This window comes from Crinia signifera, chromosome 7, assembly GCF_055691185.1.
Source record: "Crinia signifera chromosome 7, ASM5569118v1, whole genome shotgun sequence".
Lineage (NCBI taxonomy): Eukaryota > Metazoa > Chordata > Amphibia > Anura > Myobatrachidae > Crinia > Crinia signifera.
This window is the reverse complement of record NC_139223.1, coordinates 179,061,689-179,205,867: the sequence shown is the minus strand read 5'-3', so window position 1 is coordinate 179,205,867 and position 144,179 is coordinate 179,061,689. Positions and strand designations below refer to the sequence as shown.

The following is a 144,179-nucleotide window of genomic DNA, read 5'->3' as shown; positions in this document are numbered from 1 at the left end:
TATAGGTAGCTGGGTCTTGATGTGACCAAAGGTCCAGAGACACCCGCGGTAGGAATAGGTATGGAGTGGTATTCTCCTATTTAGAATAAATGTCCTCCGTTCGGGTTCAGTCCTGGGTGGGCCCTTTTCTTAGGGTCCCCAGTTGGTATCCGTGATGTTTTTGGGATAATAAATAAGGAGACTGGTCCGGATCAAAGCAATAGTAGGTGGCAAGGTCCAAAACTGGATAGGGAGCACCCTCTTAGTTCACCTCTTAGTTGGTGAACTAAGAGGGTGCTCCCTATCCAGTTTTGGACCTTGCCACCTACTATTGCTTTGATCCGGACCAGTCTCCTTATTTATTATCCCAAAAACATCACGGATACCAACTGGGGACCCTAAGAAAAGGGCCCACCCAGGACTGAACCCGAACGGAGGACATTTATTCTAAATAGGAGAATACCACTCCATACCTATTCCTACCGCGGGTGTCTCTGGACCTTTGGTCACATCAAGACCCAGCTACCTATAAGGAGACAATCTAGGAACGGACCTACTCATCAGTGGCTATATTAATACGGTACCGTATTCACTGGACAATTTTTAACACCCCCTTATTGATTTTACTTGGTGAATTCACCCACATTTATATGTCACACCATATGTTCTCTTATATGTTTTTTTAATTAAAATTTATTACCTTTTATATCCTTGGCACACATTTGTTTATTACCGTTTATTCTTAGCGCAGTGTACCCCCTTGTGTTTTCTGTATCCAAAAGGAGGCTGACTACCCCCTACCCACACTGCAGCTTGGCAAAGCATCCCATATCTATTGCGCCCCCTACACGAGGCGGTAACCAGTTACCCCCTCTCCCCCCAGCTTTCCATTTTGGGAACTAAGTCTGGCCTGGGGACCCTATTTCATTTGCCCCATTATTTTATTAAACCAGGACCGGCTCTTTGAGCCTGGGGCTGGTTATACTCAGATTGGGGGACCCCATGCCTTTAAAAAAAAAATGTTTTACTTTACACATGTTTTTGGACAGAACCACGTAAAGATCACATTGGTCTGAGCATGGTTCTGTCAAAATCATCTGCCGTCTCCGCTTCAGGGAGATGCTGCCCAGTTCGGGGGGGGAGGGGGTCGGGCGGCAAGGGGGACCGGTGGCGACGGCGGGGAGGCAGCGAGAACCCCATCAAGCTCCGTTGCCACAGGACGAGTGAGCGTCTCGTGCGCGCGCGCCCCTGACGGTAGCCAGCCGCTGGCGGTGGATGACAGTAGAATCGCCATCCACTGCAATGATGGAGCCGGCTCCATCTGTATGCAGTCAGCAAAGCCAAGAAACCTACTTAAAAACAATCAGGGACAGATCGAAGGGTTCTATTCCAGGCTTAAGGAGTCTCTTGCCTTTAAGTGTAAATTCCAATACATAATAAAGGATATATAAGGGAGGGCCCTAGACTCAGAGGTGTAGCTACTGTAGTTGCCATGGTGCCCGGAGCAAGGGTATGTTTAGGCATCCCCTCCCCTGTACTGAACCAGGGCTGCTGATTGACTGCTACCATCTCCTTCCATCTTGGGCTCCTGCTGCTCCAGAACCATCTACTGGACACCAGCCCCCTACTGCTATATTTTCACGTGAAAGGTTTGTTGCTGATTGGAACAGCAAGGCACAAGCTTCTATCTGCCGGAGGAAATGATGCATACTTCCTGATTTTCATGGGACAGTCAGGTTTTTTGTGACTGTCCTACATCCCACGGATTCAGTATTGAATCCCGGCGGTCGGGATCCCGGCGTTCAGAATCCCGACGCCGGAATCCCGACAGCCGAAATGCCGACAAGGGGGGGACGTGGATCGCCCCCCCTTGCGGGCTCGCTGCGCTCGCCACGCAGCGGGCCCGGTGCCTTGCTACGCTCGGCACACTAATTTATTCTCCCTCCAGGGGTGTCGTGGACACCCACGGAGGGAGAATGTGTCGGCATTTCGGCGGTCGGGATTCCGGCGTCGGGATTCTAAACGCCGGGATCCCGACCGCCGGGATTGTAACTGCATCCCCATCCCACTCAGGGCCAACAGCGTCCCGCGGTGGGGTGGGGGTGGGGGCAGTTTGGTGCCCCCCCCCCTGCTACCCACTGCTCTGCGGCAGATAGACAATTGATGGAGACAGAGGGCCTGGTGGCATGGCCAGCAGCTCACAGAGTGCTAGCCATATACCTGCAGTGGCAAAAACGGTGTCACAAACCTGACTAGTTTCACATTTGTTTTCTCTATTTCCAAGTTTTTCCAGGCGTGCCTGTGTCCATGTTGCTGCTGCAGCAGCAGCATCACACTCCTGGCTGATTACTCACCTGTGAGGATTCCTGTCTGCTGAAGTAATCACAGGCTACTTCAGGTTGTCTGCATTCTAGGCTCCTCCATGTTGAAGACCATCAGGTGGACAATTCTTGCTCCAATAGGTTACCTGCAAACTCTGACCTTAGTACTTGAGCACATGAAAAAAGAGGGGTTTGCAGGTGCACTATGCTTACTGCTAACATATATTCCTTTTATATTTCATTTATGAGGTTGTTAGCATACATTTGGCCAAAGATATGTACCTGCCCACCACATTAAGGTCACCTCTTTTGAGCAGATCCTTAGCAATATGGGGTTCACACCTGCCCAAACCAGTTCAGAAAAACCACCCCAGGGCATCAAATAAATAAAATATAGCTGTGTAGTGTAATAAAGTGTAGTGTCATAGAATGTTGGGTATGTGATAGCAACTAATAGTGATAAAGGGCCCGCTACTAATCATTGTTTCCTGTCAGTGACAATACCATCAGTGTCTTGACTAGCACTATCACCTCCGGCTCCCAGGCCATCGACTACCCTTCACAGGCTCCCATGTTGGCATCTACCCTACGGCTCTCAGGCCGTTGACTACTCATCTCCAGCTCCCAGGCCATCAACAATCATCTCCTGCTCTCAGGCTGTCAACAATCATCTCCGGCTCCCAGGCCATTGACTATAATCTCTGCCTCTCAGGCCATCAACTATCATCCCCAGTTCTTATGCCATCTACTGTTGTCACCAGCTTCCAGGCCATCTGTCATCACCGACTACCAGGCCAATGACTACCGTCACCCTCAGTTCTCAGACTGATACCCACTGAAATTTGCATACACAATAGTCTTGTCATTTCTCAAGGTCTCCAGCATACATTACCCAGTTTATGCCCTCACCAGCCAACTAAGTCCAGAGGACCAGGGCAGGGGGCCGCTACCTGCTCATCGGTAAGTCCTCCTTGCAGTTCTCCCTGGTGAAAACCGCAGGCGAGTTAGACTCCGCGGCCCTGTTCCTGATCTCTGCCAACCCTGTGGTCCAGCTGTTCCTTGGTGTACCAGTGTATGTATTTCTACTTCATCAAATCATCAAGTCTCTAGTTTCCAGAGCCCTCCACTGGCTCACCCAGGTGACAGCTGGGAACACAGAAATCCCTGTTGCTGACAAACGGGATGTGTCCTTGTGGGAGGATCATGAAAATATGCCACACCCCCTGACCGCAAGGCCACATCCCCTTCATGGCCCAATCACAGGTTACCCAAGGTTGAGAGGTATGCTATACCAAATCTACAAAACATAGTGGCACAGCAGTGGCAGACAAGATCGCAGTTTAATAAGCTTTACAACCCGATAGAATATTTGGAATACTCAAGAGCTAGATCAGAGGACTGAGGCCACCCATAAAATGTTTATCTTGAATACGAGACGAGAGCCCAGAGGCCAGTACAAGGAGCAGTGACAGAAAATTGATGCAGTGGATTCCAGGTAAAGCAGGATGATTGATTTATTGCTTAAATGATTGATAATCAAAGGAAAGTAAACAAAGCAAGAATGGAACAAACTGTTCAAAACCAATCATCCAAATGTGAGTTTTTTTAACAGTGATTGCAAAGTACAAACTTCTCAAAGTAGCATTTCACAGACCCGGGTCCAGTACAGAGATGCAAAGACAGAGGGCCTAATTCAGATCTGATCACAGGAGGTTGGGCATTATTCCTCCAGCTTATTTATGTGGGGTTGTTCCCCTTTAAGTTGTGCTAGGAACAACTTGTCTGTGTGCGACAAAGTCGCCTGGTGTTTGGTTGCGACAGGGTCGCTTGTCTGTTGTTTTGGTTGCGACGGAGTCGCAGTATTTTCATTATTATTTTCCATACTTGTGTCACTTAAGGGACTTGTACTTCTGCATTATCCTCTTTAGTCTGGGTTATTAGTTTAGTCAGATTGTCCTCTTGGACCTATCCCTGGTGGTCATCGTGGGCTTGTCACCACCTAACACCTGGCTGCACTGGAGCTTGGGCGGGCCTAACTCGCCCTTTCAGCCGTGGTGGTTACAGGCGAAGCCTAGCATCCCGCAGTCCATGACCACCTGTCAGGGAGGGCCAATAGAGTGTGGTTAGAGGCAGCACCACCATACAGTCTGGGAGACATTCAGTTACTTCAGTTACTCCCCGGATCGTAACAGTGTGTGGTTTAGGGGTACACTAGTCTCCTGTGCCGCATATTTTATAACTCCAGAAAGATAATGGAGAACAAAAATATGGAGGCTATAAAAGTGAAAGAACAAGAACCACTTCCTCCTAGTGCTGAAGCTGCTGCCACTAGTCAAGACATAGAACATGAAATGCCTTCAACGTTGTCTGCCAAGGCCAATGACCAAAATCCAAAATGGCAAAGTTCAGTACGTTGAAGAAAAAATAAATGTAAATCCTTGGAGGAGAAACGTAAGCTTACCAATATGCCATTTAGGAACGGCTAAGGCCCTGGCCTATGTTCTTGACTAGTGGTTCAGCTTCACACAACGATCACAGCCCTCCTCTTCATCCTCCCACCCCCCCAGAAATATAAAGAGAGTTGTCTGGCCAGTAGGTTCCTCTCCTCTGCTGCTCTGCAGTGCAGCTATTCCATTCATTGGCTTCTCTTTTCCACCTGGGTAAGAAACCCTTGGCCATTGACAATGTATTCATGTATTGCTTTCTCTTGCCTAACTTGCTGTAAAACAGAAAGTTTCTGAAGTTCTTTTGAAAGCTCAAAACAGATCTCAGTGCTGCCCAAATCATCCGCTGCTCCTTGGCTATAGGTATTTAAATACCCATCAACCAATAATATAAAATCAGCTAACATGGCATCCAACATTGCTAGGCCAAGAGGTGTTAGACTTCCAGAGCCAATACTTCCAGCAAATGTGGAGACATTGGACGATCAAGCCATATATTGGGGTTATCCTTTATTAAAGTTTGCTTGTAAGTCAGGAATGAAACTCGTGAAGATGGCATGTTGAGATGTCGAGTCAAACATTCCTTAAGTGAACACGTACAATTAGGAAGGAAGCCCCTGGTTTCCATGAATAACAGGTATACATCTCATACCTTTGTATCAAAGACATTGCTAAGAAACACCCCATATTGGTGGGACAAGACATCCCCCAGTCAGCGACAGTCATGGACCACCTTTAGAATACATTTGTCTTCAAGCGCCATTTGTAGCCCTTTTCTGAAAACTCCAGGCCCCAAGAGAAGGACATCAAAAAAGATAAACACACCTTTTCGTAGCCACCTGCAGCCAGCAAAACTTTCCATGGCGACACAAGTTCAGTCCCACTGCACCTAAGCTCAGGAGCAACTGCAAACAACCGCACCCTCCTAAAGACATTTATCACAAATCCCCAAGGATAGTCAAAGGGTGTTTACGATGCCGGACCTTCCTATCATGCCGGACCTTCACATCACTGTGGTGATGCAGGCAGTGTGTACCCTGCACATAAACTAACTCACCAAAATCTAAAGGCCCATACACACTGGGCGATTTTGAGCTGAAAGCAGCTCACATTGGACCTTATTCTGGTTGACTTGCAAACCCCCGATCCCCTGTGCGTACACAGGAATTAGAATAAGGGCCTTTAACCATTTGAGCTGCTTTCAGCTCAAAAGCCGCCCAGTGTGTATGACCTGGCGATGAGCGGTGATCGCTGATGCGCGCTCCTGCAACAACGTCCACCTCTGTCGCTCATCTGCTGGTGTTACGCTTGGCAAAATATCTGACTTTTGCAGGAAAAATTGGACATTTTGCAAAATCAAACCAATATCGGCCATGTAGCAGCAGTTCATGATGATAACTTTTCTTTGTTTTGCATTCATGCATGGCATTAATAATGTCCTGCTACTGGTACCATGCATACACAATATGGGTAAAACTGAACACAGGAATGTTTAATTTTTGCTTTTGTAAAATGTATATTTGTATGACTTTTTTATTGATCAATAGAAAGCAATTGATGACATCATTAATGTGTCTTGTTCAGTCACCATGTCAATTCTTACAAGCCAGGATACAATAGTGTTTAAAATGGGCGTTCATCACAGCAGAATCTGCCTTTTCCCCCAGTATGCCTCGGAACCTGCAAGAATAGTTTATAAAATACTGCAATAAAAACCAACATCTATTAAGCAAAAATCAATGTATACAACTCATATTTGTAGCGTTTTTATGTTATGCTTTATAATAAAGAGAAAATGCAGTATATTTTAAAATTTACTAAAACATCTAAAAATGAATAGATGTGATGTTGCCCACAGATCCTGTCTATCACCTCCAGCCACCTCCAGCCACCACCTTCTCCAGGCTCCTCAGCCACCCGCCCGCCCACATGTGGAAGGTGACGGCCCGTCCAAAAATGGCCACCGCCTTCGAGGAGACAGACACTAGAGGTACTGCCAAACCTCTAGTGTCTGTGAAAGGATAACAGTGCAGCCAGAGCTACCCAGAAGTATGGATTCGGGTATCACTGGCATGCTGTTTGAAAGATACCCACTGTGCAATGAGCATGTAACCTTCCTCCCTGGCAAAAATATATGAACCCTTTGGCAACAAGCATGTAACATCTCACAACCCCCCTTCCTCCAGCAATTACAATGTAGCACTCCATAGCAATGAGCATGTATTTTCCCCTAGTAATGAGCATGTAACATTCCACCCTGGCAACGAGCATGTAATCCCTGGCAACGATCATGTATCCCCTGGCATTGAGCAATATACCTCTGACAACTAGCATTTAGGTAAGCAGCACTTATGTGGTATAATATGTAATTGGCATTATGGTTTGTGGTATAATGTGTAATGGGTATTACAGTGTGTGGCTTTATGATTAATGTGCATTACAGAGTGTGGTATTATGTTTAATGGGCATTACGGTGTGTGGCATGTTTAATGGGCATAATGGTGTGTGTATTATGTGTAATGGGCATTACAGTGTACGGCATTATGTTTAATGGACATTATGGGGTGTGGCATGTTTCATTGGCATAATGGTGTGTGGCATTATGTGTAATGGGCATAATGGTGTGTAGCATTACGTGTAATGGGCATAATGGAGTGTGGCATTATGTGTAATGGGCATTACGGTTTATGGCATTATGTTTAATTGGCATTAAGGTGTATGGCATTATGTTTTCATAGGCCTTACGGTGTGTGTGATATTATGTTTAAAGGGCATTACGGTGTTTGGCATTATGGTGTGTGACATGTTTAATGGGCATTACGGTGTGACATTATGTGTAATGGGCATTACAGTGTGTGGCATTATGTGTAAGGGGCATTACAATGTAAATTGTTTCAGCGCACTGTCCCCATTGAGTGTGTGTGTGTGTGTGTGTGTGTGTGTGTGTGTGTGTGTGTGTGTGTAATTTATTGTGAAGCCCATATACATAAATAAGTCACCTTCTATTTCGTTTGCATTGGTGCCCAGTAGGCGATGATAGACACGCCCCTCCAGTGGTGAACCCCTTAATGAAATGGTCTGCGCACGCCTATACTAATGCATGTGTCAACTTTCCAATACTGTCGACCCTGGCCATGTTGACCTATTTTATGTGTCGACCTAATTCATGTTGACCTTTTGAGGTCAACCCAATGATCCATACCCCCGCATGCTTTGTAAAATGAAGCTGCATTAGCACACCGGTCCCACCACGTACTTCTGTTCAGTCGTTACCAAAAATTCTGTGGCTCCCGCTGGATCTTTATCCGCAAATGCCTGGTACATGTAAATTGCCTGTATGTAGCCCATAATGTCTGAGATGGACATCTGAACAGTGACTGGTATGTCAGTGATCCTGGAAGATAAATAGAGAGGTACAGTATGCAGGGGACCACTGAGGAGAAGGGGGACAAACACTGTTTTTTGAATAATAATGTAATTTTAAGAGCGAGATTTCTACCAAATATCTGACTTCACATACAGTGGTGCAGCTACTTTTTTACCCCGTGTTACAGTAGGTGCAGTTGAGGTATTTATTTCCACTGTGTTTGCATCTGAGTCACACTGCTCATGAGACCTGAGAGCCGGGGGAGGGAGGGGGAGGCGTGGCCAAGCAGCCGGAGCCAGGCAGTGCTGAAGCTGAGCTCAGTGATCAGCTCAGCGGTGCTGCCCAGCTCTAAGCAGCGGCAATTCCGAGAATTTCCCAGGTTTGCCAGTCTGGGCACTGAAGCATAGCCCTGAAAATTCTCAGGATTACCACTGAAGGGGTTAAATGATGTGACAAGAAATGCAACAACAAAAAAATGCATGACTAGGGTTCCACCTGCAATTTGGTGTGTCACATGACTAGGGTTCCACCTGCACTATGGTGTGTCACATGACTAGGGTTCCACCTGCAATATGGTGTGTCACATGACTAGGGTTCCACCTGCAATATGGTGTGTCACATGACTAGGGGTCCACCTGCGCTATGGTGTGTCACATGACTAGGGGTCCACCTGCGCTATGGTGTGTCACATGACTAGGGGTCCACCTGCGCTATGGTGTGTCACATGACTAGCGGTCCACCTGCGCTATGGTGTGTCACATGAATGCAGCATAAAAACACCTGTCTCTGCAGTAAGTGAATTTACAAGGAAAAACTTTGAAGTTAAGACAAAAAAAACATACCAAGGGGAAATAAAATGGAGAAAATGTTGACTTGGTGTCCTCCAAACCTGAGTGTCCAGATTAGAACAGCAGTGGCGGGGGTTTAAAAAGTGTGCATGGGAGAACAATAGACTCTATAGGACTACAAGTATGGGAGGGTGCTAAACAGTGTTGCAAGTAAGGGGGTACGGCGTGGTACGGAGTACCTGTAAGAAATATGTTGCAGGTACGCAGTACCACTTACCCCATGACCCACTGTCAATTCTATTTTTATTTTAAGTCTAAATATAATGCATCCACAGCCCGGCCACCCAGCGTTATGATTGGTGCTGTATGCAGCTACTGCTGATTTAGCCTGTCACACTGACAGGCATCAGCGGCGCCGACAGCATGAAGAGCAGGCTCCACAATTGTAAGCACAAGCTGCCCGGCTCTCCCCCAAGCAACAGCCAACCCACCCCCAGTCATTCCCTGTTTCTCACTCCCTGTCTCCTGATGCCACGCCACTATTGTCATTTAGTCACTCCTCTAGCTTTTTGTGACCACGCCCCCTCATGACACATTGTTACGCCCATTTTTGGTGGAGGCCATCAGTACCACCAAGAAAAAAATTCTACTTGCACCACTGGTGCTAAAATGAAAGCACATGATGACTCAACTGCATATCAAAGCTGGTTACAGTTTGCCCAACAACTTGCGGGAGACCATGGAGAGGAGGTCATTTTTTATCAATTTTAAAGAATTCCAAAATCGAACCAAAATCCAAATCGCTCGAGTTGATTTTCCCAAAACCAAAACACGATGATTAACACCAGGCATTGCTTTCTATGATCTGATCACAAACATGTGTACCGACATTTCCAACAGTCGGAAATATCAGCACATATCTATTCAATGCAGTCATTTTCGGACACATTTTAGTTCATGCAGTTCGGACTTTGTTAACAGTCTAATCTGCACTGACTTAAAGAGTCCCTACATTGTCGAATCTGCCAACAGCAGAGGTAAGAGGCTGCGGGTGAAAGTCGGAATCTTTGATGAGTTCACCAGTTGTCCTTCCTTTGACCATTTTTGGTTAGTACTGTACTAAACAGTGTAGACTGGGCCCTACAAGACCTGCTGTGCTGGAGATGCACAGACCTAGCCAGCTATACATCACAATTTGTCCAGGCCAAAGTCGCTTAGACCTTTACAGTTGTCCATTTTTGCTCTTCCAATACATTAACTTCAAAACACAACTGTTCACTTGGTGTTTACTGTATCCCACCTCTGCACAGCTTCACGTCTTTTAAAAACTGGTTAGAATGGTATGGCTGATATTGTATTAGATACAGTGGCGTATCTATTGCTCCACAGCCCTTGCGGTGGCGGGGGGGCGCAGAGAAATTGGGGGCGCCACCGGGGGGTTGCGGGGCTATAGTTACCCGTGGTCTGCGTCTCGCCCGGCTCTCTGCCGGGACCTGCCTGACCATCACGGTCCCGGCCGGCTCCTGCTGCAATGAAAACTGACAATTAGAAAATGGCTGCCCCCATACTGCAGACAGTTTTCTGTCTGCAGTATGGGGGCAGCCATTTTCTAAGAGTCAGTTTTTCATTGTAGCAGCAGGACCCGGCCGGGACCGTGACGGTCAGGCAGGTCCCGGCAGAGAGCCGGGCGAGACGCAGACCGCAGGTTCAGGTACAGGTAAGAAGGGGGGCAGGTTAGGTGTGTGCGGGGGTGGGGGGGCGCCGAAAAAACGTGCGGCGGGGGGGCGCAAAATAGTTAGTTACGCCCCTGATTAGATACTTTAATATCTTGTGTAAGTACTAGAAAATTCCTATGTGAGTACACCCCTATTATGTTAGTCTTTAGAAGTACAACCTGAAATTAGTGTTGCATATTTATAGATACATTTTCTGCCTTCAGGATATTCGTATCTTATTTATAAATGTTGTTGCATACAGCATCCTTGTATATATGACATTTTGATTTGTTAGCATTTGTGCAATTCTTAAGTGATGAATCATACAGTCACAGCAGAAAGGATGCTATAGTATTTGCATTTATGTTTAGACTAGTTAAAAGCCCGTCAAAATGATATATTAGTCCCTATCTACCCCTACCTCCAATCTCTGTCTTTACAGCTCCCTCTGTCCATATCCAGGAAGGTTGAAACATATCATTTTGGTTTCACTCTCTGTTAAGACAGGCATGTCCAATCTATGGCCCTCCAGATGTTGTGAAGCTACAAGTCCCAATGTTAGGACTCTGGGGAGTCCCCATATGCAAATACGGAAGGAGACTGACCACGCACCACACCCGACTTTGTTGTTTATCCCAGTGGTCGATTGATGCATGCAGTGCTATACTTCACCTATAGCAGCCACGTCTGAAGTAGCAAGATAGGCCCGCTCCGACCCCGATACCCCCAGGTTTTATGTAGGACAATGCATCAACCGAAACTGAGAGATGGACAAAAGGATTACTGACTAAATCCCATGAAAACAAACAGACTGTGATACATTTTATAATAGTGGTCAGAAACACCAGGGAGTTGAGGGGATGAATATGGGAGCAATCCTGCAATGAACTCCCGGGAATGCAACAATGCAAGAAGATGTTGTGCAAATAAGTAATTCCACACACCCACACTTTTAACTACAGAGACACAGCAGGATGTGAACACAGTATGTCCTGGCTAATGGCATAAATGCAACAATGCATGAAGATGTTAATAATAAACAATATATAACCTGTGTGGATGGCTAAACCCCTAATAAGAGAGGACATATATTCCACACAGATAAACTCTAACAGGGATCAGCTGAAATACTGAAGGTGGAAAAACCAGCACATATCTCTGTCAGACAGGGTCTGTGTTCATAGACTGCAGCAATGGTTCCCTGACACAGGCAGGAATTCACAGGACACCCGGCAGGAGTGCCTGCTGGAATACACAGGACTATAACAGGACTCTACAAGACTTTAACTAGACACAGACAAGACTTAAAAAAACTATAACCGGCAGGTTCGCAAAGCTGGGAGGATACCTATATACCCAGAGGCCTAGCAGGCACCCACAACCAAGACCGAGGTGTTATAAACTATCTGATGGATAGCCATCAAAAGTATTTGACATTGGTCATAAGCCATCCGCCCAACAGCCCACTGTCAAACTGAATCATAGCCAGCCCTAGGCTTGGAATTAATGCCACTAGGCATACCAATATACTTTAGGCATTCCAATAGGAATTTGCCTGGTTTGTCTATTCCCAGGACCAGCTTTGTCCGACAGCGGCGGTGTGGACGCCAGTGGCTCATCTCATTGGATCCGAGCATGCTATTATTATCTTGTGCTCATTGTTTTCTTTAGACCTGGAGCATACAAGCCTTTGAGTTAACTATCTCATCAATTTTAGACCAGGGCCACTAAGGAGAGCACAGGGCCCGGGCCAGCAGGAACCATACCGGCCTCCCTGTAAAAGCAGGGGGCTTTTACATAAAAAAAATCTTTCTTTTGCTAAATCACTCACCGCATCTTGTCTTTTAGTGGAACAGCTTCATATATATTTTGGTATTGACATAGCATGTGCTGTGTATACTTGGAAGAATGCGTGAATAAATTATCCCATACCTGCAAAAATGTGAATGTGTTTAAATAAATAATGAAAAAGAAAATTATGCGATATGAAGATAAAGTGGTTGTGTTGCCCCCCATAGCAATCAACCAGATCATTTTCTAGGATGCAATAGGGCAAATTGGCAAAGGTGGAAGTTTTATTTCACATGGATTTTTGCTATCAAAATCGACGTCTTATTTATTTAGCGCCTTCTAGAATATATAGTATCTGATCGGTTGCCCATAGCAACATCCCATTTAAAATAGAACTCCCATTTAGTAAATTTCCCACAGTAAATAGATTTTTATTCATTGCCCCTTTTCATGTTTAGAAGCATTATGTGTTCCTTGTACCAATGTAATGCTGCTTTCAGACTGCATAACTGGCTTTGACCCTGTATTTGAAAACGTTTCCAAAAACGGGTCTGCCAGGTAAAACCCCTTTCACATCGCAACTCTTAAGCGGTATATTACCGTTTAAGTGCCGTTTTTTTGACACTGGCAGACCCGTTTTTGGAAACTTTCCAAATACAGGGTCAAAGCCAGTACAGTCTTCAGCGCCCCCCCCCCAGGGGTTAACATCACCACCACCACCCCCACCCCCCACCCCCAGGGCTAACATCGCCCCCCCCCCTAAAGTTAACATCACCTCCCCTCCCCCCCGCGTGTTAACACCCCCCCCCCGCGTGTTAACATCCCCCCCCCTAGGGTTAACATCACCCACCCCCCCTCCCCCAATGTGTTTAAGAACCCCCCCCTCCCCCACTCCGTGCAGCCGGTACCTTCTGTTGCAGATCCCGGCATTACTGTATGGACGGAGGCACTTATGAAAAAAAGTGTCTTTCTTAAAATGGCTGCCGCATAGGAAAACCAGTTTTAAAAAACTGTCTTTCGTATGGGGGCAGCCATTTTCCGAAAGTCACTTTTCCTATAAGAAAAGTGACTTTCGGAAAATGGCTGCCCCCATACGAAAGACAGTTTTTTAAAACTGGTTTTCCTATGTGGCAGCCATTTTAAGAAAGATACTTTTTTTCATAAGTGCCTCCGTCCATACAGTAATGCCGGGATCTGCAACGGAAGGTACCGGCTGCACGGAGGGGGGTGGGGGGGAGTGTGGGTTTCTTAAACACATTGCGGGGGGTCGGGGAAGTTAACCTGCGCGCGCGGGGGCGGCGGGGGGTGTCCAGTGCTATGAATATTTAATGAGCGCTCATTAAATATTCACTGCGCTGATCTTAGGACCCAGCTCATTGGCTGGGTCCTAAATACCGTTTCAGACCCGATTTTGATGCCAAAATACCGGGTCTGAAACGGGTAGGACCCTGCATTTTAACCGTTTTACAAAATCGGCTTTTGTAAAACGGTTAAGTGGTCCTGCACCTTTCAGACCGCACAGATTACCGTTTTAAAACGGTTAAAAATCGGCAAAATACCGTTTTTTAAGTGCGATCTGAAAGGGGCATAAGTCACTGGTGCATTTAATAAGGATCGGTTTTATATACTGGCAGGCTTTCCTGTAAAGCTTTACAAACAATAAATAATTCCTTTTTAAACAAAATAGAGAGATGTACAGTAAGAGAGAGGAATGTAAGAGAGCCCTACTCATAATTGTACAATCTATAATACATAAAAAAAAATTATATATATATATATATATATATATATATATATATATTATATATATATACAATTCAGTTGTTTTCTCTATTTGAAGTACTGTAGCTCAATAGTCTTGGCCGCTTCATGTGACAGAACAGACTTACTTTTAGTTCTTTTTAACAACTACCTTCTTTCAACAATAACAAGAATGTGTTTTATTTGTGATAACGTAGCTGGTAATCATGTTTGAGATGCATAACACATTAATATTTCCTCACTAACATATGCATAAGACATGCATATCTCAAAAAACAATGGAAAAATAAGTATGGCATATTCATGACCAGGAGGACAAAATTAATCGAATCGACTCTTCAACCCTTTGGAACAGATTGACTGTTCCCCTGTGTTATATGTCATTTTAAATCAATTTATTTTTGAGGTGATGCCTTACCTCTCCCATAAGTGCTGTAAGTTCTTCTGTCAGATCACCATATACTATTTTAGTGGATGGATAGTAAGCATGAAGGGCAAGGCAGCCGTTGTCCTTGACCACTCTAGTTGCTTCATGGAGAAATTTGTCAACCTCAAACCAATGAGCTGCTAGACCGCATTGACTAGGTCCACTGAGGCATTTTTCAGTGGTAACTTCTCAGCTTAGCCAACCCTAGAAAGAATTTGTGATGTCATTGTGGTCTTGTTTTGTTATAGTTCCTGATATCTGGATGGCTAAATGACTGTAGAATACTCACATGTAGGACACATTCTCAGCTAAAGTGTATCTTCTGGCCAAATTTATTTGAGATTCACTGGTGTCAATTCCCAGAACCTTCTTGAAGTGAGGAGCTAGAGGCAAGGTGTACCGTCCTGTTCCACAGCCAACATCCAGCGCCATATCAGGAGACTGCCCTTTCTGCTATGGAGAGGGACAGAATATATTTTGTACAGATATAATGCTCTCAATGGCCCTTATTCTGATTGACGCGTACTTTACCGCATACTTTCAGATGGCGTCTTTACGGCGTCTGCGCATGCGTGGAGAACGCAACGCGCATGTGCCAGGCCTTGACTCCGTACCAGTTCGGCCAAATCCCGTCCCAAACTGTTCCCCGCAATCAGTCGGGAAATATGGGCGTATTATGGGCGTCATGCGGAATGACACATGGGCGTAGTTTCAAAGTGGGCAAAACGGGGCGGAAACATGGGCGGACACGGGGGAGTACACTTATGTTGGGGGGCGTACATTCGGATACCACTCCGAATGCACGCGATCAAAAAGGGAAGAAATGTGCGGTGTCCACAAGTGTACTATTGCTTTGCGGACACCACTCGTTCATGCGGTAGGCGAACGTACGCCTAATGACTACAAGCATTAACACCTGAACCCAATAGAATCGACTCCTTTACTCATTACTCACTAATAGGACGCTTGTCAGTGCTTTAATAGAAACCATTGCACTTCAATTGCTGTAAGGGTTAATGTGTGCAATGCATGTGTTAGGCATGCTTGTAAGGATATATTGGCATCTAATTGATTCCAATTCCAAATAAGAAGTTTTTTATGAGGATAGGTAATTGAATAAGTGGGTCATGTGATGTATTGCAGAAGATACATAATAGTGGGTTGTTTGGCGTAAATACTCCGCTTACGGGCGGTAGCACCGCTTGGCTCCCGTTCGGATGCGGTATTCCCGAGCATAATCTGTAATACTCTGTAATACCGTGCAGAATCTGAGTGTTTCTCCCGCACACGCATGGTTTGTATGTCGTCCGTAAACACGCCCTGTTCTTAAAGAGTGAGTCCGTCCGAATGCGGAGGACCCGTGGGCGTTTCTACGGACGATGGCCGCACGCGGCAGAACACCGTGGCGTGCGGACCGCTCCGTAAGAATGCGGGAATATCCGCACCGATCAGAATAAGGGCCAATATGTTGTTGATGTTATTATAAAAATGTATTACCCTTCAATTACAATATGGAGCCACAAGGGGTTCGCAGTGACTTACAGAGTGCATAAGCAGTATGAACAAAAGGTTTATGCTGACATAAGTGTTATTATAATATTAGTGTTATACCGGCACATATGCTCCAACTGTACATACCTTTTTTTTCCAACACAGTACCGTTTCTTATGGCCTGTACCAGCCAAAAATGGTATAGAAAAAGTATAGAAAAAAGGGTGCAGTTAGGCCCCTTTACCTGCGTTGACGCCCCATTTCTGAATTTGTACTGCTTTCCGCCCTTCAGATGTTGGAGGGTATGCCGCCATCTATTTATATCATAAGATGTTATCGATTGTGAATTAGCTTCTCAACACTCCTTCTCATCAGTGTACTCTCACCCCTGCTCTTCTCCCTTTACACCAACGACTGCACCTCAGAGGCACGATCAGTAAAGATAATTAAATTTGCCAATGACCCTACCATCATTGGCCTCATGAAGGACAGGGACGCATTGGCCTACAGACAAGAAGTGGCCGGTGGTGCAGCAGCAACCATCTAGAGCTCAACCCACTCAAAACCGTTGAGATGGTAGTGGACTTTAGGAAGAAGTCTGTTGTTCCTCCGCTAGCAATTTATGACAGTGTGGTGTCGCTAGTGGATTCCTTCAAGTTCCTAGGAACCACAATCTCCCTGGACCTTATATGGGGGCCCAGAGACTGTTGATGGAAAAGATCAGCAGAGGCTGTTCTTCCTTAGTCAACTGAGGAAATCCAACATCCCACAGAAGCTTTTGCTCCTCTTCTACTCCGCAATTGTGGAGTCTGTACTGTGCTCCTTGATACCGTACTGGGGTGGTACAGCTCCACCAGTAAGAGAGACAAATGCAGGCTCCAAAAGGTAGTCAAAACCGCTGAGAAGATCATCGGGGCGGACCTTTCCTCTGTCCAGGACCTGTACCTGTCCAGAGCAAAAAAGTGGGCAATGAAGATATCAAGGACCAACTACATCCTGGCCATGGCTTGTTTAACCTGCTGCCATCAGGCAGACGCTACAGGGCTATTAAAACCAGGTCCACCAGAAGCCTAAAACGTTTCTTCCCTCAAGCGGTTCACCTGCCGAACGTGAACTCCTCAACATCTCACTGTCTAGTCGCGTCATAACTCTCTGCACATAATTTAACACTGTGTCCCCCTCGGAATAACTTTCTGTATGACTGTACATGTTCCCCCACCTGTTTATATTGTTTATTGTTTATACTGTATGCTGTTTACTTGTTACCCACCTGGCTGCTGCTGCACAGCAAACAGAAAACAAATTCCTAGTATATGCAAGTATACCGGGCCAATAAAGCTGATTCTGATTAGAAAAAAGGTGGTACACATCCCCCTCCCGTATTCCTAATTACTGAAGATATACAGTAAGTGCAGCAACAAGGCACAGCATGTTCTATACACTCCTGAGGAAGCCCAGAAACCTCCACCTTATACCATATATGTATATTACTGTTTTATTTGATGTACAGTACATGCATTTTTTTATATATATATTTTTTTGTGTGAATTCATTTTAAAAATGTTTCCCATTATTGTGCATGCCTTTTCTTCTCTTATTTTGGTACTTGTGTATTATCACGGTGCCCACTAAGCTATTTGCTTAGTGGGCTATTCTGCATGGGGAAATCGCAATGCATCGCATGGGCCATTGTACGCGCGGTGCGATGCGATTTTCCTATGTAATGTATTCAGTGCTCGGTACTTGTTTCCTAGCACGGCCACACCGATTTTCATCGGGGTGGTCGTGTCGGAAAAATCGCGTCGGTCGCATCGCATGCGACCAAATCGCATGCGACGCGACAGACCCGATTTTTTAATTGAATCAAATGTGAACAGGGTCCCTGGGACCCGATTTTACATTAGATTCAATGTAAAATATTCCCTACACCCCCAATTTGACACCCTGAACGCCACCCCACGATTGACGCGAACCCGAAGCGTGGCGAGCGCAACGAGCCCGCGAGGGGCGGCGGTGCACGTCCTCTGACCTTTTCATTTCCCTACTATCCACGTTGGCGTGGAGTTGAGAATATAAAGTGTGGCGAGCACAGCGAGCCACCGAGCCCGAAGCGTGGCGAGCGCAGCGAGCCCCGTGAGGGGACGCGTATTACTTCACAGGTATACGCGTCCCCTCGCGGGGCTTGCTGCGCTCGCCACGCTTCGGGCTCGATGGCTCGCTGCGCTGGCCACACTTTATATTCTCAACTCCACGCCGACGTAGATAGTAGGGGAATGAAAAGGTCGGAGGACGCGCACCGCCGCCCCACACGGGCTCGCTGCGCTCGCCACGCTTCGGGTTTGCATCAATCGTGGGGTAACGACGGGGCCATATACAATGTGAAATGGGTCATATTGGCCCATTTCACATTGTTTCCTATGTGAGATGGACTTAATCAAGTCCATCTCATCTTGTGCCATTATAATGGCACAAGACCGACGCGATGCTCCCGATTTCAATGTTAAAAATTATTTTAACATTGAAGACTATGGCAAAATCGCGGCCATCGCGTCAGTCGCGTCGGGGGCAATGTTAATGGCCGCGACCGACGCGATGCCCGCGATTTTTCCTTTGCCGGCAAAATGGACCTGATTTCAAAGGAAATCGGGTCCATCGCGGGCATCGTGTACCTTAACTTTAAGGTACACGATGCCCGCGATTGTGGCCGTGCTAGGAAACAAGTACCCAGTGCTCTTTTATTTATATTGTATAGGGTGTACAATGCCATTAGGTATACAATAATGACATACAATGAGGTTTTAGGCACCCCCCCATCCACGCCACCCCGAAGTGTGGCGAGCGGCGGCGGAACGCATCCTCTGACCTTTTCATACCCCTACTATCCACGTCGGCGTGGAGTTGAGCGCAGTGAGCCACCGAGCCCGAAGCATGGCGACCACACGTGGAATACATGTAAAGTAATATGCGTCTCCTTGCGGGGTTTGCCATGCTTCGGCCACTATATAATATCTACTCCACGCCGATGTGGATAGTAGGGGTATGAAAAGGTCGGAGGACATGTTCCACCGCCGCTTGCCACACTCCGAGTTGGCATGGATAGGGGGGGGGGGTGCCTAAAACCTCATTGTATGTCATACAATGATATAATTGTATAGCTAATGTAATGGCATCGTACACCCTATATGTGCGATGCGATGCGATCCCCCGGGGCTAAGAGAGCAGTGAATAAATTACATAGGCAAATCGGATCGCATTGCACGGCCATTACAATGCAAGAAACTTAGGCTCCGTGATAATACACAAGTACCCTTTTTTTACATCTAACGCGAGTGTAAAATTGGGAGACCGTCATAGGAGAATCCAGGAGTCTACCTTATTGTTCCATACCACCTGAATGGTATACATCCATTTAATGTATGGAAGTGGGCTGATTTATTATGCAAGTACTTTCACTAATGGTACAGCTAGGGCAGCTAGGGCAGTACGGATGGTGTAATGGTTAGCATTACTTCCTCACAGCACTGAGGTCATGGGTTCTATCCCCACCATGGGCCTAACTGTGTAGAGTTTTTATTGTCTCCCTGTGCTTGCATGGGTTTCCTCCTGGTACTCGGTTTACTCCTAAAATCCAAAAATATACTGGTAGGTTAATTGGTTCCCAACAAATGTAACCCTAGAATGTCTGTGTGTAGATCTACTGTATGTATATATATATATATATATATATATATATATATATATATACGGAGACATAGACAAAGTCCTGGGACATAACAAGGGTATAATCGGGGGTAACTCTCAGGGTGCATCAGGAATGTCATGTAATAAAATGTTATGTTGTAACAGTCACGTTACCCCATTACAGTTCTTAGGTACAGATGATCTTAGTATACGGGAAGGAGGGAAGGACAGAGGAAGAATTCCCAGAACTATAAAGAGGGCAGGCAGTGTGCATGGTGGGGAGGCCTGTAGAGAGTCTATTGAAGGGGAGAGGGGAAAAAGGAAGCTAGTAAAGAATTCAAATGGGTCCTGGGGTGAAACTAATCACAATATTAGAGCCATATCTAAAAATAAACATAAATTAAAATGCTTACTGGCTAATGCAAGAAGCTTAGTGAGTAAAATCGGGGAGCTAAAAATGGTGATCAGTAGGGACGACTACGACATCATTGGTATTACAGAAACATGGTGTAATGAGTCGCATGACTGGGCATTAAACATGGAGGGATATACACTCTACAGGAAAGACAGGGAAAAAAGAAGAGGCGGGGGTGTGTGCCTATATGTAAATAATAACTTAACATCATGTGAGAAAAATATGAGCACAGACCTGGAAGACGACAACTCAGAGACAGTGTGGGCAGAGATAACCGACAATAATAAAAAAACAAAAAACAAATTTATAATAGGGGTATGCTATAGACCACCAAATATAAACGAAAGAGAAGAGTCTCTTCTTTTAAACCAAATCAAACAAGCATCAAATCAGGGTCAGGTATTAATTATGGGGGATTTTAATTCACACGACATTGATTGGGAAAACAAAACAGGTAATCAGCAAGAAGCAATGGGTTCTTAAGCTTACTTAAAGACCAGTTTATTACACAAACGGTAGAAACTCCAACTCGCGATGAGGCACTCTTGGACTTAGTATTAACAAATAACACAGACTTAGTTTCAAACACAAAAGTAATTGAACAATTAGGGAACAGTGATCACAATATGGTTTCACTGGAAATCAACTTCAGTAAATTACATCAAAAAGGATCTGCAAAAATACTAAACTTCAGAAAAGCAAACTTTGAATTATTCAGGGAAGCCCTAACAGGAATTGGGTGGGAAACGGTTATTGAGGGAAAAAATGCAGAGGAAATATGGGATACTCTAAAAAAGGTGCTTGATTCACTAACTATTGAATACATTCCTAAAGTAACTAAAGGTAAATTCAACAAAAAAAAGCCACCATGGTTGGACAAAGAAGTAAGGTCAGCTATCAACAATAAAACCAGAGCCTTTCAATTCTATAAAAATAACTTGAATGAGGAGGCGTTCGCAAAATACAAAGAATCAAACAAAACTTGTAAAGGGGTAATCAAAGCAGCTAAAATATTATATGAAGAGTGCATAGCCACTGAAAGCAAAACCAACCCAAAGAAGTTTTTTAAATACATAAATAGTAAACGTTTAATTAAGGAAAACATAGGCCCACTAACTGATACTAGTGGGAAAAGTGTTACTGAGGACAAGGGAAAAGCAAAACTGTTAAATGAGTTCTTCTCATCAGTATTTACTAAGGGAGAGCAGACTGTGGAACGAACATTTATCACAAACGGGACAAATAAGCCAGATCTCATTGTGGATTTCACGCTGAAGGAAATAATACTGAGGCTAAGCAAACTCAAAACTAATAAATCACCAGGGCCAGATGGGATTCATCCAAGGGTATTAATGGAATTAAGGGATGAACTAGGTACCCCCCTACAATATATCTTTAGCAAGTCACTATCGTCAGGTATAGTACCAAAAGATTGGAGAATAGCAGAGGTAGTGCCAATATTCAAAAAAGGAAGATCCCGCTAATTACAGACCCGTTAGTTTAACATCAATTGTGGGTAAACTATTTGAAGGATTTTTAAGGGATGGTATCCAGGAATATTTAGACCATCACCGTCTACTCAGTACTAACCAACATGGGTTCGTGAAAAATCGTTCATGCCAAACTAATCTACTAGGGTTCTATGAAGAGGTTAGCAAAAACCTCGATAATGGAAATGCTGTAGATGTGATTTTCCTAGATTTCGCTAAAGCATTTGATACTGTCCCACACAAAAGATTGATTAATAAAATGGAGAACCTAGGATTGGGTGAAAATATCTGCAGATGGGTAGGGAATTGGCTATGTAATAGAGAACAAAGAGTGGTTGTGAATGGTGCCGTATCAGATATGATACCGGTACTAAGTGGAGTGCCCCAGGGTTCGGTTTTGGGGCCCATTTTGTTTAACATTTTTATTAACGATATTGGGATAGGGTTACTCAGCAATGTATCCATCTTTTTGGACGATACAAAACTTAGCAAAGTCATCAAATCATCAGAAGATGTCACCATGCTTCAAAATGATCTTGCAATTCTAGATGAGTGGGCAAAAAAAATGGAAGATGAGGTTCAATGTAGATAAATGTAAGGTTATGCACCTTGGGAGACACAACCAGTGTGCAAGTTACAACCTTAGCGGAGAGGAACTGGGTAATTCCATACTTGAAAAGGATCTAGGAGTCCAAATAGACAGCAAACTGGGATGTAGTGCCAATTGTAATGTAGCTACAAAAAAGGCCAACAAAATTCTGGCATGTATTAAGAGGGGAATGGAAACTAGGGACTCAAGGGTAATTATGCCACTGTATAAAGCATTGGTGAGACCTCACCTCGAGTACGGAGTGCAGTTCTGGGCCCCACACTATAAAAACAACATCATAGAATTAGAAAAAGTCCAAAGGCGGGCAACAAAGCTTATTAGGGGAATGGAGAATTTAAGCTACGGGGAGAGATTAAGCAATTTGGGACTATTTACATTAGAAAAGAGACGTTTAAGGGGGGACATGCTCGACATGTACAAGTATATCAAGGGCCAATATAAGGAACTGTCACACACCCTCTTTTCTACTAGAAAGGAATCTAGGACACGAGGGCATGAGTATAGATTAGAAGAAAAAAGATTTCATTCAGCTAGTAGAAAGAATTTCTTTACGGTCAGAACAGTCAAACTCTGGAACTCTCTTCCCAGAGAGGTGGTAACGGCTGGCTCATTAAATGCGTTCAAGGCAAAGTTGGACAAACATTTACTGGAGAAAAACATCCATGGGTACAAATAAGAAATATAATTTGTCTGTAAAATATCAGTACCTACCAAATCAGCAATGGATATCTATACCAGGTTGAACTAGATGGACGCAAGTCTATTTTCAGCCTTACCTACTATGTAACTTTATATATATATATATATCTCTGTAAGTAATTTCTCCGCCCAAATTGGAATGCAGGTGCCGCTCAACTCCAAGAGAGGCTTGCTCGAGCCTCAAAAGGTACAGGTAAGCAAAAGAGAAAGAAGGAGCGCACCATATAAGTAAAAGTATCAAATTTACTAAGAACAAAATAAGTAGCTCACATACATGTTAGTAAATGGCTTTCGGCATATCACCATAAGGCTCATGTCCACATCGGCAGTTCTAAGGGGAAACACAGCGCAGATGACCGGTGTCAATGGGCTTCTCAGCGGGACACTTCGGCGGTACACAGACCGCAGCTGCTGGATCCACAAGTGCGGATGGACGGAGACGTGTACGGCCATCAGCAAGAGACGTGTACGGCCATCAGCAAGAGACGTGTACAGGGATGGGTACGGCCATCAGCAAGTCGGGAAGCCACACCCCAACCACTGTAGGGATATAACAGACACACCTACTGCAAGCTGAGAGCTCTCACAGTAACAATGGTTACTGTGAGATTGGAATTTTGAGGCTTCCAAATTATCATCCACTAGTGTGGCTCATCATATCCTATAAATACGAGAGTACCTACTCAATTTCTTCTAAAGGGTATTGATCTACCCCGGGGGACCAGCCCCTACTACTTTTTATTGATTTTTATAACATTGCCCGATATAAGGAATACCTTCCATGTTAAATAACCCCTTATATTGCAATGCCCCTGATGAAGTCGTGTTGACGAAACACGTTGGGCTTCTTAAATAAAGAATTACGCTTTGAACAAAGTCTACGTTGCATTGTTGAATATTCGAATTCCGCTTTGATTGATTGTTACATCATGTTTATTTGTACACTCATTTGCTAGGTGGTACCATTAGAGCGCACTTCTAACTACCCCCCACTTGCAGAGAGAGTTAGATTTGGGAGAGGTGTGTTCCAACTGAAATCTAAGTTGCAGTGTAAAAATAAAGCACCAAGTATATACCCTGCACAGAAACAAAATAACTCCTCCAAATGTAACTCTCTCTGCACATGTTACATCTGCCCCACCTGCAGTGCAGCATGGTTTTGTTCATTAAAGAAGGAGTTTGCTTTTGCAACCCAACCAGAATCAGGTTGTATGTGTGCGCTATACAATGTTTCATGTAAGTGTACATACACGCAGTGTAGAACGCATTCAATAAATATTGTATATTTTAGTTTATTATACTTACTTTTTCTTTCACATAAGATACAATCATATTGATTATTTTACTGGAGACTGGGATCATGTACTTCTGATAAACTGATGAGAATTCCTTCCTTGTGAATAACTGAACTGCCATATTTGATTGGGTCGGCTTGGGAATTATGGTGAAAATCTGTCCAATGAATAGATATAAAAATGAACAATATAATATCCTATACATCATACCTCCCACCATCTGTCTCGCACTAATCAAGACACTCGCGTAGTGGAGCCTTGCGTGGGGCCAAAAAGGGTGTGTGGTCTATGAAAAGGGGTGTGGCCTCAGTGGATGTTGTGTCATCAGGCCACGCCCCCAATTTTGCCCCTCTACATCGCTGAATAGACGCATGCGCACAGCGTAAATTCCTTTCAGGCTGGGCGGGACACTCAACTGTGTCCCCCCCCCTCACAGTGGGACACTGGCGGCCCTGGGCAGGACACAGGAACATCCCCAAAAAACAGACATTCCCGTGGAAAGTGGTACAGTTGGGAGGTATGTATATACATGCGTCCATCTGTAAAATATATGGACATTAGGGCGGAGTGAAAAAGTTAAAATTGAGATTGTGACTTGACCTGAATAGGAAACTTGCAAAAGTGTTTTGCTCTAAGTCCATATCTTCTGTTCCGACAAGACACCTAACGAAATGTATGAAGATGCTCCGATCTAGTTAAAATTATTTCAGGATATCTTAGAGTGGTTCACTAATATACTTTAGCATAGTAAAAAAGAGTACGAGCTTGTCCCAGTACAAAGTTACTGACTTTAGCGGGAGAAAAAATCCCTGATAACTGACCCGTTTTCATGGTCACAATTGTGAATATTGTGTGTTATCACCTGAAAGTGTGTTGTTGTTTTTTGAGAGGATGCTCTGTAATTGAAGTGACCAAGAAAAAAATCTTGGGTCAAAAAATCAGGGTAAATCTCTTTTGTTTGCCCTTAATAGAATAGTGCACCTCTGCGTCTTCTAATGTCCAACTCTGTACTGAATGCTCCAGTAAGTTCAGCAAACAATGCATTACGCTCTGTTATTTAGGTGCAGTATTTTATACACTTCTGTATTGTCTTTAATTGTGGCATTTTATTTTAAACATGAATTGGTCTGAAAAACTATTTTGCATCCCCTATGCTGGGAACATGATTGGGCTGCAATGGAGCATATAAGTACGCAAAAGATTAGCCAATATATTAACAGTTAAATACATTAAAGTGCATTATTCTGTAATAAACACATAAATGTAATGTACAGAAAAATAAAAGCAAGAACATGGATTATACAATAACAGTTTTCAAAGATGTTGCACATACAGTATTGTCTTATTGTTTTTTTATGTTGTGTTTTGAGTTCAGTTTTATACAAACCACTTGTGATTGATGTCCACTATTATTAGACTGGTAAATTGGGTCAGTAAGCACATAAACAGGAAATAAAGTATTGCTGATCAATCCTGCCTAGTAATTAACAGAGTGATTATCATATACTGTATGTATTGCTGGACACCACTGATAGAATGAATAACTCTCAATAGCATATCCAGTAGACTTATACAATATATCTGATTATAGAATTCTGGCTTGACAGTTGCTCTGTCAAATTTTTGCATAGCATATGGGTGTGGTATGACTTGCCGACAGTGACCCTGTTGACATTCAGTATGTCTTCATGTTGACATGATGAACTGTCAACAAAGCATTCCTGGTTGAATAGTGGTCTCTTTCCATTTCTCATTAGCAGCTCCATCTTCTGAGGAGATGTTTTTGCGGCCACACCCCCTTTGCGCCGATCGGACATTGAATCCCGCCTGTCGTTCTGCAGTCGATCAGACCGCAAACGGGCCAAGATCACGGCTGTCGGGAGGGATTGACAGCCATTATCCTGGATTGCATACCCCCCATTTGTTATCTTGTAGAAAGTGCTAAATAAATAAGTAGAACCTGATGGTTGCTATGGGTAATATCCCATCTTCAACAGAACGCCCATCTTAGTAAATTTACCTAATTGTCTCCCGAAACTTACTCTGTGCAGATATACGTAATAATAATCTCCTATATATTTGGCTACATCTGTCACTCAAAGTGGGTGTCTGTGTCTATAACGCTCTGTTCCTGGACTTTCCTCTTAATGTGTGATTGCCTTCATCTGTGCTGAACACCTTTCTGAGAAATTAACCTGTTTAAAACAGGTGATGGCAATCATACATTAAGGGGAAGTCTAGAAACAGAGCATTGTGTCCCTCCTGGAGAGGGTCATGTTGGGAGGTATGTGACAGAGAACCAGCCCAGTGAGCCCACAGACAGTGCCAGACACCCACTGCCTTCCGATGTTGCCCAGCACTGCTACTCCACAGCCACCAGGTGAGCGCCCCCCTCCCGCGATTTGCGGCAAAACCTCCCCCCCCCGCGCGCCCCCCCCCTCCCGCGATTCGCGGCAAAAACACCCGCGACCCCCCCTACCGCGATTCGCAGCAAAAACACCCCCGCGACCCCCCCTCCCGCGATTCGCTGCAAAAAGAACCCCCCCACGACCCCTCCCGCAATTCGCGGCATAACCACCACCCCGCGACCCCCCCCTCCCGCGAATCGCGGCAAACCCTCCCCCGTGACCCCCCCCCGATTCGCGGAAAAAAATCCCCCCGCGACCTCCCTCCCGCGATTCGCGGCAAAAAGAACCCCCCCGCGACCCCCCCTTGCACGATTGGCGGCACCCCCCCTGCGACCCCCCTCCCGCGATTCGCGGCACCCCCCCCCCGCAATTCGCAGCAGCCCCAGGATTAAATTGCACATGCAAAACACTGACATGGCTATGGTCGACAATGAAAAAGGTTGACATGAGTTTTTGAAGATTTATTTTTAATTTTTTTAATTTTTTCATTTTCATTGTCATGTGTCGACATGGACACCAATGAAGTGGCACACTTATGTCAACATTTACATGTGTTGACCTTTCTGTGTTGATTTTTTCTTGTGGCGATTCGCGTCACACCCCCCCGCAATTCGCGGCACCCCCCGTGACCCCCCACCTCCCGCAATTCGCGGCAACCCCCCACCGGAACCCCGGTGAACCCCGCCCTCCCGCGATTCGCGGCACCCACCCCCGCGACCCCCCCTCCCGCAATTCGCGGCAGCTCCAGAATTAAATTGCACATGGAAAACACTGACATGGCTATGGTCGACAATGAAAAAGGTTGACATGAGTTTTTGAATTTTTTTTGTCATTTTTTGAATATTTTCATATTCATTCTCATGTGTCGACATGGACACCAATGAAGTGCCACACTTATGTCAACATTTACATGTGTTGACCTTTCTGTGTTGATTTTTTTCTTGTGGCGATTCGCATTACACCCCCCGCAACCCCCCCTCCGGCGATTCGCGGCACCCCGGCACCCCCCCGCGACCCCCCCCCTCCCGCAATTCGCGGCAACCCCCCACCGGAACCCCCATGAACCCCGCTCTCCCGCGATTCGCGGCACCCACCCCCGCAACCCCCCCCCCCTCCCGCAAATCGCGGCACCCCCCGCGATTCGCGGCAGCCCCAGGATTAAATGGCACATGCAAAACACTGGCACGGCTATGGTCGACAATGAAAAAGGTTGACATGAGTTTTTGAAGATTTATTTCATTTTTTGAATGTTTTCATATTCATTGTCATGTGTCAACATGGACACCAATGAAGTGGCACACTTCTGTCAACATTTACATGTGTTGACCTTTCTGTGTTGATTTTTTCTTGTGGCGATTCGCGTCACACCCCCCCCGCAATTCGCGGCACCCCCCGTGACCCCCCACCTCCCGCAATTCGCGGCAACCCCCCACCGGAACCCCTGTGAACCCCGCCCTCCCGCGATTCGCGGCACCCAACCCCGCGACCTCCCCCTCCCGCAATTCGCGGCACCCCCCGTGATTCGCGGCAGCTCCAGAATTAAATTGCACATGGAAAACACTGACATGGCTATGGTCGACAATGAAAAAGGTTGACATGAGTTTTTGAAGGTTTTTTTTTCATTTTTTGAATATTTTCATATTCATTCTCATGTGTCGACATGGACACCAATGAAGTGCCACACTTATGTCAACATTTACATGTGTTGACCTTTCTGTGTTGATTTTTTCTTGTGGCGATTTGCGTCACACCCCCCCCACCCCCCACCCCCCCCCCCCCACCCCCCACCCCCCCCCCCACAACCCCCACTCCCGCGATTCACGGCACACACACACACACCTCCCCCGCGATTCTCGGCACCCCACCCCGTGACCCCCCCTCCCGTTATTCACGGCACACCCCCGCGACCCCCCCTCCCATGATTCGCCGCAACCCCCGCCCCGTAACCCCCCCTCCCGCGATTCGCGGCACCCACCCCCGCGACCCCCCCTCCCGCAATTCGCGGCACCCCCCCGCGATTCGCAGCAGCTCCAGAATTAAATTGCACATGGAAAACACTGACATGGCTATGGTCGACAATGAAAAAGGTTGACATGAGTTTTTGAAGTTTTTTTTTTCATTTTTTTGAATGTTTTCATATTCATTCTCATGTGTCGACATGGACACCAATGAAGTGCCACACTTATGTCAACATTTACATGTGTTGACCTTTCTGTGTTGATTTTTTCTTGTGGCGATTCGCGTCACACCCCCCCACCCCCCCCCCGCAACCCCCACTCCCGCGATTCACGGCACACACACACACCCCCCCCCGCGATTCTCGGAACCCCACCCCGTGACCCCCCCTCCCGTGATTCACGGCACACCCCCCGCGACCCCCCCTACCATGATTCGCCGCAACCCCCGCCCCCGTAACCCCCCTCCCGCAATTTGCGGCAACCCACCCCGCGACCCCCCTCCCGCGATTCTCTGCAATCCCTCCTCTCCCGCGATTTGCAGCATCCACCCCCCCACAACCCCCCCTCCTGCAATTCGCGGCACCCCCCGCGACCCCCCCTCCTGCAATTCATGGCACCCTCCGCGACCCCCCCTCCCGCGATTCGCAGACACCTAAGTTGCAATACAGGGCATCTTTCATACAATTCTAACCATATTTCTCATATACAAACGTTCACAAATTAAGGGGGCGCAGCCCCTTACGACGGTGTGAAGAGCGCCCGTAGGGCGCGATGAATCACCTAGTACTGTAAATAAACAGTAACACTCGATGCCAACATTTTCTGATCTAACGGTATTCCCAAAATTTGCAGAAAGAAGCTTGCTCCGGGGTATTTACACTTCAGACTTGGGGGCGGATTAATTTCAGACCGTGTCGCCGGGCCATTCGCACAGAGTGGTATGGGCTGGGGGTAGATGGCAACGGGCTCAGTTGTTGCCCATGCATTCCTCCCAACATTCTGGTAATGCTCGGCGGGACAGAGTGTGAAATTTTGGGGGCGTGGCCTCTGGGGAGGTGTGTGGTCTAAACTTGAGGCGCTGCCACAAGGCCACACCCCATTTTCGCCCCTGTGGGGGCATATCTAGCAGCTTTGTGAGCTGCTGGCTATGCCCACAGCCCCTCCAGCTGCAGGAATGTACGCTGTGCGCATGTGCACAATGTCTATTCATTGATGACAGGGGGGGAACTTACAACTGCCGGCAATGGGAGGGGGGGGCAGTTGGGAGTCCCCCCTGTCATCAATGAATAGACGCTGTTCAATGGGAGGACCTCAGGAACATCCCAAAAAACTGGGATGTTCCCGCGATAAGCAGGACAGTTGGGAGGTATACCCATGGGAACGCCCAGCATTTCATGGTGTCCCCATGGAAACGCAGGGCGTTCCAATGCGATTGCGGGTGGGACAAGGTGCGCCGGGGACGGGCTGCCCATCCTGTCTTCGTTCCGCTGCCTGCACATATCAGTCAGTACCACTGACTTATGCTACCCATACACTTGTATTGCATTCGACACAATTTCGGGTTTGATTTCCCTTGAAGGTCACCTTCTGATAAATCACATCGAAAATGCATTTTTTGGCATTGTGTTGTGCATACAATCATGTGATTTATCCCATGCCCCTTTCGATTAAAAACAAATTGGGCGGGATCGTATGATCGAAAGCAATTGCATCGAATGCTGACAAAAACACACCAGATTATTGAACAGATCTTGACAAATGTAAATAGAGGGCTGGGTCATCTGGGGGATATATAAACAGGCAGCCATTTTAGCTCCCTGCCCTCTTGTTTGCTTTGTGACTAGAGAGGTTTGGTTTATACCTGCTGCTCGTACCACTTTGCCAGCTACCGTGCATTGTTTTGTTCTGCTTGCATTACAAAGTGTTTCTATACTGCTGTGTGTAGAGATGGATTCTGCTGACTATCAGGCTCTGATGTGCTACACTGTGCTCAAGGTGAGAGGAGAGGGGCCAGCAAATGAGGAGAGAGAGATCTTGCTGGACGAGGGCCGGGTTACTTTAAAGGCCTAATCGGTCAAACATGCCCCTCCTCCTGGCTCATATCTGGGACAACAACCTGGATGATTTCCACAACTTCCTGTGCATGGATGATGACACCTTCCAGGGTTTGCTGGGTCTGGTCCTAAATTGAGAAGCGGGAGATTATATGGCGGTTTCCTATCTCTGGTAATATCTGAATGGCCTCATCGTTGCCAATTTAAATTTCAAATATGACACTGAGGCACCGTTTTTGATATGGGAACCGCTGCCCAACTCTGCATATTGGCTGGTTGGGAATGGATCCTCCCAGACACAGGCCCACTGCCATGCCCACTATAACCGCTGAGTCCCGCCGCCACTAACATCTATGACCTTCCAGGTCCTGCCGCCATGTGTGCTCGCTATACAAGGGATCCAGCACTGGATCCTCTTGTCCAATCACATTTGACTAATTGACAGAGGTGTGCTTTTGTGAGGGCTGAAGGAATGTCCCTGTCATGGACAGGTGCCGCTTCTCGTGGTTTTTTTTTCAACGGTGCTTCTCTGCCTATGGCTTGCCCCTGCCTTCCTTTTCTATGTATCCAGGTCTCCCTCCAGGCACAGTATGTTTCCATGTATTCACCACCCACTCACCCATGTGTGCGTCTCCCTTTAGGCAAAAGTAGCTACAGATAAGGAATCAATGTCAGCGCCCTAGTCCACACTCGTACCGATGGCGTGGGAAACAAGCCGATGACGTGCCGAGAAGCTGGTATAGGTATCCACATTAGGATCAGAACCCTTTTACAGGAGTATATCCTCTAGAACTTTCTTTAAACCCACAGATGCCAACAGCTACATTCCAATGAATAGTTGCCATCAGACAAAATGGAAAACGTCTCTTCTCACAATTCGTTCATTTACGAAAAAATTGTAACAGCCCGGAGAGTTATTGGGAACAATCATCTCAATTAATAGAGAAATTCCTAGAGAAGGGCTATAACCACATCTGTGGTTATTCTTTAGATTCACGATAAAAAAATAAAAAAGTAAATAATTGAAGATCTAATATTTAATATTTCATTAGATTGAGGTATAAGCATGCACCCCACCTGAGTTTCTTTTTCTTTTAGTTTTTTATTGCTGGTCACCTGTCAGGTTACTGCTCTGTCAGGAGCTCACCAGCCGTCTGCTGGTCTTTGGTCTGTTTCTCCCTGTTCCTTGTCATGTCAGCCAGTGTCTGGTTATCCTGGCCTGCCTTGTCCATCTGCAGTTCAGTCTGCCTCAGCCCTGCTCTGGCATCCTGTCTGTCCATCCCAGCTTGCTTCTTCTTCTCCACTGCTGCTGGTTGATCTCTGGTCCGCCCGTGCCAGTGTATGGTCACCTAAGTGTTCCGTTGGAGCCTGTTTCTTTATTATTTATTTATTAGCAGTTTCTTATATAGCGCACACAGATTCAGCAGCGTTTTACAGAGAGTATTTGACCATTCACCAAGTTATCTGGCAAGCTGCCAATTACTTGTATTTGCTTTTTCATTTATTTGTTCCATCCCTGTTCAGTCCTCCCCAGCGTGGCAAGGCGCATTATACTCCTTGGTTGTAGTCGTTTTGGGGTACTGATTTTGGTTGTTGTATTTCTGCCATAGGATTTGCTGGAGGTACCCTGGTTCTTTTTTCATAGGTGTCTGCAACTAAGTCTCCTTCCTCGTCCTTGGCCTGTTGCCGGTAGGCAGGTTGTTTTCCCAGGCAGGCCCTGTAGTTAGATCTCCTCTTGACCGCTGTCACCTGGTCACCTCCTAAGCCCTGGTTGCACCGGAGTTGGGGCAGACTTAATTTGCCCCCCCAAACGTGGCAACTCATGGTGAAGCTTAGTTTCTGCAGGTTTCAGCCATCTGTCCGAGGAGGTCAACAGAGGTAGTGTGGGGTGTACAGTGGCTGTTCTAAACAGCGGCCGCGGCTGTGTGTTCACACCCAAAACCATCACACTTAGAATACCACAGCCCTAGCTGTGTGTGAGCTCCTCATGGGCTGGGACTGATGTGAATGGGCAGATACTCTCTGTGAGATACTGCAGAATATGGGAATATGTGTGCGCTACATAAATAAATTATAAAAAAAATTACTGTAACCTATAGATGCTCATTTAAATGGGTCATTGATACAAGCTAAGAAGAAGACAGCTTGCTTGTCCACAACTTATATATCATCCCAAGGTAATGATAATCCCCATATACTCTAGGTGCCATGTGGCTCATGGAGGGGCAGATGTATTGTGCCTGGTGATGTGGTAAAGTGGAAGGTGTAATGCATCAGCCAATCAGCCTCTTACTGTCAAGTTACAGGCTGCGACTGAAAAATGACAGGAGCTGATTGGCTCTTGCATTATGTCTCTCCACTTTATCACTTCACCTGGCTTCATACATCTGCCCCAGAAATCCTTACTGGCCCCCAGACCGCCTCTCTTCCACCCTTCTAACTCAGACTAGTCAGATGGCCAGGTCCCTTTACACAAAACACACAGGGGGAGATGTAAAATGCATCATTATGGGGAGACGCAGTACCAGCGCACGTTACAGTATGTATGAAGGGGCCGGTATTTGGTAAATTACAGGGGCCATACTGTATGTTCATATATTTTGTGGGTGTTCCTTCATGATTCACCTTAAGTTGTAGTATGTTACATAAGCCCCACTAATAGCTTCAGACTTAAATAAGTATTCAGCTACTTTAAGTTGCCCAGTGATTTTATTATTTCAATGGGATGGTATCAGTACGCCGGCACTTGGGATGCAGGCGGTCAGATGAACAACACCAGCATCCGATGTTCAGAATCCTGACACCCACATGGTAAGTAGACTAACCCTCCTACCAATCCCTATTTGCATGCCTAACCCTCCCATCATCTGAACTTACAGATGTAGCAGGCCTTATCCTTGCTGGCGATCCGCCAGCAGCATGCTGCTGGCGGATCGCCAGCAACACGGCGCCTCTATCTGACTGAGACGCGCGTGCGTCCCCCACGCACGCGCGTCTCAGTATCCGGGTGGCGGGGCGGCGAGGCGGACGCAATACTGTCCGCCTCCCGCTCGACAGGGCTGGGGGGGACCTCTGGCCACTGTGGGGGGGTGCGGTCGCCCGGTGTGGGCACCGGGCGACCGAGGGCAGCACCGTCGGAAGGTGACGCGCGCGCACCTCGTGCGCGCGCGTCCCCTTCCGACATACAGATGGCGGCGGGGCAGGGGATGGCGATGGCGACGCCATCGCCATCCCCTGCAAAGATGAATCCCGCTACATCTGTACCTCTTTAGTGCCTAACCCAGGGCACCCAGCAGGGGCGTAACTACCATTGGTGCAAGGGGTGCAGCTGCTATGGGGCCCAGAGCTGAGGGGGGCCCATCTTTACTGTCTAAGTAATATGTTTTACATACATTTATCACCATCAGTTGGTAAATGGGGGGCCCTTACAATCTTTTGCTATGGGGCCTACTGATATCTAGTTACGCCCCTGACAGTGTCCAAACTTTTTGCAAAAAGGGCCAGATATGGTGACGTTAAAATGTGTGGAGGCCGACCATTCAGCCTGACATTCTTTGAACCAATAATCACATCAGAATGGTCACCCCTCATTCACTGTATGTCCCCCAGCATGCCCCTTCACTGTATATTCCCCACCTGACCCCCTTTCTCTGTTATTCCCCAGCCTGCCCCCATTCACTTTATGTCCCCCTCTCTGCCCCCATTCACTGTATGTCCCCCACTCTGCCCCATTCACTGTATGTACCCCACTCTGCCCCATTCACTGTATGCCCTCCAGCATGCCCCCCATTCACTGTATGTGCCCCTTCTTCACTGTATGTCCCCCAGCGTGCCCCTCCGTCACTATATGTCCCCCAGCCTGCCCCCATTCACTGTATATTCCCATAAACTGCCCCTCCTTCACTGTATGTACCCCATTCACTCTATGCCACCCACTCGGCACCCATTCACTATATCCCGCAGCCTGCCCACACTTCTCTGAATGTATCACATACTGCCTCCCTTCACTATATATTCCCCTGCAGGAGACAGATGCTTGGGCTCCCGCCGCCGCCCTTCTCCGCTCCGCATATTATGGGAGCAAACTTCCCCTTTGCTGCTCCCCGCACACTGCTGTCACTGTGATCGCGGTGGAGGGTGATATATAATTGCAGCAGCAGGAGTTGGACACATACTCATCTAAAAGACGGCAAACACGTCTCACAGTGGCAGCCGGCACCTCCTCACCAATGCAGACAGCAAGCCAGCATGGTAAAGGCGGGTTTGCCAGGGTCCCACCTCTAGCTTCCGGCTGGAGGCTGTGGTCCGCTTGAAGTGACATCACGGGCCGCAATTGGCCCCCGGGCTGGACTTTGGATATGCCTGGCCTAACCCTATCCATCACCATCCCCCTGAGCAGCTTAACGCCAACAATACTCCATTGGTGCCTTACCCTAACCCTGCCCCCCACAGCCTAATGCTACCCACTCCCCCCTTGCAGCCTAACCCTAACCTCCCTTATGCTGCATAAATACCACACACACACACACACACATACAGTACACACACAGCGTACAGTCAGCCCCTGAATACTGTTTGGGATGCTGACAGTCGGGATCCCAGCGAATGTTCTTCTCCCCAGAGATTGGATTCCAGTGTCTGACTGAATCCCATATCAATCACCTTGGCTTATAACAATATATACCACCAAACAACTACAGTAATCACCAGCCCGCCAAAATGATGGGACAAAATAACAGTAATGTCTGTGCTGGCGGCTGTGCATGTCAGAACAGAGCAACGTTTGAATTACTCTAGTGGCTGCCAGCAGCAAAACTCTTGAATTCACCCCGTAGAGGTGAGGAGCAGCGTGAGCCTTTTATTATAGAGGATGACACCATAGAATAGATATTAAAGAGGTCACAGACAAATGTATTGTTTGGATGAATTACAATTGTATTTAAGGGTAGTGGAAAAAAGCAGTGGGTACACCCAGCAAGAGTCCCGTGTTAATATTTGATTTATTAAGTGGAACAAAAAGCCTTCCGGCCCTGCACAACTAGTACAGGAATTAGGATTTGGGGAGAGTTCCAAAAAGCATCACAGAATTTTATAACAAGAAAATGCTGCGAGTTATAGCAATGGAAGTACTGCAAAAGACAAGGAAATAAATGCGCGAATAATAATAATATAAAAAAAAGTTTTAAGTTAAGTTTTAAAAGTTTTAATATGTATAAAAATAAAACTGTACAAACAAAACAAATCGTTTGTAAAAGACAAACAAAATTGCAAAAGAGATAAAAAGTAAAAGTTGGCTTTAAAAAGATACGGGGGAAGTATAAAGTAATGGGTCATGAGTGATTAAACCAATATTTGTAATGCTCATCAGTCAGCCTACTGTATATATACATAATACAATTTCCACACCCACTCTAGTTATAGAACTCAGCTACAGTTTATTTACATTTATAAACTAACAGTTGTATGAACTAACTGATGACATCATCAATGGGTCTTCTTTGGGCACCGTGTTAATTCTTGCAGGCAAGGATGCAATAGTGTTTTATCTGGACGTTCATCACAGTGGAATCTGCCATTTCTCCCAATACTGCTTGGAACCTGCAAGAATAGAGTATTCAGCAGAGTACTGCAATAACCAACACAATCATAGAAAAATATCAGTAATGCATTGACAGTGACAGGTGGGGAGTTTGACTGGGGCGGTACACCTGCCAAACCATAATTCTGGTGTTCTAAGGTGACCTCAGGGCAGACAAAAAGGGGCTTCTGCTCCACGGGTGGATTCTGTCCTCCCAGAGGTTGCCTTAGCACACCTGTGTTAAATGCATTGCCAGACGTTTTTGGTGATTCTGTGTTGAACTTATTGGCACTAGCTTGTATGGTGGAACTTTTTTTTAAGTTCTGTTTTTTAAAATATTTGTGCAACGTTAATAAAGATTTTAAAAACAGAACTGTATTTAGAATGTTTAAAAGCAAATGATTCTGTTTGTTAGCAAAATAATGTTCTGCGCTGTGTCTATTCCAGACACCTTTATGATTACCAAAAGGGAAAAAGGGGTTCAGCAGTATGCACAATTTATTAAAGCTAATGTGAACACTTACTGTAGGGTTATATACAAATCTGTGTACTATAGAAGATCTAGAGGGGGATGCACTAACATCCACCGCCCCACTTCACCCCCCCCCCTCCGCCGGCTACCGCAGTGATACTAATTGCATATGCTCTAACACTGTGTTTTTCAACCACTGTGCCTCGAGCTGTTCTCAAGTGTGCCCCCAGATCTAGAGATGCCCAAACCAGTTTACAGCCACCACCAGTTCAACTGTTATTTACTGGTCTCTTCCTTTTATGTAAAGGGCCAGTGTATTTTATTTTTGTTACCTGTGGGGACCAGTGGGATTGGGGGCCAATAGGTTTTTTTTTTCTTGTGGGGGCCAATGTGTTTTTTCCTGTGGGGATCTCATGGTGTGCCTTGGCAATTTGAAAATCTTATTTAGTGTGCCGCAAGGTAAAAAGGTAAAAAAATCACTGCTCTAAAATAAGCGATTAGTACCCCAAAGGACATCCCTTGCTATAAGAGCTGCCCTTTGCGAAACAGCTGGCCCCTGGCGGCTCCCCCTCCTCCTAACCGGCTGATGGCTGCTGCAGGGTGGGCTCCGCCTCCTCCTCCCTGCAACGGAAGGGGATTTAGGGGTCTAGGGAGGAGGACCTCACTGCTCCAGGCTGCACAGCACATTGCTGCCCGGACACAGGTGAGGGGGTGGGTGGTGGGGTTCCGTGTGGGGCAGAGGCGGCTCCTGGTTAGAATAGAACTTAGACGGTGGACATGCATTAGGTCGACAGGATTGACAGGTACTTACAAAAAGTCAACAGAGGTGAAGGGTAACAGCTGCAAAGAGGTCAAGAGTCAAAATGCCGACATAAAAATGATCGACACAGGTTTTTTTTATTATTGATCATATCTTACATGTTTATATGTTTGTGGGCTTGCTTTGCTCGCCAATTACGGTCAACGTGAATGGCCCCACTACCGCTTCGCTTCAGCACTTTTGACTTTGGAAATTGCTGACCTTTTGTCCCCGTCTGCCTAATCCATGTTAACCTATTCAGGGGAGCTTTAAGAGAAGAGGGGGCCAGTTTGCAGACTCCCATAGTGCCCCGTCCTTCCCCGGCGGTGCCGTAGACCCTGAATATATATTGCCATCTTAACTATCGCTTCTACACCTGGGAGCTCTAAACATTATTATTCTTCTTATTATTATTAATAATAGCACTAAAGATATTGGTGAGTAATACACAGACAATCCATGTCATACCGCCACTGACATAGGTCTGTTGAGACGGGTTGGGATCATTTGGTCTACAGCATTATGGTCGACAGTCATTAGGTCGACACCATTAGGTCGACACGGGAAAAGGTCAACATGGGAAAGGGTCGACATGGTTCTAGGTCGAAAGGTCATTAGTTCGACAGGTCGTTAGTTCGACAGGTCATTAGTTCGACATTGGGTAGATCGACAGTCAAAAGGTTTTTCCCCGTTTTTTGACCTGAATGTCAACACAGTCGACATGGACACAGTCTAAAGTGCACCGCATCCCCTCGCATCGCTCGCTGCACTCGCAATGCGTCGGGCACGGTGCCTCGCTACGCTCGGCACACTATTTCATTCTCCCACCACGCCCTAGTGGATGGTAGGGCATGAAATACCGCCTGTCGGCACATGTTGGCTAAAAAAACAGTGAAAACCCCATGTCGACCTTTTGACTGTCGACCTAGACAATGTCGAACTAATGACCTGTCGAACTAATGACCTGTCGACATAAAACCATGTAGACATTTTCCATGTCTACATTTTCCCATGTCGACCTAATGACTGTCGACCATAATGCTGTAGACCAAATGACCGCATCCCGTTGAGACAGCCTTTGTTCTGGTTACTGGATGGGTCATGGCCAAATCCAGGAGAAGTGGCGACACCCCACTCGCAAAAAAATATGTCAAATAATTTAGTGGTATCCGATGCCTTGCGCTACCAAAAGGAGACATTGGCAGCTCCAAGCAGGAGCTGTCCCGGGAATCACAAACAGGCACAGAATCAGCTATTTAGACCCCAATTCCCCTTCCCGGCGCCCCTGCATGTACTTGTGCTCAGTCTTTATCAGGAACTCTGCTGCTCCAGTTGGGTCTTTTTCTGCAAATGCCTGGTACATGTATACTGCCTGGATAAAGCCCACAAGGTCCGATACGGACATCTCAACTACGACTGGTATGTCAGTGATCCTGTAAGAGACAAAAGGCAGACATGCATTGGTTAACTGGAAGGGTGAACACAGTAAGATTATTATCATCTCTCTCTCTCTCGATCAAATTTATTAAGCCAGTTGAAGTGAGCCCCCAACTGTCATTTTTAAACCCAGCCTGTGACTTGGCAGTTAGGGGCTGATTGGCCAGTGATAAAGTACCAGTCAATTTAGCACTTCACAAAGGTTAAGGCTTGGGGGACACATTCATAAAGGAGACTATACACAGTCTCCTATGCTACGGGCCACACACATGTGGCTGGGCCGCAGCCACTGGATCCAATCGCAGCATGCCTGTCTGGACCCCCCCCCCTCCCATCGGTGACTACAGTGGTGTGATTACATCGGCAACAGCGGTAGTCTGGGTCCCTCATTGGTGGCAGCGGAAGTCCTGTTCCCACCATCAGTGGTGGAGGAAGATGGCGGCAACATTTTGATATTTCTAATGCCTGTGCCCAGCCAATCACGGCTCCTCGCGTCATCGCCCCGCCCCCCTTGAGCTGGCTATATTAGCCATGGTGAGACAGGGGGCAGGCAGTCCGATGGCAGCGGAGGAGCAGAGGTACCAACGGGTCCTTAATGCCCCACATGCTGGTACCTGTGGTTTTTCTGAGTACCAGCATGTTGGGCAGGCTTGCTGGGACCTGTAGTCCCACTGTAAATGACAATACTACTTATTGCACAAGCTATCAGTCCAGGCCTGGGATGCCCTGGAGAGGGGGGATCCCTAAATTTGTAGGGGTTCCCAACTCCCCATGAACCTTGGCTGACTAGTTAGGGTGGGTAATGCTTTGGCCATGGGACCCTTTCAAGTACCCCCGATCACAGTGGTTATCTGTCTTATACTGCCCTTGTCTTCTACCCCCTGGCTGATCACAGCGGCGGCTTCTGTGTGAGGGAACCCATACCTCCTAACTGTTCTGGTGTTGGTGGGACAGTCCCATTTTTCAGACACTGTCCTGTCGTACCAACCTTGGGTTTCAGTGTCCCACGGTGAGGTTTTTATGGATCTAATTCTAACAAGAATCTGCTTCTTTATTTACTCACCGCATCTTGTCTTTTAGAGGCACTGCTTCATATATTTTTTGGTATTGGCAAAGCATGTGGTCTGTAGACTTCACAGAATACTTAAATAAAATATCCCACACCTGCAAAGTTGACAAAAATCTAGTTTCGGTACTTAGAAACCTCTGGTAACCATCTAAGCAACCAATGTATTAACATTTAGTTATATTGGCTATTGCCAGCATACAGATGTGTCTACACAGGTTTGATTCGAAATCCCAGCGGACGGAATCCCAGCGTTCAAAATACACCCCCCCCCTTGCGTGCTAGCTGTGCTCGCCACGCAGCGGGGCCGGTGCCTCGCTTCCCTCGGCACACTAATTTATTGTCCCTCTATGGGTGTCGTGGACATCCATAGAGGGATAAAGTGTCGGGATTTCAGTGGTCGGGATTCCGGCGTCGGGATTCCGAACGCCGGGATTCCAACCGCCGGGATTATGACTACATCTAGTCCACACATCTATCCCAACAGATGCCAGATTTCCTCATTTGACCTCCCACAGTTTTGTACCGAATTTTCATCTTATTGGCATCACTAATTTATTTGTTTATTAACCATTTCTTATATAGCGCACCCATATTCCGCAGCGCTGTACAGAGTATAGTTGAACACTTACATCAGTCCCTGCCTCAGTGGAGCTTACAATCTATATCCCCTACCACATGCACACGCACACACAGACATTCTAGGGTTAATTTGTTGGGAGCAAATAAACCTACCACTACATTTTTTTAATGTTTGAGGAAACCGGAGTATCCGGAGGAAACCCACGCAAGCACGGGGAGAATATACAAACTCCACACAGTTAAGGCCATGGTGGGAATCGAGTGAGATTACACCATCTGTACTGCTTGGGGTGGCCCTAATAAGAATAAGATGAAAGAACATAGCAGGAGTACCCTGGACAGGGTTGCCTACCCTCCCGGAATGGCCTGGAGGGTCCCAGAATGTTGGGTGTCTCCCGCAATCCCCCCTCGGCGGGGGGGTCCTTAGGGCTAAATGATGAGTATTGCGTCATTGTAGCCTTGCTCACCGCTGTGCAATTCCTCAGATACCGGCATTGCGCGGCAGGGGTCACAAGGATGTGGTTGTGCTGACCACGTCCCCAAAATGTGAATTTTTTTATCCATAGCTCCACCCCAAATCAGTCCCCTCCCTTCAGCAACCACACCCCCCTGCCTCAAGTGGGGGCAGACAGACCCTGACCTTGGAAACTGGCGCTGTGTGCAACTCCGATGCTTACCTGCATAAAAGGACCGATATGAGTGAGCCGCATCCTACATTATACCTCGCATCGTTGTACTCAATCTGACACTTTATACCAACTACTTGCAACAAAAATTAGGAACCCTAGGTGCATGGAACACTCTGTGGGGGATATTCAATCTCCCGCAGCCATCTCCCAATGGGTAGTCAAGCTCGTTCTACCGAGAACGGCTGGGAATTGTTGAGCTCCCGGCTGCAGCTCACCGATTCTAGCCGCAGCTGGCAGCCACGCCCCCTTCTCGTCCCGCGGCAGGCGGGACATTGAATCCCATCTGCAAACTCTCGGTTGAGCAGGCCAAGAACGGGACAGGGTCACGGCTGTCGGGCCAGCTTGAAGATTGAATTACCCCCCCCCCACCCCCCACCCCCCGAAGTGCCTGATTCAGGCCCATTTGCTAGGCTAAATACATTTGCAGCCTAGTGAACAGGTGAACGCCGCCTGGCCTGGCATCTCACCCCCCCTGCCGTGCAAATCCCCAAGGGGATGCATACGGTAACACTTCCCCTCACATGAAGCCGCACAGCCGAAAAATCTATTGATGTTCGCTCACCATGGAATGAAAGGGAGGCGGGCATTGCCCTGAGCAGGCATCGCCATGCCTACGTGTGCAGGGGAACGCCCAGCACTATTATTGGGAACACCCATAAAACACTTGGCGTTCTCCTGGTTCTGCGCTCTGGCCGCCCCCTTCCCTCGAGTGTAAAACTCACTGAAGCCATTCGCTCTGGTGTTTTCGCATGCGCAGACCCTGAACATCGGGGACCAAATTCGGTCCAAGGTATTTTGGATAGAGATATGGTACGGGATGTAATGCTGTCAAAGTTTGAAAATTGCCAAGCAATGTTATACAGAAAATATCATCTTTTTTTTTTTTACACAACATTTTTCATTTGAATTTATTTAACAAATGTGAGCAACGCCGGCATTTTCTAGCGAATATATTGCGCATCTCACAGAGATGTTGGCACACAAAGGGTTAATATGGCTTAACGGCCAAAGCATTCCAATTACCTCTCTCATTAGTGCCGATAGGTCTTCTGACAGATCACCAAATTCAATATCAGTGTACGGATAGAAAGCGTGAATAGCAAGGCAGCCGTTGGCCTTGAGCACTCTAGCTGCTTCATGGGCAAATTTATCAACCTCGAACCAATGAGCAGCAAGACCGGCATTGACTAGGTCCACCGAGGCATCTTCCAGGGGTAACATCTCAGCTTGGCCAACCCTAGAGAGATGAGATCATTTGTGATGTCATTGAGGTGACCTTGTTTTGCTATAGCTTACTATATCTGGAAGGTTAAATGCCGCTGTGATACTCACATGTAGGACACATTCTCCGCTAAAGTGTATCTTCTGGCCAAATGTATTTGAGATTCACTGGTGTCTATTCCCAGAACCTTCTTGAAGTGAGGAGCTAGAGGCAAAGTGTACCGGCCTGTTCCACAGCCAACATCCAGCGCCATATCAGGAGACTGCCCTTTCTGCTATGGAGAGGGACAGAACACAGTTAGGGAATATTTGCTGGTCTGCACGTGTGGTACATTTCTATATTTGGGGGGTTATTCAGATCTGATTGCTAACCACCACCCTGAGTTAAATCTGTCCCATGCAAGTCTGCAAATGGCTTGTGAAAATCCCACCAATCGGCAGCTAGCTGCAAATCCATGTGCAACTAAGTCATCATTGAATGATTGTCCCAATGTGTGGGTAACCCAGAACCTACTGCTGATCGGGTCCAGAGCTGACACACCCAGGAAAGGTCCTGGTGACAGCCAGAAACGCAGTCTTCTTATCACCTTGCGAACGGTGTACATTCAGAATGATCACTGGATATTGTCTCTGCTTGGGCTTGGGTATGTGCGCTATGATCTATGTCCAAAAACGTGACTGTCCCGTGAAAATCGGGACAGTTGGGAGGTACGATGTAGGTCTGAATCAGGCACTTTCTCTATGACTGCTATAGTGCAGTGCTGCTGGGACGATTAATAGTAGAAATGTCTCTCACACCAGATAGCTATGTATATGTATAGTTCTAATGAACATGTTTCTTTCTCAACACTCAAGGGGGGTTATTCACACTGACAAGCAGCACTGCAAAGGTCGAAGCCCTGCGCATCTGTTTTAGCCCGCCCACCATTCACACTGAAAGCCCCCCCCCCCCTTCGTAGCGCGAATTTGCCTGCCCCTTTGGGGCGACACCACATCTTTCGATGGTCGCCAACCATCGAATGATGTGGTGAGTACACGCAAAACTAAAGGCCCCCATACACCGAGGCACTTGTCATTACTGGCCACAAACTGCATTGGAGAATATTACACTGTCAAAACACAGAGAAAAGGCGGTATAAACTTGGTCAATGGGTAACTGCAGGGGATATATATATATATATATATATATATATATGTCCAGGGAACGGGTGGCACTCTGCCTCCATAATAACGTAGGCGACACAAGGTCACCTTGTGTCGCCTACGTTATTATTGAAGCAGAGTGCCACCCGTTTCCTGGACATATATTTACAGTTTCTTTGGAGGGGCACCTGCATCGCTGCTCCAGTCATTTGGATTCGTATATATATATATGGAATATATTCACGTTGCTGTCTACTTGAATTTATTGCCGTGAGTGCCGCCTAATTGGACCCCTATATATATATATATATATATATATATATATATATATATATATATATATATTTTTTTTTTTTTTTATATATATATATATATTCCGGAGATCCGAGCCCCCACGGACGTCATCATTCCGAGCCCGATTCCAAGCAGCGCTCGGAGATTCCCGCCTGACTCGGGTCCGTCCGCGTGGTCAGAACGTCATCACCCGGTGCCGGATTTCGCGAGGCTTTAAAAGCGGTTGCCGCGCCCGCCATCTTAACTCCAGTCAAGTAGTGGGTTGGGAGAGGGTGTGTTGGTGCTGCTGCTGGGGCTTAAACTTGAGCTTTACCTTGAGCTTGAGCGCAATATTTTTCAATCGCTGGTGCTGTCTCTCAGTGATGCTGTGTAGTCTAACTGTGTACTTGTAGTACTACTGTCTCCTCTGTGCGGTCTACCTCTGGTGAGCTGTGCTGTAATTAATTATTTTATTCGCTGGGGCTGTCTCCCTCAGTGCTGCTGTGTACTCTGTTCTCCTCTCTGCTTAGGAGAACAGTCTAATTGTGTACCTGTAGTACTACTGTCTCCTCTGTGCTGGGGCCTACCTCTGGTGCTGTGCTGTGCCTTTAATATTATATTATATATTCTTATTATATTCTTATTATTTCTCGGCTCCTGATTGGCCAGAAATCATTCTGAGCAGAGACGCCAAGGAAGAAGGATCTCTGCTTCTCTAGTATACAGCGGAGGCAGAGCGGGTACCACAGCAGCCTGGAGCAGCGGGACTTCAACAGAAGATGCCGAGGTGCTCGCCACAGGAGCAGGTGAGTAGGATTTCCTTCCCCAGGTACCCCTTTGGATTACTACGGATCCAGGACCCCGGACTCTTCAGCCCTGGAGCCCCGGACCCGGACCCTGGGACCTACCTACGGGATCAAGATAGGTAAGTATTAGTGTGTTTGTGTAATGTATGTATGTATTAAACTTTTATTTTTCTAATGTGTCAGTGTGTATTTATTTAACTATTTTTTTTACTGTGGAACTACAAGACCCAGCGGGCCCTTTAATGCCCTGCAGGCTGGGACTTGTGGTTCTCCAAGTCCCAGCTTGCAGGGTAGGCTTGCTGGGACTCATAGTTCCACAGTTTAAAACAATAGTTTATTCATCTATTTTTTACACTGAAATCAGCTCGATGCCCACCGCCCAGGGGCATCGAGGACAGCACCAGGCTTCAGCCTGGTCAGGTAAGTCCTGGAGGGGGGGGGGGCCTTAATTGAGAAAGTCGGCTCCTGATTTGCCAGAAATCATTTTGAGCAGAGACGCAGAGGAAGAAGGATCTCTGCGTCTCTAGTATACAGCGGAGGCAGAGCGGGTACCACAGCAGCCGGGAGCAGCGGGACTTCAACAGAAGATGCCGAGGTGGTCGCCACAGGAGCAGGTGAGTAGGATTTTCTTCCACAGGTACCCCTTTGGATTACTACGGATCCAGGACCCCGGACTCTTCAGCCCTGGAGCCCCAGACCCGGACCAGCCCCGGAACCAAGCCACCGGACCCATGGACCTACCTACGGGATCAAGATAGGTAAGTATCAGGGCCGGCGCCACCACTAGGCAGGTTTAGGCATTTGCCTAGGGCGCCGGCCACTGGAGGGCGGTAGTGAGCTGCAGGAGGAGCAGCAGACCAGCAGCAGAAAAGCTACGCAGAGGAGAGCAGGAGGAAGGAAGCGAAGCTGCAGCTGTCAACTTCTAGCACTCAGCTACTCGGTGAGCAGGGGCGGATTGGGGACTAAAAGTGGCCCTGGAATATTTCTGGAAGTGGCCTCATGTGGGCGGCAACAATTCAATAATGGGCGGAGCCAACATAACAGTAGACGGGATTACCACATCACTACACTTACATACCTCCCAACATTCGGAGACACCGGGGAGGGACAGGGGGGGCGCCAAATTTTCGGGGGCGTGGCCTTTTGGAAAGGGGGCATGGTCTATACTCACGGCGCTGCAGCGCCCCTTTTTCGCTGCGGTGGGGGCATGCCCAGTAGCTCTATGAGCTGCTGGCCAGCCCCCAGCCCCCCTACCTCCAAGAATAGATGCTGTGTGCATGCGCACAACGTCTATTCACGGACGACAGGGGGGACTCCCAACTACCCCCCCCCCCCCGGGACACTGCTGGCGGCGGGAGGGACGCAGGAATGTCCCAAAATACTGCGACGTTCCCGCGATGAGTGGGACAGTTGGGAGGTATGCACTTAGATAGATTGTTGACAGGCAAAACTAAAGCATCATAGTGTCTGAATATCAGATTCATCAATATTAACTTGTGTTGGTTGGTAAGACTGTAAAATATGGATGGACCCATGGTTGTCTTGCACTAACCCCTGACTTTACACACTCTCAACTTCAGGCTGTTGATACTGGACATTGTCTCTCTCTGGAAAGAGCCAGAAAACACTATATACAGTACACCAACCAGGATCACATCACCGTTATGCCCAGTACACAGTACAGCAGAAGCCGTTATGCCCATTACACATTACAGCACACGACGTTATGCCAAGTACACTCTGTAATGCCCAGTATATGTTATAGCACATGCCGTTATGCCCAGTACACATTACAGCAGACGCCGTCATGCCCAGTACACATTACAGCGCACTCTGTAATGCCCAGTATATGTTATAGCACGCCCCATTATAGCACACGCCGCTATGCCCAGTACACATTACAGCACACTCTGTAATGCCCAGTATATGTTATAGCACGCCCCATTATAGCACATGCCGCTATGCCCAGTACAGATTACAGCACACTCTGTAATGCCCAGTACACATTAAAGCACATGCCGTTGTGCCCAGTATATATTATAGCACACACCGTTATGCTCAGTACACATTACAGCAGACGCCATTATGCCCAGTACACATTACAGCACACACAGTTATGCCCAGTACACATTACAGCACACACTGTTATGCCCAGTACACATTACAGCACACTCTGTAATGCCCAGTATATATTACAGCACACTCTGTAATGCCCAGTATATGTTATCGCACATGCCGTTATGCCCAGTACACATTACAACACACTCTGTAATGCCCAGTATATGTTATCGCACACGCCGTTATGCCCAGTACACATTACAGCACACTCTGTAATGCCCAGTACACATTAAAGCACACGCCAGTATGCCCAGTACACATTAAAGCACACGCCAGTATGCCCAGTACACATTACAACAGACGCCATTATGCCCAGTACACATTACAGCACACTGTAATGCCCAGTACACATTAAAGCACACGCCGGTATGCCCAGTACACATTACAGCACACTCTGTAATGCCCAGTACACATTAAAGCACATGCCGGTATGCCCAGTACACATTCCAACAGACGCCATTATGCCCAGTACACATTGGGAGAGGGCACAGAGAGAAAGTCTGACGCGATTGGGCACAGAATGAGGGACAGACACGATGGGCCGCAAAGAGATGGATGAGAGGATGGGAGGGGCCACAGAGAGATAGAGATGGATGTGAGGGGCCACAGAGAGAGAGATGGATGGATGGGATGGGGCATAGATGGATGCACAGGCAGGACCCTCTCACCTGATTCTCTTCCTCGGCAGCAAAGATGTGCACTAGCAGTAGCCCTCCCGAGTTGCTCCCACACAGCCTCGCCAATGGCTCCCACTGCAGCCTCCACGCCCACCATGAGCAGGTTATAGCTCTGTTTGGCGCCATATTTATACCTCTGGAAGGGCATACATCGCATACTTTGACCAGGGGCGGAGCTTCAGGAGACCCCAGGCAGAGAGGGAAGACAGTGACCATGCAGAAGGAGTGGTGTAAAGGGCGGAGCCAATCTTAGTCCAGAATCGCACCCAGCGGCGCAGCACTGCCCCCCTCCTTCTCCTCAACATGGACCATGCCATGCCAAGAATAATGAATAATGCCATGGTGATCCCATAATGTGTAAAATAAAAATATAAGTGATTCCCTGATCAGTGTCAACGCCGCACACAGTGCCCTGCTGGCTGCTGCTATATGCGGCCCCGCCTCCTCCCGCTCGCTGTTCTCCGAGTGACCGTGTACCGGAGAACAGTAGTAATGTGACTCGGTCACTCGGAGAACAGCGAGCGGGAGGAGGCGGGGCCGCATATAGCAGCAGCCAGCAGGGCACTGTGTGCGGCGTTGACACTGATCAGGGAATCACTTATATTTTTATTTTACACATTATGGGATCACCATGGCATTATTCATTATTCTTGGCATGGCATGGTCCATGTTGAGGAAGCTGGAGGAGGAGGGGCAGGCAGTGGACAGGTACAACAGCGTGCAGGAGGAGGCGGGTCCACTCTCATTGACGGCAGTCACCCACCAATGACAGGCGGAGGAGGCAGGGCCGCACACAGGGACTGGGCAAGCCCTGAGCAGCCCCGGCCTCAGCCCCAGCCTGTCGCTGTCAGTGTGGCTGTTCACATGTTCGCGAGTCCACCAAACCCCGCCCGGCGAACAGCTGCGAATGGATGTTTTGCATAAACATCCATTTGCATGGCTCGGGTATCCGCCCACATCTTTCGATGGTCACTGACCATTGAATGATGTTTAGCGTGCACGCATATATATAAGTGACTTTTCAGTTGTGTACATTTGCGTGCACGCTGGGACGGATATGGGCGGGCAGCTGACATCCGGTGATGTCAGCTACCCGCCCCCCACACCCGCGTCATTACCTCATTACCATGAGAACGCCCAGCGTTCTCATGGGAACGCCCATGGAACACTGGGCGTTCCCATATGGTAATGGGGCAGCCCAGCACCCCCCGCATGGGTGCGTGCATCTGGCGAACCGAAAGGTCGCCGTGGGTGCACACACCATACGCCTGCACATGCGCAGAGATACCCGCCTACGCAGACGTGCAACATCGGTACTGCGTACGAATGCACTCAGTACCGATGAGATCTGAATGACGCCCATAGTTTGCTGACAGTATTACTTGCTCTCACACACTTTTTTTTTTTACCTTAAAATGTGTGTGGCAGCTCAGCCTCATCCTCTCCTTTCGACCTTTCATCATCCCTGCTGGTGCTGTGCTTCCGTGTAGCTCCGCCCCCTTGTCCCGCGTGGCTCCGCCCATCCATTCCGTGTAGCTCCGCCCCCTGTCAAGTCTCTGCTGACAATCACTGATCGTGACTGATGTACAGGGGGGTTGGGATATGGGTGCTGGGAAGGAGCTTAGCCGCCCTGGGCTTCATGTTGCTGGCGCTGCTGCCTGTAGTGTGACAGGCACTGGCAGCAGCAGCCACTGAGAGCAGCAGCAGCAGGGAGGAGGGGGAAGTGTTCTCTTTGGCTTCTGTTCTGACTCCACGGACTGACTGGCACCCCCGCTGTCTTCCCAGCCGCAGCTCCGCCACCTGAGCTGCTGGTGTTCGCTGCGGCTGGCCTCCGTCCTCTCCTCGGTAAAAATGCAGAAGCAGGAAGTGCGCAGCTATGGGTACAAATAAAGCTGGAGACGGGGACCACTTCCGGGCACGGCCACCGGCGCTAGTACACTCCGCGGTGGCCGGCCCCTGATTCAGTCACAGTGTTACAGGTAGCTGTCGGCCTCAGGTACGGCCGGCCTCCCGGGAAAATTCCCGGTGGCTTTAATGGCCAATCCGCCCCTGTCGGTGAGTGATTCGTGCCCTCCCTCCCCTGCTCTAGCCTGCCCGTTTTAAACTTGCTGCACCCATCCCTGGCTGGTATTCAGCCACCAGGCCCTGGCAGCAACCCCCCCCCCCCCTGATCTAACATACATCCTTGATCCTTCCTATTCCTATGATGGGGCCCCCTTCCCCCCATTCGCGGCACCCGCGACCCCCCCTCCCCCCATTCGCGGCACCCACGACCCCCCCTCCCCCCATTCGCGGCACCCGCGACCCCCCCCTCCCCCACACAGGCTACCCCCTCATGCTCTCTCTCTCCTCACAACCTCAACCCCCCCTCCCCCCATTCGCGGCTCCCGCGACCCCCCCCTCCCCCCCACAGTCTACCCCCCTCATGTTCTCTCTCCCCTTACAGCTCTAAACCCCCCAATTCATGGCACCCACGCCCCCCTCCCCCACACAGCCCCCCACAGGTTACCCCCTCATGCTCTCTCTCCCCTCAAATCTCCAAACCACCCCTCCCCCCATTTGTGGCACCAGCAACTCCCCCCCCCCCCCATCCCCTACACAGGCTACCCTCTCATGCCTCCCCTTCACAGCTCCAACCCCCCCTTAACACAGGCTACCCCCCTCATTCTCTCTCTCCTCCCCTCACAACTCCAATCTCCCACCACTGGCTACCATGATATGTTTTGTCTCCTATAGCTCCATACCCCCCTACACACACACTGCGTTGCCCTCTAATGCTCTTTCTCACCTAACAGCACATCTGCGGAACCAATGACCCCCCACATGGGTTACCTGGTTACCCTCTCCTGTTATTTCTCCATCCACAGGTCCAACCTCCCCTTCTTGTATTATTAAGAGTGTTCTGACAGCAGTCAGAATGCCAGCGTCGGCATAATGAACACCAGGCCCTATATACTGGGCATTACCATGTGTGACATACTGTAATGTGTAATTGGCATTGTGGAGTGTGGTATAATGTGCAATGGTGCAATATACTGTGTGTGGCATATTGTGTTACGGACATTAAGGTGTGTAACATTGTGTAATGGGCATAACGATGTTTGACAGAAACTTTTTGCCTGGGGGAATCCAAATGATTAGTTACGCTGTACTAAACACCGCTCCTACCAATATCAACCCTGCCTGGACAAGTGCACATCACCGCAGACAGCACCGCCGACAGACGGGGGTGCTATTGGCAGGAGCAGTGTTTGGGGGAAGGGGGTGCTGGTAGAGATGTCTGCGGAGGCATTAGTAGGAACGTGGTGTGTGCTATCAGTAGTGTCTGTAGTGGCAGTGTTCAGGAATGGGAGGGTTGCTGGTGGCAACGGTGATGTCCCGGGAAGCTATGTGTTGAAGGTGGGATATGTTTTGGTCATGGAGGGCCCCTGCAAAAGTTTTTTTCTTCAGCAGCTGCACCTTTCTAGTGCCTCAGAGGTGTTGGCTGCCTAAAGATGGCCACATCTATAAATCACATACAGTATACACTATAAACTGCATATTTCTGTGTATATATTGTGTGTGTGTGTGTATATGTTTATATATATATATATATATATATATATATATATATATCTCCTATATATTTGGCTACATCTGTCACTCAAAGTGGGTGTCTGTGTCTATAACGCTCTGTTCCTGGACTTTCCTCTTAATGTGTGATTGCCTTCATCTGTGCTGAACACCTTTCTGACAAATTAACCTGTTTAAAACAGGTGATGGCAATCATACATTAAGGGGAAGTCTAGAAACAGAGCAATGTGTCCCTCCTGGAGAGGGTCATGTTGGGAGGTATGTGACAGAGAACCAGCCCAGTGAGCCCACAGACAGTGCCAGACACCCACTGCCTTCCCATGTTGCCCAGCACTGCTACTCCACAGCCACCAGGTGAGCGCCCCCATCCCGCGATTTGCGGCAAAACCTCCCCCCCCCCCCGCCCCCCCCCCCCTCCCGCGATTCGCGGCAAAAACACCGGCTCCCCCGCGACCCCCCCCTACAGCGATTCGCAGCAAAAACACCCCCGCGACCCCCCCTCCCGCGATTCGCTGCAAAAAGAACCCCCCCACGACCCCTCCCGCAATTCGCGGCATAACCACCACCCCGCGCCCCCCCCCTCCCGCGAATCGCGGCAAACCCTCCCCCGTGACACCCCCCCCCCCCCCCCCGATTCGCGGAAAAAACACCCCCCCGCGACCTCCCTCCCGCGATTCGCGGCAAAAAGAAACCCCCGCGACCCCCCCTTGCACGATTGGCGGCACCCCCCCTGCGACCCCCCTCCCGCGATTCGCGGCAACCCCCCACCGGAACCCCCATGAACCCCGCTCTCCCGCGATTCGCGGCACCCACCCCCCGCAACCCCCCCCCTCCCGCAAATCGCGGCACCCCCCGTGACCCCCCACCTCCCGCAATTCGCGGCAACCCCCCACCGGAACCCCTGTGAACCCCGCCCTCCCGCGATTCGCGGCACCCACCCCCGCGACCCCCCCTCCCGCAATTCGCGGCACACCCCCCCCCCCCCCCCCCCGTGATTCGCGGCAGCTCCAGAATTAAATTGCACATGAAAAAACACTGACATGGCTATGGTCGACAATGAAAAAGGTTGACATGAGATTTTGAAGTTTTTTTGTCATTTTTTGAATATTTTCATATTCATTCTCATGTGTCGACATGGACACCAATGAAGTGCCACACTTATGTCAACATTTACATGTGTTGACCTTTCTGTGTTGATTTTTTTCTTGTGGCGATTCGCGTCACACCCCCCGCAACCCCCCCTCCGGCGATTCGCGGCACCCCGGCACCCCCCCGCGACCCCCCCCTCCCGCAATTCGCGGCAACCCCCCACCGGAACCCCCATGAACCCCGCTCTCCCGCGATTCGCGGCACCCACCCCCCGCAACCCCCCCCTCCCGCAAATCGCGGCACCCCCCGCGATTCGCGGCACCCCCCGCGATTCGCGGCAGCCCCAGGATTAAATGGCACATGCAAAACACTGGCACAGCTATGGTCGACAATGAAAAAGGTTGACATGAGTTTTTGAAGATTTATTTCATTTTTTGAATGTTTTCATATTCATTGTCATGTGTCAACATGGACACCAATGAAGTGGCACACTTATGTCAACATTTATATGTGTTGACCTTTCTGTGTTGATTTTTTCTTGTGGCGATTCGCGTCACACCCCCCCACAACCCCCCCCTCCCGCGATTCGCGGCACCCCCCGTGACCCCCCACCTCCCGCAATTCGCGGCAACCCCCCACCGGAACCCCTGTGAACCCCGCCCTCCCGCGATTCGCGGCACCCAACCCCGCGACCCCCCCCTCCCGCAATTCGCGGCACCCCCCGTGATTCGCGGCAGCTCCAGAATTAAATTGCACATGGAAAACACTGACATCGCTATGGTCGACAATGAAAAAGGTTGACATGAGTTTTTGAAGTTTTTTTTTTCATTTTTTGAATATTTTCATATTCATTCTCATGTGTCGACATGGACACCAATGAAGTGCCACACTTATGTCAACATTTCTGTGTTGATTTTTTCTTGTGGCGATTTGCGTCACACCCCCCCACAACCCCCACTCCCGCGATTCACGGCACACACACACACACCTCCCCCGCGATTCTCGGCACCCCACCCCGTGACCCCCCCTCCCGTGATTCACGGCACACCCCCGCGTCCCCCCCTCCCATGATTCGCCGCAACCCCCGCCCCGTAACCCCCCCACACCCGCGATTCGCGGCACCCACCCCCGCGACCCCCCCTCCCGGCAATTCGCGGCACCCCCCCGCGATTCGCGGCAGCTCCAGAATTAAATTGCACATGGAAAACACTGACATGGCTATGGTCGACAATGAAAAAGGTTGACATGAGTTTTTGAAGTTTTTTTTTTCATTTTTTTAATGTTTACATATTTATTCTCATGTGTCGACATGGACACCAATGAAGTGCCACACTTATGTCAACATTTACATGTGTTGACCTTTCTGATTTTTCTTGTGGCGATTCGCGTCACACCCCCCCACCCCCCCCCGCAACCCCCACTCCCGCGATTCACGGCACACACACCCCCGCGATTCTCGGCACCCCACCCCGTGACCCCCCCTCCCGTGATTCACGGCACACCCCCCGCGACCCCCCCTACCATGATTCGCCGCAACCCCTGCCCCCGTAACCCCCCTCCCGCGATTTGCGGCAACCCACCCCGCGACCCCCTCCCGCGATTCTCTGCAATCCCTCCCCTCCCGCGATTCGCAGCATCTACCCCCCCACAACCCCCCTCCTGCAATTCGCGGCACCCCCCGCAACCCCCCTCCTGCAATTCGCAGCACCCTCCGCGACCCCCCTCCCGCGATTCGCGGACACCTAAGTTGCAGTACAGGCATCTTTCATACAATTCTCACCATATTTCTCATATACAAACGTTCACAAATTAAGGGGGCGCAGCCCCTTACGACGGTGTGAAGAGCGCCCGTAGGGCGCGATGAATCACCTAGTATATATATATATATATATATATATATATATATATATATATATATATATATATATATATATATAGCAACTCCAATGAAAGAAGGCACTCAGGAAACAACAAAGTAAGTAAACACAAGGAACGTGTATTGATGAGCTTTCGGGGTTTGACCCCCTTCCTCAGAACACGACTACAGCACAGAAGCACAGTACAACACTGACATAAATACCTTAGAATAGCAGATCTCCCTCCCCGTGGCGTCCATTCACCAGGTGCACGCTGCAGATGCCGGGACGCAGGCTGATGACGTCATGTATCCAGGTACAGGAAGCGGTGCCGCTGCCTAGCAACGCCAGCCGCTTGCGATTCACTCCGACTCCACTACTCACAGCCTGCTTCTCTGGACACTGTTGCCGCCCTGATAGCCGCCCACCTTGGAGGAGACAAAATAAATGACAGTTAATACAAAGATGCATTATACTGGCAGTAGTCAAATGCATATATAATACAACAAATTACAATCACAGAATAGGGACAGACAAGACAAACATACGAATAACACATAGCAGAAAGATTAAGTAAGCGCATTCCAGCTGATCTTATCATTCAGCCCTTTAGGGGCAATGGTATTTAATCTAAAGATCCAGCGAGCCTCGGTGATTAACAGGCGTTTTGCCCTATCACCGCCACGCATGGAATCCTTAATGTGATCAATCATGAAGTACTTAAGTTAGGAGAGCGGATGCCCCTTAGATTTAAAATGGCGTGCCACAGGCTGATCCACCGACCTGCCAGCCAGGGCAAGATCGATGGCCGACCTGTGTAACGCCATTCTAGTGCGGAAGGACTGAGTGGTCTGGCCCACATAATACAGGCCACATGGGCACACTAAAATATACACAACGTACTCTGTTCTACAGGTAAGCACATGACGGATCTCGAACTGTTTATCCATATGGGGATGCTTGAAGTTTTTACATGGCATCAAATATTTGCAGGTAACGCAATTATAGCAACTACTAGGTGATTCATCGCGCCCTACGGGCGCTCTTCACACCGTCGTAAGGGGCTGCGCCCACTTAATTTGTGAACGTTTGTATATGAGAAATATGGTTAGAATTGTATGAAAGATGCCCTGTATTGCAACTTAGGTGTCCGCGAATCGCGGGAGGGGGGGTCGCGGAGGGTGCCGCCAATTGCAGGAGGGGGGTCGCGGGGGGTGCCGCGAATTGCAGGAGGGGGTTTGTGGGGGGTGGATGCTGCGAATCGCAAGAGGGGAGGGATTGCAGAGAATCGCGGGAGGGGGGTCGCGGGGTGGGTTGCCGCAAATCGCGGGAGGGGGGGTTACGGGGGCGGGGGTTTGCGGCGAATCATGGTGGGGGGGGGTCGCGGGGGGTGTGCCGTGAATCACGGGAGGGGGGGTCACGGGGTGGAGTGCCGAGAATCGCGGGGGGTGTGTGTGTGCCGTGAATCGCGGGAGTGGGGGTTGCGGGGGGGGGGGGGGGGGGGGTGACGCGAATCGCCACAAGAAAAAATCAACACAGAAAGGTCAACACATGTAAATGTTGACATAAGTGTGGCACTTCATTGGTGTCCATGTCGACACATGAGAATGAATATAAAAACATTCAAAAAATGAAAAAAAACTTCAAAAGCTCATGTCAACCTTTTTCATTGTCGACCATAGCCATGTCAGTGTTTTCCATGTGCAATTTAATTCTGGAGCTGCCGCGAATCGCGGGGGGGTGCTGCGAATTGCGGGAGGGGGGGTCGCGGGGGTGGGTGCCGCGAATCGCGGGAGGGGGAGTTAGGGGGCGGGGGTTGCGGCGAATCATGGGAGGGGGGGTCGCGGGGGTGTGCCGTGAATCACGGGAGGGGGATCACGGGTGGGGTGCCGAGAATCGCGGGGGAGGTGTGTGTGTGTGTGTGCCGTGAATCGCGGGAGTGGGGGTTGTGGGGGTGGGGGGGTGACGCAAATCGCCACAAGAAAAAATCAACACAGAAAGGTCAACACATGTAAATGTTGACATAAGTGTGGCACTTCATTGGTGTCCATGTCGACACATGAGAATGAATATGAAAATATTCAAAAAATGAAAAAAAAACTTCAAAAACTCATGTCAACCTTTTTCATTGTCGACCATAGCCATGTCAGTGTTTTCCATGTGCAATTTAATTCTGGAGCTGCCGCGAATCACAGGGGTGGCCGCGAATTGCGGGAGGGGGGGTCGCGGGGTTGGGTGCCGCGAATCGCGGGAGGGCGGGGTTCACAGGGGTTCCGGTGGGGGGTTGCCGCGAATTGCGGGAGGTGGGGGGTCACGGGGGTGCCGCGAATCGCGGGAGGGGGGGTTGCGGGGGTGTGTGACGCGAATCGCCACAAGAAAAAATCAACACAGAAAGGTCAACACATGTAAATGTTGACATAAGTGTGCCACTTCATTGGTGTCCATGTTGACACATGACAATGAATATGAAAACATTCAAAAAATGAAATAAATCTTCAAAAACTCATGTCAACCTTTTTCATTGTCGACCATAGCCGTGCCAGTGTTTTGCATGTGCCATTTAATCCTGGGGCTGCCGCGAATCGCGGGGGGTGCCGCGATTTGCGGGAGGGGGGGGGGGTTGCGGGGGGTGGGTGCCGCGAATCGCGGGAGAGCGGGGTTCATGGGGGTTCCGGTGGGGGGTTGCCGCGAATGCGGGAGGTGGGGGGTCGCGGGGGTGCCGCGAATCGCCGGAGGGGGGTTGCGGGGGGTGGGACGCGAATCGCCACAAAAAAAAATAAACACAGAAAGGTCAACACATGTAAATGTTGACATAAGTGTGGCACTTCATTGGTGTCCATGTCGACACATGAGAATGAATATGAAAATATTCAAAAAATGACAAAAAAACTTCAAAAACTCATGTCAACCTTTTTTCATTGTCGACCATAGCCATGTCAGTGTTTTCCATGTGCAATTTAATTCTGGAGCTGCCGCGAATCACGGGGGGGGGGTTTCGTGCCGCTAATTGCGGGAGGGGGGGGGGGGGTCGCGGGGGTGGGTGCCGCGAATCGCGGGAGGCGGGGTTCACAGGGTTCTGGTGGGGGTTGCCGCGAATGCGGGAGGTGGGGGGTCACGGGGGGTGCCGCGAATCGCGGGAGGGGGGTTGCGGGGGTGTGACGCGAATCGCCACAAGAAAAATCAACACAGAAAGGTCAACACATGTAAATGTTGACATAAGTGTGCCACTTCATTGGTGTCCATGTCGACACATGACAATGAATATGAAAAAATTAAAAAAATAAAAATAAATCTTCAAAAACTCCTGTCAACCTTTTTCATTGTCGACCATAGCCATGTCAGTGTTTTGCATGTGCCATTTAATCCTGGGGCTGCTGCGAATTGCGGGGGGGGGGGGGGTGTGTGTGCCGCGAATCGCGGGAGGGGGGTCGCAGGGGGGGTGCCGCCAATCGTGCAAGGGGGGTCGCGGGGGGGTTCTTTTTGCCACGAATCGCGGGAGGGAGGTCGCGGGGGGGGGGGTGTTTTTTCCGCGAATCGGGGGGGGGGGTCGTCACGGGGGAGGGTTTGCCGCGATTCGCGGGAGGTCGCGGGGTGGTGGTTATGCCGCGAATTGCGGGAGGGTCGTGGGGGGGTTCTTTTTGCAGCGAATCGCGGGAGGGGGGGTCACGGGGGTGTTTTTGCTGCGAATCGCGGTAGGGGGGGTCGCGGGGAGCGGGTGTTTTTGCCGCGAATCGCGGGAGGGGGGGGGGCGCGCGGGGGGGGGGGTTTGCCGCAAATCGCGGGAGGGGGGCGCTCACCTGGTGGCTGTGGAGTAGCAGTGCTGGGCAACATGGGAAGGCAGTGGGTGTCTGGCACTGTCTGTGGGCTCACTGGGCTGGTTCTCTGTCACATACCTCCCAACATGACCCTCTCCAGGAGGGACACAATGCTCTGTTTCTAGACTTCCCCTTAATGTATGATTGCCATCACCTGTTTTAAACAGGTTAATTTCTCAGAATGGTGTTCAGCAACAGATGAAGGCAATCACACATTAAGAGGAAAGTCCAGGAACAGAGCGTTATAGACACAGACACCCACTTTGAGTGACAGATGTAGCCAAATATATAGGAGATAACAGCCTGGTGGCTTGGTGTAGACATTTGGGGGCCTGGGTATATTCAGACCCGTAATGTCAGTACGCACCAGCCTATCGCGTAAGTTGCGACCTCTTTTAAAGGCTGCCAGTGGACGTGTAGTTTTAAACCCAGGCAGGTCGGGGTCATGCTTGACCATAGGCCACAGGGCCTTAGATGCATATTGTAGTATAGGACTTGCCACTGAATACGTACTTGTCCATGGCAGTACATTACCAGAATCAGGTTTCCTGGGCTTCAACAATTCAGAACGCGGGATTGACATCACCTGCAATTTTGCTGGCTCAATGTAACAGGATCATAACCCCTGGCAATAAATTTACCGATGAGGTTATCCAATCTATTAGACAGCAAAGATGGATCACTGATGAGCCTCGCTAACCTCATCATCTGGGAGCGGGGCAATTCCCTTTTAAGGGGCGGGGGGATGATGGCTAGATGCCAATAAGAAGGTATTTCTACCCACATCCTTATAGAAAACATCAGTGGTGATTTTGTTGTCAATCAATGAAACAGATACATCTAAGAATTGAGCACAGCTATCATTACAAGAAAATGTGAACTTGATTGCTGAATCACTATTGTTAACCTCAGCAATCAGCGACTCAAACAACTCCTGTCCACCCGTCCACAGGACAAAGATGTCATCTATGTAACGGGTGTACAGGAGCAGATGTTTGTTCACATCAGGTCTAAGCAAAAACAAACGGTCTTCTTCACAGAACATATAGATGTTAGCATACGAGGGTGCCACCGCCGATCCCATGGCGCACCCTCGCAGCTGCAGGTAGTAACTACCATCAAATAAGAAGAAGTTCCTCTCCAGAGTGAGTTGCAGTAGCCTGAGAAACAACTGGTGGTCAAAAATCGCAGTATCCAGATGTTGATTCAGGAATAATTGTACTGCTTCCAAACCCCCGGCATGGGGTATGGATGTATACAGGGAAGATACATCTAAGCAACACATCAGGGTGCCAGGCGGAACTTCAGTAATGTCCAATAACAGATTTAGAAAGCTTGTAGTATCCTTTAGGAACGATGGTTTAGAGCATAATAGTGGCTGGAGAATATAATCAAGCAGCTGTGATACTGGCTGATAGAGGGAATTACGAGCAGCAATGATAGGACGGCCCGGTGGATTCCTGACGTCCTTATGTAATTTTGGCAATGTATACAATACAGGAACCACCGGAACCGCCCTCAGAATCCGATCACGGACTTTGGCAGGCAATAAGCCCTCAGATACTGCGGTAGAGAGAATCATAGAGAGTTCCTTCTGGTATTTCTGGGTGGGATTACCAGGGAGCTTCTGGTATACAGCAGAATCTGCTAATTGAGAGTAGACTTCTTTGCGATAGTCTTCGATGTTTTGTATCACGATGGCCCCGCCTTTGTCGGCGGGCCTAATGGTGATATCCTCATAACTACATAATTGTTTGAGGGCCGAAGACTCCTCTACAGACAGATTCTTAGTCACCTTACCCGGAGCTGCCACAAAATGATGGATGGAATCGTCCAATAATCTCCCAAACGTTTTGATTGATGAATTGGTCGATATCGGATCAAATTTAGATCCAGAGTTACTACGTAGAAACTCATCAAAAACACCAGTAGAATTTTGTGGAGGTTTAGACTGAAAGAACTCTTTTAAACGTAATTTCCTCATCAGCTTATGATGATCACAGCGCCAGTCAAATTCATCCAAGTAATTAGTTGGTACAAAAGAGAGTCCCATAGAGAGAACAGATATTTCAGTTGTTGATAAGGTGCGGTCTGAAAGGTTAAATATCAGGGTTTCTTGTTCAATACCTGGCGAGGCGGATTTCTTCTTACCTCGCCGGTTTTGGCCGCCCCTGCGGGTGGCCTGCCTCTTGGACGTCGGCTTGAAGATGTCTCCTGGCCTAAAGGGCCACCTTGCTGATCGGAGGCATCATCGGATTCCGATATGGCGAATTCACTATCGCTGGCTGTATTCACCTTAGCCTGCCGGTTCCGATATTTTTGCTGCCAAGGCTTGCGTCGACGGTAGCCACCATCGGAGCGGCTGGGTTGTTGCTCTCCTGTTAACCATCCATACACTTTGTTTTCATCGTAATCGGCATCAACTGTGTGCCGCTTGTTTCTCTTGAATTTGAGTAACTCTCTTCTGTAATTTTCACACTGCTCCTCTAATTTACTCAAGCTCGCTGCATTATTCGGATTGGTCAGAATGTCCTGATGACTTATCTGAAAAGCAGCAATTTTAGTTTTGGAGATCTGGAGCTCTCGCCCTGACTCCTCGATGACTAAGACCATAAGGTCCAGGGAGGCCCTATTCAGGATCCCGACCCATTTGCGGACGAAATCCGGGTTGTGCCGGCCAATAGTGGGGATATTCCGAATCCGGAATCCCCTAGGGATTTTGTGTGCCCGGAAATAATCGGACAGGGATGCCCCATGAAGATGAAAGTCAATTTCCCTTCTCCGTAGTTTAAACAAATGATGTTGTAATTCATCAATGTTTTCCTCCGCATGAATAAGAGCAGGGACTTCCTCAAATAGTATCTCATTAATCTCTGCCGGTGTGTAGGAGAATAACACTCCTGGAGGGATAGACAGGTTTTGGCATCCTGTCATATCCTGGGATGACGATGTCCCTGCTGAATCCATGATGGAACAAGATGCCAGAACCTGTCTATCCCTCCAGGAGTGTTAAACAATTATGTAGTTATGAGGATATCACCATTAGGCCCACCGACAAAGGGGCGGCCATCGTGATACAAAATATCGAAGACTACCGTAAAGAAGTCTACTCTCAATTAGCTCAATGCTCGAAATTCCCTCTATCAGCCAGTATCACAGCTGCTTGATTATATTCTCCAGCCACTATTATGCTCTAAACCATCGTTCCTAAAGGATACTACAAGCTTTTTAAATCTGTTACTGGACATTCCTGAAGTTCCGCCTGGCACCCTGATGTGTTGCTTAGATGTTTCTTCCCTGTATACATCCATACGCCATGTCGGGGGTTTGGAAGCAGTACAATTATTCCTGAATCAACATCTGGATACCGCGATTTTTGACCACCAGTTGTTTCTCAGGCTATTGCAACTCACTCTTGAGAGGAACTTCTTCTTATTTGATGGTAGTTACTACCTGCAGCTGCGAGGGTGCGCCATGGGATCGGCGGTGGCACCCTCGTATGCTAACATCTATATGTTCTGTGAAGAAGACCGTTTGTTTTTGCTTAGACCTGATGTGAACAAACATCTGCTCCTGTACACCCGTTACATAGATGACATCTTTGTCCTGTGGACGGGTGGACAGGAGTTGTTTGAGTCGCTGATTGCTGAGGTTAACAATAGTGATTCAGCAATCAAGTTCACATTTTCTTGTAATGATAGCTGTGCTCAATTCTTAGATGTATCTGTTTCATTGATTGACAACAAAATCACCACTGATGTTTTCTATAAGGATGTGGGTAGAAATACCTTCTTATTGGCATCTAGCCATCATCCCCCCGCCCTTAAAAGGGGATTGCCCCGCTCCCAGATGATGAGGTTAGCGAGGCTCATCAGTGATCCATCTTTGCTGTCTAATAGATTGGATAACCTCATCGGTAAATTTATTGCCAGGGGTTATGATCCTGTTACATTGAGCCAGCAAAAATTGCAGGTGATGTCAATCCCGCGTTCTGAATTGTTGAAGCCCAGGAAACCTGATTCTGGTAATGTACTGCCATGGACAAGTACGTATTCAGTGGCAAGTCCTATACTACAATATGCATCTAAGGCCCTGTGGCCTATGGTCAAGCATGACCCCGACCTGCCTGGGTTTAAAACTACACGTCCACTGGCAGCCTTTAAAAGAGGTCGCAACTTACGCGATAGGCTGGTGCGTACTGACATTACGGGTCTGAATATACCCAGGCCCCCAAATGTCTACACCAAGCCTCCAGGCTGTTATAGTTGCTATAATTGCGTTACCTGCAAATATTTGATGCCATGTAAAAACTTCAAGCATCCCCATATGGATAAACAGTTCGAGATCCGTCATGTGCTTACCTGTAGAACAGAGTACGTTGTGTATAATTTAGTGTGCCCATGTGGCCTGTATTATGTGGGCCAGACCACTCAGTCCTTCCGCACTAGAATGGCGTTACACAGGTCGGCCATCGATCTTGCCCTGGCTGGCAGGTCGGTGGATCAGCCTGTGGCACGCCATTTTAAATCTAAGGGGCATCCGCTCTCCTAACTTAAGTACTTCATGATTGATCACATTAAGGATTCCATGCGTGGCGGTGATCAGTGGCGGAACTACCGAGGGTGCAGGGGGTGCAGCTGCTATGGGGCCCGGCGGCTGGGGGGGCCCGATGGACAGCAAGCACACTCCTGCACCATGCCATTTTATTATGTTTTAATAGAGCCGCTGCTACCTGTGTGTGATGCGCGCCGCTGAGCTGCTCGCCGGAGGGAAAGTAAAGTAAGGAGCCGAGCAGGAGGCGGGGATGACTCCGGAAGAGAGGCTGTCTGTCTGCTGCTGCAGTGCCTAGCTCTGGCACTATGACGGCAGTAGGACTGACAGCGCGGGTCGGCCGGGGGAGAAATCCTGACGGTGAAGATGGTGGTGGCTGTGTCCAGAGAGGCACAGCCGCTCACCGCGGCCACTACCTCCCCGAGCCTCCCGCCGGCTGCCGTCCTTACTCTCCCCGCTGCCTACACCCGCGGACCCTGGCAAATAGTGTTATCACCACTCCTCATGCTCACTCTGTGACAAACTTCTAGAGACTGAGCGCAGCGGCATCTTTAATCTGCCGCTGTCTGTGAACTATCACAGCTCACAGATCGGCAGTCACTCCTAATTAGCTGCCGGTCTGTGAGAGCAGGAGAGCGCAAATTCAAAATTCCGCAGCGCTGCCACAATTCTGTCGTGCTTAGGTATTTGGGCCTGAGACACCAGTCCCATTTGTCCACCTGACAGTGGCCCTGCAGCAGCTTGCAAACCTGCCCCCCCCCCCCCACACACACACACACTCCTGCTATTGTCACATTATTAAATGGGCCCCCATGCTTCTACATGTACTGCCCACCAGTAAGGTGATGGTGTACAGGCCTCTCGTACTCCCGCACATGTGACGCAGAGAGGAGCCGCGGTGCCTGAGGAGCAGCTTGGGACAGAAGATGAAAGAACATTGGTAAGTTTGTAACTTGCATAATATAATCGGCTTTGCAGTGTGTCGCATAATGTGTAATGGGCTTTGCGGTGTGTCACATAATGTGTAATGGGCTTTGCGGTGTGTCACATAATGTGTAATGGGCTTTGCAGTGTGTCGCATAATGTGTAATGGGCTGTGCGGTGTGTCGCATAATGTGTAATGGGCTGTGCGGTGTGTCGCATAATGTGTAATGGGCTTTGTGGTGTGTCACATAATGTGCAATGGGCTTTGCGGTGTGTCACATAATGTGTAATGGGCTTTGTGGTGTGTCACATAATGTGTAATGGGCTGTGCGGTGTGTCGCACAATGTGTAATGGGCTATGCGGTGTGTCACATAATGTGTAATGGGCTTTGCGGTGTGTCACATAATGTGCAATGGGCTTTGCGGTGTGTCTCATAATGTGTAATGGGCTTTGCGGTGTGTCACATAATGTGTAATGGGCTTTGCGGTGTGTCACATAATGTGTAATGGGCTTTGCGGTGTGTCACATAATGTGTAATGGGCTTTGCGGTGTGTCCCATAATGTGTAATGGGCTTTGCGGTGTGTCATATAATGTGTAATGGGCTTTGCGGTGTGTCTCATAATGTGTAATGGGCTTTGCGGTGTGTCACATAATGTGTAATGGGCTTTGCGGTGTGTCACATAATGTGTAATGGGCTTTGTGGTGTGTCACATAATGTGTAATGGGCTGTGCGGTGTGTCGCACAATGTGTAATGGGCTATGCGGTGTGTCACATAATGTGTAATGGGCTTTGCGGTGTGTCACATAATGTGTAATGGGCTTTGCGGTGTGTCCCATAATGTGTAATGGGCTTTGCGGTGTGTCACATAATGTGTAATGGGCTGTGCGGTGTGTCACATAATGTGTAATGGGCTGTGCGGTGTGTCACATAATGTGTAATGGGCTGTGCTGTGTGTCACATAATGTGTAATGGGCTGTGCGGTGTGTCACATAAGGCCACACACCTTTTTTTATAATGTGTGCATTCTTTATTTTTTAAATATCTATTTGAGTGTGCACTGGTAGAGACCCGAGTTAGGGGGGCCCCATTATAAATTTTGCTATGGGGCCCACAAAGTTCTAGTTACGCCTCTGGCGGTGATAGGGCAAAACGCCTGTTAATCACCGAGGCTCGCTGGATCTTTAGATTAAATACCATTGCCCCTAAAGGGCTGAATGATAAGATCAGCTGGAATGCGCTTACTTAATCTTTCTGCTATGTGTTATTCGTATGTTTGTCTTGTCTGTCCCTATTCTGTGATTGTAATTTGTTGTATTATATATGCATTTGACTACTGCCAGTATAATGCATCTTTGTATTAACTGTCATTTATTTTGTCTCCTCCAAGGTGGGCGGCTATCAGGGCGGCAACAGTGTCCTGAGAAGCAGGCTGTGAGTAGTGGAGTCCGGATTGAATCGCAAGCGGCTGGCGTTGCTAGGCAGCGGCACCGCTTCCTGTACCTGGATACATGACGTCATCAGCCTGCGTCCCGGCATCTGCAGCGTGCACCTGGTGAATGGACGCCACGGGGAGGGAGATCTGCTATTTTAAGGTATTTATGTCAGTGTTGTACTGTGCTTCTGTGCTGTAGTCGTGTTCTGAGGAAGGGGGTCAAACCCCGAAAGCTCATCAATACACGTTCCTTGTGTTTACTTACTTTGTTGTTTCCTGAGTGCCTTCTTTCATTGGAGTTGCTGTATGAAGATTTGTTTATGGCACCGGGGCAAGCTGTTTATTTTCAGAGTGCCGGCAGGATTGGATCCATATATATATATATTAGTGTTGTTTGAAGGAGGGGGGGGGGGGGGGGGGGGGCGGCTTGCAGAATATTTGCCTAGGGTGCTGAGAAACCTTGCACCGGCCCTGGAAAGTATCAGTGTGTTTGTGTAATGTATGTATTAAACTTTTATTTTTCTAATGTGTCAGTGTGTATTTATTTAACTATTTTTTTTTCTGTGGAACTACAAGTGCCAGCGGGCCCTTTAATGCCCCGCATGCTGGGACTTGTGGTTCTCCAAGTCCCAGCATGCGGGGGAGGCTTGCTGGGACTCATAGTTCCACAGGAAAAGACAATGGGTGAAATGTAATAGGATGAGAGATTCAGAAAGTGAGAGATTTGGTAAGAAATCTCCAGTTTTTTTAAAGTGGCAATTATTTACACTACAAAATCAAACTGGTTTTGCAGTGTAAATGATTGCTGCTTTAAAAAAACTGGAGATTTCTTACCAAATCTCTCACTTTCTGAATCTCTCATCCTATTACATTTCAATAGGTTTTTAATCTACTTTTTACACTGAATCAGCCCGGTGGCCACCGCACAGGGCCACCTGGGACAGCACCAGGCTTCAGCCTGGTCAGGTAAGTCCTGGAGGGGAGGGGACCCCTTTATTGGGGGGTCCCCACTCCCCCAGGAGGACCCCTGGCCAGGCTGACCGGTCAGAGGGCTGAATGCTTTGGCCGCGGGACCTTATAGAATAAGGGGGAAATTTAACAATATGAAAAACCTAGTTTTTCGTATTGGTATTTCCCCTACGACTGCATACGACTGTTTCAGTCGTATGCAAAGTCGTGTTCCGGAGGGGAATGTACAAAGCAGTCATATACGACTGCTTTGTAACCCACCGATGTCGTAGGAATTCGTATTAGCTGGCCATATATACGGCCGCTAATACGAATTCGTACAGGCAGTCTGCACGGATCAGTCAGATCCGTGCAGGCTGCAAGGTGTAAAAAAAATAGAAAAATAAATAAATATAAAAAAAAAAAACCAGCGTGGGGTCCCCCCCACAGCTGTAACCAGCACCAGGCTGAAGGAGCCGGGGCCGGTAATTAAAAATCAGGGGTTCCCCGATTTTTAACAACCAGCCCCAGGCTCCAGGTCCGGGGCTGGTTCCCAAAATACGGGGGACAAAATGACTAGGGGTCCCCCGTATTTTAAGAACCAGGCCAAACCAGCCAGCAGGGTAATGTCACAGTGTCCCCCCACTTATGATATAAGGTCCCGCGGCCAAAACATTAACCCTACCGACCAGTCAGCCTGGCCAGGGGCCCTGGGGGAGTGGGGACCCCCCCAATGAAGGGGTCCCCCCCTCCAGGACTTAACTGACCAGGCTGAAGCCTGGTGCTGTCCTCGATGCCCCTGGGCAGTGGGCATCGAGCTGATAGTGGTGTAAAAAATAGAATAATCTATTGTCTAATACTGGGGCACTATGAGTCCCAGCAAGCCTCCCCCGCAAGCTGGGAATTGGAGAACCACAAGTCCCAGCCTGCGCGGCATTAAAGGGCCCGCTTTGGCAGTATAGTCGCAAGGACAGCAGCATATCGGTCGAACGTGCGTACACACTGCACTTTTGTACCGATATGGGGCCGTCCTGTCGGATGAAAATTAAAAAGCAAAGAACCGTCGACCGACCGAGTATGGATGGTCAAGACAATTTTTTGCCGTTTATCGCTCGTACGGGACAGCGTACACACATATACAATTGAACGGCTGTCCGACCCAGAACGGAAAAACAGCCCGACAATTGTATATATGTGTACCCAGCTTTACTCTGTAGGACTGTAGGAGACCTCACAGTCCCAGTGCTGCCTCTGATTAAAAACCCTCCCATGACTAGGCTGCTGCTGCTGTCCTCCATGGGCCTGAGAAGCATGTAATGAGCTCCACCAATCAGAGCTCAGCACAAACCTCTCAGCCTCTTCCCTCTTGTACAAAGTATCATGGGACTTAGGGCCTTATTCTAGTTCACTCTTTCTGACAAAATCCTTCTTAGATGGACAAAACCATGTGCACTGCAGGTGGGGCAGATGTAACATGTGCAGAGAGAATTAGATTTGGGTGGGGTTTTACTTCAAAGTGAGATCTATATTGCAGTGTAAGAATAAAGCAGTCAGTATTTACCCTGCACAGAAACTAAATAACTCACCCAAATCTAATTATCTCTGCACAAGTTACATCTGCCCCCCTGCAGTGCACATGGTTTTGTCCATCTAAGAAGGATTTTGTCAGAAAGAGTGAACTAGAATAACCTGCTTAGTCAACTCCCAGTAATGCACTGCACACTTGTGCAGTCAGTATGCCCTGACTCCCAATGCTCAGCACCATTCATCATTGTCACATTGGCAGATAGGTGAAGCTGCAGCACTAGCCCACTCCCATGCACAAAACCTTTAGCTAAATAAAAAAAAAAAAAACATGACAACCACAGGGAGCCCCTCGTCAGGGGTACTGACCTCTTTTGCCCATGCTTTAATCCGGCCCTGTCCATAATATTACCATACCACTACTGGTGTTCTGAATATAAAATGTTTTATTCCAATGAGTCATTGTACAATGTGTCATACAGTATATCACATAAATATGTATGTAAATAGTGGGTAATCAATGCAATTAGTACTATTCACTGGCAATACTTACTTTGCTGTTCACATAAGATAAAATCAAATCCATTACTTTGTTGGAGACTGGGATCATGAACTTCCGATAGACTGAGGAGAATTCCTTCTTTGTGAATAACTGACTCGCCATGTTCCTCGGATTTGCTTGACAATTATAAGACTCTGCGTAATTAAACAAACAAAAAATATCAGTGTAATGCCCCTTTCCCACTGCAGCTAAAAAACGGTAAATTGCCGATTTTCAGCGCAATTTACCGTTTAAGGCTGCAGTGGGAAAGTGACAGAGTTAAAATACCGTTTAAAGTTAAATGGTATTTCAACCCGTTTTTAAAGCAGAGTCCTACACGTTAAAATAACGTTTAAGAGGCAGTGGGAATGCCACTTAAACGTTATTTAGCCTCCAGGCAGTCCCAGTGCCTGATGAGACCTAGTAGTTCTCACTTTGTGCATGTGTAATGAGTGCACGTGCATAATAAAGAGCCGCTCATTACATATGCGCATATGTAATGATTGGCTCATTAGTATGCACGTGCACTCATTACATATGCGCAAAGTGAGAACTACTAGTTCTCATCAGGCACTGGGACTGCCTGTACCCCGCATGGACCCTGCATGGACCCCCGCTGCCTCCCCACTGCCCTGCATCCCCGTGCAGGAAAGTACAAGGGGAGGGGAGGTGGGGGCACAGGGCAGGTACGGGGGTTAGGCACTCTTTACACTTGGGGGGGGAGGGATTAGGCACTCTTTACACTGGGGGGGAGGGATTAGGCACTCTTTACACTGGGGGTGGTTAGGCACTCTACATTTTACACGGTTCACTGCAATGGGAATGGTACTTAAATGGTATTTAAAACGGTAATCTGCTGCAGTGGGAATGCTAATACCGTTTTAAATACCATTTAAGATTACCAGTACTTTAAACTGGTCTGCAGTGGGAAAGCAGCATAATTGTATATACATTTGTATATACATTTATATACAATTATTATTATTATTATTATTATTATCATTATTATTATTATTATATGAAATTCCCTACAAGTAATTAACCCCTGTCAAAATAGGTATAGAAAAATTTGGCAAGCAAATATTTTTATTTATCATAATGAGCTGCAATGTTACCTAATATAGGAAATATGATCTTTTTTTTTACACAAAATGTTTTGTTTTAATTTATATAACAAATGTGAGCGACGCCGGAATTTTTAGCGGATATTTTCAACATTTCTCACAGCGATGTTGTCACTCAAAGGGTTAAACAAACAATGGAATCTTCACACTGCCCTGCACACCCTAGCCCTACTACCAGGTTATGATTCATTCACACTTTCATATGGAGCCCTCACTATGGGCAGGGCCGGATTTGTCACTAGGCCCTAGGGGCAGCACCTGTCATGGGCGGCACCTGCTGTCACTCAGACACTGACACTAATACAGAGCTGGCGTTCGCCGCTCAATAAAGGATGCAGTCAGTGCAGGAAGGAGCCTCTGCATCCCGATTCCCCACTACTGTGCCTGTCCGCTGCTGCTGCCGCTGTACCTGTCACACTCTGGGCAGCAGCGCCGGCAGCCTGATAGGACAGTCCCGTCCTTCCCTCCTGAGCAGTGCATGCAGGCATATGCCACACGCTGACAGCCTGAAGCTCTGAAACTCCGGAGTCCATCCACCTTCCGGAGTCCCGTCCACACAAGCTGTCCAAAACGAAGCGTTTACGCTACTAGTGATTTATGTTCCTTACAACTTGAGGCAAGGAACTATTCTCCCTGCAGTGAGTGCAGTGCACTCAGGTTACTGGGCCGAACCCTCCTTCCTCTCCTCATGCTGCTGCTGCACTGTGCGGGATGTGTCTGGAGCAGACAGTTTAACTGTTTGCGTCCCTTCTATTAAACAAACAGTAAGTGATAATATATTTTCATGTTAACAGTGTGTTCCTCCAATTGTGTCCCAGAGCTATATATATATATATCTATATATATATATATATATATATATATATATAGATAGATAGATATAGATATATATATAGATATATCTATATATATATATATATATACATACATACACTCTCCCAAGGGTCCGGCACTGCTTGTCCTTGCAGTAGTGTGTATATATTATACACATGTGCATATATACGGGGGGGGGGGGAGGGCGGACGAATATTTTGTGCCTAGGGGCGGCCTGACCATTAAATTCGCCCCTGACTATGGGGTAGATTTATTAACACGGTGCTATAACAGTTCCTGCTTCACCTCATTAGCGAGGTGAAGCAAGAGGGGAGACCAACAAGAATATCAACATCTTGTCCGCCGAAGTGGGGGGGGGGGGGGCGCTAACTCCCCCCTCCGGCGATGTCCCCTCCTGGAGACAGCGCATCAGTTAATACTTCCCCCCCGGCCGGCTTCCTGTGCATGCGCGAGTTCTCGCTACTCACGCGAGATCCCAGCGCAGCTCAGTGCCAGCAGCAGGGACAGCGCTGTATTTGCTGTAGGTATAGGGCATCGCCGCCTGCAGCTGTCGAAATCGATAGCTGCAGGTGGCCGAACAGTCAGCGATGCTGACCGTTTATACATTAGGCAGGAGGCAGGCGCGCGGTACAAAATATCGTAGCTGCGCTATGCCTCTTGCCCCGCACCGCCGCACGTTAGACACTCGCTCAGTGGGTGTCATAGATCAGGGGAAGCGCTATCCCCTGCCATAACGCACTCTCCATTCCAGCAAAAATATACCCCACCTCTTAACATTCAATACAACAAAGACCTGAAAATATATGTGGCAAAAAGATGCAAAACTTTGATACATTTTTTTAACAATGCCATCCCCAGCTGAATTTATAGAAGATGCCCTGCATCTCTGGTGCCAAGGCAATGAGAACCCTACCAACCATCTCTTGGATTCGCACAGGCCCCCCCACAATAGATTTATTTGTGTTTCAACCACAAATTACCAAGGGGGTCCTTATGATCATCATCCTTAACCCGACCTCTACGCTCCTCCCAAGATCTGCGTCTCTCATCCACACTCATTACTCGCTCCCATTCCCGATTGCAGGACTTTTTTCAGGCTGCACCCATTCTGTGGAATGCCCTCCCAAGCACAATAAGACTCTCCTCCAGTCTCCAAACCTATAAACGTTCACTGAAAACTCATCTCTTCAGGCAAGCGTATCAAATTCGAGAACCAGTCACGGAACCTTGCATTCTGGGGGAATCAATGCAATAAAGAATACAGTATCTATCCTTATGTATCAATGCCTATTTCCCTATAGATTGTAAGCTTGCGAGCAGGACCCTCCTACCTTTTGATTGTCTGTAAATACCCTGTTTGTTGTATCACCGTCTCCTTTGTAAAGCACAACGGAATATGCTGCGCTATATAAGAAACTGTTAATAAATAAATCAATCATAAACTGAGCTATTGTTGGCTGGTTTTCCACCTTGTTGTGACCTTGCTGAAATAAATATGTTACTGCAAAATCCAATTATCTTTACCTGAAAGTGATAGCGTGAGATCCTCAGTGTACTGGTCCCAGCATTACCTGTCCTCTATTTACACCTCTAAAGCCCGCCCCTTTTACTTGTCTCCTCTACGGTACTTTTTAGATCTGTGCGTCACAGCAACAAGCCATCCGCATTCTTAAAATAAAACTGACGTTCCATCCTCACTGCTGATCTGCCTTCAGGCATAATTCACCTTTTATTTATTTTAACGCCTTGTAACAGGGCTGGGCCACACCGGCCCTCCAGATGTTGATGAACTACACATCCCAGGATGCTTTGCATTAGTTTTGCTATGTGGCCATGCTGAAACTGATGCAAGGCATGCTGGGATGTGTAGTTCATCATCATCTGTAGGGCCGGTGTTGCCCAGCCCTGCCTTATAAGTATTGCAAATACCAGTGGTTCCCAAACTGTGTGCCTAGGCACCCTGGGGTGCCTCGGGACCCTTGCACGGGTGCCTTGAGTTAGTGGTTCAAATTATTTATAGTCGTTGAAATAGTCAAAACCAGTGCTCATGACTGTAAATCATAAACTATGTGAACAAACATAAGTGAATCATGTCCCTCACCTCATAATTAAACCTAAGGATGACATATAAATACAATTTATATCATTTAATATTGTTTTCTACATTTCTCAATACTAAACTTTTTTATCCTAGGGGCGCCGTGAAAAAAAAAAAAAGATACTCTAGGGTGCCGTGATTAAAAAAAGTTTGGGAACCACTGGCATATACTGTTTTAGGGCCTAATGCCGGGATGGGGGGGTGGGGGGGTGGGGTGCAGTCAAAATCCAGACGGTCAAAATACTGACGGTCAAAATACCGACAACCATTGACCGACGGTCAAAATCCCGTCAAGGTCAGAATCCCGACAAGGTCAAAATACCGACATTTAAAATCCCGACGAGGTCAAAATCCCGACAAGGTCAAAATACCGACATTTAAAATCCCAAAAGGTCAAAATACCGACATATAGAATGTAGACAGGTAAAAAAAGCCAAAATGACTTTCGGTCAACAGGGGTTTTTTCACTGTCTTTCGACCCGATGTGCCGACAGGCGGTATTTCATGCCCTACCATCCACTAGGGTGTGGTGGGAGAATAAAATAGTGTGCCAAGCGCAGCGAGGCCCGTGCCCGAAGCATTGCGAGCGATGCGAGGGGCTGCGGTTGACTTCCAACTGTGTCCATGTCGACTGTGTCGACATTCGGGTTAAAAAACAGTGAAAAAAACCCTGTCGACCGAAAGTCATGTCGGCTTTTTCACTTGTCTACATTCTATATGTCGGTATTTTGACCATGTCGGGATTTTAAATGTCAGTATTTTGACCATGTCGGGATTTTGACCTTGTCGGGATTTTAAATGTCGGGATTTTGACCATGTCGGGATTTTGACCGTCGGTATTTCATACTGAATCCGGATGGGGAACCTTCGGCCCTCCAGCTGTTGTTCAACTGTACATCCCAGCATGCCCTGCTCCAGTTTTGCCATTTGGTTATACTAAAAATGTTACAGAGCATGCTGGGATGTGTAGTGCAACAACAGCTGGGGGGCTGAAGTTTCCCCATCCTTTGCCTAATGTATCAAGCTTTAAAAAAGTGATAAAAGCTTCAAAAAGTGATGAAATGGAGTGTAATAAAGTTTTGACATTTTGGCTTATTTCCTTATACACATACTGTAGGGGCCTTGGAGAGTGATACAGATATATCAGCCAATCAGCTCCTCACAGATTACAGGCTGAAAGTTATGGGCTGATTGGTTGGTACATTCTCCCTCTCTACTAAGTATAAAAACGTAGGGTGACATTTAATAGAGTCTGATTTTGTGTTTTTGGCGATAATTAGTAAACAAAATGGCGTTATCGCATCATTGTGATCTTTACATGTTTCTGGTGTAAAAATAGAGTTAAATAAAAAATTGAAAAAAACAGGACTTAGGTCCGCCCACCAGCCAATGATGATCCGGCATGGGGTCCCCGTCGGGGGGCGGAGCCCCGAAGTAAACAGAAGACCGGACCGTGGGAACAACGTTACTGGGCTCCCGGAGAAGCGCAGAAGACGTCTGGTACGTTTTCTATCCACAGGTACCCCACTATGGATTCTACAGGACAAGGGGACCGATCTACAGTACTATCAACATAGGTGAGTATGGATGAATTGGCTACGTATGAAATAAAGTTTTACTGTAAGTGTGTGTTTGTGTATTTTTTTAACTATTTGTACTGCTGGGGCACTACTAGTCCCAGCGGGCCCTTTATTGCCCCGCATGCTGGGACTTGTGGTTCTTCAAGTCCCTGCATGTGGTGCAGGCTTGCTGGGACTTGTAGTGCCACAGCAATACACAATAGTTTTTCTATTTTTTACACCAAATATCAGCTCAATGCCCACAGCCCAGGGGCATCGGGGACAGCCCCGGGCTTCAGCATGGGCAGGTAAGTTCTGGAGGGGGGGGGGGCCTTCTTTAGATGGGGTCCCCACTTCCCCAGGACCCCTGCCCATGCTCACCGGTCAGCCTGGTGCTGGAATTATAAAATCCAGGGAACCCCTATTTGGTTTGGCCCGTGATTTTAGGAAACCAGGACCGGCTCTTTGAGCCCGGGGCTGGTTATGCTCAGGAGGGGGGACCCCACGCCGTTTTTTCCGCGATTTTTTTTTTACCATAAATCGCATGTTTTGAAATGAAAATGTGCACATTTCCATTACTTAAAATCGCCACAAATCGCACCATATCACAATTTTTTCCCGCGAATTCGCATTTCATTAAATTTGCGGATTACAAGGGAAAATTGCGAGTTCTAAAAGTGCGATTTGCGGCGATATGGTGCGATTTCGAAAAATGCGATAAAATCGCATTCTATTAAATGTCACACATAGAATTTGACGGCAGATAAGAACCATTTGGCCCATCTAGTCTGCCACTTTTTTTTACCCTTCAGGTAATCTCAACCCTTTTTAATCCTTATTTCTTTGTAAAGATATTCATATGCCTGTCCCAAGAATGTTTAAATTGTTCTACTGTCTTAGCCTCTACCACCTCTGATGGGAGGCTATTCCACTTATCCACTACCCTTTCTGTGAAGTAATTTTCTCTAACATTTCCAATGAACCAACCTCCCTCCAGTTTCAGTGCATGTCCTCGTGTTCTATTACTACTTTTCCTTTGAAGAAAATTTCCCTCCTGTACTATGTTAAAACCCTTGATATATTTGAAGATTTCTATCATGTCCCCCTTTCCCTTCTCTGCTCCAAACTATACATGTTAAGATCTTTTAGTCTTTCCAGGTAAGTTTTGTGATGTAGGCCATGCACCATTTTAGTTGCCCTTCTTTGTACACTCTCTAATGTATTTATATACTTCTGAAGATATGGTCTCCAGAACTGGACACAGTATTCCAGATATGGCCATAACAACGACCTATAAAGTGGCATTATTACTTATTTTTTTCTGCTACTGATTCCTCTCCCTATGCAACCAAGCATCTGACTTTGCCTTCTTCATTGCTTTGCTACATTGCTTTCCTGCCTTTAAGTCACTTGAAATAGTGACTCCTAGATCCCTTTCCTTCTCAGTAGTTTCCATTATAGTACCCTTGATACTATATTGAGCCTTTGGGTTTTTGAGTCCCAAGTGTATAATTTTGCATTTTATAGCATTAAACTGTAGTGGCCATGCTCTTGACCAATTCTCAAGTTTACCTAGATCATCAGTCATTTGATTTACCCCTCCTGGTGTGTCTACTCTGTTGCATATCTTTGTGTTATCTGCAAAAATACATACTTTCCCTTTAATACCATTTGCAATGTCCCTAACAAAGATGTTAAAGAGCACTGGTCCAAGTACAGATCCCTGGGGTACTCCACTGGTAACATGTCCCTCCATAGAATGCACTCCATTTACTACAACTGTCTGTTTCCTATCCTGCAACCAGGTTCTTATCCATTTAATTGTTTTATAATCCAATCCACACTTTAAACTTTATTCAGCAGCCTGCGATGTGGGACAGTGTCAAGTGCCTTACGAAAGTCTAGATATGCCCCATCTACAGCCCCCCCTTCATCTATTATTTTGGTCACGGAGTCAAAAAAGTCAATAAGATTTGTTTGGCATGATCTCCCTGCAGACAGTACATAGTGGGTAGTAGCTGACGTACGTTTTGCTGTCTGCTACACCACTGTCAAGGCTCATCCTTGTAACAAGTAGATCTGGGGCAAGGGACAATTCTCAGGGGTAGATTTATGAAGCAGTGATAAGGGAGGAGAAGTGATAAAGTGCCTGGTACTTTATCACCAGCCAATCAGCTCCTGACTGTTAAGTTACAGGCTGGGTTTAAATAGGAGCTGATTGGCCAGTGATAAAATACCAGGCACTGTATCGCTTCTCCTCCCTTATCACTGCTTCATAAATCTACCCCTCAATTCTCAAACCTCCTTGGTTCTGACCCAGACATTTATAATATATTCTGTACATTGTAACTAGAGGTTACTTTTAGAAAGCCAATAAAAACAGTTTAATGGTGCATACCTCAAACCCTGTAACATGACATTTAGGTTGGTACTTTACCTCTCTGCACTTATTATTTTCCAAGGATTAGTACATCTCCCACATAGCATGGGTAGGAACACTTAGGTTCTGGGATACCAGATATCAATAGAATTGGGTAGAGTGAGATTGGAAGGACGGACAAAATGAGAATGAGGGAATAGAGATGAAAATAGGTGAGAGAGAGGGTTAAGAAAGAATGCGGGGGGATGGGGTGAGAAAAACATTGGTAGGGGCAGGGATAGACGGATCTAAATATTATGAGAGCTTGGAAAGGGGGGGAAAGACAGGGCAATAATGAAAGGGGTGGCAAGGACGAAGAGAGAGAGATGTAAAGAGTAAGTAAGAGCGATGGGGTGGAGGAAGAGATGGAAAAGGAGGAAGAGGATGGAATGGATGTCAGAAGAGGGGAGATGGGAATTTGTGGGAAAAGAGAGATGGGACATGAGAGAAATGAGAAGTGGGCAGGAGAAGGAGAGAACATTTGGGAAGGACCAGGTTGAACTATGAAAGGATGAGTGGGAAGGGAGCACCACACAATAGCTAGTGACTCATGAAATGATGGGTCTAAAACACCGGGATGCGGTCATCTATTAGAATGTACTTAGGTCTACAGTCATTAGGTCGACCCCACTAGGTCGACTGGCAGGAAGGTCGACCTGACAAGGTCGACATGGGCCAAGGTCGACATGACTTAAGGTCGAATTTGCATAAAGTTCGACATGAGGAAGGTCGACTGGTCATAAGGTCGACATGGGTTTTTCACTGTTTTTTGAGCCGACATGTGCCGACAGGCGGTACTTCATGCCCTACCATCCACTAGGGCATGGAGGAGGTTATTAAAGCTGAAGCGAGCCACCGTGCCCGAAGCATTGCGAGCGATGCGAGGGTCCGATTCTCATTGCCAACTGTGTCCATGTTGACTGTGTCGACATTCGGGTCAAAAAACAGTGAAAAACCCATGTCGACCTTATGACCAGTCGACCTTCCTCATGTCGACCTTTATGCAAATTTGACCTTAAGTCATGTCGACCTTGGCCCATGTCGACCTTAAGTCAGGTCGACCTTCCTGCCAGTCGACCTAGTGGGGTCGACCTAATGACTGTAGACCTAAGTGTGGTCTGACAGATGTACCGATTCCAAAACACTAGTGTTCATGATAAAGACAAGGGGCCTAATTCCGGTTCTGACTAAATGAGCTCCTTAATGCCACTGCTTAATGAGCTGCTTAATGCCACCCTGCCGAATGTCTTAGCTGACATTCATTTCCTCTGCAGATCACCGAAGGTGGGGCAGGCTCTGATACATTTGGAGCGGGTGCTGGGATTTTCCCTGCTCCGGGCCATTGTCCGCCTCCTCCCCTACCCGTGTGAACACCTCGGCCACGTGCTGTGAAATATTTAGGCAATTTTTGCAGATTCTGAAGTTAACCCTGGTAATAAGCAATGGGCTGTTTACATGTTTTAGAAAATACTCTGAAACTGATACAATCAGGGCCATCTTAACAGCAGTGTGGGCCCCTGGGCAAAACAATGCACTGGGGCCCTTACCCATTCTCCCCTTCTAGGGGTGGGGGGTGCTATCAGCAGCAGCTTTGATGTCCCACGGGTGGCAGGGGTTGCTCTTTCTTCCACTCAAGTCAACATGTAGGACCTGGAGCAGGTGGTGGGAGGCTGAACACTAAGGCCCCATACACACCAGAAAGATTAGCTCACGATTAGGGCTAATTTCGACCGTTGTAACGACGGTTGTGCATGCATTGTGGGTCAATCGTTCGTTTTTCACTCACAATCAGGATCGTTTGCGACGGGATGCGCGCTCCCGTCACGTCGTGTGTCGCATTGGAGATTTTGCCTCCTGCAGCAGAATCTCCAATCCGACCGCAGGTCGGGTGCTGATTGTATGCACATCTGAAGCACATTGTGTGTGCTCCCGTCGTACGGACCGTCGTTCCAATCCGGCTTGTTTATAAAGACACTCCCACCGCAGATTTACTAACGATCCGCACATCCGACGGTCGTACGACCATCGTTACCGATGTCGGATCGTTAGCTAATCGTGTGCACCAGGGAACATGATCGTTCCCTAGTCGTTTACCGGCAGCGGGAGAGCGCACCAGGAAAGTGCACGCCAAATCGGTAGCCGATCGTTAGACGATCCTGGTCGTTCTGGTGTGTATGGGGCCTAACGTGTGGAAGGGGGCACTGAGCTGAATGAAGGGTCCCTTGTAAATGACTTCCAGGGAGGTAGGGGGTGTTTTATACGCAGTGGAGGGTTGGATAATGGAGTGGGCTTAATATTCGTAATTTTCCAAGGGAAGTGCAACTGCAGATATCGCCATTATCTGGAAATAGATTTCTTAGCCTAGTATAAAAACCTAGAGTCCCAACTTTCAGGAGGTGCTGGGGACTTGGGGATCAGAGATCAGGAGCCAGAGCAATCCATTGACAAATATATAAAACTGTACACCAGACGTTTGGAGCTGGAAGGCTGATATCTCTGGTTCTAGGCATAATAGAGACAAGCCGCTAGTGTCGACAGAAAGGAGAGAGTCCCAGCTTTTGGAATATACTCTCAGAAAAACTCTAAGTCAGAGAGAACCTGAGAAATATGACTGGGAATTGCAATCAATGGGTCGGATGTGGACTGCTGCTTTGAAGTTGGATATCTCCAGTTCCCCAGGGATGATTTTCAAAATTCTGGTATCCCTGGAAAAAGGGATACCAGAGCACCTGTTACATCTGCCCCCCTGCAGTGCACATGGTTTTGTCCATCTAAGAAAGAATTTGCCTCTAAGAGTGAACTAGAATAAGGCCCTTAGTCTGGTCCCTGAGGGCAAATAGAATCACAGGGGTACATTTATGGGAGTTCTATTGTAGATGGGTTGTTTCCCATAGCAACCTATTTTTTTTGCACCTTCTAGAAGATAATAGAATCTTATTGGTTGCCCATAGCAACATCCCATGGCAATAGAACTCTCGTCTTCGTGAATAAACCCCACAGTTCTGTGGCTCTATATTGGCCTTGATGTTTGTTATTTACTAACCAGAATTCAGATGTATAGGAAATAGAAATGCATAAAAAGTGAAAAAATCTGCAATGTACAATGTGAATATACAATGTCCAAATGACAAACTAGCGCTGGGATCTAGATCAGGAGTAGGCCATGGACCTCTCGCTCTGCCCCTCCACAGGCCACTTTATGCCATCAGACCTCCCATATGATCCTTACATGCCATCGGACTCCTTCATCAGTCAATTATATGCCATCAGGGTAAACTGCACGCGCTTAGTTTGCCAGCAGAACCCTTCACATGTTCTGTATACATACTGTATACCATCACACTCCCTCACATGGTCATTATACACCATAACACTCCCCCACATGCCATCACACCCCTCTTCCTTGATGCCATCATAACCCTCTTCCCAGATGCCCCTTATATGCCATCACCATTACCTTTATGACTGAGGCCCCTGCAGAGAGACAGCATACCTTCCATCTCTGGCACCTACTGACTGTGCTTTATACAGATGTAGAGCTGGTGACCTCACGTGCCCTGTCACACTTTGGCCCAGTGTCTGAAGCCATTGTCATACCTGGTCCTACCTGGTCATGATAATTGTTTACAGTCAAATGAGTGTCTGTTACGATTGGTGAAATGCAGAACCTGCAGGCGTGCATTGGTACCGTACATCTATCCCTACTGATGAGCGTACGGTGCCGGGAGTATATATTTCCTAGATTCTGTTTTATGTCCCCCTGCCAGGAATTGCGCAATGTCGTTTGCTTAAGGTTGGAACTAGCAGAACAATTAGCTAGGTGTGCCTAATCCCGTGTGATCGAATTTGTGCCATCAATTTGCCGTGGTAATATCAGCTGTCATATCTGGTTTATTGTAATCCTACAGCAAATCGGTTCCATGTCGACTCGCTGCACTTGCCATGCATTTGGCATGGTGCCTCGCTGTGGCACACTAATATATTCCCTTTATATTCCCCTTCCATGTCCACTGGGATGATAAAGAACAGATGGAGCCACTGTCACCTATCCCTATAATAGGATTAAGTGAGTCATAGGATTACTCTACTAATCCCCTACTGTATTGTTCTATGTATTGTATTGCTGCTGAGAACAATAGGATAGCCATGGTGAGCCACAGCCTACAGAACAAAGTTGAGAGGGGCTCCATCGGTGAAAAAAAAATCCTAAAAAAAAAAAACATTTAAGCACCGACCATGTACATGTCGACATTTGACCTTCTGTCAATGTCGGCCATTAGTGATCAAGCTAGTTATGGTTGACGTAGACATTGTCAACCTGTCGACCGGATACCCGGTAAATCAGGGTTTGCTCCTTTTTATATTGGGTATTTCATTGGGTCGACTCAATTTAGGTCAACATGCATTGTTCTGAAAGTCGACAGGCCATAGGTAGACATCTGAAATAGGTCGACAGTGCTAAGGTCGACAGGGCTGGTAGGTCGACACAAGCATTCGGTCCAATGTGGCAAAGTCCACAGTCAAAAGGTTGACATGAGTCATGAGGTTTTTTGTCCCGAATGTCAACATAGTTGACATGGACACTTTCAAAGTATACCAGACACCCCTCGCATGGCTCGCCATGCTTCGGGCACAGTGCCTTGCTGCGCTTGGCACACTATTCTTTTATTCCGCAACACCATAGTGGATGTCGGCACATGTCGGCTCAAAAAAAACACATTTTGACTGTCAACCTTGCCATTGTCAACCTAATACTCGTGCCGACCAGAGCCGGCCTTAGGCATAGGCAAACTAGGCAATTGCCTAGGGCATTTGGAATGCCTTGGGGCATCAGCAGCTTCTGCTGATTAAAATGATATGCAGCATGCCTATATTCTGTGTGTGAGTGAGGATGTATCTGCATATGAAATAGTGTATTCATGGAAATCACTGTAACATAGCATTCTGTATGCAGGTAGAGCCACAGTCGCACACAGAATATAGGCATGCTGCATATCATTTTAATCATCGGAAGCTCCTTGTGTGTGCTGGTCATAACAATGCAAATAAGATGAATTTTCAGCAAAAAAAGCACCCAACGTTAGCAGAACTGGCCAGGAGCTGCATGGCCTATTGAGTCAAGATATATGAGGAAACATCTGTATCCAAGCAGAGGCAGAGGTCACAGTGTTAGCGGCTGTGCGAGTGCTGTCTGCGGGTGGGTTGGTTGTGCAATAGTGTTCAGCATATGTGTAAGGGACATTATGTGTGTCATGTATAAATGCATTAATAATGTGCGACATAACAGGCATTATGTGAGTCATGTGTATATGAGACCTTCCTATTCTGTGCCACCGGATGCTGGGGGCCATCACTGGTCGCTGCCTGATGTGGGGTGCTGCTGTGGGGGGTCAGTTGCTGTGGCCAGGTAGGTGCTGGCTCCCTGCCGCTCTGGCTGTTGCCCAGGCGACACTGGGTACTGCGGCCAGGTGCTGGGTGCGAGGCCTAGGCTCTCCTTCACTCCTGTGGCCACCAGGACTTGCGGCCACCAGGACTTGCGGATCAAGGAGGCCACATTGGCCGTGGAGAGGAGAAGTGCCTGGTCCCTGGAGAGGAAGCCCAGGGTCAGGGGTCAGCGCTGCTGTCGGGTGCCGGAGACTGGAGCTGTCAATCTCCGCTACATCCTCTCTCTGCTCTGCTCCCACGCGCTGCTGGCCACGCTGCTGGCTGCTCTTCCTCCTCCTGCCCCATCGCCACGCAGCTTCACTCTCCTTCTCCTCCTCCTCGTCGCGCTGACCCCCGACCTCGGGCTTCCTCTCCAGGGACCAGGCACATCTCTCCATCTCTCCACGGCTAATGTGGGCTCCTTGTTCCGCCCCCCTACACAGGCACAACGGGGATCCACGGCACAGAGGGGAGCGGGCGAGCAGGGCAGGGGAGCCGGCGGCAGAGCTCCGGCGCCAGGTGACATGTTGGCGCCCGGAGCAGGTGCTCTGCCAGCTCCGCCCTAGCTACGCCGCTGATTACTGTGTGGTATTATCAGGGGTGCCGAGAGAAATGGGTAGGGGGTACAAATTACCCAGGCCAAAGTCTGATAGAAGGGCCCAGTGGGGGCCCCGGGCCCCCTCCCCTTAAGTGACAGCAGCAGCTCTTCTCCTCTGCCCAGCACACACTGCTTTGTGCTGGGTTGCAGTGTGGCCATGGAGGTGCTTAAAATACAATATTTTCTCAGGATTTTTTTCTAAGGGTATAATGTGAATAATGTGAGGAGCAGTGGCGTAACTAAGTTTTGGGCGCCCCCCCGCCGTTAGGGGGGCTCCCCCCCCCACCCGCTGCCGCCCCGCCAAGCACCCCCAATCCGCCGCCGCCCATGCAAAAACCCCCCCCCCCCCCCAATCCCCTGCAGCCTTACCTATCGCGCTGGTCCCGGCGGCTCCAATCTTCTTCTGCTGAGGACCACCACAAAATGGCCACCCCCATACAGCAGACAGTTTCAGAGAACTGTGTGCTATATGGGGGCGGCCATTTTGTGGTGGTCCTCAGCAGAAGAACGGAGCCGCCGGGACCAGCGAGATAGGTAAGTCTGCGGGGGATTGGGGGGGGGGGTGTAACTATAGCACCGCAGCCCCTGGCGCCCCCACATGCACAGTGCCCCCCCCCCCGGTGGCGGGGGCTGTGGTGCTATAGTTACGCCGCTGGTGAGGAGTAATGTATATAAGGTAAAGTGGTACTACTGTGTGATGTAACGTGAATAAGGGACACCATCGCATGATATAATGTGAATAAAGTTGCACTACTGTGTGGCATAATTTGAATTGGGGGTACTATTGTGTGGCCATGCCCCTTCTCAGCAAGAACACACCCCTGTTTGGGCTGAGCATCGAATGTGTGCACTGTTTCTATTTAAAATATTGCAGGTAGGAGCACCAAAATGATGACTGCTATGATGAGGGTTGATGGTGCTGGGAAAGGGGAGCAGGGTCAGAGGCGGAACTAGTGGCGGTGCTCGGGGGCACCAGCCAAAATCTTGCCTAGGGCGTCATTTAGGCTAGGGCCGGCTCTGGTGCCGACCTTCCAACCCTGTTGAACTTTGCCATGTTGACCTATTTCAGTAGTGACGGTGTAGCTTTATAATATTAACCCTAGGAGCCAAGGATGTGACAGGGTTTCCAGTGTTTGCTGCAGGGCTGCGCTGCTCAGTGGCAGAACTCTGGGAGGCAATGGATGGAGTCACCTGCCGCTGGGCTCCTGCTTCCAAGGGGGCACTTCTCCTCCCCTGCTGGATCAAATCAGTTAACTTAAAGCCAATGATATCCCTTCTGTAGCTAAGTTCTGTAATATATTTGTTTTCTCTCTCTCTCTCTCTCTCTCTCTCTCTCTCTCTCTCTCTCTCTCTCTCTCTCTCTCTCTATATATGTGTGTGTGTGTGTATAAAACACATATTTCAGAACAGACACATATTATATTGTATAAGGTTGTATGTGTGTGTGTGGGGGGGGGGGCACCAATATATATCTTGCCTCCGGGCAACTGTGACAAATTTACGCCACTGGCGCTGCTATTTATGTATTAATAGCCATTTCATCAATGGGTTTGTAAAATGTAACAATGAGCCCTAGAGAACACGGTTATAAAGCCAGCACTGGCTACTGTGTCTGGTGGCTCAGCTGCATTACACCGAGGAGAGGACTGACTGTATCTCTGCAGATCCCCCTCCTGTCCTCTCTCCCTCTCCCCCCTTGTGGTGAATGGGCTGCTGCCTGTGCAGACAATCAGTGCATCAAGTGATTTCAGCACATTCTTCTTCTGGTAGAAAAGGGGGAAAATGAAGGATCCGGAAACTGCAAAAAATTCTGCTCTACAAAAGGAGGGATCTGATCCCAAAACAAAAGGTATGGAAATGGCATTATGGGTCTACGGGAGCTATGCCCGCATGGTACGGTATGTATGTCTATTTATATATGACCTTCTGTATTGCTCTCCATATGGAAAGTCACACTGCATACTGTATGTAGAGCACTGATCTTTATGTTCTGCCTGCAAGCATATAAATAACAGCAGACACACAGACACATTTTATTTATTTGTTAGTAGTCCTGGGATTTCCATAGGCAGGAGAGGACATACAGCCGTGTAGAACTGTAGATGTAACACGTATATGATGGCAGTTTAGTTATAGAATAATGAGATAACAGGTGCAGATAGCACCACTGCATTCATTGTGTGGGCATGCACCAGACAGCATTACCTTATGCTTTGTATAGGAAGGATGGAGGTACAGTATCCTGTATTATGTACGGGTGGTCTATCTCTGGGACAATGGATAGAGCCGGTTCCTTCTTAGCCAAAGCCAAATGGCTGACATGAATCAGGGGGAAATTTACAAAGATGTCAGAATCTACTTCTTTATTTAGCATCCTCTAGAACAGGGGTGTCAAATTCAAATTCATCGGGGGCCGCATCAGCAGTTTGATCACCCTCAAAGGGCCGGTTGTATCTGTAGGACTATGTGTCCACTCTTTATTATCATAATAGTGTCCTTCATACAAGTATGTCCCAAATAATACCACTGTAACTCAGCAGTAGCATTTCCCTCCTGCTATTGCTGTGAACTGCAGTGCATTAGGGCACACGGTGCCTGCACAGGGGGGCAGCACTCAGTCTTAGGGCATATGTCCTGCTTATTATCATGGGACACAGCAATTAATGATGGGCTGCAATGTGCCAGTCCACACACACACACACACACATAGGCAGAGAGTTTGACACTTACCCGCTCTGATGCGTCCACTCCAGTCTGAGCTGCTCCACCACCAAGGACACAGCTGCGCTCTCACACAGGCACATTTCCCCCTCCCTCCTGTGAGTAGCGCTCCCCGCACTATCTATCCAGGAGTGGGGGGCAGCGTGCTCCCGGTCACTGTGCAGTGCACACTCAGCAGTAAGTGACCTGGAGCGCACAGCAGCAGCAGCACCATTCACCACGACGGACCTGCTCTTTTCTCTCTCTGGCTCCTATACAGCAGGTGGGAGCGGAGGAGGGGTTGACAACCGGCGGCACTGCGCTAGAGGGCAGACGTTCTCTGGCTTGTAGGCTGCCGCGCATGCGCTGAAGAGGCGGCTTTCTTGTTGAAAAAAAAATCGAGAATAAAAGGTGAAGGCTGGCGGCGGCTGCGCGGGCCACATGAAGAGGTCTGGCGGGCCGGATTTGGCCCGCGGGCCTTGTGTTTGACACCCCTGCTCTAGAAGATAGCAGACAGGATCTGATTGGTTGCCCATAACAACATCATATGTGAAGTAGAATACACATCTTAGTAAATTTCCCGGAGGTAGTCAAAGGTAGTCTGTCTAACAACGGAGCAATACTGTGTCCTATTAGACAGCACACTAATACCCCGTTCTCACTGCCGCAAAAACCCGGGTATTTGCCAGGGCAAGCAGTAATTTCCCATGTCCTTCTCAGTGTGAAAGGGTCTTTGCGAAATCTGTTGAGCAGACAAGCTCTGTGCCCTGCCAAATATCTGGCAAGAAAAACCCGGGATTTTGCAGGGGCGGCTATGAGAACATGGTATAAATAGTACATAGCATTATTACAGATGTAGCCACGCTCACCATTGCCTCGCCAATTGCCACTTGCTACTCCCGTAACAATCCTATCGGCATGCGCGTTCATCTAATTCGCTCCCGCGGCTCATCGTTCAACAATATCGCAGAGTGGTAATTCCGCGCTGTGGGTGCAAATTTGGCACGACAAACAAGCACGAGCGGTGGGATAGCGCAAGGATGACCATGGCCACATACCGGTATGTATGTACCCAAATTGTATCAAATAACCAAACAGATATCCCTCAATGAATTGTAAATGAAACGTATATCACTTTAACAACCGATTAAAGTGTGAAATAAATTTGCAGTGTTCAAGGTGTAAAATCTATAAAGCTGCAGCCTTCGAAAAAAATAAACAAATAGATACACAAATAAATAGAAAATAATAAATAAATAAACAAATTAAAAGATATATATATATAAACAAATAGATACACAAATACATAAATACATAGAAAATAATAAACAAATAAATAGATATATAAACAGAAAATTATAGAGAGAATGATGAACAAATGAATAGAAATAAAAAGATAAATAAACCAAAAATAGATAAACAAATAAGAAACAAAAAGATACATGGGGGAAATATGAACAAATGCATCTGACTATTGCGAAATCTGTGTCTTGTAACTTACATGTAGCAATGTGCTTACAATTTATTAATCATGACAAAAAAGGTATCGGATGTCTGAATAGTACACCTGTGTTCTAGAATGCCTGTGGGAGAATGGGTGGAGTAGTTCTGTATGTACGTCTGTGCAGTATTTTAGCCACAGGGTTAAAGTGACACAGAGGCATACTGTTGACAGGTTACGTTGTAGGGATGAGTAACACAAGGGACTGGCATATACAGTACATGTCAATGCAGACGTGTAGAATTGGAGGGGAGGAGAGAGCACAGACGTCTGCAATGACGTGAAGTGAGAAAATAGACCTGCTAGGAATGTGTGGGAGAAGCAAAGGATGAGGTGTATAGTATATGGCAGTGTGAAGATGCAATTATTTTGCATCAATTTAAATGAATTGACTATATTTATTTACAGGCTTTCAATAAATAGTTTGTTTCAAATGTACTTCTTGTTAAAAATGTGGAGGGTTAAAACAATAATACCCCTTTTACACTGAGGCAAAAACACCGGTTTTTGCCTCATGGACCCGGGGGGGTCCGCGTCGGTGTAAAAAAGGGTAGCTAAAAAAAACATGGGTATATTTCCCCGCGAATCCTACCCTGGTTCTGACCAGGGTGGAACACTGGGAGTACCCTGGTGGGGGGCAGTGTAAACGGGTATACCGGGTCATCAATGGGGGAGCCCAACCTCCGGACTGCAACATCCTGCAGTCAGTAGGGAGGTTGGGCGGGGGGCGCACACAGCCTCCGCTAACTGACTCGGAGGGGGGGACTATGCACGGAGGCTGGGGGCATCCCTGCAGCTTAACTTGCTGCTGGGCTTGCCCCCAGCGTGATGATCAGCGGTCCCGGCAGGGCGATCAGCGGTCCCGGTGCTTGCAGATGATGTAATCTCCAAGCGCTGCCCCTGTTTACACAGAAAGTCGGCACCGCAGTGTATAAGGGAAAATCTCGGATCCGACTCAGATTTCAAACGGGTTCCAAATACCAGATTGGATCGGGAATTTTGGTGTAAAAGGGGTATAGGTGGTGGATGCATTCATGAAAACATTAGACACTGCTGTGGCTCCAGGTAATGTGGTAGAGCAGGCATGTCCAAACTATGGCCCTCCAGCTGTTGTGAAACTACAAGTCCCATCATGCCTTGCCACAGTTTTGCTATTAGGGAATGCTAAAACTATGGCAAGGCATTCTGGGATGTGTAGTTTCACAACAGCTGGAGGGCCACAGTTTGGACATGCCTGGGGTAGAGCATGGGGCGGCTAAACTGGCCCTCGAGATCTACCAACATGTCATGTTTTCCTGGCCACCTGTGGATCTGTAGAATGTGTCGGTTGGGAATGAATGCAGCACATGATTTAAAATGTGACAGTTGGTAATGACTGCACGTGTGCACCAGCTAGGTGATCTGGGAGATGTGACAGTTAGTAATGACTGCACCTGTGCACCAGCTAGGTGATCTGGGGAATGTCACAGTTAGTAATGACTGCACCTGTGCACCAGCTAGGTGATCTGGGAGATGTGACAGTTCGTAATGACTGCACGTGTGCACCAGCTAGGTGATCTGGGAGATGTGACAGTTAGTAATGACTGCACCTTTGCACCAGCTAGGTAATCTAGGGAATGTGACAGTTAGTAATGACTACAGCTGTGCACCAGCTAGGTGATCTGGGCAATGTGACAGTTAGTAATGACTACAGCTGTGCACCAGCTAGGTGATCTGGGGAATGTCACAGTTAGTTATGACTGCACCTGTGCACCAGCTAGGTGATCTGGGGAATGTGACAGTTAGTAATGACTGCACCTTTGCACCAGCTAGGGGATCTGGGGAATGTGACAGTTAGTAATGACTACAGCTGTGCACCAGCTAGGTGATCTGGGGAATATGACAGTTAGTAATGACTACAGCTGTGCACCAGCTAGGTGATCTGGGGAATATGACAGTTAGTTATGACTACAGCTGTGCACCAGCTAGGTGATCTGGGGATATTCACAGTTAGTAATGACTGCACCTGTGCACCAGCTAGGTGGTCTGGAAAACATGTTTGGGCAGGCCTAGGGTAGAGAGTGTTACACGTGTGAGTGGAGCATGATGTGAGACATGTTAGTGGTAATTGTTGACAATAGGAGTTGGCAGGGCTGCCACAAGGAATTTGGGGTTCGGGACTGATTTCCAGTCCGGGCCCCTCTCACACAAGGCTGGCAAAGAATCCACAGAATCCTCTGCTGGGACCAAAGAATGGGGCAAAGCCCAGCCACAGCGCAGAGGACTAGTGCGGGTCCTTTCCCCAGCCCCCCCACTACCCCCGGGCCCCCGCTCACCTCTGGAGTATAGTGACTTAGGGGTCTCAAGGTAAAGTTCGGCGCTGAGCAGGGAGAAGAAGTCGGAGGGCATGGCTGCCCGGCCATTGGGAGATTTCTGGCGGGGAGGGGGTTGGCGGTTTGGTAAGTCCCGGTCATCGCTCCAGTCTGCTCGCACTGACCGGAACCAATAGCACGCCCCCTCGACTGGTAACATAGCGTACAGGCACGCGGGGGTGGGCTGATCTCTGCACAGAGTGCTCCGTGGAGGGGGGCGGGGCTGAGAAGAATGACTGGCAGGCGGCGGTTACCATGGCCAGACATGAGCATGAACGCGATGGTGATGGTAACCAAGGGAGGAGCTAGTCCCTTGACAGGCACTGATGTCAGATGTGGGCGGGGTTTTGGAGGGTAAAATGAGCTGCCAGGCCCTTCCAGAGGCCGGTGCCTGGGACAGCTGTACCCACAGCAGCCCCCTATCTGCGGCCATGGGAGTTGGATCCTGCCCTACATAATAAGGTGACTCGGAAATGTAGCTGGCTCTGAGTGTTCACTTCATTTATCATATAATTGGCAATTAGGGGAGGATTCAAGTGATCTAAAAACAGTGACAATCACTAATTACATGTGAAAGGTAAGGCCGGTATAAACTGTGATTAGCAAGTGACACGTTGCCAAGAGAGACTCAATAGAACCCAGTAAAAGGAGCGTTCTTACGCCTATATGCAGCGAGGAGGATCCAGCTGATGCTGCAGTCCAGCAGCTCTCTAATTAGGCAGGAAACTGCTGAGATCTCCTGATGCCGCAATGCTGGATCACTCTGTAGGGGAATATGTTATCCCCATGGCAACAGCCATAGGGGGCCTATTTATTAAAAACACAGAACTGTTCTCTGACATTTTGGCTGGAGAAATCAACAGATACCATTTACCCGCACTGATGGACTATTAAACAGCCGGGAAATCAGTGATTTGTTACTATCGCCGCTTTCACACAGAAGAGCGGTTTACCGGGTCAAGTATTTTTATCGGGTAATTTGCAGATCAACCCGGGTTCTCTTTCTGGGTCGGAATTCCCGGACATCGATAAAGTCATTAGCAGTGGCGCACACAGAGAGGGTTTCTGAGTACCCATAAACCTCCATACAGCTCAATTTTAGTTTATTACACATTTTGCGGCCCGTAATTTAAGCCCAGCCCCTCGTCATTAGGCTCCACCCCCTTCCTGAAGTCCCGTGGGTTGTGCTGCAAGACTTCCTGCTCTGTTCCCCCTAGCCTAGCTGCTGTTCCTTTTGACCTGCGTGGTTGTCCCTCCACCAACCAAGAGTACCAATTATTGCAGGGCTGGGCAACACCGGCCCTCCAGATGTTAATGAACTACACATTCCAGGATGCTTTGCATTCGTTTTGCTATGTGGCCATGCTGAAACTGATGCAAGGCATGCTGGGATGTGTAGTTCATCAACATCTGGAGGGCCAGTGTTGCCCAGCCCTGAATTAGTGTTTCAGCTATCAGCATCTGCAGACTGCTGTCTTCCTGGTGGCACTTGTAAGTGATCAATTTATATATTTTAATTGTTATTTATCTATTTTAAATGGATCAAAACTCCTCACAATGGCCCTAATTCTGATTGAGTCAGACGGGTGCGTGTTCAGTCGGATGGCCGATGTATTCTGCTTGCGCATGTGCAGAGGCATTTCTGCGCATGTGCAAATGCCGCGCACATCCGAATACGGGGTGAATTCCATACAGAAAAGGATTGGTCGGAACAATCCGAACAGGGGATAGAGCGGGGCTGTTTGGGCTCATTACCATATGCGTACGCCCCACGTTTCATGGGCGTTCCCATGAAAATGCTGGGCGTACGTATGGTAATCCGGCCGTGATGCACGTGTGGGAGGCGGACATATGACATAGCCAGATGCCAGCTGCCCGCCCATATCCCTGCGTTCGCACGGAGAAATGTCTGAGTGGTCTTGAGCATTCGGAGCTGCCTGACCACTTGGTCCATCATTCGGTGGTCGGCGACCATTGGAGGATGGGGGAGGTTCCCACAGATGGAGGAGGTGTCCACATGAAACATCCACTCGCAGTCCGTTCGCTCGGCGTCTGACGGTGTGAGCGATCCGTACAGTAGGCGGGGCTAAGAACACTCGGCGTCCGAGTCAACTAGTACAAGGGCCAATATGTATTAAATATATAATGGCATTTAAATGTGTCCCCAAATGGTGGACTGTGATTATATTTTTAATACATACTGAATTAAGACTCTGGGTGCTGATGCTTGTTTTGTGCTTTGGAATTATTATTACACACACACACACATAGAAACACACTAGTTCAATATACTGGGAACCCTAATATCCCTTTCACATTGCACAAATAACATGGGTTGGTCCCAGATTGGTGACATGTCGACCTGGGTCAAGGTGCGGTGTGAAAGCACCACACCAAATTACCTGGGTCGACCAACCCAGCATTTCGACCCGGTTTATAAGAAGGGTTAAACCCAGGTCGCCCATTTTTTGAGGATTAATCTTAAAATGCCGGAACGGGTCGGAACCGTTTTTGCAATCCCGGGTCCGACCTGTTTGCTATGTCAGTCTCTACCCACATGCTTGGCTCTGCCCATTTCTGGATACCCCCCTTTGCAAATCCTGTGTTTGCCCCTGATTAAGTCATTATGTCATTAAGACCAATGTCTGGAGGGGTGATGATCCTGGACTATACAATGTCCTGGAATAGGCAGCTACTAGCCAATAGTCCTGTAATGTCACCCCTCTGGACGGGTGGTTGGTATCCCTAGGTAACCCTGGACAATAGGTTGATAAGGGTAATAGTCGACATGAGGTCTTTAATTTTTTTTCGCTTGGTGAGACTGACAAGTGTATACGACATTACACTAAATGGGAGTCTATGTCAACATTTGTCGACATTGACATAAAGCTGTGAAAAACTCATGTCGACCTTTTCATGCGTCTACCTTTTTTCATGTTGACCAATTGGGGGTCCATTTGCTCAAAAGTGAAAGAAAGATTTCAACCTTTTCATGTACCGACTATTTCCATGTCAACTTTTTGCCATGTCGACCGATACACTGTTGAACCTATGACCCACACCCCTGATTCAAATGTGCTTGGAGTAACTATTACTGCGGCTTACATAGTAAGACGCCAATAAGCCGGGTCGCTGATGTCAGAAAGGGGGCGGAGCTGCCTAGGGTAATTTGGGGGGGGGGGGTGGAGGAGGCAGCGCTGGGAGCTGACGCTGCCTCCTCCCTATAGTGTGAACGAAACCGGGTTGCTCGACCCAGGTTACCCGTTAACATTGTCCAGCAACGTTTTTTAAATGGCCTTTTGACACCGCACAGTGACCCGGGTTATTTATGTGGTGTGATAGTAATAAGGGAAAATCTCTGAAAATGTGATGCTGCAGTGCATTATGGGTCTGGCGCATGTGCAAAGCACCGAACATCGATGCTACTCCAACCACATTAGCCCCATTGTGTTACGAATTTTTGAACATTATAGGTGTAAGAAACATTTTTTTTTTATTACTTCAAGACCTACTATTTTACTATACTATTTTCAATTGACAAGTGAAAACATATTCCATAGTTTTGGCTAAATTTATTGTCAAATTTAGAACTTAAAAGTGTGTTTCTACATTATATAGGAAGAGGGGCTCTAGTCTGTACACCGCAGCTGCTTGTAATGAGTGGTGCTGGCTTGCTGATATTTAGGGGGAAATTTACTAATATGAAAAACCTAGTTTTTCGTATTAGTATTTCCCCTACGACTGCATACGACTGTTTCAGTCGTATGCAAAGTCGTGTTCCAGAGGGGAATGTACAAAGCAGTCATATACGACTGCTTTGTAACCCTCCGATGTCGTATTCATTCGTATTAGCTGGCCATATATACGGCCGCTAATACGAATTAGTGAAGGCAGTCTGCACGGATCAGTCAGATCCGTGCAGGCTGCAAGGTGTAAAAAAAAAGTAAAAAAATAAATAAATAAAAAAAACGGCGTGGGGTCCCCCGCACAGCTGTAACCAGCACCAGACTGAAAGAGCCGGGGCCGGTAATTAAAAATCAGGGAACCCGACAAATAGGGGTTCCCCGATTTTTAACAACCAGCCCCAGGCTCCAGGCCCGGGGCTGGTTCCCAAAATACTGGGGACAAAATGACTAGGGGTCCCCCGTATTTTAAGAACCAGCCCCAGGCCAAACCAGCCAGCAGGGTAATGCCGCAGCCGGGGGGGGGGACTTTTTATACAAGTCCCCCTGGCCAAAGCATTAACCCTCTGACCAGTCAGCCTGGCCAGGGGCCCTGGGGGAGTGGGGACCCCCCCAATAAAGGGGTCCCCCCCTCCAGGACTTACCTGACCAGGCTGAAGGCTGGTGCTGTCCTCGATGCCCCTGGGCGGTCCTTCCATCTTCTTGCTTCTTATTCACGCTGCCGGCGACTCCAGCAAAGCTCCCCGACTGTCAGAGCCGCAGAGATCCTTCCTCCTCAGCGTCTGTACTAAGAATGAATTCTGGCCAATCAGAAGCCGACTTTCCTGGCTCCTGATTGGCCGCTAGGTGGCTTCTGATTGGCCAGAATTCATTCTTAGTACAGAGGCCAAGGAGGAAGAATCTCTGCGACAGTCGTGGAGCTTTGCTGGAGTCGCCGGCAGCGTGAATAAGAAGCAAGAAGATGGAAGAAGAAGGAAGAAGCCCTGGACAACGTCGGACCAAGCCAGAAGAACTTCCATGGAGGACTTGGGTGAGTTGGATTTCCTTCCATAGGTCCACCATGGATTTCTTCAGACCCGGACCTGACGCCGATGCCGACATGAAGATCGACATGATGAAGAATGACGACATGATCCGGAACCAGGACAAGGCACCGGATCAAGACCCTGGGACCTACCTACGGGATCAAGATAGGTAAGTATCAGTGTGTGTGTAATGTATGTATTAAACTTTTATTTTTCAGGTGTCAGTGTGTATTTTTTTAACTATTTTTTTTACTGTGGAACTACAAGTGCCAGCGGGCCCTTTAATGCCCCGCAGGCTGGGACTTGTGGTTCTCCAAGTCCCAGCTTGCAGGGGAGGCTTGCTGGGACTCATAGTTCCACAGTTTAAAACAATAGTTTATTCATCTTTTTTTTACACCAAGATCAGCTCGATGCCCACCGCCCAGGGGCAACGAGGACAGCACCAGGCTTCAGCCTGGTCAGGTAAGTCCTGGAGGGGGGCCCCACTCCCCCAGGGCCCCTGGCCAGGCTGACTGGTCAGAAGGTTAATGCTTTGGCCGGGGGGACTTGTATAAAAAGTCTCCCCCCGGCTGTGGCATTACCCTGCTGGCTGGTTTGGCCTGGGGCTGGTTCTTAAAATACGGGGGACACCTAGTCATTTTGTCCCCCTTATTTTGGGAACCAGCCCCGGACCTGGAGCCTGGGGCTGGTTGTTAAAAATCGGGGAACCCCTATTTGTCGGGTTCCCTGATTTTTAATTACCGGCCCCGGCTCTTTCAGCCTGGTGCTGGTTACAGCTGTGGGGGGGACCCCACGCTGTTTTTTTTAAAAATGTATTTAATTTTTTTTTACACTGCAGCCTGCACGGATCTGACTGATCCGTGCAGGCTAAAGCCAAATACGACAGGAACATCAGGGTGTATTTTCCTGTCGTATTTGCGTGGCTGTTTTACACTAATTAGCAGCCGTATTATCAGTACGGCTGCTTAGTACATCAGGAACCACCATTCTTTTGAATGGTGATTTCTGTCGTATTCTATCGATGGTGTAGACAAATCCATCTTTAGGAATACGAATTGTTGTATTTTCGGGATTGTAAATCCCGAAAATACAAATGTGTAAAAAATAGGTGCATTTCTGCCTACGAATATACCTATTTTTTACAAATCCATATTGGTAAATTTCCCCCTTATAGTCCTACACACAGAGCGGGTGATTCTAGTCGACGCAGTGCTGTGAATTTCGCAGCGTTGTCTAACATTCTTAGCCCCGCCCCCCGCTCGCACATGCTTCCGTTCCCCTTCGCAGGGCGGATTCACCCGCATGAATATTTAGCATAAACATCCATTCACAGCCTATGGAGCAACACCCGCATCATTCGATGGTCACCGACCATCGAATGATGTAGTGAGTGCACGCAAATCTACGATGCTCTCTGGTGTCTCAGGCTTGCGCGTGTCCTGACTGAGGACGGGGTGGGCAGCTGATATCTGGTGATGTCAGCTGCTCTCCCCCGGCACCTGCATCACTGGGCGTTCCCATGGAGACAACTATCCGCCGCCGCACCACGCCCCCCACCAGCACTGGTGGCTGTGAACGCCCGGTGAACACTCTGCTCTGGATGCGCTGAGATGTTACTTCCTCGGCGTCTGTATTCAGAATGATTTCTGGCCAATCAGGAGCCGACTTTCTCGGCTCCTGATTGGCCAAGAAATCATTCTGTGCAGAGACGGCGAGGAGGAAACATCTCAGCGCCGGGCAAAGTCCTGCAAGCCGGGTACCAGTCTGGAGCAGCGCTGTCACCGGAGGTCGCCGCCGGGGAGCAGGTGAGTTGGATTTGCCTCCTTAGGTACCCCTGGGGACTACCACGGATCCCGGACCCCGGATTCTTCACGCCAGGAGCCCCGGAACCCCAGGACCAGCCCCGGAACCAGGACCAAGGCCCCGGAACCGGACTCTTCTGCCCTGGAGCCCCGGAGGACGGACCTCAGGATCCAGGGACCGACCTACGGGCTCAAGGTAGGTAAGTATCAGTGTGTGTGTGTTTTGTGTGTATTAAAGTTTTATTTTACAGGGTGTCAGTGTGATTTTGTGCACTATTTTTTTCACTGCAGAACTACAAGTGCCAGCGGGCCCTTTAATGCCCCGCATGCTGGGACTTGTGGTTCCCCAAGTCCCAGCATGCGGGGTAGGCTTGCTGGGACTCATAGTTCGCCAGTGTAAAACAATAGTTTTCATTCTTTTTTTTACACAAATCATCAGCTCCATGCCCACAGCCCAGGGGCATGGAGGACAGCCCCGGACTATCAGCATGGGCTGGTAAGTCCTGGAGGGGGGGGACCCCTTCATTGGGGGGGTCCCCACTTCCCCAGGACCCCTGCCCATGCTGACCAGCCAGGGGGTTAATGCTTTGGCCGCGGGAGCTTATATAATAAGTTTCCCCCGGCTGTGGCATTACCCTGCTGGCTGGTTGTGTCCGGTGCTGGTTCTTAAAATACGGGGGACCCCTAGTCACTTTGTCCCCCGTATTTTGGGAACCAGCGCCGGACCTTGAGCCCGGTGCTGGTTTCATAAAATCAAGGGGACCCCTATTTGTCGGGGACCCTGATTTTATGTCACCAGCACCGGCTCAGTGAGCCCGGGGCTGGTTATACTCGGGCGGGGGACCCCGCGCTCGGTTTTTTTTTTTTTAACTTTGCGCTGTCCTGCAAATGTGCAATTTTCAGACTTGAAAATCGCACATTTTTAGGACTAAATACAGCGCACCACTTCGCTGCAAATCGCCCCTCTTCGCACTTTTCAGCCTCCAATGCGCATCACATTAAATATGCGCATTTTGGCTGAAAAATGCGATTTGAAAAAGTGCGATTTGCGGCGATATGGTGCGCTAATAAAACATGCGCATTTAGCGCAAACCATAGAATGTCACCCACAGTGTCAAAGGGGTATTAGTTAAGTAAAGGACGCAGCGTAAGGGGTGAGCATAGCGGGATGGGAGATATGTGCGAGACTTGGTAATAGGTGTTGGATCCTGCACTACAAACTGTACATTGGTGATTTAAATATGGAGCTGGCTAAAGGTGAGGCTTGGGGTGAACACGTAAGGTATTACATAATTGGCAATTAGTGGAGCTTTTTCAAGATCTAATACATTCCAGAGTAACAGGCACTAATTACAGGTGAACGGTAATGCCAGTACACGTGGTGATTAGCAAATTACACAATGACAAGAGAGTCTCTGTCTACAGAACACTGCCGCAAATGTAGTGTTCCTATTATTTATTTATTAACAGTTTCTTATATAGCGCACACATATTCCACAGCACTGCACAGAGAATATTTGAACATTCACATCAGTCCCTGCACCAGTGGAGCTTACAATCTATATTCCCTACCACATGTACACGCACACACAGACATTTAGGGGTCATTTATTGGGTGCTAATTAGCCTACCAGTATATTTTTGGATTGTGGGAGGAAACCGGAGTACTCGGAGGAAATCCACTCAAGTACGGGGAGAATATACAAACTCTGCACAGTTAGAGCCATGGTGGGAATGGAACCCATGACCTCAGCGCTGTGAGGCGGTAATGCTAACCATTACACCATCCTATGCTCAGTGCTCCAGTCTCAAGTCCAGTCTCAGTGCAGGTCTTAGGTACACACCAGAACGATGCAGATCATGAGCAGATCGTAAGATAATCATACGATCGGCTCACAATCTGTTGGAGCACACAATCTGCATACGATCTGAATCTGACCTGATCACAACCTGTACAGAGCTCAATGGTCATTTACAGATCCTACCTGCCGACCAAACGACCAGCGGGGACGTGCATTGGATCGGAATCGGATCAAATTTGGCCCAAAACATGCCCAATTTGCATGATACAATCAGTTGAGATTGTAGCGAAATTGGGTGGACTGGGGCCAAATCGTTCTGGTGTGTACCCTACATAACCTAGGGGACAGGAAATTCCCGTCCCCTGAAGCCATCGCCTCCCCTCTCTCTGCCCATGTCCCAGCATGCCTTGCCACTGTTTTGCTATTAGAGAATGGTAAAACTGTGGCAATGCATGCTGGGGAGACCTAATATGGGTCGACACAATACTAGACCCATACTAGCACAAAGTACCGTTCTTCAATGCTACACCGGCATCTGAATCAGGCCATATTTTGTTTGCATTATGAGCAATAATAAAGATTTTTTTTTTAAATAAAAGACATACTTTTTAATCCATTTCAATTGACAAATGAAAACATATTCAAGTTTTGGATACATTTATTGTAACCGTCTGATATTAAAGTTTGTTTCTACATTATTCTTTCTTTTGTTTTAGGTTTCCATCTTCTGTTTCCCAAGTTTCTCTTCAGCAAAGCTCCGTGCAGCAGCAGCGCCCCTGGTGGTGAGTCTGTGAAATGGTTAGAGGCAAAATGAATTTGTGCAGCAATGTCTGGAAAGGAATGAAGCAATGCAGGCAAGCACATGACTGACAGCATCTATTGTTTCCAACTATTTACATTAGGGGTCATTAACAATAAATAGAATGTCACTCTGAAAGCATCATTCAATGGCTGCTTATGGTAGAATAATACAATGTATCATCAATACAACCACACAAAGAACTTATTCTGGTTGACATGCATCGCTGTGAAGTTCCCAGTGCTGCGTGTCTTTTTAAGCCCGCCCATCACTCGCAGTGCCGCCCGTCCCCTTCGCATGGCAAATTCATGGATGTTTAGCATAGTGTGCTGTACGAGGAAAGGGCGGGCAGCTGACATCCAGTGACAGGGCCATCTTAACATTGGCGGGCCCCTGGACAAAACCCCCACATACACACCTCTGTGAAGCAGGGTCCGGGCAGCGGTGGTTGGAAACTTATAACGCTATTTGCTGGGCGGGAAGCGCTGCTGGTTTTGAAAAGACTGTCCGGACGCTGATTGGCTGAGAGAATTCAGCCAATCAGCATCCGGCCAGTGTTTCAAAATCAGCAGCGCTTCCCGCCCCACCGCCCGGCAAATAGCGCTACAAGCTTCCAGCTGCCGCTGCCCGGACCCCGCTGCCCACCACCCGCTGCCACAGCAGCTCTCCTGGGTAGTGCCCTCTTCCTCATTGGGGTGGCCCCTGGGCAACTGCCAGGGGTGTAACTAGAACTTTGTGGGCCCCATAGCAAAATGTATAAGGGTGAAAACATTTTCGCCCATTTTTTCACTGTGATTTAATGTGATTTAACTTTAAGATTCGCGAATCATCCTCTTAACATTTTGTGTGAATTACTTGTAACCATTCACGCCTTACTTAGACGCTCATATATTTTAATTATATATCATTAAAAGTTATGTATTAATCTAATCATTATTCACCCAGTCCATTATTTGTAAAGAGTGCCCCAAAAACCCACATCGTTCTTCCTTTTTGTCCTCTCTCTGGACAACCTCTTCTCAAACAGCTTCACCGCTGAACCTTTTGGGAGCACCACCAACATAGAACCAGTGTCAATTACGACCACGTATTGGTCCAATGTTGGTACACCAGATATATTTCTTCTACAAATTCTACAATAATACATGTTTTTTGCTTGTGACGATCCACCCCTTCTCCTCGAAACTTCATACTTTACTACCCAAGTGGACAGAGAGTGAGATTATAATAGTGTGCCGAATGTAGCGAGGTACCGTGCCCGAAGCATGAGCGGGGGACACTACTCTGCTCTTATACAGAGTCTACGGGGACCCCTGTGACATTCAGCACCAAAAAACTCATGTCGACCATGGGACTGTCGACCACACTTATGTTGATCATGTTACCGTCGACCACATCTAACTAGACGGGTTCGAATAAGGGTGGCAGACCATAAAATGGTTGATCTAGACAGCTTTGATCCGCTATACCAGTGATGCAGTGGCGTAACAATAGCACCGCAGCCCCCATGGTCGCGGGAAGGCGCTGTGCAAGTGCGGGGGCTGGGGGGCTGCGGTGCTATTGTAATGCCCCCCCCCCCCCATCCCCCGCAGCTTTACCTGTATTCGCTGCGGTGGTCCCGGCTCCCCTCCTGGCTTCAATCTGATGCTATGGAGACGGACCATCATAAAATGTCTGCCCCCATATAGAAGACAGTTCTCTGAAACGGTCTGCTGTATGGGGGCGGACATTTTGTGATGGTCCGTTCTTCATAGCATCAGAATGAAGCCAGGAGGTGAATCGGGACCCCACAGCGGGGGTGGGGGGTCATGGGCGGCCAGGGGGGGGGGGGGCTGCTTTATTATCGGCGGGGGGGAGGGTGCTCAAATTATAGTTACGGCACTGCAGTGATGGCTAACCTTGACACTCCAGCTGTTGTTGAACTACACATCCCAGCATGCACTGCATCAGTTGTAACATGGCCAAATAGTAAGACTGTAGCAGGGCATGCTTGGATGTGTAGTTCAACAACGGCTAGAGTGTTAAGGTTAGCCATCACTGCGCTATATCATAACCCTATAATAAAGGTCTAAATTAAACATACAGTAACATATACCTTTAATAGTCAGATATGTTGTATCCTTAAGACAAATCCGCAGTGTCATACTGTACGAGCGTCGCTGGAAGGGAATTGTGGGTGTGTATCTGTGAAGGTGTCCTCTGCCTGTCCATCATTATGTAGCTTGCATTTTTCTATTTATATGTTGTAAGAGTTCTATGAAACCTGAGGACGCTTCAACAGAGCTGATTTTTCCAGAAATTACAGGTACATCTACAGATATGCTTTGTACTGTACGCTGTATATGTCCCTGGGCATACAAGCACTTCTTAGGTAACATGCCAATGTGCTAAGGACATGTTAGTTACAAAAGCGGAAGCAAAGAAGAAGCAAGTAACTACAGACCAGTGAGCCTTACATCAGTAGTAGGGAAATTAATGGAAACACTATTAAAAAAAAAAAGAATAGTGGAATATCTTAAATTAAACAACTTCCGGGTCAAAAAAACAGTTTTGGATCCTGTATGTCGACACAGTCGACATGGACACCGTTGGAAGTGAACCGCAGCCCCTCGTATTGCTCGCTTCGCTCGCGATGCTTCGGCACGGTGCTTCGCTGCGCTCGGCACACTATTTTATTCTCCCACGACGCCCTAGTGGATGGTAGGGCATGAAATATCGCCTTTCAGCACATATCGACCTCGCACCTGTCAACTGAAAGTCATGTAGACTGTTTCACCTGTACATTCTATATGTCGGGATTTTGACCCTGTCGGGATTTTAAATGTCGGGATTTTGTCCTTGTCGGTATTTGGACCCATTCGGAATTTTGACCCTGTGGGGATTTTAACCCTGTCGGGATTTTGACTGCATTCCAGTCAGATGCTTGGTTGCATAGGGAGAGGAATCAGTAGCAGAAAGAAATACGTAACAATGCCACATTATAGGTCATTGGCATACCCTCCCAACTGTCACGATTACAGCGGGACAGTCGCGATTTTCGGGTCCTGTCCCGCTGTCCCACCCGCGGCAGGCATTGTCCCCTATTCTCGTATAAAAATGAGGTTGTGGCTAATTAGCATAAGCCGCGCCTTCATGCGGGCGAGTGTCCCTATTTCACCAACACAGAAGTTGGGAGGTATGCATGGGTACGACCTCATCTGGAATACTGTGTCCAGTTCTGGAGACCATATCTTCAGAAGGATATAAATACATTGGAGAGTGTACAAAGAAGGACAACTAACATGGTGCATGGCCTACATCACAAAACTTACCAGGAAAGACTAAAATATCAGGGTTGCCGACACTCCCGCATTTAGTGGGAGTATCCCGGTTTTTGTTCCTTTCTCCCGGTCTCCCGGTAATGTGTGCGATCCTCCCGTTTTTTTAGTCCGTCTGGCAAAAAAATTTAAAAAATAAAAAGTGACTGCGCATGCGCAAATCACAAAGTGCCGAGGCAGACGCCACGGCTGTCCGGCCGGGGATCTGTCAGCAGTGTCTATACTGCCTACAGCGGCAGCGCAGCAGGGGGCAGCCATCGGAGCAGGAGCAGCAGAGGGAGCGGCACAAGCAGCATAAGGCAGCGCCGCAGATGAGATGGTAAGATAGCGGCTGGCTGCTTCGTGCTTCCCTCCTGCTTCTCTCCCTCTGCTCCCCACTATTTTTCCTTTAATTGGGTTCCTTCCTTTAAAAAAGTGCTACGGTACCACTACCATCTCAAAATGTAATTTGGATAGCCACGCCCCATTTTTGTGCCGTAAATGGGGCAGGGCCATGGGCGGAGCTATCCAAATTACATTTGAGAGCTCCCACGCCCCCTAATTAGCTGCCCTCTCCCTGGTCTCCCGCAAAGGGGAGATGAAAAGTCGGCAAGTATGTAAAATATGTATAGTTTGGAGCAGAGAAGGGAAAGGGGGGACATGATAGAAATCTTCAAATATATCAAGGGCTTTACCAAGGTACAGGGGGGAGACATTCTTCAAAGGAAAGGAAGTAATAGAACACGAGGACATGCACTGACACTGGAGGGAGGTAGGTTCAGGGGAAATGTTAGAAAGAATTACTTCACAGAAAGGGTAGTGGATAAGTGGAATAGCCTCCCATCAGAGGTGGTAGAGGCTAAGACAGTAGAACAATTTAAACATTCTTGGGATAGGCATATGAATATCCTTACACAGAAATAAGGATTAAAAAGGGTTGAGATTACCTGAAGGGTAAATAAGGGGCAGACTAGATGGGCCAAATGGTTCTTATCTGCCGTCAAATTCTATATTTCTATGTAAAATAATGCACCAAGAGCCGGGTGATTATTGTAATTGCTGCCCCGCTTCTGTGCAATCCTGCATCTTGGATCCCCCCCCCCCCCCCCCCCCGTTCGCAGCGGGGATCAGGGAATAAGGCATTTTTAACATGCTTAACCCTTTGAGTGTCAAAATAGGTGTGAAAACTGCCAAGGACACATTTATCTTCATCATAATGAACTGTAATGTTCCCTTATATAGGAAATAGAATCTTTTTTTAACAAATTTTGGTACTTATGTAGTATCTGGGCGCCCGATTTTAAGATCGGGTCGGAAAATCGCATCGAAATTACATGCAATCCGATGTGATTCGATGCGATTTTCCATAGGATTCAATGTTAACAAGGTCCTGTTCATTTCCCACTATCCAAGTGGGCATAGAGTTGATTTTATATATAGTGGCGAGCGCAGCCACCGAGCCCCAAGCGTGGCGAGCGGCCGCGGATTACTTAAAATGTTTTCCGTGTCCCCACGCTCCGGGCTCGGTGGCTGCGCTCGCCACGCTATATAAAATCAACTCTATGCCCACTTGGATAGTGGGAAATGAACAGGACCTTGTTAACATTGAATCCTATGGAAAATCGCATCGGATTGCATCTGATTGTATGCCTTAAGGTAAGGCATACAATCACAAAATCGGGCGCCCAGATACTACATAAGTACCGAATTGATTTTTTAAAATTAATATAACAAATGTGAGCGGCGCTTCCATGTTCAGCAGATGTTTTGCGCATCTCTCACAGAGATGCTGGCACTCAAAGGGTTAATTTCTCAGCTCCCCCGACCGGCGGATCGGAGGATCGCATACCTCCCAACAGTCCCGATTTTAGCGGGACAGTCCCGATTGTCAGGGCCTGTCCCGCTGTCCCACCCGCGAGCGGCAGTCTCCCGCGGTGTGGGGTGGCTGTTGGGAGTCCCCCCTGTCAGCTGCTAAGCAGCGGGGAATAAACGCTGTGCGCATGCGCACAGCGTCTATTCCCGCAGCCAGGGGGCTGGGGGCATGGCTAGAGGCTCACAGAGCCTCTGGGTCATGCCCCCATAGCGGCAAAATGGGGGCGTGGCCTCACGGGAGAGTCGCAATTATAGGCCACGCCCCCCGAAAATTTCAGTAGCAGCGTCCCGCCTGCTGAGCTACCGAAGTTGGGAGGTATGGGATCGGTCCCGCAGATGTATGGTTCCCTCTTTTGGTCCCTGCTCCCCTTATCTACAATTCAACAAGGACAGTTGGGAGCACAGTATGTTGTCAATGTGTACGCCCTGCTTTATTCATGTGACAGTATTTTTAAAGGTTTATCTATAGGGCATGGGTCATAGAGTCAACACAATTAAGGTCCACAGTCACTATTGGTCGACAGGCAAAAGGTCGACACATAAAAAGGTTGACATGCAGCAGGTTGACATGGTGAAAAGGTTGACGCTGAAAGGACGATATGAGTTTTTCATGAACTATTTGGAGCCTATGTCGACATTGGTCGACATGGACACCGTATGTACTGCATCCCCTATCATGTTTTGGGCACAGTGCCGCTCACACTATTATATACCCCCCCCCCCCCCCCCCAAATCTGCGAGATGGTAAAGAATGAACAAGTTTGTAAAAAATCGTGAAAACATTTTTCATGTTGAGCGTTTGAATGTGTTGACCTGGTGCATAGTCCATTGTCGACGTGTTGACTTTTGACCTGAATTGAGTCTCCCTAATGATCACATGTAGTGGTGAGGAAAGACTCTCACCGCTACAATTCATTCTGAATGCAGCCGCGAGGCTGATCTTCCTGGCTGGACGCTCATCGTCTGCTGATCCGCTCTGTCAGTCCCCCCATTGGTTGCCTGTATATTACTGCATTCAATATAAAATACTTCTACTCGACCTCTCTGCTCTGCACAAGATCTGCGTCTCTCATCCACACTCATTACTTGCTCCCATTTACACTTGCAGGATTTTTGTCAGGCAGCACCCACCCTATGGAATGCCCTTCCACTTGCACTTAAGCTGTGTACACACGGCAGCGATATGGGCTATAATTGCTGGAAATATGGTCGCTGGCGACCATATTGCCAGTGATGGTAGAGTGCCCCGGCGATTGCGCGCTCCCGTTTTCATCCCCATTCTAATCGCTGGTGGCAGGAGCTTGCTCCTGCGACCAGCTGATTACCTCTGCGGCTCCCCCGGCAGAGGTTCCTTTTCATTAGCGACCATCTGTGGTCACTGATGGAAAGGACAGACTGAGCAATGTACTGTATTGCTCAGCAATATATTGCTAGCAATATACAAGATTTTTTTATATTAAATATCCTTCTTGGAATAAAAAAAACTCTCCTTTTTATTAATAAGTAACGTCATTCTTTCATATTCATATTATCCCATTTTTCATCTATAAAGATTAAAGTGGACATTGAGGACAAAAGAACATTGATGTAAGACATCTTACCCAGCACTGATCATTACCATATTGACCTTTTCATCCCGTTGACAATTTTCATATTGATCTTTTGACATTTGGGGTCGACCTATTTACTATCTCGTCTACAGGTTCTCAAACCCCAATGCAGGGCACGCTTTGCAGGTCTCCTCACATAGGGGTTTATTCTAGTTCATTCTTTCTGACAAAATCCTTCTTAGATGGACAAAACCATGTGCACTGCAAGGGGAAGATGTAACATGTGCAGATAGAATTAGATTTGGGTGAGTTATTTTGTTTCTGTGCAGGGAAAATACTGACTGCTTTATTTTACACTGCAATATAGATCTCACTTTGAAGAAAAACCCCACCCAAATCTAATTCTCTCTGCACAAGTTACATCTGCCCCACCCGCAGTGCACATGGTTTTGTCCATCTAAGAAGGATTTTGTCAGAAAGAATGAACTAGAATAACCCCCATAATCACATGTGCAATAATTAGCTCCACCTGTGGATCTCTTAAAATGTGTCAAAGAGTAATGAAGGCACCGGTGCACCTGCCGGGTGACCCGGAAAACATGAACTGTGTGGGGTCCTGGGGACAGAGTTTGAGAACCTGCTTCGTACCATAATGAGGGCTTACATAGGGGCTTATTTATTAACCATTTGAGTACTGACATCTGTGAGAGATGTGCAAAATATCCACTAGAAATGCCGGTGTCGCTCACATTTGTTATAGAAATTAAAATAAACAATGTTGTGCGTAAAAAAAAAAAAGATTATTTTTCCTATATAAGGGAACCATTACAGGTCATTATAATGAAGAAAAACCTTTTCTTGGCAATTTTGACACCTAATTTTAATTTTTTTAAACACTTGGTACTGAAAGGGTTAACATTATTTTTGACTAAAATAACATGATAAAAGCTGTTTTCACATGATTTTAGTATCACCTGGATGGGGGGCATTACAAAAGCACCACAGCCCCCACAACGGTCGCGGGGAGGCGCTGTGTAAGTGCGGGTGCCGGGGGGGCTGTGAGGCTATTGTAATGCCCCCCATCCAGCTCCGGCACTACCACTAGGCAGCTTTAGGCAGCTGCCAAGGGCGCCAGGATCTAGGGGGCGCCACCAAGTCTGCCTATCAAAAAATCAGTGATGTCTATGAGGATCCTTGTTGTACATAATGCAGGTGGCTGCTGTGGAACCTCTAAGACCTCACCTCCATACTTTCTCTTGAGGCATCCTCCCCTACGTTACTGCCCTCTCTTCCTGTACTCTGTTACTGTATGTGTGGTATATGGAGGGTGCTGAGGCCTCCAGGGAAAGCAGGGGTTTTACCCACCTTCCTGGGGGGCTGGGTGGATCACCACATTTTTGGGAGGATACCTGCCATTCCATAATGTTAGGCAAGTATGCATTAAGGCAGGGGTCTTCAACCTTTAAGACAGTGTGGGCCACATTAAAAAATTCAACGATGCCCGAGGGCCACTAAGCTCTACTGTGGTATTTAGCACAGCTCTTAATAGATAGACAGCACAGCCCCCGCATAGATAGTTGGCACAGCTGCCCATACACATAAACCCTGCCCCCAATATATAGTCTGCACCAGGGTTATTTCTAAACAATAAGGGTCCCAGTGCAAACAGAATAAAAATGCAGCCCCCCATACATAACTTGGTATTTAAGAAATTGCGCGCGCCTACGGCGCGCGCTCCCAAAAAGGAGTGTGGCCTAATTATAAGGGACGTGGTCTAATTCTAAGAGTGTGAACTAGCAGGAAAAAAAATTACCTGACACCTCATTTTTGCGACCTGCATGGCCAGACATTGGTTACCGCAGGAATAGTTGTTGTCCTTCCATGCTTAAGTTGGCTGTCTAAATGCCACACAGTGACATCTAAACATGAAGGCCCATAACACCATGATGCTCATTGCACATTATGCCACACACCGTGATGCCCATTGCACATCATGCCTCGCACCATGATGCCCATTGCACCTTGCACTATAAGGCCCCCAATACTCCTGCTTATGCATATGATGCCCCCAGCAGTGCCTCTCACAAAATGCCACCAGTAGTGTCCTTCATAAAATGCCACCAGTAGTGTCCCTCACAAAATGTCCTAGTATTACCCTCCATAGTCAGCACTGCATTGCACAGCATGCCAGCCCTCCCTTATACCGCTTTCAGACCGCACTCCGAACACGGCATATTGCCGTGTTCGCGGGGCCTAAACACGGGTCACGGTGCGGTCTGAAAAGGGCAACACGGGTCGAGCAACACGGCTATTCAACCCTGGTATTGACCAGGGTTGAACACGGCTATGACCCGTGTCAACTGCGGTGTGAACGGGTGCCTGAGTCGAGTGACCCGTGTCCCGTTCACAGTATGGAGGAGGCAGCACTGTCAGCTCCAAGTACTGCCTCCTCCCGAGCCCCCGATGACGCGCCGCCGCCCAGCACCGCCCCAAGTGACGTCACCGACACTGCAATATGCCGTGTCGGTGTCGGAACTTTCAGACCGCATTGCCGTGTTGCTTTGGGGATGGGACCCGTGTCCTAATCCCGTGTGCGACACGGCATTTGCGGTCTGAAAGTAGTATTAGTCAGCACCACATTGTACTGCCAGCCCCCCTCCCCCATAGTCAGTACCCTCCCATACACAGGGCCACATTGCACTGCCAGCACCCCCTCCCCCATAGTCAGCACTCTCCCCATACACAGGGCCACATTGCACTGCCAGCCCCCCTCCCCCATAGTCAGCACCCCCAAAAGATTTCTAAATGCAACCAGGTCACCTCACACCCCCCCCCCCAAAAAAAAAACATTTCTAAATGCAGCCTTCTAAGCCAGCTCACCTCACCCTCACCCTAGCCAGCTCACCTTACCCTCACCCTAGCCAGCTCACCTCACCCTCACCCCCACCTTCAACAAAACAATTCTAAAAACAGACAGCTCACCCTCTCCTGAGGCACCTGCCTCAGTGTCCCTTGCAGAGGGCTGCTGCTGCTGCTGGCGGTGTCTGTCTTTGCTGCTAAGAAGGGACAGGTGCTGAGGTGCAGTGCGCGGCTGGCGGCAGTTGTCAGTCTCCTCCCGGCTGTCTGGAAGGGCGCGGGCGGGACGTGTGCGCGGCGTCAGGAAGTAGACAATGCGCATGTCTGCACACAGTCCCGCCGGCCCCAGCCTCAACGTCACCCAGCAGCATCCTCCGCCGCGTCCCTCTGCTAAGAGGACAGCGCGGAAGGATTTTTATTTTTTTTATACAGCAAGAATCTTTTGACTGGCGGGCCAGTAAAAACAAGTCGGCGGGCCACTCGTGGCCCGCGGGCCACGGGTTGAAGACCCTGCATTAAGGGGTTGGAAAATGGTTATTGGTGGCAGTATGGGGGGGGGGGCAGTAGGTTGAAGTTTTGCCTAGGGTGCTTAGAAGCTTTACGACGGCCCTGCCCCCATCCCCCGAAGCTTTACCTGCATTCGCTGCGGTGGTCCCGGCTCCCCTCCTGGCTTCATTCTGATGCTATGGAGACGGACCATCATAAAATGTCCACCCCCATATAGCAGACAGTTCTCTGAAACTGTCTGCTGTATGGGGGCGGACATTTTGTGATGGTCCGTTCTTCATAGCATCAGAATGAAGCCAGGAGGGGAGCCGGGACCACCGCAGCGAATGCAGGTAAATCTGTGTGGGATGAGGGGGGGGGGGAGCATGGGCTGCTTTATTATCGGCAGGAGGAGAAGGGGGCGCTCAAATTATAGTTACGCCACTGACCTGGATGTATTGAAAGGGTATTTCATGAAAAACCTGCTCCAAACCCCTTCATTCGCAATTTTTTTTAAAGTAACCAGATCACATTTCCCATACTTGTTACACCGGTCATTATGTAAAAGAAAAAAAATATCCAAATTAAATAAAAAATGATACTCAGCTTTCACTGATTGGTGGACCTCCTGGTGCAGTAAACTAATGCTGTAAAGCAGCAACTCACTTTACAGCATCGGGTTCACAGAAGCAGGAAGCTCTGAAGTAGGGATAGACACTGGGAGCCCACCATCACATGATGGCTGGGCATCCGACATCAAAGCTCTCAATGCGATGGTCAAGGAAATCGATATAAAAATATTTATATGAATTGCGCATCAGCAAAAAAATACCTTTATTGCACATGTGCAAACGTCTCTAGCGTGGATGGCTGAGGGGGGCGCAGAAGCAATGCTGCCTGGCCACAAAGGGGGTGGGACCGCTCGCAAACAACATCATAATGCGATGTTCATTCCTATGCCGAAGACTGGCAGCTCTGCAGGAGCCAATCCCCGGCTTCACTGTCAACCTTCTGCTTCTGTTGACATTCTGACTCTGTCGACCTTCACAGTGTCTACCCTATGACCCATTCCCATCCTGAAATAAATGTTTTCCAGCTTGACATATCTAATTCATAGTTACCTCCCCTCCTGCATTCTACAGGAGACTCCCTGACATAGCAGCAATCTCCCGCTCTCCCTCATTAGTCTAGCAATCTCCCCCATGTCACCTAGCCCACATTACACTGTTACATCATAGTTATCTCCCCTCCAGCATTCTACAGGAGACTCCCTGACATAGCAGCAACCTCCCTCTCTCCCTCATTAGTCTAGCAATCTCCCCCATGTCACCTAGCCCACATTACACTGTTACATCATAGTTACCTGCCCTCCTGCATTCTGCAGGAGACTCCCTGACATAGCAGCAATCTCCCTCTCTCCCTCATTAGTCTAGCAATCTCCCTCATGTCACCTAGCCCGCATTACACTGTTACATCATAGCTGCCTCCCCTCCTGCATTCTACAGGAGACTCCCTGACATAGCAGCAATCCCCCGCTCTCCCTCATTAGTCCAGCAATCTCCCTCATGTCCCCTAGCCCACATTACATTGTTACATCATAGTTATCTCCCCTCCAGCATTCTACAGGAGACTCCCTGACATAGCAGCAATCTCCCTCTCTCCCTCATTAGTCTAGCAATCTCCCTCATGTCACCTAGCCCACATTACACTGTTACATCATAGTTACCTCCCCCCCTGCATTCTACAGGAGACTCCCTGACATAGCAGCAATCTCCCTCTCTCCCTCATTAGTCTAGCAATCTCCCTTATGTCACCTAGCCCACATTACACTGTTACATCATAGTTACCTCCCCCCCTGCATTCTACAGGAGACTCCCTGACATAGCAGCAATCTCCTGCTCTCCCTCATTAGTCTAGCAATCTCCCTCATGTCACCTAGCCCACATTACACTGTTAGATCATAGTTACCTCCCCTACTGCATTCTACAGGAGACTCCCTGACATAGCAGCAATCTCCCTCTCTCCCTCATTAGTCTAGCAATCTCCCTCATGTCACCTAGCCCACATTACACTGTAACATCATAGTTACCTCCCCTCCTGCATTCTACAGGAGACTCCCTGACATAGCAGCAATCTCCCTCTCTCCCTCATTAGTCTAGCAATCTCCCTCATGTCACCTAGCCTACATTACACTGTTACATCATAGTTACCTCCCCTCCTGCATTCTACAGGAGACTCCCTGACATAGCAGCAATCTCCCGCTCTCCCTCATTAGTCTAGCAATCTCCCTCATGTCCCCTAGCCCACATTACACTGTTACATCATAGTTACCTCCCCTCCTGCATTCTACAGGAGACTCCCTGACATAGCAGCAATCTCCCTCTCTCCCTCATTAGTCTAGCAATCTCCCTCATGTCACCTAGCCCACATTACACTGTTATATCATAGTTACCTCCCCTCCTGCATTCTACAGGAGACTCCCTGACATAGCAGCAATCTCCCGCTCTCCCTCATTAGTCCAGCAATCTCCCTCATGTCACCTAGCCCACATTACACTGTTACATCATAGTTACCTCCCCTCCTGCACTCTACAGGAGACTCCCTGACATAGCAGCAATCTCCCTCTCTCCCTCATTAGTCTAGCAATCTCCCCCATGTCACCTAGCCCACATTACACTGTTACATCATAGTTACCTCCCCCCCTGCATTCTACAGGAGACTCCCTGACATAGCAGCAATCTCCCTCTCTCCCTCAATAGACTAGCAATCTCCCTCATGTCACCTAGCCTACATTACACTGTTACAACATAGTTACCTCCCCTCCTGCATTCTGCAGGAGACTCCCTGACATAACAGCAATCTCCTGCTCTCCCTCATTAGTCTAGCAATCTCCCTCATGTCCCCTAGCCCACATTACACTGTTACATCATAGCTGCCTCCCCTCCTGCATTCTACAGGAGACTCCCTGACATAGCAGCAATCTCCCGCTCTCCCTCATTAGTCTAGCAATCTCCCTCGTCACCTAGCCCACATTACACTGTTACATCATAGTTACCTCCCCTCCCGCATTCTATAGGAGACTCCCTGACATAGCAGCAATCTTCCGCTCTCCCTCATTAGTCCAGCAATCTCCCTCATGTCACCTAGCCCACATTACACTGTTACATCATAGTTACCTCCCCCCTGCATTCTACAGGAGACTCCCTGACATAGCAGCAATCTCCCTCTCTCCCTCATTAGTCTAGCAATCTCCCCCATGTCACCTAGCCCACATTACACTGTTACATCATAGTTACCTCCCCCCCTGCATTCTACAGGAGACTCCCTGACATAGCAGCAATCTACCTCTCTCCCTCATTAGTCTAGCAATCTCCCTCATGTCACCTAGCCCACATTACACTGTTACAACATAGTTACCTCCCCTCCTGCATTCTGCAGGAGACTCCCTGACATAACAGCAATCTCCCGTTCTCCCTCATTAGTCTAGCAATCTCCCTCATGTCCCCTAGCCCACATTACACTGTTACATCATAGCTGCCTCCCCTCCTGCATTCTACAGGAGACTCCCTGACATAAAAGCAATCTCCCGCTCTCCCTCATTAGTCTAGCAATCTCCCTCGTCACCTAGCCCACATTACACTGTTACATCATAGTTACCTCCCCTCCTGCATTCTATAGGAGACTCCCTGACATAGCAGCAATCTCCCGCTCTCCCTCATTAGTCTAGCAATCTCCCCCATGTCACCTAGCCCACATTACACTGTTACAACATAGTTACCTCCCCTCCTGCATTCTGCAGGAGACTCCCTGACATAGCAGCAATCTCCCTCTCTCCCTCATTAGTCTAGCAATCTCCCTCATGTCCCCTAGCCCACATTACACTGTTACATCATAGCTGCCTCCCCTCCTGCATTCTACAGGAGACTCCCTGACATAGCAGCAATCTCCCGCTCTCCCTCATTAGTATAGCAATCTCCCTAGTCACCTAGCCCACATTACACTGTTACATCATAGTTACCTCCCCCCCCCTGCATTCTACAGGAGACTCCCTGACATAGCAGCAATCTCCCGCTCTCCCTCATTAGTCTAGCAATCTCCCTCGTCACCTAGCCCACATTACACTGTTACATCATAGTAATCTCCCCTCCTGTATTCTACTGGAGACTCCCTGACATAGCAGCAATCTCCCGCTCTCCCTCATTAGTCTAGCAATCTCCCTCATGTCACCTAGCCCACATTACACTGTTACATCATAGTTACCTCCCCTCCTGCATTCTGCAGGAGACTCCCTGACATATCAGCAATCTCCCTCTCTCCCTCATTAGCCTAGCAATCTCCCTCATGTCACCTAGCCCACATTACACTGTTACATCATAGTTACCTCCCCTCCTGCATTCTGTAGGAGACTCCCTGAAATAACAGCAATCTCCCTCTCTCCCTCATTAGTCTAGCAATCTCCCTCATGTCACCTAGCCCACATTACACTGTTACATCATAGTTACCTCCCCTCCTGCATTCTGCAGGAGACTCCCTGACATAGCAGCAATCTCCCTCTCTCCCTCATTAGTCTAGCAATCTCCCTCATGTCACCTAGCCCACATTACACTATTACATCATAGTTACCTCCCCTCCTGCATTCTGCAGGAGACTCCCTGACATATCAGCAATCTCCCTCTCTCCCTCATTAGCCTAGCAATCTCCCTCATGTCACCTAGCCCACATTACACTGTTACATCATAGTTACCTCCCCTCCTGCATTCTGCAGGAGACTCCCTGAAATAACAGCAATCTCCCTCTCTCCCTCATTAGTCTAGCAATCTCCCTCATGTCACCTAGCCCACATTACACTGTTACATCATAGTTACCTCCCCTCCTGCATTCTGCAGGAGACTCCCTGACATAGCAGCAATCTCCCTCTCTCCCTCATTAGTCTAGCAATCTCCCTCATGTCACCTAGCCCACATTACACTGTTACATCATAGTTACCTCCCCTCCTGCATTCTGCAGGAGACTCCCTGACATAGAAGCAATCTCCCTCTCTCCCTCATTAGTCTAGCAATCTCCTCATGTCACCTAGCCCACATTACACTGTTACATCATAGTAATCTCCCCTCCTACATTCTACAGGAGACTCCCTGACATAGTAGCAATCTCCCTCATTAGTCTAGCAATCTCCCTCATGTCACCTAGCCCACATTACAGTGTTACATCATAGTTACCTCCCCTCCTACATTCTGCAGGAGTCTCCCTGACATAGCAGCAATCTCCCTCTCTCCCTCATTAGTCTAGTAATCTCCCTCATGTCACCTAGCCCACATTACACTGTAACATCATAGTTACCTCCCCTCCTGCAGGAGACCACCTGACATAACAGCAATCTCCCTCATTTCACCTAGTCCACATTACATTTTTTGGGGCTCATCTACATTTGGATACAAGTCATAATAAAAGATTCCTCTCAGATGTGGCAGTACATACCCACGCTTCTAGGTGCCGCATTCACAATCTCTTTTCATAATCTCTCCCTATATGGAACTATATGACACGCCCCCTCATTGGGACTCTGTGCAAAATTCTACTACCAACTATAATCTCCCTGAAACTAGTTTTCAAAAGTAGGCAAGTATGATCTAATTATCAGAATTCAATTTATTCAGGCTTCCAAACAAGGTTCTGTGATGGTAATGCAGCTCATTAGTCCGACCAGCAGCTCAGTGCTGCTTCTGAAGGCAGAGTGTGTGATTATTGTGGAAGCTCGTTACACAAGCCAGCTGCAATCACTGCTCTTACAACCCCAGTGCTGAAATCCTCCCCCACTGAATATTCATGTTACTTGTTACATAGACTGGGACAGAATTGGTGCATTACACAAGTAACACACATAATACCGGTTCTCAAAGTTGCAAAACAAGTTGAAACAAAGCAAAGTTCTCCAGGAGAGCCACTGATACAATATCCAGCATCCATATCCCAGCGATGTCCTGCACAGCCAGCCGGGAATATACTGTAGAGCTGCAGGTAGCAGCAGGCCAGTGATCACTGAAGGCAAAGTACAGTATTTACTCACATTAATAATGTCTATGTCCCCGGGACGCCTCTTACACCAGCTGACTGCATAGACCACATGTTAGGGTATGCTGCATCCTACACCCATATCCTGTGCTGCTTGTCCTGCTCTCTCAGGCTACCTAATCCCAGCACAGCATAAATAAGAGTATTCCCCTTTCCTGGGTGTTTGTTGTGTGGCTGCCTGCAGCTTCCCATAGACTGATATGGGAGCTGTGTGATAGAGACAGGCAGGGGAGGAGAGGGTGGTCTAGTACAATGGCTGATGGTAGCACAGGGTAGTCTCTAGTCCTCTCACTGCATATTCTTCTATATTTTGTCACAGAACCCATGGGTTTTAAGGACTGGCTGTGTGCCCTGTGTTGTGTCAAAGTGGGGTGCCTGGACTATCCCGAGAAGCAGCCTTTAGTCAAGTAAGTACCTTATCTTATTTCTTATGGTATAATACGTGACATGTTCTGTTTGTGAGTCCGCAGCAATAGGATTGCCAATAGTCGTGTATTTCACTTGTGGGTGAACTGTGGTTTGGTGTTTGTGTGTTCTCTCTCACACACACACAAATTGTGCCCTAGGTAAAAACCATAGGACAGTGGTTCCCAACGTCAGTCCGCAAGGCGCTGCATTGGTTCATGTTTTTAAGGATAGCCATGCAGGTGACTTAATTAGTACTCCCCCCCCCCCCCCCCCCCCCCCAATTTTGGCAAAACCTATCCAGATCCAAAATACAAATCCCCAAAAATGTAGGGATTCGGTCATTGGGTCTACAGAATGTAGGTCGACATGGGTTTAGGTCGACAGTCAAAAGGTCGGCATGGGGCTTTTCACAGTTTTTTGAGCCGACATGTGCCGACAGGCGGTATTTCATGCCCTACCATCCACTAGGGCAGTGGTAGCCAACCCTAGCCCTCGAGAGCTACCAACAGTTCACATTTTCCAGACAACCTAGCTGCTGCACAGCTACACTCATTAAACACTGACACATTTTAAAATATACACAGATGGAGCTAATTAGCTCACTTGTGATTCTGTGAGGAGACCTGCAAAACATGCACTGTTGGTAGCTCTCGAGGACTAGGGTTGGCTACCCCAGCACTAGGGCATGGTGGGAGAATAAAATAGTGTGCCGAGCGCAGCAAGCAGATGTGGTGCACTGTAAACTGTGTCCCTGTCGACTCTGTGAAAAACCCCATGTCGACCTAATGCTTGCGTCTACCTAGAACCATGTTGACATGTCCCCATGTCAACCTAACAGTGTCTACCTAAAGCTTGTCGACCAACATGCTGTAGACCAGACGATCCCAACCCAAATGTACAAGTGCACACCCCTAATTAGAACTCCTGATCTGTCCCACTAGAAGCAGACCCCTTACTGATGGAGGTATTTGCTCCTGCATAGGAAGCCTGCGCATTCTAGCTATATGACGTTACTATACTACATAGCTCCGCCTAATGGCAATGGTTTGCAACTGGCATAGTAAAAATCTGCATAATTACAGTGCAGGAGCAAATAGCTTTATCAGTAAGGTGTCTGCCTCCAGTGAGACAGGTCACAGGGTGTAATCCTGGGTATGGCTAAGCCAGTGGTTCCCAAACTTTTTTGAATCACGGCACCCTAGAGCATCAAAATATTTTCAAGGCACCCCTAGGCCAAATGCTTCTTATCGACAAATTCAGAAAAAAATATTAAATGAAGTGCATTGTGTTTGTATAGGTCACAGTTATCTGGTGAGGACAGGATTTGCTTCTGTTTGTACACATAATTATGATTGGCAGCCACCAGCACTGGTTTTGCCTGGTACATTGACCATAAATAATATAAATTGATCTTGGTCCATCAACCCAAGGCACCCCTGCAAGTGTCCCGGGGCACCCCAGGGTGCCTAGGCACACAGTTTGGGAACCACTGGGCTAAGCAATGTATTTGTTTCAAATTTGAAATAAATAATAATGTAAATAAACTTGATGCAACGTAACAAGAGTTATAGAAATATTTTACGGATTGTCTGTCTGTGGTGGGGGTGCCACCAATCTTTGGCCCCCATTTACCATTGATCGCATTTACAATGCGATCTAGGCGGAATATTACCGCCCAGGATCGCATTGTAAAATGCGATCATATCACCCCAATGTATGACCTGCTGTGCGCAGGGACAGGGCTCCGAAAGGAGCCTGTCCCTGCGATATCTGGAGCCGAAAGCCGGGGGGTCAGTGCATGCGCGTTTACGCGCTGACACCCCCCCCCCCCTGCCCCCCCCGCAACCCCGCTGACCGCACTGTCGCTCGGGCAGTGCGATGTGCACCCATAGGCTACAATGGGCTATCGCCATATCAGAATGGCGATAGCCCAGGGGTGCAAAGCCGGGCTGCCCGATGTTGATACATCGAGCAGCTTCGCATCCCCCATAGAAACCTATGGGGGATGCGGCCGGCGGCGCTGCAGGGGGGGATCGCAGCAGGGGTTCCCTGTGATACATTAGGGGGATACTTAATATTTGCGGTTAACCCCCGAAAACGTGTGTTTTCGGGGATTTAGCAGCAAATATATTAGTTGATAAATGGGCCCCTTTATCATGCCTCCGGGCAACAAGGACGCTGTTTATATGTGAAGGTGATTTTGACACTTGGGCTGAGCAGCCTGATTTTATTTTGCGTCTAGCACCCTCCACGTCACCCCCTGGAGAATGGCTCTGTAGTCTGTACTGAATCCTTAGTAGCTGGACAGGCACTGGTTACTCAGCATCGCCTCCCCGACACTGGTAGCTTTATTTTTGGAATATCTTCCTCTGTTAATAGAAGAAGCCGCGTTCTTGCTCGGTATGTCAGCGCAGATTGGGTCAATGGCTTGTGATTGGGCTCTGTGTACGGCTAGTTTGTAATGAGATAAAATGTAAATAGGTCAAATTAGGGGAAAAGGCATTTGGTTATTCCTCCGTTTTTTCTTTTTAAAGATCTATAACCTCAGCTGGTTCCCGGCTACGTCTCCTACAATCCCGGGTTTTTTGTAGACTGTGCATCCAAAGCTCCACTGTCCAGAAGGCAAAGAGCCTGCGTGCATTGCCTCCTGCAGCAGTGGATGTTCTCATTTGGCAGTGATCACTGATATTGCTGTAGTGGATGTCACATGAGATTAGGGTTATTGGGCTTATAACTGTTCTAGTATCCTGTAGGCCATGACAAAGGAAAGGAGTATATATTACTGGGCGGATTCAATTGCACACTTACAGTAGCTCCGCATTTAACATCTGGAGCTATTCAGTCACGGGTATGTGCCATAGGTCAACATGGCTAAAGTTGACATAGAACAGGTCAACATGGAAAAATGTCAACGTGAGGATTTTTCACTTTTTGCGTCTGTCAACTTACGTCGACATGGGCACCGTATCTGTGTACTACGCCCCCTTGTATGGCTCGCTATGTTTGTGGCACGGTGCCTCGCTACACCTGGCACCCCATTATATTCTCCCTCTGTCCACGTGGATAGTTAAATATGACAAAAACACCTGTTCTGAAAAGAAAAAAGTGAAAAAGTCACTTTGACCTTTTTTCATGTCGCCATTTTCTATGTCCTTCTATTGCTTGTATTGAACTTTTGTCCCTGTCAACATAAGCAATGTCGACTGTTTTAAGGTGTCGACCAATTGTGGTCATCCTGTTGACCGCATACCTTCAATCACTAGCAAATTTCCCCATGCAGTTAGCCGGCAACAAAACGTTCATTAACCAATAGATGTGGGGTAAGTGCCCGGTAGCTATGTATTACCCAATGAGCATACTTTACTACCCACCCGATATGGCCGAGAGGCTCCCGGAAATCTGTTGGCGCTCCTGGCCTCCCGGAAAGTGTACCAGTTTTTTTTCCCTTGAGGCACTCCCTCTTGGCTGTCCAAATAGAGTACAAGTGGGCGGTCCAATGGCGAGATTTGCGATGAATCAAGTTGTCCAACACTCACCCCTCCCCACCCACCCACACACCCACACCCACACCCACACACACACACACACTCTAATGTAATTGTGGGGCCACACCCTGGTCAGCCTACCTTACAATCTGGCCACACCTCCTAAGTGCCTGCAGGTGGCAGCAAAGTAGGCAATGTCCCTTCATAACCTGCCTCTGTAAACACTTATATTGTTGTATTATAAATCAGGTGATCCCATACATATTTATATGATGTTTGTCTTGGAAATATATCACTGTTCTGGTTCTGAAGCAATGAAAACTTTGTACGAACTTGAATATAACAATAATATATAATTGCCTAATATTTAGTATAGTCAAGGACCCCTTACCTACTGGTTTCAAATATCATTACAAAGGTGTATTTAAAGTGAACACAAGTAAAAACTGGATATGGGGTAGACACATTGCAGAGTGTGCATGCAGGCAATGGTGTAGACCATGGGTCTTCAACCTGTGGCCCTCCAGATGTTGTGAAACTACATGTTCCAACATGCATTGCCACATTTTTTTCCTGTAAGAGCATACCAAAAAACCTCAGGGCATGCTGGGACATGTAGTTCCACAAAATCTGTAGGGCCACAGGTTGAAGACCTGTGGTGTAGACAGAACTGTGTGGGCCCCATAACAACATTCTGAAAGTGCCCCTTTCCCAAGGCTTCTAGAGACACCTCTCTGCAACAGTGCCTCCACTTCATATCATATCACATAACAGTGCCTTCACTTCATATCATATCACATAACAGTGCCTCCAGTTCATATCATATCACATAACAGTGCCTCCACTTCATATCATATCACATAACAGTGCCTCCAGTTCATATCATATCACATAACAGTGCCTCCACTTCATATCATATCACATAACAGTGCCTCCACTTCATATCATATCACATAACAGTGCCTCCACTTCATATCATATCACATAACAGTGCCTCCACTTCATATCATATCACATAACAGTGCCCCCCGTTCATATCATATCACATAACAGTGCCTCCACTTCATATCATATCACATAACAGTGCCCCCCGTTCATATCATATCACATAACAGTGCCCCCCGTTCATATCATATCACATAACAGTGCCTCCACTTCATATCATATCACATAACAGTGCCTCCACTTCATATCATATCACATAACAGTGCCTCCACTTCATATCATATCACATAACAGTGCCTCCACTTCATATCATATCACATAACAGTGCCCCCCGTTCATATCATATCACATAACAGTGCCCCCCGTTCATATCATATCACATAACAGTGCCTCCACTTCATATCATATCACATAACAGTGCCTCCAGTTCATATCATATCACATAACAGTGCCCCCCGTTCATATCATATCACATAACAGTGCCCCCCGTTCATATCATATCACATAACAGTGCCCCCCGTTCATGTTATGCAATATTATAGTGCGCTACAAATACCGTTATACCACAAAGGAATGAGCAGCTGAAAGGGTATTACTATATAAATTGTAGACACCAAAGCCAACGTTTGTAAGTGACCCTTTGCATCAATGGTGAAAAATGTATATAACCCATATAACTGTGACAGGGAAGGTGGCCCCTATCAGCACTGGTCCCCATAGCAGCTCCACTCCCTGCACCTATGGTAGCTACACCCTGTATATAACACATGTAACTGTGACAGGGAAGGTGGCCCCTCTCAGCTCTGGCCCCATAGCAGCTGCACTCCCTGCACCTATGGTAGCTACACCCTGTATATAACACATGTAACTGTGACAGGGAAGGTGGCCCCTCTCAGCTCTGGGCCCCATAGCAGCTGCACGCCCTGCACCTATGGTAGCTACACCCCTGTATATAACACATGTAACTGTGACAGGGAAGGTGGCCCCTCTCAGCTCTGGCCCCATAGCAGCTGCACTCTCTGCACCTATGGTAGCTACACCCTGTATATAACATATGTAACTGTGACAGGGAAGGTGGCCCCTCTCAGCTCTGGGCCCCATAGCAGCTGCACTCCCTGCACCTATGGTAGCTACACCCTGTATATAACACATGTAACTGTGACAGGGAAGGTGGTCCCTCTCAGCTCTGGGCCCCATAGCAGCTGCACTCCCTGCACCTATGGTAGTTACACCCCTGTATATAACACATGTAACTGTGACAGGGAAGGTGGCCCCTCTCAGCTCTGGCCCCATAGCAGCTGCACCTATGGTAGCTACACCCCTGTATATAACACATGTAACTGTGACAGGGAAGGTGGCCCCTCTCAGCTCTGGCCCCATAGCAGCTGCACCCCCTGCACCTATGGTAGCTACACCCCTGTATATAACACATGTAACTGTGACAGGGAAGGTGGCCTCTCTTAGCTCTGGGCCCATAGCAGTTGCACTCCCTGCACCTATGGTAGCTACACCCCGTATATAACACATGTAACTGTGACAGGGAAGGTGGCCCCTCTCAGCTCTGGGCCCCATAACAGCTGCACCCCCTGCACCTATGGTAGCTACACCCCTGTATATAACACATGTAACTGTGACAGGGAAGGTGGCCCCTCTCAGCTCTGGGCCCCATAGCAGCTGTACCCCCTGCACCTATGGTAGCTACACCCCTGTATATAACACATGTAACTGTGACAGGGAAGGTGGCCCCTTTTAGCTCTGGGCCCCATAGCAGCTGCACTCCCTGCACCTATGGTAGCTACTCCCCTGTATATTACACATGTAACTGTGACAGGGAAGGTGGCCCCTCTCAGTTCTGGGCCCCATAGCAGCTGCACTCCCTGCACCTACTGTATGGTTGCTACACCCCTGTATATAACACGTGTAACTGTGACAGGGAAGGTGGCCCCTCTCCGCTCTGGGCCCCATAGCAGCTGCACTCCCTGCACCTATGGTAGCTACACCCTGTATATAACACATGTAACTGTGACAGGGAAGGTGGCCCCTCTCAGCTCTGGGCCCCATAGCAGCTGCACCCCCTGCACCTATGACCTTGCAACCAAAGAAGTTAAATGTTTCCCTAATTTGACATAATTGAGAATCTGAGTCTTTTGTTGTCCTGTATTATGTGACCTAATTCTACTGGCTATAATTCTCCCAGCAATCTATGGGCCCTGTTATATTGGCAGTGTGAGTGTGGCAAATGGTGAGAATGATTCCTTTATGACCAGAATTAAGACCATTACATGAGGATTATATTAGAAAAGCAACTTGCTTGATCAGTTCCACCATCCTTTTAATTCAGTCTTTGCTGACCACTAATGGAAACGTCTCCAATACAGTTTTTTGCTGGTAACACTATAATCTGTATGTGTGCTGTAGCAATTTCCATCAACTCCTGCACAAACACCAGCTGTGTTTGTGTTTCACTAGGTAACGACTACAAGTAGGTGACACTTCTGCAGTATAACCACATAATGTCGCCCAGTTGGGACCCTGCAATGATTTTCTCTGGTTCCCATTTATACAGCTGCCTCTGTCACAGCAGAGTAGGGAGCCGCACTGGTTCATTCTGATTGGATGTTGCAGGGAATAGTCTGAGTAGTGATAGGTTTCCATCACTACAAATAATTTCATGTCATATTTGGGGATCAATATGTTCTGCTCTTGCTGTAGCCAATCAGCTCCTATCGGATAAGCCAGAGGCTGGGTTTAAATAATAATTCCAAATCAGTTTTGGCATTATTGCAGTGCTGCTAGTTACCAGCCCGTCAAGATTAAGGATCAACATAACCGTAATGTTCGGACGCGCACAACACTTGAATTACTCGGCCATATGCACAACACATGAAATCCCTCCAGAATTATTAGACTTTTATTATATAGGCTCCGGTGTCATCATTAATTAGTAGATGTATAAACATATATAATCAAACATTTACTTTTACTGTATACTGCAAAGTTTTATTGAGTGAGTGCAGCTGGGAAACAATTAGGCATTTCCATAGTGCAGGGGCGGCCAAACCTGTCCTCGAGATCTACCAACAGTTCATGTGTCTCGGGCAACCTGTGGGTCTATAGTAGGAATGAATGCAGCAGGTTTGAAAATGTGACAGTTAGTAATGACTACAGCTGTGCACCAGCTAGGTGACCTGGGAAATGTGACATTTAGTAATGACTACAGCTGTGCTCCAGCTAGGTGACCTGGGGAATGTGACAGTTAGTAATGACTACAGCTGTGCTCCAGCTAGGTGATCTGGGGAATGTGACAGTTAGTAATGACTACAGCTGTGCTCCAGCTAGGTGACCTGGGGAATGTGACAGTTAGTAATGACTACAGCTGTGCTCCAGCTAGGTGATCTGGGGAATGTGACAGTTAGTAATGACTACAGCTGTGCACCAGCTAGGTGATCTGGGGAATGTGACATTTAGTAATGACTACAGCTGTGCACCATGTAGGTGATCTGGGAAATGTGACAGTTAGTAATGACTACAGCTGTGCTCCAGCTAGGTGATCTGGGAAATGTGACAGTTAGTAATGACTACAGCTGTGCACCAGCTAGGTGATCTGGGGAATGTGACAGTTAGTAATGACTACAGCTGTGCTCCAGCTAGGTGACCTGGGGAATGTGACAGTTAGTAATGACTACAGCTGTGCTCCAGCTAGGTGATCTGGGGAATGTGACATTTAGTAATGACTACAGCTGTGCACCATGTAGGTGATCTGGGAAATGTGACAGTTAGTAATGACTACAGCTGTGCTCCAGCTAGGTGATCTGGGGAATGTGACAGTTAGTAATGACTACAGCTGTGCTCCAGCTAGGTGACCTGGGGAATGTGACAGTTAGTAATGACTACAGCTGTGCACCAGCTAGGTGATCTGGGGAATGTGACAGTTAGTAATGACTGCACCTGTGCACCAGCTAGGTGATCTGGGGAATGTGACAGTTAGTAATGACTACAGCTGTGCACCAGCTAGGTGATCTGGGAAATGTGACAGGTGCCCATACTGTACATGGTACAATAATTGGATGCCTTTTGGACTACATTGCATTGCATGCGATTGCGTGCAATGCGATCCGAACCTAGTGTTGCACATACGTTTTGAACTGTGCGATGGGAAGTGCGTTGCATCACAGAGCTGTAAGTGGGATTTCCCAGAAGTAAGATCTGTATTGTAGATTATTTTCATAGTAATCAACATAGCTGTAATAGGTTGGAAGCGGACCCTGATAGGGCCCCCTCCAGAGCACTGATTAATGGGGCCACTTACACCCCGCTACTTATGGTCCTGGTAATAATATGCAAGAGAAATCCTTACAGTTTGATGAATTCAGCCTTGAATGTATTACTGATTCTACTGCCGGTCCTCTGCTTTCCTTCAGCAATAACAACCATATACAGAATTATACCGTGATCCACGACGATGAGAGAAACCTGTGGAGTTCCCCTCACGACTTGTCACATACAGAGGCCGTGGACGATCGCATGTTACACACCTGGATTCAGACCAGACGCCAACTGGAAAAAGACTCTGAGGTGGGTGGAGGGCAGTGGAGATTCTTGCTTCATGTAAGGGGTACCCACCATACAGGGTTACATCCCCGCTTTCATCAGTGTTTAGTATAGATGACAATAAAAGTACACTGTGTGATCCTGGTGCTATATTCAAATAATAGAGAAAACTCACATACCTAGCACAGTCTGGTCTGTATCAGTGCTCTGAAATACATACCTCCCTGTGCTAGAAACCTGTTTCCCTGGTATAACGTCACTCCATACATCACAACAAGCTGGGGTGATTTCCGGCTGCCAATGTGCCCTATAGATGCAGAAATCTGGTCACACTAAGCGGCCCAGTGTTTGACCATGTTTTATTACTGACTCCTATTCCATTGTCAATGTTCTTATGCACCGTTGTGATCTAAGCTTTCTGCTTTTTAAGGGACCCATTTATGACCGATGGCATATCCATTGCGATCTGGGCAGGATCTTACCAACCAGGATCGCATTGCAATATGCGATCCTATTGGTAGCATGCATGAAGCTGGGACAAAAGCTCGCCCCTGCGTTCTGCTCTGCTGGGGGTCTACGTATGCACAGTCAGGCAGACTGCCCTGCACAGTGGCCACTTGTAGGAAGAGTTCTGGGGGAACCCTCTGGCCGGCCTTGCAGAGAGTAGTCCATAGGCTACATTCAGCGGCGTAACTATAGCACTGCAGCCCCTGCCACCGCGGGGGGGGGGGGCGCTGTGCATGTGGGGGCGCCGGGGGCTGCGGTGCTATAGTTAACCCCCCCCAATCCCCTGCAGACTTACCTATCTCGCTGGTCCCGGCGGCTCTGTTCTTCTGCTGAGGACCACCACAAAATGGCCGCCCCCCATATAGCACACAGTTCTCTGAAACTGTCTGCTGTATGGGGGCGGCCATTTTGTGATGGTCCTCAGCAGAAGAACGGAGCCGCCGGGACCAGCGCGATAGGTAAGGCTGTGGTGGATTTTGGGGGGGGGGGGTTGCATAGGCGGCGAGGCAGCAGGGCAGGGGGGTAGGGGCGCTTGGTGGGGCGGCGGCGAGGCGGGGGGGCGCCCAAAACGTAGCTACGCCACTGGCTACATTGGGCTACTGCCATTTCCGAATGGCGTTCACTGTGGGGAGCCTATATTGGTAAATCAGGCAGCATCGCATACACCATGGTAGCCTAGGGGTGATGTGGCTTCATGCACCAATGGAGGCATCACAGCGGGTATTGGAGATACATAATCTGGTCCCTCCTTCATATATGTGGGGGTTATTAGCCCTTTGAGTGCCAGCGTTGCTGTGAGAGATCTTCAAAATATCAGCTAAAAATGCCAGCGCCGCCCACAGCGACTGTTCTTTCAGCATAAATAAATACAAATACGGCCGAGTCAATTCATTGAAGTTTAGTAAAATATTGCACCCAAAAAAGAACAGTCGCTGTGAGCGGGGCTTGCATTTTTTTTAATATATATATATATATATATATATATATATATATATATATATATTTTTTTTTTTTGGGGGGGGGGGGGTATAGCAGCAAATATAAAGCCTGATTCAGTCATTTGTAGTTTGGCTAGGAATCGCTAAACTACAACTGCCAGCGGTAGGCTATGGGGGCGCGCCGAGCATCGGGCAAGTCGCTGAGGTGTGAGCGCTGCGCTCAGGGCTGCCACCAGGAATTTTGGGGCCTGGGACTGTCTGCGTACCCCCCCCCCCCTCCCTTCACTTACCGCCTGACTCGGTGGGTCCCAAAACACAGCCTGGATTCTTCAATGCAGGACACCGGCGGGCGATTAAAATGCAACACCCAGGGGCGGATTGGGAATTAAAACCAGCCCGGGAAATATCTTGAAGCAGCCCCAACGGGGGGCGTGTTGTTGCGCGCCGGAGGCGCGCCCGATTTTTTGGGGTGGGCGTGGCCTACCAATATAGGGGTGTGGCCTATTTCAGTGAGGCCATGCCCAATTTTTTGCCGCTGTGGGTACATGGCTAGTGGCTCTCTGAGCTGCTGGCTATGTCCCCAGCCCCTCAGGCTGCAGAATAGGCACATGCAGACAGCGTCTATTCTGCAGCTTGTGGGGCTGGGGAGATAGAGACAGGGGGTCTTCCAACTGTCGTCCCCCCCACCAGCCGTGGGACACTGAGTATGGGCCACCTCCCTTGAACACATTATGCACCATAACAAGAGGGAACTTTTGTCTCTTGAAAATCCTGTACACCTTATGCCACACAGTATGAGCCAATATTCACATTATGACACATGGAATGATCCAAAATTCACAAAATGCCACACAGAATGAGTAAAAAAAAAAAAGCTAAACTTCACATTATGCAACGGAATGAGAAGATACAGGGTGAGAGGGGGTTGGTGCATGGTGAGAGGGGTTGGTAATGAATGGTGAGAAGGGGGTGACGAGGGGTGAGAGTAGAGTAGCAGGGTAGAAGAGGATGCAGGGAGGGAGGGGGGATGGAGGGTGGCGTAGAATGCTGGAAGGGGAGATGCAGGGTGGCTGAGAATGAAAGGAGGGAGGACGTATGCAGGGTGGCACAGGATGCAGAGTGTGAGGGGGGCATGGTGGCACAGGATGCTGGGTAGGAGGGGGAATGCAGAGTGGCAGAGGATGCAGGGAGGGGAGACAGTGATGCCCGTTATACATATGCCACACACCGTGATGCCCCTTAGACATATGCCACATACCGTGATGCTCATTATACATATGCCACACACCGTGTTGCCCATTATACATATGCCACACACTGTAATGCCCATTATACATATGCAGCACACTGTGATGCCCATTATACATATGCCACACACCGTAATGCCCACTATACATATGCCACACACCGTGATGCCATTATACATATGCCATGCACCGTGATGCTCCATTAAACATATGCCACACACCGTGATGCCCATTATACATATGCCACACACCGTGATGCCCATTATACATATGCCACACACCGTGATGCCCATTATACATATGCCACACACAGTGATGCCCATTATACATATGCCACACACCGTGATGCCCATTATACATATGCCACACTCCGTGATGCTCATTATACATATGCCACACACCGTGATGCCCATTATACATATGCCACACCGTGATGCTCCATTATACATATGCCACACCGTGATGCTCCATTATACATATGCCAAACACCGTGATGCCCATTATACATATGCCACACACCATGATGCTCCATTATACATATGCCATGCACCCTGATGCCATTATACATATGCCACACACCGTGATGCTCCATTATACATATGCCACACACCGTGATGCTCCATTATACATATGCCACACACCGTGATGCCCATTATACATATGCCGCACACCGTGATGCCCATTATACATATGCCACACACCGTGATGCTCATTATACATATGCCACACACCGTGATGCTCCATTATACATATGCCACACACCATGATGCTCCAATATACATATGCCATGCACCCTGATGCCATTATACATATACCACACACCATTATGCCCATTACAGATATGCCACACACTGAGATGCCCATTACATATTATGGCACATAAGTGCCGCTTACTGACATGCTCATTCAAAGGAGGTTTAGTACTTGTTGCCAAGGGGGTGCTATTAGTCAGGATGAAGCAGTCTGACAGCCGGGCAGAGAGGGGTGGGCTGCCCGGCTGTCTTTAGAGCGGGCCCGCAGCTGTTTGAAATCTCACCGTGGGTCGCCAGCCAATAGAAGCACAAATTTACATGTCCCCTTCCCCTCCCCAACACACATTTACATGTCACCCCCCTCCCCTCCACATATTAACATGACACACACCCCTCCCCAGCACACATTAACATTTCATACCCATCGCCAGCACACATTACATACTGTACCTGGCTGGCTTGCTGTAGAGCTGCTCCATGTTCTGCCCATGCCTGGCCCACACACACACACAGTAATCACTCACTGTTTCTGCCTCCACTTACCCAAGTACGCTGACCCTGTGGAACTGTAATACATATCTGCAGTGCAGACTGGAGGGAGACTGCTTCTATGTAGCCCCGCCCCCCTTGAGGCGTTTAGCCACGCCCATCTATTCCGTGTAGCTCCGCCCATTTTCGGGACCCACTGTGCTCTCAAAACATGCTGCTGCTGTCAAAGGGCACGTGAGAGGGCTCTTCTAGCTGCCGCTGCCTGTCTAACTCTGTGACGGAAGAGGCAGCAGCAGCCGACAGGACAAACCAGTCTGAGACTCGGAACACATAGCAGCAGGGGATGCAGAACGGGAGTGCGCCTCCTGCCCAGCGCCTCCCTGCAATGCATCCTCTGCTAAGCGGCCCTGCTCCTGCGCTACCTTCTGGAGATCACTTGAGCAGCCGCACACAGTGACAGGACCGCGGGAGCAGCTGCGTGCGATCGCGCATGCGCACCAGCGCTCCCGCGGCCATTTTAACTGTGGCAGCACTTGAGGCCGGCCGCGGCCATCTTTGATCAGGGCAGAATGCACGTAGATGCCGCGGCCGGCCCTGTAAAGGAGGGAGGGCGGCCTTTTACACTGCAAATATGCCGGCCCACCGGGAAACAGCCCGGTTTCCCGGTAGGCCAATCCGCCCCTGGCAACACCGGAGGGTGAGCCAATCAGAGCTTGTGTACCAGCAGCCACTCTGATTCGCTAAAGGTACACAAGCTCTGGCGGAAATCACCTAACTCCTATGGGATCCTCAAAATTTGGCTCATACTTTGATAAATGGGTCACTATAATACCCCTTTCAGACCGCACTTTTTACCCGTTATTTTGCCGTTTTTTTTTTACCATTTTTAAAATGGTAATTTGTGCAGTCTGAAAGGTGCAGAGTGAATTTACCGGTTCTATGGAACTGGTATTTCTAAACGGTAATAAAGCAGGGTCCTACCCGTTTCAGACCCCTTTTTTTTTTTCATCCACTGTTTTCTATGTTTTAAAACGGATTCAGAGTTGTAAAGGAACAAAAACTGCATTGAAATACCGTTTAAGGACAAACACTGCACTGAAATACCATTTAAGGACATGAAAGGTGTGAAAGGGGTTTTAGCTGGCAGACCCGGTTTTAGAAACGTTTTAAAATACCGGGTCCAAGCCAGTTTTGCGGTCTGAAAGCAGCAGTAGTGTAAAACCAACCTTGATAAAAGCAGAGAATGGCAGAAATGATGCTGTTATTTTAGAACAGAGCGTACATGATTTCAATGGTATTAACATTTTATATAGTTCACATTTCAAATATTCTACATATGACTTGAGATTCCCACAAAATGTTCATTGTGGAGCCACAAGATTCCATCAGAGCATCTCAATCTACTAAAACACAGGTTATCCGTGCAGGCGCGAGCAAACACCGGCAATGTGCGTAGTCCGAACGTCACTTTTCATTGGCTCGCCCCCAGATTTCTTCTTTAACTCGGGGACCATACAGAGGGTGTGGTATAATTCCAAATATCATGGGAGAACTTGACGTGTAGCACACGGAGCTGTGACCTCTTTGTTGCTTGTGTAACTGTTTAATACTAATCCCAGCTGTGCTCTGTTGAGCATGACCAAATAATCTCCCTTACATCATTGGTTTACAGCACTGGGACTTGTGACTGCTCTGAGTTTGTGATGTGGCCAGCTGAGCTGTGCGGAATGTTCCCTTATCTCAGCGCTGCGTCCAGCACGCCGATCCCGCCTTGTTCTATTCGTGCTTAGAATGATTAGGGATATAAAGGTCGACAATGGCAATGTCGACATGAGTTTGTCATGCTTTTTTGTTCTAAATGTCGACGTGGACACTGTCAAAGTGCAACGCATCGCCTTGCATGGCTCCCTGCACTCGCCATGCTTTGAGCATGGTGCCTCGTTGAGTTGGCATACTATTGGGACACGGTCGACAGTCATTTAGGTCAACATGGGACAAGGTTGACAGGTCATTAGATCGACACAAGCATTAGGTTAACAAAGGAAAGGTTGACAGTCAAACAGTCGACATGGGTTTTTTCACTGTTTTTTGAGCTGACATGTGGCGACAGATGGTATTTCATGCCCTACCATCCACTAGGGCGTAGGGGGAGAATAAAAGTGCCCGAAGCATAGTGAGTGCGGTGCTATGTTTCAATGTCCATTTTGACTGTGTCGACATTTGGGTCAAAAACCAGTGAAAAACCCCATGTCGACCTTGCCTGTGTAGACCTAATGACCTGTCGACCTTGTCCCATGTCAACCTTTCAGCATGTCGACCTAGTGGTGTCTACCTAATGCTGTAGACCTAATGATCCACACCCATACTATTATATTCTTCCTCAACGCCCTAGTGGATGGTAAGGCATGAAATACCGCCTGCCGGCTAGAAAAAAAAGTGAAAAACATGTTGACATTTTGACTGTCGACTTTGCCATTGTCGACCTAATGATTGTGTCGACTGTCTTACCATTTCATGTGTTGATCTAAGTCATATCGACCTCATGACCATATACGATGCAAAATTCAGTTTTGCTTGAATTAATGGAATAAAATGTTAGAAAAATGTGCGAAACTATTATATTACAGTTCGGGCGTTTTTTTTTTTTTTGTTTTATAAAACCCAACAAATAGGGTGGAACGGATCCCTTGATCATAATCTCTGTTGCTCGAGTTCCAGAGTAGCCCAAGGCAACCATTTACTCATTGACCTGACCGGGGTTATGAACAAGTGATTGAGGTCAAAATTTGAGGGCGTTTCTTTATTTTGTGCGTCATTCCTTGGAAGCCTAAAAATGTTGTCCCTTTTTTTTTTTTTTTTTTTTATAAACATTCAGGAATGGCAAAAACTCAACTATGAAATCTACACCCTGCGGCAGGCAAGGCGAGAAGTGAGAGCAAGGTGGAGGCGCATCTTGGAGGACCTGGGTAGGTAACAGGAATTAGCCGAAACTGTTCCTCCTTGTTTTCATCTTTTGAAAAAAATGTCTGAAAACTATTTTTCAGAGCAGGTGGCCGCAGACCGGTGCGTTTGTAGTTGTAGAATTCTGCTGGGACCTGGAGGATAGTTAAGGCTAAGGAAAGATAAAATATGTTGCACTGAAGTGTGTGTGTGTGTGTGTGTGTGTGTGTCTGAAGGTGTTACCTGATCTGATGGCCTCATTTGCGGCCAGATGTATCAAGCTTCAAAAGTGATAAAATGGAGAGCGATAAACCACCAGAGTCAGCTCCTACCCAGCGGCGTAACTAGTTTTTTTGCGCCCCCCTGCCGACAATGCAGGAGGCGCCCCCCCCGGGTAAAAAAAACACGGAGGGGAGCCGGGGTACAGCGCGGGGGGGGGGGGTTGTGTGTTTGTGTGTGTGTTACCTCTGGCCGCATCCGTCTGCGCCGGGTCCCGGCTCTCGAGTCCCGTTTACTGCTGCTAATGAAAAAGTGACACTTGGAAAATGGCTGCCCCTATACTGCAGACGAAAAACTGTCTGCAGTAAGGGGGCAGCCATTTTCCAAGTGTCACCTTTTTGTATTAGAAGCGCTGCGGCTGCAGCAGTAGCCGGGACTCGGGAGAGCTGGGACCCGGTGCAAATAAAACCACCGGCGGCAGAAGGCAACCAATGAGTAACAATAGTCCCGCAGCCCCCCCGGCGCCCACATACCCTCAGCGCCTCCCCGCGGGGGCTGCGGGACGATAGTTACGCCACTGCTCCTACCTGTCCTTTTTCAAACCCAGCCTGTGACATGGCAGGTAGGAGCTGATTGGCTGGCTGTTTCTCACTCTCCATTTTATCACTTTTTTGAAGCTTGATACATCTGACCCCTAGTCCGTGTGTATATTTAGCCGTTTGAACTCTTCTTGCCCCTGACAACCTGTAAGAACGGTTATGGGCCGTAGTCAGGATCTATAGCGCTGAAACCTCCCCCCCCCCCCCCCCCCCACACACACACAAATACTGGACTCGAGTGAAAATGTTTTGGCTGTAGGTGACCATGGAAAGTAAACCACAGGTTGCTCGGACATTTAAATTTCAGTTGTCCCATTCCTGCAGCCCCCAAATGTGGCGATGGGGGGGCTGTGCAGGAGTGATATTTTTTAAAGATGAGAAAAGCTTCACTTTTTTTACCTTTTGTTCAAAGCATAACGGGGGGGGGGGGTACACTAAAATTGGTCGCCCCACTTGGCCCCCCCCCTCCGCAAGCTACCGTAGCGATCCTAATCTCATATGCGATAAGTATTGCAAAGGGCAGCTCTTGAGATAAGAGCTGCCCTTTGCGAAGCAGTCGGTGGGAGGTGAGCAGGTTCCCGGCGGCTCCCCGTCCTCCTACCCGGCTGCGGATGTACGGGGCTAGGGAGGAGGAGGTCACTGGCCCAGGGAGCACAGCAGGAGGCTGCCCGGACACAGGTGAGGGCAGCGCCGGGGCGCTGTACGAATACCATAGGCTTTTGCTGGTGATACCCCCTGCAGCGAAAACCAGGCGTGCGCGTATTCCTTATTACCAAGATGCGGTAAAAACCCAGATAACAAGGTTTTTACCACATTTTTCCTTTAGTGCATCCCCCCAGGACAAGCGCCCAGACTTTAGATGAGTGCAGTTCTTTCACTGCGCATACGCGTCCTGGTGGCTTACGTATCGGTGGCCTCCTCCCCGCCCCCAATGTTCGAACTGAAATCAGCTGAATGAGTATTCATGCATGGGTGAGCCGGTAAGACCAGTCTGAAATTTGTAGACCTAAAGGGGTAAATTTATTAATACCCCTTTTCCATCGCAGATATAACCTGGGTCGACCCGTGCAAAAGAGCCTTCTGAAAATACCCAGGTCCAGCAACCCGGCATTTTGACCCTGGTTGCTGTGCAGTGTTAACGGGTAAACCGGGTTCCGTTCACACTATAGGGAGGAGGCAATGTCCACTCCAAGAATTTCCTCTACCCGGCCCCCAAATGATGGGGATGGACACTTGTCCAAATCCCAGGTGCGACCCAGCATTTGTTATGCGAAAGGGGTATTAGATGGGAATTGTATTGATGGGATGTTGTCCATAGTGTGTGTGTGTGTGTGTGTGTGTATTGGCAGACGGTAAGCACTGATTCACGCTCCCGCATCATCGCCATCCGTCTCCCGGTATTACACTTTCCATAGTCACCTACTCCGGAAATTGGTCCATCCTCTGTGAAAATCGCTGGGCCGGGTGAAAATCGCTCAATGTGTATGCACTGAGCGATGTATCGGCCAGCGATTTTTCAGAACATCGTTCATGTGCAAAAATGCCCCAAAACGCACCTTTAAAACAGTGAGAACGTAGCTTGTTCTATCCTTATTACACTGTGGGCGCGAATGGATAATCCAACAAGCCACAGATATTGCCTTACCTGAAACAGGTATCCGGACTCATGATAAATTGACTCTAGGTCGACAGTCCTAAGTTTACTATTGGTCGACGGGGTCAAAAGGTCGACATAAAAAGGTTGATACAAAATTATGAACCGACATGTGCCGACAGGCGGTATTTCATACCCTACCATCCACTACGGTGCGGAGGGAGAAAATAATAGTGTGCCGAGCGCAGCGTGTCGCACATGTCGGCATAGACCGTGTCCATGCCGACCTATGTTGACATAAACACCAAAAAAACATGAAAAACTCATGTCGACCATTTCCCTGTTGGCCATATGACTGTAGACATAGACATTGTAGATCTAAAATACCATCACCCCTGAAACCGTAACTAAACGCATGTTACTAATCGGTTTAATTGAAGGAAAAGCTGCGTGACGCTGTTGTCTTCAACTTGGAGCTTCAGGGATTTTTTTCATACATTTTATTTGTGTATGTAAATATATAATTTGTTGCTTACGCTAAGCTATTAATGTCTCCAATCTTATGCTATTTGATAAAATAAATGGTTACGGTCTAGATGATAGCGAATGTCTAGGCCGACCGTGACATACCTAAGGTCAACACAACTTCCCCTGTCATTCATTAAACGTGTGTCGGCCCCTTCATGCCTGGGGGAGAAGCGGTATCAGTGCACATAGCGCTATTTAATACATCTGCCCCATGTTCTAACCTCTGGAGCGAGATAAAATAGATGGGAATAAATGATCAACCAACCAGCTCCTAACTGTCATTCAAACCCAAAGCACAGCGAGCAAAGCAGTATACTAATTTGGGACCTATGTGCTGAAATATAGAAATTGACACTGATAAAAAAAACTTGGTAAAATGTCGACATGATGTGTTTTTTATTTTTGGGGGGTGTTTTTTTGGTGCTTTTTTAAAAACCATTATGCCACTCCCGCCAGTAGCACGGCAGCGGTGTTGTTGGCATCCACATTATGGGCCTTATTCTAGTTCACTCTTTCTGACAAAATCCTAGATGGACAAAACCATGTGCGCTGCAGGGGGGCAGGTGTAAAATGTACATAGAGAATTAGATTTGGGTGAGTTATTTTGTTTCTGTGCAGGGTAAATACTGGCTGCTTTATTTTTACACTGCAATATAGATCTCACTTTGAAGCAAAACCCCACCCCAATCTAATTATATCTGCACAATTAACATCTGCCCCACCTGCAGTGCACATGGTTTTGTCCATCTAAGAAGGAATTTGTCAGAAAGAGTGAACTAGAATAAGGCCCCATATCTCAGAGCTTAGTACATAGAACCAATATCCTGAAATATGACAGATGGTTAGTACTTTATCTCTCTCCACTTCATCTCCAACACTTAGTAAGAAAACCCATTTATCTCTCTACTTTATTTTTTTTGTCCCAGGTTTTCAAAAAGAAGCCGAAACCCTTCTGTCTGTCTCAAAGCAAAGCACGATCAGTAACCCTAAGAACATGAAGAAGGCAATGGACCTGCTTCTGCGACTCACAGATGATACAAACATCTTCCCTGCGGGGTGGGACCTGCCGGAGCGATACCTTTATATAATGGTAAATGCCCTCTTTGTGTAGCCGTTGTATTTTCTAGAGATGTGCAGGTTTGGATATACCCAGATCTCAAAACGGGATCTTATTTTCTATCCGGCTGTCACATGTTTTGGAGCCATGTTACAGCCGATAGCCAATAAGATCCCATTTTGAGGTCCATTTTCTCCAATGCTCTTAGAAAGGTAGCCAGATATATTACGGTTTGTGTTTCCCCCACATAGGACCGGCTGATCTGTCTTGATGCAGTGGATGACTTCTTCAACATCGCTCACAAGAAATACCCCAAAACGCACATGGAAACAGACTCTAAGTTGAAAAAGTGACCCTCTTTGTACATGTTTCCTGCCGGCTGGGCTCAGAGCTCTGCTGCCAACTCGTCAACCTCTTTTGAACTTGTCTTGGCTGTTAGTGGTTATACAACAGAAATATGGACTTTCCGTCTACGTATCCACCAATGATTATGACTCCAAGAACCTAAAAATGATGCGATGATCGGCTAGAAGCTACGATATCCTAAACCCTGGATTTCATGCATCTGTCTAACCACTAAAACATTGTGGTGGTTCCTCATTGGAATAACTTGCTGCCCCTACTCTAGAACGGTTTGGTAGACTTTAGATCTCTAACGTATACGTAGATTCCATGGACTCCTTCTTCAACTCAAGAGCTTGCAATTTTCTTAAATTACCTATTGCAAGTTCTATGACACAAAAGACAAGTTTATTATAGGCTAAATCCATAGGTATGGAGACCATGACTCTAAAAATGTGACTTTTAAAGCTGAGCTGAAATGTTCTGGTTATATCTTATGCCTAGGAAAATAGACCACAGCATCAGAAGAGTAGGAGTTTGCCAAAAAGACTAATGGCGGTATTCAATCTGGGATTTCGTCAGTCAGAATCCCGAGACGTTTTTTCTGTCCACTCGACATATACTCAACGGGCGGAATTCAATATTCCGAGTGTCCAAAAGAGTGTTGGCAAAAACTGGCAACGGATTGATGAAAAAAGGCAGTGAAATCGACAATCCGCCGCCGTTTCCGACAAAACAGATCTGACTTGTTTTAAAGTCTGATTTGTTTAGTTGGAAGCCGCCTTCAATGATGTTGGGAACGGCAGCATTGAATAGGCGACGGCAACTATTTCCCCTGTCGGGAACAGATTCGACATTGCATACCCCCCTTGTGCATTTTATACATAGATTGCAGTTATTAAACCATGGGGTAAATTTACAAATTAAAAGCAGTGATGTTGCCTGTAGCAACCAATCAGATTGTGTCAATTTTCTAGGCTGCAACAGAGAAATGAAAGACACAATCTAAATGGTTGCTATGGGCAACATCACTGCTCTTAATTTTTAAAAGCATTAGTAATTTTTCCCCTCTGTCTCTGCTGTAGGAACATCCCTAAGAGTTGGAGCATGAGACAGACTATGACCTAGAATTGTGCAAGTTATCAATATTGATGAGAACGAGGTCGGTTTAACAGAAACTAGCTGTAAAGTGCCTCCTTCGTTTTCCGAATGCGTTAGCATGAATATGGGTCCAATGTTAAAAGCGGGTGATGCCATTGGGTGTATTAGTCTACAGGTGGACTTCCAAGGTTCCAATGAAACCGTTAAAGCTTAAATGGACAACGCTATTTATAGAGGGGTTTTTTTTCCTTGCATGACGCATTTTGCCACTTGGATATAATGGAGTACTGGTCTCCTGTCTTCAGTTACGCTATCTTTTAATTAATTATTTTATGAAGTCAAGATGCATATAGAGTGTTTAATGTTTAGCTTCCAAAATGATATGGGTGTAGTAGACAATGGCTTTGGGGTGGCAATCACCACCTTAATTATGGGGAAAGTCTTGAGGTATAGACTTGTCTATTATGTGAGTCATTGTTCTACTGTATTGGTTATGAATGCAAACATCTGTACAGGTAGATACAGACTCTGACCAGAACAGCCACAGCCTGCAATGTACAGTGCTGAAGTACATAGGTATAATTATTGTGATTTTATAAATATCAGCTGCAAGACCATTGTAAATATAATTGTATGTTACAAGAAAATATTCTAGTAACAGATTGTTCAGTACATAAAATATTGTATATTTCTTTAATTAAAATAGACAATTATGTATTTGCCAGGAACCCAAATCGTGGGAAATGTAAGAAATTATTGCTGTTTGTTCTCTGTGTCCGAGTCAGATTAAAGGTGCCAAATCTCGAATAAACCCTTTCTGTTTACAGGAATGTGCACAATTTGTTTGTTTTATATATTCTTTGGAATATTTTCCAGGTCTGTTTAACCTTTTGATTATAGTTTCCCTGTGACTCCAAATCCGGGTTTCTTTTGTGAGCATATTTGGGTAGTCATTGCTTGTTCATTTCAGGATATATTTTGCCCCTGCAGCCTGACACAGCTGATGGCATGTGATTGATCAAAACAGAGCAGCTGTGTGGGACTTCCTTAAGAAGGCAAGGTGGGAGTGTCATTTGCCGTCAGTCTGAGAGGTAGAGGAGGATCCTAGAGTCTAAAGACTCTCTGGATCATTTATCTTTAGTGCCGGTGATCAAAAAGTGTATGTATGTATGCCATGTGTATGTTTATATATTCTCCTTAACTTTCATCTAAGCAACCTCAGGGCTGCCTTCTCCCAGAGCCTGATGCCCTAGGCAGCTGCTTAATGGTAGATCTGGCCCTACCACTACTTATGGTACATGTTTCTTCTCAGATGCAAGGCCAATGTGTTGAGAAACAGACATACATTCACCTTACCATACATGCACAGATCTGCAATTCTAACAGATCTGCAGGCCAAGCTGAGTTGGGCCCGGCTGAATTGGGCCCGATGACCCTTGTTCACCAGGTCATCTGATGTTGCGTGATCAGATGTAGCAGATCACAAAAGTGCGAGGTTGGTGTCTGTGTGTATTTTTATTTTTTTGTACTTTTTGCTTAATGGGCGATTCTGTGTAAGAAAATCGCATCGCATGCTGTATTTTGCGTGCGATACGATTTTCCTATGTAATTTATTCACTGCTCTGGCTGGGGGCGGTGCAATTCGATCACAGTGCATGCGATCGCACCGCACGCAAAATCACATGCGATATTATAGGGTGAGATGCCATTTACTTTACTATACACTTCTATGAGATGCAATGAGTTTTAGGCACCCCCCTCCCCCGCAGCGGCGGAACACGTCCTCCCGACCTTTTCATACCCGCACTATCTATGTCGGCATGGAGTTGATTTCATATAGTGTGGCGAGCGCAGCGAGGGGATGCGGAATACTTGTAACGTAATCCGCATCCCCTCGCTATATAAAATCAACTCCACGCTGATGTGTATAGTGGGGACATGAAAAGGTCTGGAGGACGCATTCCGTTGCGCTCACCATGCTTCGGGGTGGTGTGGATAGTGGGGGGTGCCTAAAACTCATTGCATCTCATAGAAGTGTAAAGTAAATGGCATCACACCCTATAAAATCGCATGCGATTTTGCGTGCAATCGCATGCGATGCGAGCACATCGCACCGCCCACGGCAAGAGAGCAGGGAATAAATTACATGGGAAAATCGCATGTGATGTGATTTTCTTACGGTGCTGTACGTATGAAAATATGGCACGGTGATAATACACAAGTACCGTTTTTTTTTTTTAATTATTATTATTATTTAAAACACATTCTCTATCTTCTGCCATTGCAATGACTGGGCCATTATCGAACAACTAAGAATTAGCCCCTCACTTCAAGTTTATTGCAAGATGTTCATAAATTTTAAAGACCAGCAGAGGGCAGTGTTGCGTTGTATTTTGAGTGTCTTATTCCTGTTCATTTCAATCTTGTAATAACCTCTAAATGTTCAGTAGGGGGCAGTGTTGCATTATTGTATCATTGGTACTTGTTTCCTAGCACGGCCACATATCTTATGGATCGTGTACCTTTAGTTAAGGTACACGATCCATACGATGGACCCGATTTCCTTTGAAATCAGGTCCATTTGGCCGGCTAGGACAAAATATCGGGGGCATCGCGTCGGTCGGGACCGTTAACAATGGTCCCGACGCGATGCCCGCGATTTCCCCATAGGCTTCAATGTTAAAAAATATTTTAACATTGAAATCGTGTCGGGAAAGGTAAAATATCGGGGGCATCGCGTCGGTCGGGACCATTAACATAGGTCCCGACGCGATGCCCCCGATTTTTACATAGGCTTCAATGTTAAAAGATTTTTTAACATTGAAATCCTGAAAAAATGTGAAAAATGTGAAATGGGCCAATATGACCCATTTCACATTTTAGATGTCCCCGTCGTCACCCCACGATAGACGCCAACCCGAAGCGTGGCGAGCGCAGCGAGCCCGCGAGGGGTGGCGGTGCGTGTCCTCCGACCTTTTCATTCCCCTACTATCCACGTCGGCGTGGAGTTGAGAATAGAATAGTGTGGCGAGCCACCGAGCCCGAAGCGTGGCGAGCGGACGCGGATACCTTCACAGTTATACGCGTCCCCTCGCGGGCTTCACAGGTGTCCGTGGCGACGCGGACACCTGTGAAGTCCGCGAAGGGACGCGTATAACTGTGAAGGTATCCGCGTCCCCTCGCGGGTCACGCTGCGCTCGCCACGCTTCGGGCTCGGTGGCTCGCTGCGCTCGCCACACTATTCTATTCTCAACTCCACGCCGACGTGGATAGTAGGGGAATGAAAAGGTCGGAGGACGCGCACCGCCGCCCCTCGCGGGCTCGCTGCGCTCGCCACGCTTCGGGTTGGCGTCTATCGTGGGGTGGGGTGTACGCCGTGACATTTGGGGGGGTTGGGAATATTTTACATTGAATCCAATGTAAAATCGGGTCCCAGGGACCCGATTTACATTTAATTAAAAAAAAAAATCGGGTCCAAAATCGGTCGGTCGCGACGATCGCATCGCATGCGACCAAATCGCATGCGATGCGATCGACCCGATTTTTCCGACACGACCACCCCGATGTAAATCGGTGTGGCCGTGCTAGGAAACAAGTACTGTATCATTCAACAAACAGTTCAAAATGCAATATAGAGCTTATTCTTCATCTAACTTTACAAATTAAACAATAAATACATCAATCCTATTTCTACAACATATATTTAGGTTAAATCTGTTTTTCTATGTCCACTAACCTGGAGGGGGGGGGGGGGGGGGGGGAGATCCAATTAGACCTGATGCACTTGTAGCATTAAAAATGGCCTGATGCATTTGTAGCATTGAAAATGGCCTGATATCAAAATGTATGACCAGGTTTTAATTAAATTATGTAATTGAATAATAATACATGTAGCACCTTAAGCATGTGCAAGCGATATTTTATGTATTTATTTCCTTTTAATCTGCTGCTGCTTCTCTTTTTTTTTTTTTTTTTTACTGTAAGGTGCAAACTTCGGTACTTGTGAGTTATCCGGGCTGCCGATTTTGTCCTTAAGTTTAGTTAACTTAAGGACACCCGGCCGACGCGATGCCCGCGATTTAGCCCCAAATCGGGGGCATCGCGTCGGTCGTGGCCGTTATAAGGGGACGCGACGCGATGCCCGCGATTTCCCATAGACAGTAATGTTAAAAGACACGATGGACCCGATTTCCGACCCGATTTCCCATAGACAGTAATGTTAAAAGACGCGATGGACCCGATTTCCCATAGACAGCAATGTTAAAATAAAATGACAATGTGAAATTGGCCAATATGGGCATTTCACATTGGATATGTTTTAAAAAAAAATGTTTCATGGCCCCCCACCACCGTTAACGCCACCCCGCTATTGACGCCAACCCGAAGCGTGGCGAGCGCAGCGAGCCCGCAAGGGGCGGCGGTACGCGTCCTCCGACCTTTTCATACCCCTACTATCCACTAGGGCGTGGAGTGAGAATAGAATAGTGTGGCGAGCCCGAAGCGTGGCGAGCGGACGCGGATACCTTCACAGGTATCCGCGTGCCCTTGCGGGCTTCACAGGTGTCCGCGTCCCCTCGCGGGGCTCGCTGCGCTTGCCACACTATTCTATTCTCACTCCACGCCCTAGTGGATAGTAGGGGTATGAAAAGGTCAGAGGACGCGTACCGCCGCCCCTCGCGGGCTCGCATGACTCGCCACGCTTCGGGTTGGCGTCAATAGCGGGGTGGCGTTAACGGTGGTGGGGGGCCATGAAACATTTTTTTTAAAAACATATCCAATGTGAAATGCCCATATTGGCCAATTTCACATTGTCATTTTATTTTAACATTGCTGTCTATGGGAAATCGGGTCCATCGCGTCTTTTAACATGGAAAAACACGCACAAGGCGAGTCGAGCAGCGCTTAACCCAATGAATGATACCAATTGGTAAAAAGTGTAACAATTTTACTGTTAAAAATGCATACAAATAATACAAGAATACAAATAAACAAAAGAAATGAGGTGGGGAAATAAACGTAAATTGGAATTAATAAAACCAATATATAAGAATTAAAATTGAAAGGTATGGATGAGTCCTCGCCTCAGTGGACGTAACTGTGTAATAAATAGCTCACTTGTAGAGAATCAGGTAAGTGCACATTACCAGGTTGAAAAATGATGTCCCACAGAATTGTAGTGAAACTGGGAGTCCTCACGATGTTTGGTGGTTAGATGGAATAGCCACTGGAGGAAACAATTTAATTCGGATGGAATCAGTCCTCTAACTGAACAGCGAGAGCAGGTGATATTTCTTGGTCTCAATCGCCGGAGGATCCAAAACGAAGTGCCCAGTAGATGTTGCTGAAGTGGGTAATGGCTTCCGTGTCTGTAGTAACTCACACTGGTATGGATGTTGTGACCAGGAGTTTGTTAACCACGGTGTCCGCCGTTTGAAAAAACCACAGTGGGGATTGTTAGATGGTAGCGTTCACATCAAGTGAAATGTCCACAGTAGGTCCAGAGGCTAGGAAGGGTCACCTAACGCGTTTCACTGCGTCCTGCAGCTTTATCAAAGGTGTGGGGAACTGGTTGTCAGGTACAGGTATATATACCCCTTCTAATGGGGGAATCAATACACCTGTGGAATACACTTATGATTTTATTTCATAGACCGTAATAAAAATTAGTACAAAAATAAGAAGGCAGACATACATCACAGTTAGAAACTGAATTCATTTAGTGTAGTTTAAAAAAACATAATAAAAGTACATATAAAAGGCTTTTGTTTGTGGTAGTAGTTCCGATCATGTGACCAGAGCCAGATCACGTGATCGGAATAATGACAGCGTAACCAAAGGGAATATAACCTTAGTTTATCATGCATTGGGGATCTTACTTTACTGAGAGTGAGATAATATAACGTTTGTAGTCAGAGAGAAGTGTATGCAGTTTTACGCTGTGACAACTGCAATATTGAGCGTGGTTTAGACGTTGGAACGCATATGCGTTCCACCCATAGAGAGAGATCACTTCCGCTATCATTCCGGAAGTACTGCATGAAAGTGGGGAGGTGATGCGCCAATGCGCTCAATACATGTAAGGCAATCGCTAGCGTTGCTACCCCGGAAGTGTAGCTATGGTGATTGAATGTTTGGAATCAGAAGCAAAAATGTGAGTAAAGGAGGTCACGTGATGGTGCGTCGTACACTGACGTGAACGGAACTGATCACCTCACATATGATGGAGCGCACATGCGTTCCAAAATTATAGCACCCAATTCCAAACATATTTCCACAGAGTAATATAATAAAAGAAGAGAAACGGAAGTTTTACAGGAAGTATTAACAGGAGGTTATATATTTGGGCATTTCAATATAGTATACTGAATAATTCTTTAAAGAGATATTTCCTGGAATTCATTGTTTAGAGAGAAACAAGGGGAGGGGGAGGGAGGGGAGGGTAGTGGGAGGGGTGGGAAAAAGAAACATCAGAACAGATAGATAAATACCACTGATTGGAGGATACATGATAACAGGAGACACAGTCATAATTTCCATTGTTATAGAGTCACTAAGATGGATCCATTTAATTTCATTATGATTTTCATCCGGAAAATATAGTATTATATGACCACATTGTAATCATTAAAAAGGGACCCCATCAGGGAGATAGAAAAATATATATATAATTGTGTATGTGTAAAGAGATTAGTTTTCCTTCACACATGTGTAAGAGGTAATAATATTGAAAAACATTTGTATTACAGAATTATAAAGTATATCAACTGAGGGGTACATATTATAGAGGACCAAATATGACATATATATATATTTAATATAACCAGATTGTCTTAAAGGACAATATTAAGTTCCATTGCCTCATTAAGACCCCTTGGGAAAAGGCAGTCCATTTTAAAGGTCCAGAAGATTTCCTGTCTACATAAGGTTCGAAACCTATCTCCGCCCCTTCTTGTGGGTGGGATGTGCTCCAATCCAGTTAACTTCAGATGTTTGGGATTTTTTTCATGATAATCGGAAAAATGTCTAGAGACACTATGTAATAAGGAACCCTTGAGGATATTGCGTCGATGTTCAAGGAACCTGGTCCTCAAGGGCCGAGTAGTCCTGCCCACGTATTTTAAGTTACAAGGGCAGGTGAGAAGATAGATGGCAAACGATGTATTACAATTAATAAATCCTTTTATATTGATTTTTTCTGTGGGTGTGTTTATTACAGTCAATTTGTTGGTTATAAAGTTACATGTAATGCATTGGTTGCCACCACACTTATAACATCCCAGGGGTTTTGTTGGAAGCCATTCAGAAGAGGGGGTGGGTGTTTTGGAGATTATTTTGGGATCTTTCAGGCAGCTGGGGGCCAAGAGGTTCTTTAATGATTTGTTTTTTCTAAAAATGAAGGAAGGTTGAGGGGGTAACATCTCTCTTAATAGGGGATCCTGTTTTAGTATCGAGTGATTCTTTCTTATAATTTTTTGTATATCCTGATAATTTCTATTAAACGTGGAGATGAATGAGATCTGATTATCTCTTGTCGTGAGGGTATTTTTTGGACATTTATCACAAAGGAGGGTATTTCTGTCTTTTTCTCTACTAGATTTATAAGCTTCCTGGACTAATTGGGACGGATATCCACAATCCTCAAAAGCAGTGATTAAATCCTTAGCTTGTTTGTCAAAAGAAGCCAATTCAGAACAATTCCGTCTAAGTCTTAACATCTGTCCCTTGGGGATATTTTTCACCCAAGGGGGGTAATGCGCACTTTTAAAGTTTAAATAAGAGTTGGTATTGACAGATTTCTGATAGTTGCTGGTTTGTATTGAGCCATTATTGCTCACCAAAGTAAGATCAAGAAAATTAATTGTGTGGGGGTGAAAATCAAAAGTGAATTTAAGGTTAAAGGGATTAGAATTCAAGTGTGAAACAAAAGTGGTGATAGATGTGAGGTCCCCATCCCAAATGAAAAACAAATCATCAATATAACGGCCATAGAGGACCAGATTCGCACCAAAGGGGGATTTCCAAATGAGTTGGTCCTCGACCTCCCCCATGTAAAGATTGGCATAACTTGGCGCGAATCTGGTCCCCATGGCCGTTCCCATCACCTGTAAATAAAAAGTGTCTTGAAAAAGGAAATAATTGTGTTTTAGGATGAATGAAATGGAATCTGTGAGAAACCGCTGTAACTCCACCGTCAGATCACCATCCTCCCTCAATCTTTTTATTATGGTTTTAGTACCCAGTTCGTGTTTTTAAACTACACTAAATGAATTCAGTTTCTAACTGTGATGTATGTCTGCCTTCTTATTTTTGTACTAATTTTTATTACGGTCTATGAAATAAAATCATAAGTGTATTCCACAGGTGTATTGATTCCCCCATTAGAAGGGGTATATATACCTGTACCTGACAACCAGTTCCCCACACCTTTGATAAAGCTGCAGGACGCAGTGAAACGCGTTAGGTGACCCTTCCTAGCCTCTGGACCTACTGTGGACATTTCACTTGATGTGAACGCTACCATCTAACAATCCCCACTGTGGTTTTTTCAAACGGCGGACACCGTGGTTAACAAACTCCTGGTCACAACATCCATACCAGTGTGAGTTACTACAGACACGGAAGCCATTACCCACTTCAGCAACATCTACTGGGCACTTCGTTTTGGATCCTCCGGCGATTGAGACCAAGAAATATCACCTGCTCTCGCTGTTCAGTTAGAGGACTGATTCCATCCGAATTAAATTGTTTCCTCCAGTGGCTATTCCATCTAACCACCAAACATCGTGAGGACTCCCAGTTTCGCTACAATTCTGTG

General features: G+C 47.7%; 2 protein-coding genes and 1 pseudogene across 8 annotated transcripts; 1 reads left to right on the top strand and 2 right to left on the bottom strand.

Moving 5' to 3' along the window:
• Window positions 1–6,336: 6,336 nt before the first annotated feature.
• Window positions 6,337–24,395, bottom strand: LOC146019641 (putative methyltransferase DDB_G0268948; annotated as a pseudogene).
• Window positions 24,396–35,677: 11,282 nt separating this feature from the next.
• Window positions 35,678–84,768, bottom strand: LOC146020906 (uncharacterized). Of its 3 annotated transcripts, none has more exons than XM_083154502.1 (7): window positions 84,598–84,768; window positions 67,824–67,966; window positions 42,650–42,810; window positions 42,341–42,554; window positions 40,044–40,144; window positions 38,839–38,976; window positions 35,678–36,292 (listed from the first exon to the last, which is right to left on the bottom strand). In XM_083154502.1, the coding sequence occupies exons 2-7, from the start codon at window positions 67,932–67,934 to the stop codon at window positions 36,205–36,207; spliced, it is 813 nt and encodes a 270-aa protein (XP_083010628.1). In that variant the 5' UTR covers window positions 67,935–67,966; window positions 84,598–84,768; the 3' UTR covers window positions 35,678–36,204. The 3 variants fall into 3 exon arrangements, with proteins under 3 accessions (XP_083010628.1, XP_083010627.1, XP_083010626.1); XM_083154501.1 differs by having other exon boundaries at window positions 42,650–42,813; window positions 84,598–84,762; XM_083154500.1 differs by lacking the exons at window positions 67,824–67,966; window positions 84,598–84,768 and adding an exon at window positions 47,547–47,849.
• Window positions 83,450–136,194, top strand: MREG (melanoregulin). Of its 5 annotated transcripts, none has more exons than XM_083154504.1 (7): window positions 83,450–83,716; window positions 97,448–97,513; window positions 113,982–114,069; window positions 122,922–123,075; window positions 129,860–129,950; window positions 133,791–133,954; window positions 134,173–136,194. In XM_083154504.1, exons 1-7 carry the CDS (start codon window positions 83,650–83,652, stop codon window positions 134,272–134,274), a joined length of 732 nt encoding a protein of 243 aa, XP_083010630.1. In that variant the 5' UTR covers window positions 83,450–83,649; the 3' UTR covers window positions 134,275–136,194. The 5 variants fall into 5 exon arrangements, with proteins under 5 accessions (XP_083010630.1, XP_083010631.1, XP_083010632.1 ...); XM_083154505.1 differs by having other exon boundaries at window positions 83,629–83,765; XM_083154506.1 differs by lacking the exon at window positions 83,450–83,716 and having other exon boundaries at window positions 97,453–97,585.
• Window positions 136,195–144,179: the final 7,985 nt, after the last annotated feature.

Bases quoted from the DNA above. Each gene is read 5' to 3' on its own strand.
- LOC146020906 (XM_083154500.1), bottom strand. From the start codon at position 47,771: ATGGTCACTGTCTTCCCTCTCTGCCTGGGGTCTCCTGAAGCTCCGCCC. The intron at 42,555-42,649 runs GTGAGTATCACA...TCATCTCTCTAG, and splicing joins GCGGAGAATGTGTCCTACAT to GGTTGGCCAAGCTGAGATGT. The intron at 36,293-38,838 runs GTACATGCAGGG...CTATTCTTGCAG, and splicing joins CTGATAAAGACTGAGCACAA to GTTCCAAGCAGTATTGGGAG.
- MREG (XM_083154504.1), top strand. From the start codon at position 83,650: ATGAAGGATCCGGAAACTGCAAAAAATTCTGCTCTACAAAAGGAGGGA. The intron at 83,717-97,447 runs GTATGGAAATGG...CTTTTGTTTTAG, and splicing joins ATCTGATCCCAAAACAAAAG to GTTTCCATCTTCTGTTTCCC. The intron at 114,070-122,921 runs GTAAGTACCTTA...GCTTTCCTTCAG, and splicing joins GAGAAGCAGCCTTTAGTCAA to CAATAACAACCATATACAGA.